This window comes from Rhinolophus sinicus, chromosome 2 (assembly GCF_057876585.1).
Source record: "Rhinolophus sinicus isolate RSI-liver-muscle chromosome 2, RSI-T2T, whole genome shotgun sequence".
Taxonomy (NCBI): Eukaryota; Metazoa; Chordata; class Mammalia; order Chiroptera; family Rhinolophidae; genus Rhinolophus; species Rhinolophus sinicus.
The window spans coordinates 187,060,086-187,203,794 of NC_142502.1; the positions used below are offsets into that span (position 1 = coordinate 187,060,086).

A 143,709-nucleotide genomic window follows, 5' to 3' on the forward strand; every position below is an offset into this window, starting at 1 on the left:
TGTCCTGGTATGCAAGGAAGCTTTGCACTTGTGATGCTTTTCAGCCCAAACATCTCACCCTTAAGACTGATGAGCAAATGTTTCTGACAACATATTCTGAGTAGAAGCTGGCAGATGATAAATGAAAAATATGAGGTCCCTTTGTTAAAATTTAAACTAGGTCTCCTTGCCATCTATGCATGGATTGGTAATCAGGTTGGAGCCCAAGATAACGATACTAATCACTGCAATTACTAAGCCCACCTTTACGCAGGTTTATTTCAATTAATGGAACACTTCGCAGATTCATACTCTTGTCCAGATTTTGTGAATGGAGAGCAGACATGGGACCTGCAGGGCCAAGAGGTGGAGTAACGTGCCTAAGGTCCCACTGGCACGAAGAGGCAGAAAACATGGGAGCGCAGTGCCCAGCTCAAGGAGTCCGTCAAAGGATCAGAAATGACTGAAAACACTTGCCAAAGGGAGATGGCCATACGGATGAGTGACAGAACAGAGCCCAGCTTAGGGGGCAGGGCCTTTGGGAATCCTCTTTCTACTAGGAAGGAAGGAGCCTCTGGGCTGAGTGACCACATCTCTTGTCCTTAAGAACAGACACAGAGCATTACTGAGGACCTGTAAGGTGCAGGTTGGTTTTATGCCATCTCGAACAAGTGGGTCTACCTGGGATGCAGGAGGAAGTGGACCAGGTGCATGGGGAATGGGTACCTGTCCACTTCCAGCTCCCGGAGCCCAGGCTTCCCCGACTCGTGGTCCCTCCTGCTGGCAGCGATGACTCCTAGGCCTCAGAGGTCTGGTCTTGAGCACACATGTGCAAATCAGAGACAGCTTGGCTGCCCCGAATATGACACTGTCCTTTCTGAAACGGAGCACTTGCTTTCTCTTTCCTTGCTGTCCTACCTTATTCTGGTGAATCTCGGGGCTGGGAAAGAAAGTATTCTGGAAAGAAGTTGAAAGCAAGCTGGGTGGGTACAGGGTGGAAGAGCCAGCAGCAGACACGAAAGTCCAACTAATGTGAAAAACACAACAGCAAAATAAATAACAATAACAAAAGGCCGCAAAGCACACTCCCTGCCAGAAACTGGAGCAATGTGGTGCTGGAGTGCCACCTGCTGGTCATCTTTGGGCACTGCATACTGGCCGGCGTCTTCCGCGTCTTGAACCCACAGCCGTGCGTAACTTCAACTCCCCAGCAAACCGAGCACATCTCAGGCGATTCTCCTCTCTAACCCAGTTGCCAGGAAATCTTTCTAAAACATACGACTTAACTGTCACTGCCCGATTTAAAGCTTTCTAGTGGTTCCCATTTCATATAATAATTTCAATTTCAACTTCCTTTGCATGGTACACACAGGAGGACGTTAAAAAGTGGCCCTCAGCTCTGCTCCTCCAGGCTCCTTTCCTGAAACCACGTCTCTCTCTAGGTTCAGTTCAAGGCCTTCTTTCTTCCTTCCCAGGTTTCCCATCCCTGCACCCCTTTCTCCAGGCTTCACACCTGGTACGTGGCCCCTTTCCTGCGTCACTGCCCCTCTAATCTATGAGAGCTCCGTGGGAACTCTGTCTGATGTATCCCTCCAGACAAGAAGCACAGTACCTGAACCGTGAAGACTTCCAATCAACGCTGAGTTATTATTTGTCTACTTGGTATTTGCAAAGTACATGCTGGTCCTTTTACCAGAGTCCAAGTCTATTCACCTTAAGAATCCAAAGGTTTTCCAGCATTGGCTGTCTTTCCCAGTACAGTGAGGACGAAGGTTCTTGTGGTCTGCAGTGGGGACCTAGGAGAATCCCTTCTTCCCGGACCTTGGCGAGCACAGCTGCCCCCGGGGAACCACTGGGGGTGGTTGGCTGAGTGGCACAGGATGAGGTAGCCCACGAGGTAGAGTCCTGTTTGGTAGCCCTGCCACCTGCTCCTGCCCTGAGAGTGCTTGCTGCGCTGTTGCTTCCCTTCTCACTTCCTTTACCTGGAGCAGAGTCCTGCCCTCCCTCCATCCGGGATGTCTCCCAGGATATCTACGCATATCTGACTGCGGATCTCCGGTTACTGGCTCCCAGACACTCGGATCTCTGCTTCCATCTGGTCCCCAGGCCTCTGTCTCCACTTTGTGAGGATTCGATCGCATGTGGAAGCAGCTAGCACATGTTCGAAGCTCAGCACTGGTTGACCTCTGCATGTGTCCTCTGCCATTCACACCCACATGCCCTTCAACACTCAGTCCTAGTTGCTCTTCTTCCAAGAAGCTTCTCAAACTCCTACTGTCCCACTGGGCCCCCTGCTTTCTGAATGTCCACCGACAAATACCTGCTTTACGTTTGATCTTTGGGAAGATTTGTATGAGAAAATGCACCATGATTCTCTCAATTTCTACCTACCCACACCCAGGAATTGTTACAGTGCTAGAAGTGCTGTCTAAAATATATTCAAATTGATGGAGGGCAACTGGAGTTTGAGAATTCCCAGCATTAGGAATTGTCAGGTCTATAATCCCATCTCCACAGAAAGTACGAAACCATTGTAGTGGTTCCAGGTGAAAGACAAATAGTAGTTATTCGACCCACAGAGCTTATCCCGTCCAACAGAACAGTCAGCACGGGGCTTATTTTCACCATTTGGTAAGCAAGAAACATGAGCATCAGGAAAATGCTTGTCCAAGCTCATGCAGCTCGTGCGTGAATGGATCCTCAGGTCTCTTCATCGTCTGACCCCCGGTGCCTCTGTAACACCCTTGCCAAGCGAACACCCGCGTTCTCCTCCTTCAGGTTAGAGAGAAGCAGAAAGCTGTCCCTAAATCCTGCTTCTGGAATGATCCACAGGGTACTCATTCAGGGAACATTACGCCTTGAGCACGCGTTGGGTGCCGTGCCACAACGGGGACTAGACAGAGGAAGAGAAAGCCGACCAGCCGCCAGGTAACTTGGACTACACTGCGAAGAGATACGAGTATAATGTAAGGCACTGCATTAGGCATCTCCATTGAGGGGTACAAAAGACAGCACGAGAGTTTTGCACCTCGACTTTGCCACTCTAAGGTAGAAATCACTTCCGTAGCCTCCCTTGTCACCTCCAGTTGGTGGATGAGCAGCTTCTCTGATAAACACCAGATTGTGTATCGGCTCCCAGGGGTCACATCCCACAGTCCCAGGCAGGAGGTGTCAGGGATCTCGGCAGATGGTGACTCCACAGAACTGAGCTCCAAGGAGAGGCTGCCAAGAGCTGTGCCAGGCCACCAGACTGCGGGGAGCCTGGGGTGCTCAGGTTTGTGGGGGTCCTGAATGCCGTGTGCCCCGACCACTACTGCACGGTGTGGATGCGAGATCTGCAAACAAGCGAGGCACTGACGGAGTCCCCCAAAGTAGGTAGTGAGGGTGAGAGGGGACCACGGCCAGGTGGGAAAACCACGGAACAGGCATGAAGGTTGACCTCAAGGACTGCCAACAAAATATGGGATTGCAATTCCCTACCAGGAGGTAGAGCCGGAAGCGCTGCTGAGAGAATGCTGCACAGTGGAAAGTGGGCTTGGACCAGTGCTGCAGGATTCAGAGCTAGAATGACCAGGAAGAGATGTAAGAGGCAACACACCCTAGATGGACAATGGTGGGGTGAGCTGAGGGGCAGTTGGCATGTGGAGGAGCTGCATGTTGGCAGGTGAATCTGGAACAATACCACTGTGTTTGTGGGCTCGGGCTGCCATAGCCAAAACACCACAGACTGGGGGCCTTACACCACACACGTTTACTGTCTCACAGTCTGGAGGCTGGAAGCCCAAGATCAAGGTGTTGGCAGGTTTGGTTTCTCCTGAGGCCTTTCTCCTCAGCTTGCCAACAGCCACCTTCTTCCTCTGTCCTCACATGGTCTTTCCTCTGTGCTCATAGCCCCTGGGTCTCTCTGTGTGTCCTCATCTCCTCTTATAAGGACACCAGCCAGATTGGATTAGGGCCAACCCAACAGCCTCCTTCTAACTTAGTCACGTATTTAAAGACCCTATGTCCACATACAGTCACATTCTGAGGTATTGAAGGTTAGTGTTTCAACATATGAATTTGGGGGGACACAATTCATGCCCTAGTAGTCATGAGCTGGGGAAGGGAGAGGTTCCCAGAGAAGAGGTCTGGCTGAGGTGGTAGGGGGACATTGTCCAGGAGAGAAAGTTGAGTAGGAAGAGCTATAGGGCTCCTCCTTGAATAACCCCATCATCGGAAAAGCTGGAAAGAAAAAGCAAGAAGAGGAGGCTAAGAAAGTCTCCAGAGAGGTGGAAAGGAAGCTGGGAGATACGAGAAAGCAGAGAAAGAGAGAAGGGGTCAAGGAGGAAACGTCAGCCCCGACGATGCTGATGAGAGGCCAGGGAGGAAGACCAAACAAGCACGTGCGGGTTCGGTGCCCGAGAAGTCACTGGTGACTTTAGCAAGATGTGTTTGGTGGAGCAGTGAGTGCAGAAGCCGGTGCGGGTGGTCTGAAAGAGAGTGAGCATGCGAGGAGATGGATATTCAATTATGTCACTCAGGAAAAATAGTTCAGATGCAAAGCTTTAGGTTCTTACACCTGTGAGGGATGAGGTAACAGATTAGATTTGATCATTGCTTTCAAATTTCTATCTGCATGACAAAAAAAGACTCTAGAGCAGCTCCCAAGTTTGCACCCTATATAATTCCCTCAGCTTGAGTGTGGGCAAGACCTGCATTTGCTTCTAACCAAGGCAAACATGTCACTCCCATGATTAATGTATCTGGACACAGAGACACATATATGTAGTATATGTGCATGTATGTATATGTGTACTTACAAACACAGATGTATATATATCTACGGCTTCATCTGGCTAGCACACACTGGAGAGATCTTCTTAGCAGAGTTGATGAAGGAAGCCGCTATGTGGAGGACACCCAGGTGATGACAAACTGCAGGCAGCCTCTAGGACCGGAGGGGGACCTCCAGCTGACAACGGACATACAGAAGGAAATAAATTCTGCCACAATGTGAATGAAATTAGAAATGGACTCTTGCCTAGTGGTGGCTCCAGCTGAGAACACAGCCCAGCTAGCCTCTGGTAAGACCTGGGATCTTTCTAAAATCCAGCTCCTAACAATAGGTTTGAGGTGGCACCTGAGATTCTGCATTTCTAAGTAGTTACCAGGCAATGCTAACGCTTCTGTCAAAGCCACATTTTCAGTATAAAGGCGGTAGGTGCCTGTTGAGATTCCTTCCAACTCTAAGAACCTACCAGCTGGAAGAGAAAATCCCATGAGGATCAAAGAAAATAAGTTATCACCGTTTGCAAATATCTAAACTGACTTTTGCAATTTCACTAAGAACTGAAAACTTATGTTGAAGGAGTTTAAATGCATATGGAATATTGCACAGAAGTCACTTTCAAGAGATGCTTGGTGTCCCGCAGGAGAAACGGAAGGACTAATGATGAGAGAAATGTTGGAAAGAAAAACATAGCAAACTGCTAGCTTTAGCTCAATATTACACATGCCACGGCGTGTGTGGGCCCCTATGCAGGAGTCCCCCCGTTTCACACACAAGCCGAGCATTACAGGGAACAGGAGGGCCTGCAGTAGACGAGGGGCACCCTCTGCGTCACAACAGAAGCCTCAAACATGCTCTCAGCGTGGGGAGCCTGGCCACGGAGCTTCTGGAATGAAGCACTAGACAGCACTGCACAAGCACTGGGCGGCTGGGCTGAGCTGGCTTTGCTGCTACCAGTTACGCCGCTTACAAGACACCCTCTCTGAACCATCATGTGCTCCTCTCGTGAAATAATGAGCCATTCCCGCCTCCACTGTACCCATTTCGCAAGAGGCACTTGGACAACGAAACACCATGCTTCATACTGACTTCTAGCATTTCTGCGAGGGTTAGGAAATGCTTCCATGCTAGGCGGTAAGCTCCCTTGTGGAATGAAGAATCGTAGAAGGGGAAAAAAAAAAAAATGGTCATCACCTTGACCATTTTCGAAGGTTTCCTTGGCCAAGATAATCAGTGATTTCTTTTTCTTGTTTCAACATCAAGGTGGTGACGCTGAGACAGCACGGCCTGGCAGGGCCTGTCGCTATGGCTATAGCTGCTGAGACAATGGAGCATTTTGGCAGCATTTGTGTGATTTTTAATTAAGCATCATAGATAAGCTGGATTAAAGGAGGGGAAATGTGAGTTAAGAACTGGGCCCCAGGACAGACTGCGGGCCTGACCAAGGCGGAGTGTGAAGGGAGAGTCACTGGCTGCTGACTTCACCCCCAGGACAAACTGCCTTTAGTTCAGTCACATCTGCACTCCAAGGGCAACCAAAATATGTCAACTTTGATGGACTGTATGTTCTCCTGGAAAGCAGGGGTGATGGTACTTTTCCCTGAAAATGGAACCATTGTCATCCCACAACCCCCCCCCCCCCCCCCCAGGCATGTCCAAAACCCCCTACTCTGGAGCGGCTCCCCCTGCTGGCCGACGTCAGCCTCGCCTTCTGGGATTCCCACACTGTATTTGGTGCAGGTGCATTTGCTTGCGTTTTGCAGAAACGGAAGTTTGCTTTGTTGTAACGCTTCCTCCTTTTTGTCCCTCTTCATTGTCTGGTTGTCCTAATTGGTGTTTGTAATAACTCCCAGTCTACTCTCATCTGCAAGTTTCATTAACATGCTGATTGCTCCTTTGTCGTTAATAAAAACATTAAATTATTATTTCACATTCATTGTGCCCAACGATGAATTAGGAGTTGTGCAGAATAGAGAAACAGATTCAGCTCTGAGCGCACCTCGCTCTCTTGTGCCTGAAAACGTCTCACGTAGCTGAGGATGGTGGAGTTTTGTCCTTTCCTTTCGTTTTCAGGATTTGGGTGCCAGATGGAGCCAGCACACAAAATCTCCAGAAGTTCTCTCTCCTGAGATGAAAGTTATGTGATCTAACCGTTACTCTTGTCATTGATTAAGCCTGACTATCCGGCCAATGTCCCCTCTTCTCCTGGCTTACACCATATGAACGACGTACTTATTTGCTCCTTCAAGCAACAAACATGACTTCACATTAACCAGCACCGACTAGGCACAGCCACTATGCAGTTTGCCTGAAAATGCCACGCCTTCCCACCTCTGTGTTTGTTCTCATCTCTGTGTTTGTCATCCCTTTTCCCCTCTGCCTCTGAGCCAGGCCCAGACCCCGCAGCCCACTCCAAGCACCGCTCAGCCTCCCACACTCAGCTTAGATGGCTAAGGTTGCACATGAGGTGTTCCCAGACCCTGCCTCCTGTCCAAGTCCAGTCACTCATTCAGTCTGCTGAGGTGATGCCATAGGGTCTCAAGCATCCTGTCAGGCAGGGCTGCGGTTTGTCCCACTGACAATCCCACTAGGCCTTGAGCCTCATGAGGATGGGGTCTAAGAAATTTTGCCTCTTTTTGTGCCCTTGTCATATGTGTCTGCAGAGCAAGTGTCTGGTGAAGAATCAATGGTGCCCACGTCGCCGGTGACTCAGCCACCGGCTGTGCACTCAGCCTGCCCTCGGTGAGAGAGACTCTCTTCCACAATGGGCTGCGTGGCCCCTGCCAACGCTGACTTCTGTGGATTTCCATGTCATCCTGCCTCTCGTTTTTACTCCACTTCAGATGGTGGGAATGTCACCGACCAAGGTCATCCTTTCCTAGGAAGCATTTTGCTGTCATGGAAGCACAGCAGCTCCAGGCGAGGCTGCCTGGTCCCCACCACTCTGAGCCCTTCCTGAAGGGAAGCTCTTCTGGGCCCCACTGGCCCTTGCCCTGGAGCACCTCTGGACATCTTGCTGAAGTCCTGAGTGGTGTTCCCACAGGCTGTGGGGCGGTCCTTGACTCCAGTCCACTAGTGACTGTTTTTGGGTGAGACTCTTAATACCATCTGAGCTTTAGTTTCCTCACCTATAAAGGGAAGTGTCCACAATAACAATACTTTTTTCCCAGGGCTGTTGTGGGAGTCAGTTTCATCTGAACAGAATGTTGACATGAGAAGGACAGTTTTGTCCTGCAATGGGCACTATTTCCTGCTAGATGCTGATCCAGACACTTCAAAAGGCCACGTGTGATCATTTGGGGGTGGCAGGGAGGCACGTTTGGTCTATGGCACTGACAGCACCCCAGTGGTCTGTGCGCCTTTGAGGAACTGCCTCCCCCTGGGGACCTCCTGGGGCCAGTGCCCTGCTTCATCTGGCTGGTTGGAAAACAGGTGGGACTGAGGTCTTCTGTCTCCACATGGGAGATTCACCTTCAGACACAGTTCAAACGGTCAGGGACAGAAAGCAAGCTGCCGCACATGGCTGAGGGACGGCTCTGTGTGTCGGTGGCGGTGCATCAGGACAGGAAAACAGGAAACCTGTAACAGGAAACACACGGGTCCCCCATTCCAGGCTGCCCCTCACTGTTGGTATGTCTCGTGGCAATGGCTTCTGCCACCCGTTTCCTCGCCATAGTACGGAGGTGATAGTCCTCGCCGGTCTGTGAGCGTTCAAATGCATGGCAGGAGGCAGTGCCTGGCTCATGGCAGGGTCTCGGTTCACAATAGTTATGTTTTTACCCTATATTGAGACTTTTGCTTCTAGGCCATCTACACTTCCCCTGCATTCCGATCTAATTAATTTTTATAAGTAGTTTTGAAAGACACCCTTCCTCTTCCACCTCGTTTCAATTTAATGGTTGTCTTCTAAACCCAATGACTCCAAGCGACTGTCCCTCTCCCAGTCCACATACACACACAGCCTTTATCTGACAAGCACTTAATAAGTCCCTACTATGTGTCAGACAATACGAGTTGCTGATATAAACGTGCATAACTCATATTTATGCTCATTTCCTAACCCCCTGGATAAAACTAACCATCAAGTCCAACTGTTAGAAGTTTTCAAAATACACTCCCTTTTATATGGTGGGCCTTTTATAGACATTGTGATCATTGATTCTGAAGATGGAGAAAAGCCTGTCCCTTTGGATCTGTCCAGTGTGCTGAGGAATGAATGCTCCACTGTGAGCAAATTTTCTGTCAAGGATAAAAAATAAATAGAATAAAATATTGAGAAAAGAGACAGGTAACTATCCAGGGGAACAAGTAAGTGACTTCTGATTTTCCCATATGCAGAATTTGCTCCATTTTTCTGTGTTAACCAGAATCCCCAGGGTCCCTCACTAGTGGCCTAAGCTGTGATGTAGGAAGGCAAAGTGGTCCAAGCCAGACCTTTCAGTGGCCCTGGGATGACACGAGTGGGCCCTTTGGGATCCCGGATTTGCAGGTGGTGGGGGAGCTTTCTCAACAGCACCGTCGTCCCCATCACTGCTGGAGCTCATTAATGACTTCACATATTGCCAAACACTCTCTTGGTTTACTTGCCTTTCCTCATCTGTCCTTAGAAAGATGCTGCAAAGTATTTTTTACCCTCATTTTCAAATGAGGAAACTGGTGCTCCAGACTGTCACATGCCTGAGAAATCACATGCCTCAGAGGGGACCAACTCTGCTGGCACTTGCATCTTGGATGTGTGGCCTCCAGACTCTGAGACAGTAAATCACTGTTGTTTAGGTCCCCGGTTTGTGGTGATGTTACAGCAGCCCTAGTACACTAACCTCCCGCACCCCACAGCTTCAGCGTGAAGGTCCAGGCCAAAGCTTGGCATTCCGCCCTGAGGTCGGACACGACTCTGCATCCCCAGGGCGCTGGCGGCCCACACTCCTCACATGACTTGTGGCGTTGGCCCATGCCCTGAACACTCGTGCACTCATCTTCGCTTGGCTCACGCCTCCTCATCGGCTGAACGTGTTCGCACACAGCACCCCAACAACGTTCCCTACCTGGCCCACCTCAGCACTGCGCCATCTTCTTCTGACAGCGATTGACAGCTCGACCTCCCCTCCAGACCAGGTGCTGCTGGAGTGACAGCAATGAACCCCGTTAACAAAATACAACTCACCTCTAAATTCTGAGGGTTTTTGAACTTTCGCCTTTCCCTAGCCTTTCACTTCACGCTAATGAACGAGGTGCCTATTCTTCCATGAATTTAGAACAGGCAAATGAAAAAGGTCACTTATTCTAATCTTAGAGTTACTTATTTCTCCTATTGAACAAGAAGTAGCCACATCCATTCCACTTTGTTTTCCAAGCAGAAAAAGAATGTCACTGATTTTTATGGGGGGGAAAATCCCCCATGAAGGTGGTAGGTGTTGAAGTGCTTGTCTTCACGGAGGGAGGTGCCGGTTGAGGCGGCATTCCTGGGCTGGCACCACGAGGAGACAGGGAAAGGCAGGAGGGGGGTGCCTTACCAATGAGCCAGGTCCCTTGGTGACACTCAGGAGAGAGAAAACCGGAAGAGAAAGCTGCTTTCCCAGCGGGTAAGCTCCGTACCCCGCCCGCCCCTCTGTCCACCTCCTTCCCTCATCACACTTTCAATCCCCACCAGCAGTCAACTCAGAATGTACAAAAGATGGAGCCAGACAGGATTTAGAAAAGGAACCTGTATTCTAGCCAAAATATCTTTAAAAAGAAATCCCTTCTGAAAGGGGGGAGAGTGGGGACAGACTACATAAGACACAATACATTTAAAATATGTATTGAAATTACAAATCACACTTATCCATACGATTCCAAAGTACAAAACACAACATTAAAAGGCATTCAAAACAGCTCTTCTATACATCACAGTGTTAGTGACATTTCAAAAACACAAATTTGTTTTTGTTTTTACCACCACTTGTCAAATACATCACATATACAAGTGCATGACTCATTCATGCATGCTTTTATGCAAGATTAAAATACACCCGTGGTAAAATGATCAAAGAAGGAAAGAACAGGCAGGCGTGTGGGGCGCACCCAGCCCTACCTGAAGGCTCCTGGATTGTGGAAGACAGATTGCAGAGACCAGAGGCAGGAGGGCGACCGTGGCCTTCTGCACCCAGACAGTATGCTCCCCGAGTTCTGGTGCCCAGCTACTCCCTTCGTCCCATGTGGCATTTCTGGCAACACTAGTCATAATCTCATTTTGTCTCTTTTCATAACGGCTTGGGTTCATTATAAGGGATAAACAAGCTTTGGTATTTTTTAATGAGAACTTCACGAAGCTTTACACATGCAAAATGTTTTCCCTTGATGGTTTCACTATGATTTGTGTATATATACTATATACAGGGGGCATTTATTAATAAAGGAGAATCTGAGAAGTATACAAAAAGCTCACCCTGGTTCTTTGTACTCCCCTCATTTTTTAAAGACTCCCAAGGGAAATGTCTTCTTCTAATTTGTGAACTACCTTTCAACTTTTATGATACAGGTGAAAAAGATAGAGATGTCTTGAAGTATTTCTTGCACATCTGACACTCCCTTCCCCTTGGCATTGAATCCTAGTCAGGAACTGAGCTGCTTCCTACGCTGGTTTTATGGAATAATATGCTGCAAAGAGAACTCGTTCCCATTTTAAAAGATGCCAGAAGTGGCGAGCGCTGCTTCTCGGTCTGCAGCTACTCCAGGGGGTCAAGGAAGAACTGACGTGGACAGGAATTTGTGCCATGGAAGGTTTTGTCTGTGCTCAGTCTCTGCTACGTGACTACCCGCAGGGACTCCTCTGACAGAGGCAAAGCTTGGCCACCTGGCTACAAGGACACACAGCAGAGTCAGCCTGGGTGGTCAGGAGCATCCAGGCAACCGTCAGAACGTGGTCAGTTTCCAAAGGGACACAAATAACTATGGGGAAACCGTGCCCTCCCTCACCACCGCAACCGCTGGCAGTAGCATCAGCTATGGTCCATCTGGAAGGGTTTTCTTCCCTCTTCCGCGGCTTGATACAGAAGCAGGCATGTGCTCCCAAATGGTCTGTATGAAAACCGTCTGTGAAAGTGAATGTCATTTTCAATTAAGACAAACTGTGCTGGATCACAGGAATGAGCCCACCTAATAAGGGCAGAATTCCCCAGGTTTTACCGGGGAGTGACAGGAAGGTTAAAACCTGAAACGTGGGCCACCCTCCCACGTCCTATTTATATTTTACACCAAGCCTAGTTAGCAGTGCGTCCCCGAGGCCCGTGGGTACGGTGCTGCTGAGGGAAACTCCGAGGGCAGGGAAACGCAACGTTATGGAAGGACCCCCGTGCAATCTTGCTGGTATCTTTCCGGGGAAGGGACGTTTTCAGTTCTGTTGTTACTCAAGCCAAATGAGAAAAGTGAGGCTTGCTTGATGCAAAATCTTGGCGTGAGCAGGTACTCCTTTGGCCCCTGAATCTCTGCGGTCCCTCCCTGGTCAAACCTCGTGCTTGTGAAACATGTCAGAGGTGAAGGCACAAGGATGGTTGGGGCTTCAGATGTGCAAGCTGTGCCCACGGACTCCCCCAGGAGAGACGGACGGCCTGACCCGCTAGGAACAAAACGACCTGAGCTCCAGCCCAGGGAATGCAACCTTTCCGAGGCTCTGCTCCCTCCCCCAAAGGTGAGGGGAGCAGTGTATGGAGTCGTGCAGTGTGCAATGGGCAGCAGTTAGTGCAGGCAGGATGGACTGGGTGGGATGAAGACCTGCCCCGTGGACGTCTCCACACGCGGCCACGAGCCTGTTGTGTTCAGTACATTTTCAAGGGCTCTGGCTAGTCAGCTGCATTCTCAAATCCCAGCAGGAGGCCTCAAGCCGTGCCACTGACTTCATCCTCAGGCCTCCCGCGGTTGTCACCCTCTCAGAAAAGCCATTCTACCTCCAGGCCCTATTGCAACACCTCCAGCTACAGACTTTACCCAGGCTTCGTCCCAACACACAGTCCCAGGCATGTTCTTTCAAACTACAAGTAGGAGAAGTTTTCCACATAATTTTGACACAGACTGGTCTCCTAAATGGCTTCTGTTTCATAAAATAAATACTAGAGGTGAAGAGTGAGGTGATCCTATTTCTTCTAACGTACTGAACATTAAGAAATAAGACATTTCTACATGAGAAGGTGAACCAGGACCTGAGATGAACACGCAGGTAGGAAGGGAAAGATTCAAACACCACCCCATTTTCCACACACGCTTGCAACAAGCAAACGGCCGAGACACAAGTCAGGTTTGGTTTTCAATGTGCTCCTCTGTGGAATGCTTAATAAGTTTTAAAAAGTTCCCCTGTGATGAATCCACAACATTTGCCTTTCCACTATTTTTAGAAGCCCCAAGTTCAATGCAATCGATTTGTTCTTTAAAAGCACATGTGGATTTAAGAGCCGTATTAAAGTCAATTCTCTGTGAAGACACATCCCCCACTTTCCAAAGTCAATTGATGGGATGACATGTGTCTTACTGATCTGTGCATTCTGCTGCCATGGTAACGGTCACACACAGCCTGTAAAAGACAGCCTGTAGAATCCCATCAAAATAACGACACGATGTGAAAGGTGTTTCCGCCAGGGCGAAAGGGTCAGCAACAGGACTGGAGTTCTGTGAGATACGTGATTTGTCCAAAATAGCTTAGTTATTTAAAAACTGAAAATCTGAGAAGCTCCTCCCTTGCAAAGCCAGAGGCCCTGCCTCTGAGAAGCGGGGCCCAGTTCTCTTCCTACTTCCTACTTGAGGAGACTGAGGCCGGTGGCCAAACCATAGTGATCCCGAGTAGAACTGTTTCCGAGTAGAACTATTTCGGAGCACAACATTTGGTTTCTGAAGACATTAAAACTCTGATGACACTCGGGTGAGAAGACACAAGCCTGTGAGCTGAACTGAGTCACCAAAGAGAGAAAAAAACAAAAGGCAAATCTATTGGTGGTGACGCTCCTTTAAACACAACAGCATTTTCAAAGAAATGCAGCGGTATAGGAATCACGTTTCCGATGGTGCACAGCGCACAGCATTCGAAAAGTCGTTACAAGTTTCAAGAAGAACACAAAGGGCATATAAGGCTTCCTAAATCTCCTGAAAAGTGGCCGAGCCAGAAAAGTCATTTCACAATAACTGCTTAAAATGCACATTTCAAGAAAGGCATAGGATGGTTTAGATGCACCTTGTTGATTTTTCACTTCTCAGTTGGAAAGAAAGAAAAAAAAGAACGCCTTCTAAAAAGGATTTTACTAAATGCCATTAGTAATAAAAACAGTTGTCATAAACAGAGCGCTTTTCTCAAGTCGGAATAACTGGATTCAGTCTGAAGTGAGCTGCAATCCTCAAAGACTTCTCTCAGCGTCATGGCACCGAGGAGGAGACGGACAACATTTTGCACGAGAAGCTCCTCTGCAACCCCCAGACATTCCTCGTCTACTGCCAGAGGGAGAAAACTGCCCAGTGTGCTTCTTACAGCACCTCCCTTGTCAAGTTTGCAAGGACCGATTGTGTGGAGACGTGCCCTACCCACGCCAGCCCTGCCTGCCCCATGCCTAGGTGACTCCACCTGTTGTCTCGGCAAATGTTCTGACATCGGTCCCTGAAATCACGGCATCCTGCGTGACACTGTGAAGCTCAATGGGGCACATAAGGCAAGAAAGATGTTTAGTGAGAGGGGGACGGCAGGGAGAGAAAGGGGAGAGTCACGCTTCCCGGAGGCAGGGGTCTTGTTCCAGCAGCATGCCTTCCTCTAGGTGGGTAATGGGTCATCGTCACCTTTACTGCATTTGCACTTGCAGCAAAGTACAAATGGAGTGGCCAGGAGCAGGAAAGGTGAGGCCACCAAGAGCAGGAGCCCAAATCCAGCAAAAATGCCCACGACCTACAAGAGGAAACACAGGATCAAAAGGTAAGTGGCTGGTCTGTAGGTGCCATGGCTGAAGTATAAACAACAGTACCACCCATCCATCCATCATCACCCACATCTCATCCATCCATCCATCCATTATCCACGGCACATCTATCCAACCATCCATCTACCCATCTATCCATCCATCCACATATTCATCCACCCACCCATCCATCATCTCTCCATCATCCATCCATCATCCACCCATATTTCCTACCCTTCACTTTCTTCCCTTCACTCTTCCTCCTCTTTCTCCCTTTCTTTTTACTTCTTTTCTCTTCTCTTCCTCTCCTTCTTTTCATCTGAGCACCCAAACATTCATCCATTGATACGTCCAATTAACCAACATACTTCTCCTGAGCCAGACACTGTACTAGTGTCATGCGGGGTATCAGGCAGGGTGTCATGCGGGGTCTCTGCTCCCGCTCCCCGCATAAGAACACAGGACACGGTGAGGCCAAAAAGGAACACCCACGGAGCCACAGATGGGGGAGTCATACCAATATATTCTCGCTGGCGGCTGGGTTGGAGACACAGGAAGCAGGAGCCACAATGTTCGCAACACTCCCTGCACCCCTTGCAGGCTGAGCCACCACCTTCTTGCCAGCCCCCATTTGCTGCTAGCATAGCCACAGCAGTTATATTAGTGGCCAATGGCTCACTGGTTACAGCTGACGGCCAACTAGCCACAGCTGATGGCCATCCAATCACAGTTGATGGCCATTTACTACCTGAGCCAGCACCTTTCTACGTGAGGCTGAGAGCCTGGAAACTGCTTTCTGGGGCTCTGTCCCCACAACTAGGTGCTGCAAATACAGAGGCACAAAGATCTTGGCCTTCAAGGAGCAGCCAGTCTGATGGAAAAAGATCACGATTTAATCAACTGGTAACAATACTATCAACAAAAACTGCTGTCAGGTTCCAGGTGTACAGGGCCCTCGGGGAGCAGACACCTGCATTTGCTGGTGGGGATGAGAGTTTCCAATGGGAGATGGCTATGATTACAAAGGGAAGGCAGTGGTTAGTAAACAAGAAAGACTGGGATGAGGCATTCCGGACAGGAGACCTGGGAAGACACAGGTGTGGTGCGTTAGGGAGTGACCAGACCTGTATTAATCCTGGAGTGTGAAAACGAGCACTTACTTTTACACATTGTGATTTTGTTTTAAAACATATGTTTACCCCCAGGTTTGAGTAACTGCTGAAAAATAAAAAAAGCCTCAAATGTAGACATGCTGTCATCCAATCTGGCAGTGTGACTGGTCAAAGAAGCAGGACATTTACTCTGACTAGTCTCTTCCATCAGGCAGGGAAGAGCCCAGGATAGAAATCCGAAGATGGAGTTACACCGCCACCTGGTGTTCAGAGAGAGAAGTACGTGAACGTGCTGGGGCACATGGTCCTGATTCTGACTCAGTGTGTTTACGTCATCCTGGGCCTCAAATTTCTCGGTTATAAAATAAACAAATGAGGTAAAAGATCTCCAAGGGCTATGATCAGCCCTGAAACATGATACTATGCTCAAGCTTCCCAGGTGTGTGAATGAAAGTTTGCCTTGATTAGAGTTCTGCCTGAAAACGGTCACACACACACACACACACACACACACACCCATTGCATTTATAAAACAGACTGTATTATAAGTGCTAAGGATCCGTGTGTTCTTCCCAGCCGGTAAGTCCGTTGGTCTGAGCGTAACATCGATGAGGGAACTCCAGTTTGAATTCAGACCCTGCTTTGGTAAAAGCCCGTGCACACCGGTATCTCAAGAGCCCATGGACACACCACAAGGTGTGAGCGATCCCCAGGGCACTCGTGAGCAACGTCCGCTTCTGGGAACACCCTGAGCCCCGAAGGGCCATGGACTCAAAAACGTACGAAAACCCTTGACCAAAGGCTCCATTCCGGGTCCATGCGACACCGTCTTAGATGTCACCCCGTCCATCTTGTCTCTCGTTTGCGTGCCATTCAACGAGCCGGGCTACCCATTCCCTTGCTGGCTGCTGATAGGAGGCTGCAGACACCGCCAGAAGGAAAGCAGCCAACGGGAAGGAAAGAGACCGGACGCAAATGTCCCAAAACAAGCCGAATGGCTTAGTGAGCATGTGATAAATACGCAGCGGGCACAGACCAGACCCTGCCTGAGACAAGCAGACCCGCACCCAGGGCCGGGCTGCCGAGGGGAGCACGGTGACCAGCGTCATTCACGCCGGTGAACCCCGATTTAAAGGACCGATTAACCATTCAAACTGAGCTGCTCGTGGGGTTTACTAGTCAGAGCAGAACACCCTCGTGTGGCCACAGCCGAGTGCCTGTCCCACAATAAACGGTCATTTATGGGAGGGACCAGGACGTTCTGAACACATCCCAGCGCGGTGAAACGCTGCACCAGGGGAGTGACACGCCTGTCAGTCACTGCAATTTGGCGTTGAGCACGGCATGGCGAGTGGCCCAGCACACGCTCCAATGCGGCAGAGGCTGGGACGAGGGCTGGGGTCAGGGACCCAGGGCTGCGTCGCATGCGCTGGGGTCGGCTCTCAGGTCTCCTCTCCATTCAGTGACAGCACCTTGGCAGCCAGCAATAGTCAGTTGGAGCGTGAACAGAATGTTAGATTTTCCCACATAGTCTCTTCCTCCTTCAAGTGGCCCTAATTTCATTTCACTTAAACAAAGCCCTGGGCGACCTCCCGGATTCCCCCACGGCCCCTGCATCCCCCTCCCCTGCTCACCACACGCGTAACCCCCGGCTCGCCCTTTCTGCCTGGGTCCCTCTCGGATTTCAGCTCAGCTCCCAGACCTTTGTTTAAGTGAAATGAAATTAGGGCGACTTGAAGGAAGAAGACTGTGTGGGGAAATCTAACATTCTGTTCACATATGTTGACACCCACATGCACACGGGTAGCCATGTAAGCTGGGAATCCAGGGGAGCAGTTAGGGGCACAAACCCAAGTGAAGCGAAATCACTGAGGTCCTGGGAGGGCCGTGGGTGCCAGGAATGCAGGTAGAGGCTAACGGGACACCTCCCTCACTGCCGTGGCCACAGCACTGGTCCCACCTCCCTGGAAACGTAGAGTAGCAAATCCTGTTGGACCCTGAATTATAATGCACCCCAATTTTGTCATTTCACCAATAGAAAACTCTAAGGTCAGAAAGCGATTCCAGAGGACCCAGGATTTGTGTGACACAGAGAGGACTAGGCCTCCTGGTTTCAGTGCAAGACACAACTCATGCGTATTTTACTGAGCTCAGAGAAAAGACCCTTGAACAAACAGGTCACTGCACAGGCTTCCAGGACACCAGCGTTTCTGGAGAAATCAATCACCAGCCAGCAATCTTAAATGCCCCCCTTTGGCTAAAAGTGAGCCCCCCCTTTACCGTGAGCTACAAATGTCTGTTCTCTGCGCAGAAAAAGAAGAACCAGTGTGGGTAACGCTCTCCCACATTGGGAGCTGGTGTCCTGAGGAAGCAGACTGACTCTAGTGAAAGAAACACTCCTTTTAGCTCTTAAGCAGGATGCCCCATTTCTGGAACTGCACTGGAAAAAGGCAGGCGGACACTTCACAGCCACCGTGTATGTTAATGGAGTGTCCGAGGGCAAATGAAAGGGCCAGGCTGGGAGCGTCTGGCGCTCACATCCAGCAACTCCGTGGTGAATAATACAGGTGACATCTGCTCCCACGCCGCCTCAGAGCCCTCACAACCCTCCTTCCCATGCTGATTGGCAAAAGCACTGTGTCAGCAAGAGACGTGCTACACAGAATACAAAATAACATCACTTGGCACAAAATAAAATTCTATAAAACCTTTACTTTACAGAGACATATGAGGTGTGATCCCAAAGTACGTGAATGTTTAAGTTAAAAAACATTTACTACAGTAAAAGACATATTGCCATTAACCCCTCTCAAAATACCCCCCCTTGCTTCCAACACACGTATCCCATCGTTCTTGCCACTTTCTGAAGCAGTTCTGGAAGTCCTCTTTTGTGAGTGTCTTTAGTTGCGCTGTCGTGGCTGCCTCGACGTCCTAAATCATGTGGACTTTGGGGAAGAGCCAGAAGTCGCACGGTGCCAGATCCGGTGAATAAGGTGGGTGAGGACACACCATAATGTTTTTATTTGACAGAAATTGCCGTACCTGAAGCAGTGTGTGACATGGAGCGTTGTCATGATGGAGGATGAAGTCAAGACATGAAAGAGGACATCCAGAACTGCTTCAGAAACTGGCAGAAACAATGGGATAAGCGTGTTCGAAGCGAGGTAGAATGTTTTGAGAGGGATTAATGGCAGTGTGTCTTTTACTGTAATAATTTTTTTTATTTAAACATTCACCGTATTTTGTGATCACTCCTCGTAGAATTCTTCCATTCATGGCCCGATTCCCTTGCTAGAAAAGTCCATTTGAAAGGGTGCTATGTAAAAAGCATTTGGCTGAGAATACTTTTTCTCCCACGAAAACATTGAAGGCGGCCTATGATAATTGCAAAGAGGCACACTAAAATTCTCAACAATCTCTTAAAACAATTCTACCTAAGTTCACATCTAGAGGGTGGGGAGCAGGGACCTTGCAATATCAACAAATTATACTGGGCAACTGATGACAGCCCCTAAAAGCTGGGAGTCACAGGACACTGGATTCAAGGGCATTTCCTGAATACATGGAGGGAGGCCTGAGCTGGGTGAGTGGTAGGCAGAAGGAGACGCATTTCCCCAGGGAGCGCATGACCCACACTGGACAGAAGCTTAAGCGAAGACCCACATGCCAGAGGGCAGCACATGTGATGCGTGTGGGAGACGGTGCAGATGAGAAGGACAAATGTGAAAGTGGCGAAAATGAGCTCTGAGACTGAGGTCCACAACTGACCCTTCAGCCCAATCTGGTCTGCAATCTGTTTTGTTTGTTATTACAGCTTTATTGAGCTGTAATTCCCATACCTTACAACTCCTCCACTTAAAGTGTACCATTCAACGGGTTTTAGTGCATTCAGACTTGGGCAACCATCCCCAGTCAATTCTGCCACCTGTTGTTTAAAGAGCTTGTCTGGAATGCAGCCATGGTTCTCTAGTGACATATTGTCAGCGGCTGTTTTTTCCCACCAGACACAGTTGAAGGTTGCGACAGGGATCTTACAGCCTGCAAAGCCAACATGCCTACCACCGGGCCGTCTGCAGGGAACGCCAGCCGACCCCTGCTGTGCACCCCAGTGGCTTGGCTCCGGGGTCTGCAGTGAGGATTATCCAGGAAGCACAATGATGGGTGGGCACTTCCTATTCTCGTGCACCTGCCCTGGGACCTGCTCCCTTATGTCCCAGATGGGGCTGACAGGCCTGCGACAACGGGCTGACAGCCACCGTGAATGCAATATCAGCTGTGAACCTTCCAAGCCTCTTCTCCAGCCCGGGAGTTCCCACAGACCCGAGTCCCCCCCAACCCACCTCCTGCTCACTTCCCACTTCATGCAGAGTGAGCTCCGGATGTCTTCCTGTGCCAGCAAAGCCCTTGGGGTCTAGCCTCTGAGATCGCCTCTGACTATTTCTGCCTCCATCTCAGTCCTTCTCTGTCCCAGGGATCTTCAGGCCACAGTTCCACCACCAACCCATCCCTGTTCCCTCTGCCTGGACTGTCCCCTTTGCCCTGCCCCTATACCCCAATGGCCAGCCACAGGCGCCACACAATCTAAGAGACCCTCCCCCAACCATCACCCCCATAGCCGAGTATGTGCTGCTTGCTTAGGGTCTCTGTCCCAAAACAGAATGAGGGTCCTTTAAGAGGAGAACGCATCTATCTCACTGGAGTATTTCCAGCGCGTAGACTAGTACCTGGCATACTGCAGGAAATAAAGATGTGCTGAAAGTATGAATAAATATCAGCACACAGGCCCTCTGTCAACTCCACAGGCTGCAGAGACCTTACTGGGCAGGGACTTTTTCTGTTCTCTCCCTGTCACCCTTCCCTGTGACTAACTCACTCTCCTCAGAGCCTCTACAGGAAGCTCTTCCTCCCTTAAGCGAGATACAAGGATTAACTACACACAGTGAACCGTTACCAAGACCATGAGTGAGGAGCAATGGATCCATCACCTGCTGTTAAGATTCACTATGTGCTAAAGGTGATGCGTCTTCACTCCAGCTTTGGGTCCGGGTGACCGTGAACGTCGTCAGCCCAGGACCACATTTCCTAGCTCTGTTTCTCTTCACTGCAGATCTCCAACCAACTAGCAAGTCTTCTAGAAACCACACACACAGGCGTGCGCGCGCGCGCACACACACACACACACACACACACACACACACACACACACATGCACGCACGCTTTCTCTTCCTGACATCAACGTTCCAGGTGAGTGGCCTCCTACCTGGGTCCGGTGCCAGATCACAGAAGCCCTGGAGTGGCCCAGCTTGTTGCGGCAGGGTCCTTTATCGTAATGGATCAGGAGGAAATCATCCTGAGGAGGAAGACAAAGAGCAGGGTCCATGAGCAAGTCAGCTCGGCTCAGTGAATGAGTCCTGCCTGGGCCGAGTTTCCCTTTTTGTACCCAGTGAATGATGATGTGGTTGATGGCAGAAAAAGGGCAGGAATTCCACACACGACCCTGGCAGCTCCAGGCCAGACCCCTCGGACTGGGCACAAGAGGGAGCCCTGACCACGATTTCCACCTCAGCCTGAAGAAGGCGGCCCTGGGCGCAGTGGTCACTCTTGGTTTTGCAGGAAAGAGAGAATCCTGTGATGGAGTCTGATCAAGTAGATCAGAGCCTCTTGCTACTCAAAGGCCACTCCTGGCCCTGGCTGTGGTTTATCCCACTGGAATCCTTCTGCCTTTACGTCTTCCTTTCGTCCTGGCAGGACTATTCCTGGATTTGATGGTTTCCTTTATCTCTGGCCGCCCTCCTCCAGGAGTGCCAGACCTCTCACCTGTAAAGTGCTTCCACTCCGCTCAGACCCTGAAAACGTTCTCCTTGCTTGGGAACCAGCCTTTCCAATTTCTACAACTGTCCAGGAGGGGGCAGTAGCTCCCTTCTGACTCTGGGGAGACAGGCTGTTCTCCAGGTGCTCTGACATTCCACCTCCACCTTCCCTTGAGACCAGGACCGGACTGTCAGGTTCCTCTTACTGATGCCAATCTCTTCAGCTATGTGCCCGGGCCAGTGTTTGGCACCCAAACCTCAACAAGCACCAACTGAGCTTGCAGCAATGGATTTTCTAGACAAAACCCTCTGTCCCTCCACGTACAGGAAGTGCCACTGTCCCCCCTTCCTCCATAAAAAGAAGTAACTCAGTAAGAGCACAAAGGAGGGGCCGATGTCTGTCCATTCATTTAACGGAGGGTGCAAACAGCCTCTTTTTGAGAAGAGTGAATAAGTACAGGGCCCAGTGTGTCTGAGAGGACAGGAAGTCATTCTTCCGAGAACCCAGGAGAGCTGGACACAGTGGCTCTTGTCTGGCCCTTAAAATCAGCTCTGCTCAAACCAGACTGGGTGGCTGCAGCCAGCCCGTGAGCACTCCTCTCGCCCTGAGGACCGTGCAGGCTTTGCTGATTTTAGGGCAGCGCCAGGGGCCTGAATACAGACATGCGGCATGAAACCCTGGCTCTTCTGGGACAGCAGTGAGATGCCTATGGGGGAGGTGGGCAGTCCCAGCCTCCCACTACCTGCCTGCCCCCTTCACCCACACCCCTCACCTACAGGGACGCACAGGTGTAAATGAAGGTAACGTCTCCTCCCGCCGGCGCTCTGTCTTCTCTGCAGCTACTGCTGAAGACGTGGGCCCGCTGTGAACTCTCGCTTCCCGAAACTCTTACAGTACTTCCCTCACCACTCACATTAATTTGCACATACCCCTGACATCAGTTCATTTTTCATTTGTATTGCTCATTTTCTCAGACTGCCTGTCGAAAAGTCTGGCACCATAGGCTCCTGAAAAGTTTCTGAGCTTGTTTTCTGAAACAGGATCAGAATCACGTGGCCCAACCCAGATGACAGGTCTTCTGTGATCTCTCCACTGTCAGACGCGGACAACGCCGGCTGCTACTGTCACCTGCACAGCTTACGGAAAACGCAGGTTCCCAGCTGCACCCCCATGAATCATGGCCCCCAGGTCTCGGGTAGGGCCCAGCTCACAGCCTTCCTGTGGCCCTGGTCTGACCAGTGGCCACCGGTGCTTGGGAAGCAGAGGCCCCATCTAGAGGACACACTCCTCAGCCCGGCACACGGAGTCATGGCCGCGACTTCTCCTTCTGGCCACGTTCAGGCCGCGTGCTATTTATGTCCGCCTGCATCACGTCCAGCTGCCTGGTGAGCTAACTCTCCCTCTACTGTCACCGAGCCCCGACCTGCCCAGACCCAGTGCCTGCTCCTCCCCGGGCTGCTGCCAGCGGCCTTTACACCCTTCATCCTGACGCACTCCACACAAGGCCCCAGTGCCATCAGCCACCAGGAGCCTCTCAACCCAGAGGTCACCAGCTCCCCATGCCCTGGACGGGGCGTGGCCAGCCAGCCACCCCTGGAGTTGAGCTCTGACAGACACTCAGGACCTGCTTCCCGGACAAAGTGAGAGATGGTTTAAACAGTACCTATCTTCTCTCTACAAAAGCACTCTAATCCGCTTTGACAATGTATAAACGATTTCATTGTGAGTTCAGTTTATTGATGAAGCCTGGGGCATACCAGCCCCAGGACCTGGCAGCAACCCCAGTGCATTTTGTGATAGGGACCATTTCCTTAGTATTGTTCAGAGAAGTTTCATTATGCTCCTGGGTGGAAACAGAAACAATGGAGCCGGGATGGAAAGCTGCAAATCGGGGAGATGGTCAGAGATAAAAATAAACTCCTTCCAACAATCCCACCCATTAAGGTTTGAGCCTTTGTCAAAGACTGGCTTGCAGCAGCTTGGTCTGACCCAAAGTTGTTGAGTTTTGGAGTGTGAAGGTCAGAGCAGGGATGCAGGGTCCCTCTCTCGCTCCTTCAGGGCTTTTGGGAAAGACTATCAACCTTCTTGAAAAAAAGGAAATCGATTCCAACTCTCATGGATAGATTGAGTGTATTAAATAAAATAGGTATGAAGAAGAAATTGCACAGTGCTGGCACAGAACAATTACTTCAATAAATAATAACTATTTATCTCCCCCACCAAAAAAAAATATAAAAGAAAGTGTGTGTGGCCCCTTTCGACTGTACTCGTAAGTAACAAATGCTGGTGCAACCAAGGTTCCTTATGACTTTGATTAAATTTAGTTTTAAATCCCAGTTCTAGAAATCATATCCCTCTTTATATATACCCCTCGGAAACCTAGCCTTTCCCCTGAATAACCAGCAACCCCGGAGGCAGCAGAACACAGTAGCCTGGACCTGACTAATGGTCACACAGTGAGACCTCTGGCCGGTAAAGGCAACATCTTACCTAAGTTATGTTTCAGCTCAGAGCCCTAAGGTGGAATGACTCCCTGGCCACTGTCCCAGGAGACCAGACAGAGGGATGCCTGAAAAGACCTCAGAACTGTCCTCAAGACCTGAAGAGACGACTCATTACCTTTACCTCACCTCCGACCAATCAGCTCCCAGCACGACCCTGAACCCTTAACCCATGGTGTCGTGTGACTTTGCCCCATAGAATCTGTAACCCACAGGCCATCGGGGAGCCAGGTCTTTGAGTGCCAGCTCACCTGTGTCTCAGGGCTTGGTGCCGTTTCCTTAAATAAACCTCTACTTTCTTTGCTGCAATCTCCTGTTCACATCTAGTTTGGCTCTGATGAGCGCAGGTTAACGAGCCCCCTGAGTTCGGTCACACTGGGAGGCTGTGTACTCGGCCAAGAGGCAGGAGTCACAGGCCTCACCAGTGAGGGGCCCGGGGGTGGGGCCTGGCCAGGAGCAGAGGAGGGCTAAGGGACAGGATGAGGACAGGAGTCCTTGCTGCATTCCTGTGCAGAGACTGGGTGTGGGGGGTGGGGGTTCCCGAGGAGGAGGGAAGAGTCCGGGAGACGTGGAGCCACGTTCCTGTTTTCGCATGCTGTCTGCTCCCAGCCCTGCCTTTACGCACGGGTCTTAAATCCTTGTTACCGTCCTTGATCAATGGCCCCAATTCCTTCAGAGTCTGCTTTCTGTGGCAACAGGGTCACTTTTCAGCAGCTCTTCATTTCCAAAGAAAAACAGGAAACTCTTGGCCAGGAGAACAATGAGTCTCATGAAGGAAAGTGCAGTGTGGAGCCTCTGTCACCAGTTCAGGCCGAGGCAGAGCGCACTGGGCCTCGGGCACAGGCAGGAACCACGTTAGAACTGAGTCAGAGAGGGCAGTGTGCCAAAGCCCAGGACAGTGGACAGCCCTGGGACCACACGAGGCAGAGGCGGATGCCGGGCTCACCTCCCACGCCGTGTAAGTAGATCGAGGTGGCAGAGGAGGCAGCAGCAGAAACAACAATCACCCCAGGAATCAAACTTGTTGTCAGTCCATTTCCAATACTTCCCCTAAGATATTTTTCAGGATATCCCATAACATAGTAAAACTGGCATTTCACTTCCTTTCCCCTTTAGGAAAAGTTCTAAGGAGCGGCAAATTGCAGGTCAGAAGTTAGATAATACAATTTAATGATCAGTTTTCCGAAAAACATTAGAATATGGTAAAATACAAAATATATATGCATTATATATCCACTATAGAGAGAGAAGATATATATGAATGGACTCTCCACAAAGATGTTAAGGGCCTCGGGAACCTTCTCTAGGCGCTTTAGGTAATGGCCAGTCTATAGCTCCCCCATGCTGAAGGTACCGGCAAGGTCAAGGTCAAGGTCAAGGTCAAGGTCAAGGCCATACTCACGTCTAGAGACTCAAGGCAGTACCAGCAGAACGCATGCTTGCAGTTCTTACACATCATCTGTGCGCACCCTTCGTCTCGCTCTATGTAGACCTTGCACTTGGGGCAGCGTTTGATGGGCGCGTCGTCCACCTCCAGTTTGAAAGCAGAACTGTGGGGAGAGATGCCATCAGGCCCTGCTCACAGGGACCCAGGGAGACTCAGTCACCGTCACTTAGGCCGGGAGCAGAAGCTCAGCTAGAGGAACCACGGTCAGTTGATATGGAAGGAGATAAAACAAAACCAAAGAAACAAAAACTGCAGAAAAAGAAATCACCGAAAACTGTGAATCGCCCAATTTTGATTAAGGGAAAAAATAAATAAATAAAAACACCAAATCAGCACACACCTGAATGTAGGTGTACGTGTGTGTATGGACGAGCCAACGAAAACATGACCTAAGGCTTAGTTTAGATTGGAGGTTCGTGAGTAATGGGATTATGGTTAAATTTTATGTCCTGATTTCCTATATTTGCATACTTTCCAAAGGGTTGATAATAATTTTTAGGCACTTTGCTATTTTCAGGGGGGAAAAAGTATTGCGAACACATAGCAGTTGCTTACTTAGATCTACCTGGTTTGTCTTGAAAGAACTGTCTTCTTGGGTAGTCTGGCTAGGCTGGCGGAAGCATGACAGGCCGTAAGCCTGGGGTGACGTGCCTGCTGTTTTACAAACTGGCTGTGTAACGACCTCTCTGAGCCTCTCCTCGTGTCAGTGTGGGAATGAGGAGAGATTCCCATAGGAAAAGGCACACGGTACAGTATCAAGCATGTGGCAGGTGCTGATAAATGGGACCAGCAGTTCTGTGCTGCTAATGAGAAGGTACATAGGTATTTCAGCATGACTATGGAGAGACACCTGCCCCACGCCGTCAATTTAAAAAACACAGCTACAACGTATGCATGCGGACAGGTGGGCTTGGCACCAGGTTGCAGACACCGGCTGTGGCCGCCCTCTGAAATGACTTTGATTTCTGCAAAGAGCCACACGTCACCAGACACCAGTCCGGTGAGCAAAGCTATCAAGTTAGATAACGTTATTTGGGTTTGAAAGCCAGGCGTGACCAATGGAACCAATTTTCATGTGACGCATAAGCTAATTTTGAAGAAAAGGCCATTGACAGAGGCAATGTTAACAAACAGAGTCTCTCCAGGGGGCTTTTTTAAAAACAGAAACAGTTAAAATATGTAGGTGCCAGTGCCTCGTGCTATGCACAGAAATCTGCATAGTACGGACAACGGTTCTCAAACCTCTTCTGGCACCTGAATGATCCTGCAAATTATTAGTCGTAACAACTCTCACTGTACACTCAGAGTTAGGAGTGCAGACAGGAGTCTGACAGCTTCATGCCTCCTCATGTGTTCTGGTGTCTGTATGCGTCAGACACAGTGACACAAGTCAAGCTGCTCAGGTGCAGGATAGTAACGTGGGTTAAGGGAAGTTTCATTTTCAACAAATAAACTCTGTTATTTGAATACAGTTGAGTGTACTCTTCGTGATGGGAGACAGCTGTCAGTCAGGACCAGGGAGCTGAGAGGGCAGGGTGAGGACTGTGGCACGTAGGATAGCTCACACCTCCTTCTAACGAGGTGGCCACAACTCAGCCCCAGCCGACTGTCAGAGAGAGCGAACAAAGGCTCAGGGCAGCTGGGTATTCAGATTTCCCTGAGAAGCCAGCCTGTCAGATTTTTAGGTCAAACATTTGAATTTTAAGTTTCCACAACTTCAGATTTGTGAGCTTTGATGTAAACTGCCCTTGTGTCACTTCTGAAGGTTGTCCATGTGATTTTTTTTCTATTGGTATTTTTTTGTTTTTGTTCTTTGTGAGATGCATGGCATAATGACTTACACGAATACACTGAGAAACGACTGCCACCTTTGTGTAACGACCTCAGTGAGACCAGGACATCACAGATGAAGAAATACTGTCATCACCCAACACCCACCGTCCTCCATCTTAAGGTTTTCTGCCAAAGAAACACCACTGCCAGGCACCTCCTCCCCCACCAGCAGCGGAGCCGGGCTCTTTCTCACTCCGGGTTTTCCTGCGTAACAGACTGTAGGCGCCCCTCACTCACACATGGGGTGGGGGAGATTCTCTTCGAGACAACTCTACCGCTGCACGAGGGGACACGCCCCAACCAGCCTTCTCCTTTCTTCTTCCCTAACCCAGAAGCTCAGCTCTCCCACGTACGCACAACCTGACCACACAAGAGGTTTCCCTTTGCTGAATTACGGAGACTGAGGCCTAAATTTTAGCTCACACATTCATTCCAGCCTTCGGATGCCAAGTTCTGGGGTGACAAGGTTCAAAGGCATGCGGTGACGTCAGGAAGAAATGGCCACATAAATAGATGAGCTAAAACACAATGTGGCGCGTGTTGTAATCAACACAGACAATCTCCAGTGGGGACAGACACAGAGGGTGGGGCCACCAGCTGGGCCCTGAGAACCGGGAAGCTCACAAAGGAGGAGACGTGAGCCACGGCTCGGAGGGTGACAGGCGCCTCCAGGAAGAGGAGGAGGACAGACAGGGCATTCCAGGCACAAGTATGCAAACGGGAGGGAGAAGGGACGTGCCCCAGGGATGCCAGGGGGTCTCTGTGCAGGGCCAGCTGTGGGGGCTGGGGGAGGGGACAGCAGCAGGGCAGAGAGGAATGGAGGGAGCAGCTGACGACTACACCAGGGGTGGATGGTGACAGTCCATCCATCAGAATCGTGGTCTCAGCAGGCACAGGACCAACTCTATCTGTTTGAACCATTTGCCACTGCAGATTTTACAGGACACAAAAAGCTGAGCATTATCGATTTCTAAATTTCAACGTGTGCAGAACGGTGCCCCTCTGGGCACCAGTCTGAGGGGACAGGAGGGCAGACGCGCAGCTGTGACTGACCACCTCCTCCCAACAGGCTCACCATTCTAGGGTGATGTGGTCACCGGGGCCTCAGGCATCCAGGAACCTGCTGGGTGGCCCTTCCGATATTTATACTCACTGCCACCTACTACAGTCCCCACTCCTGCACCGCTCGGGGTCGGGGTCACCTTCAGCGCAATGTCAGGCAGTGGAGGACTAGCCCCTTCACAGTGACTCACTATCCACATGCTCGTCTTCTGTGCATCTTCTGGTTCCCAGGGCCCTGCACACACTGCCTGGCATGTAACCAGTTCTCAAATATACAGTCAAGAAACAAACCAACCCGGTGTGAACGCGGGTCACAAGAAAGGGGCTGACGTGGCACAGGCATGTACTCCCTGTGGCGCCTCGAGGGAGGAAGCCCCTTCTGTCCCTTCTCCCAGCCCTCGGCCCACACCTGCTGTGCGCAGGGCGTACCTGGTCTCCCCGGGGAGGAAGGTGATCGGCATGGTGTCTGGGCAGCCTTGACCGGGGTGCCAGCTGGCTTTGCAGGCAGAGCAGAACTGGGTGTGGCACGCTTTGCACTGCACCAGCTGAGGGGTCTGCAGCCCCATCTCCTGGAGCTGGCACACAGCCTGGCAGGTGGACGCTGGGCACCAAGTCCGACAGGGGTCCAGGAGCACCTCTAGCACAGGAAGACAAGAGCGGCAGGTCAGACTACAGGTGAGGGCGTCTGGGACCTCGGACCCACGGCTCCCCTCAGTGCTTGCTTTACATTTTTCCTGGCGAATGTCCGGAGCACACATACCGTGGCTGTCTGGCTGTTTCCTCCTCTCCAGGCATGCTCCCCCTCTGACCCCACTCCCAGTGCCCCCCAGTTCTTGGACGCTGCTGCTGCCTGCACCCAGTATGCCTGCAGCCACCAGGATGGCCCTGCTGGCCTTGGATAGCCTGTCCTGGCTTCCTGGGAGCCGACACGCCGTGGCCTGGGCACTGCCCTACTTCCTCGCCTGCCTCCCGGGGACACTTCCTGAACTCAGGCCCATGTCTTCAGGCCCAGTGCCAGGCAGGCAGCAGACCTTCAGAAAATGTTTAAGGATAGAAAGGAGGAGGGATGGAGGATGGCTGGATTCTTACCAAACAGCTCACCCGCCCGAGACTGTCTCCCTCCCAAACCTACGCCGTGAGCTATCTCCCGTGTAGAGCAGCTGGTTTTCCAACCCGACTGGAGCCCAAGTTGCTAAGAGCCATGATTTAACGAAACCAGAAGTTATTTTGAAAACCAGGCTCCCGGACACTCCCAGACACATCCTTCACATCTTTGTTCAACATGCACGTTTCTTTACACCGTGGGTCCTGAGCTGCCCTTCCCTCCTCATGAGGCTGGTTATGCGTTTCATCCCCCCATGCGGTGTGACACTGAACTCTCTGAGGGGCAGTGGGAGGGAGAGCCCGACAGGAAACCACAGGGAATGCGGACACCCTGCCAGGGGGTCACGGGGCCGCTTTCAAAGGCCTGCAAGTAGGCCACGGCTTTCTAAGCTTTCCAGCAGGGCTGCTCTCAGGAAGGAACCCCGGACAACTGAATTTTGCTTGGGAAACTTGGAAGGCAATGAAAAGCACTTGCAAGCTTCTGGGCCGTGTGGCCAGCTGACAGCCAGGGCGGGGGCAGCTCACCCACATCGAAAGCGTGATTTGTACTCACTGGGGACGTACACAGGCTGGGGCTGGGCAGGGCTGGATGTGGGCCCAGGCCGCACCTAAACAAGCTGCACAGGACACACGTGTGTCTGCCATGTTCCCAATTAAACGGGGAAGCCAGAGGCAACGCTCTAGGAACAAGCCTGTGTCAGGTACAACCCTGAAAATGGACTAATCGTCCATTCCAGGAGCTGGCAAACCTTTTCTATAAAGGGGCAGTGAGTATTCCAGCATTTGAGGGCCATGCAGTCTCTGTCCAACTGCCCAGCTCTGCTGTTGTAGCACAAAGGCAGAGATGCTGATCCATAAATGAGTGTTCCAATAAAACTTTATTAACACACCAGGCCAAGGGCCAGGCCAGTTTGGCCCACTGGTCATGGCTGGCTGACTCCTTATCTAATCTAAATTCCCCGTGTCTTTTTTTGTTTTTTAAGGTGAATTAATCAATGACACAAAACTATCAACTTGGTAGGCCTGGCAGAAGACTTAGAAGAACTTGATAACACAAAGGAACTCTGGAATTCAGGAAAACGTGTTCCTCTTTCACGGACTTTCATGATAATAATGTAAAATCATAATGCTTGTAACAGTGAGTGAACTAGTAAAATTAGCTCCTGTCATTAGTTCATGGTTTCAATGTTTGCTTTTCTAAGAATGTCTCTGGCTGTCAGGTCCCAGGAGATGGCTTTTGTGGGAAAATGCAGCCTTTGTCTCCTGGGAAGGGGAGGAGAGAAGGGCGGGAAGAGCTGGTGTTGCTGGCCTGAGGGAGGGGACAGGGGACAGGAGGAGAGAGGGACGCCGGGTGCTCCATGGAGTGCTGGGAAGGCCTGGCTTCAGGGGGAAAACATCAGGGCGTCCTCCTAAAGATGAAAGCCGAGCAGAACACCAGGCAGCCCAGAGTCACCTTGAGACCCTCCCTACCAGGTCTCTGGGTGCTGTGGGGGAGCCCAGCTCTGGGGTCCCCTGAGGAAGGGCGCTGTGGGCACACAGCCTGGTCAGTGACACATGGAAAGGAATCCTCAGCTGTTTGCTTTCCACCGTGACACTGTGGTTGGTGCTGGTCTAATAGCCTAAAGGGACAACCTGCCCAGTGGAGACCCTTCCGGTTCCCACTGAGCAGCCTGTGACATCGGGGAAGGGCCACTCTCCCAAGCTATGCAGAGCATCTTCACACATTCCAGGGCAGTGGGCCATGTCCCCTTCATTTTCCTTGCACACAAAAATGTAGCTGTTAGGCTGCTTATCATGAGAGGCCCAATGATAGTGTGGAGGGCAGGTTTCCCTCCTAGTTAAGGTTTCCATGGTGACAACTTAAATTGTGTGACTTCTGTCCTCCTGGAGCTTTGACATGGCACTGCTTGTCCCATGGGGAGAGGTCCCCTAGCAGAGAAGTGAAGGACAAATACTCTGCCAACTGCAAACACCCTTCCCAGCGTGCCCTGTGCACACGGCCCCGCACTTTTCTCTTAGAATTCCAGCAAAATTCTACATCATCTTCCTCAGTGCGGAGTTCTGCAAGCTGGGGTGCAAGCTCGCTCAGAAGATGCACACTGGACAGCCCCCAGAGCTTGTCATAGGTCTATCTAACTGTCTATCACATGTGTACCTAACAATATGCATAAGATCCATGATACCGCATATGTCATAACAGATCTAACATTTTATATAGACTTACATGTATCTGGGACGTTTTCAAGCAAAGTACGCAGTACATATTCTGGCATGCTAGAAGAAAGTAATCTTAACTCCAATCTCCTAAAGATCTATTCATGACAGATTAATAAAGCAGATCCCTAAAAGCTTTACTTATATAAAAACCCAAGACTTTTTTTTAAAGGTGCTTTTCTTTCTTAAGCATGGTTTTCCTTTGAGAAGTGCACTGTGACAGGCATGCACCCAGCGTCCCGTCACGGACGGGTAGTGGGTCTCACTACAGGGGCAGCCGATATGGTAGCTGAGGTCCCAGCCTGTAGGGAGGCAGCGTGATTGTCAGGGGTCCTTGCCTCTGGTCAGGCCTGAGTACTGATGGATAAGCCTGAACCGGCATTTACCTTCTCCAGGCTTTCCTTTCCTTTGAAAACACAAAACAACACAAGCCCTGACTTCAGCCTGCATTTGCGGTGTTGTGCTGCTGTCAGCGGGATGAAGAACCCAGGAAGCCAGGCCTGTCTCTGGGTACCAGGGGCCTCAGGAGAGACGCACAGGTACCGAAACACCTCCCACACGGCAGGGTCGATGCTCAGGCAGGAGCATGGGTGTAGCTCAGCGGGGCACGCAAGAGAGGGTGATGGGCCTCTCCCTGGAAAGCCTGTCCCCTCCCAGCCTTTGGGGTCTTCAAGCTGGGGGGGGCAGGTACTCAGATAGGGAAAAATCCCGCCATCCTCTTGCTCAGCTTCCTACTGGCCGAAGACCCAGCTGGAGGAGTGGGGAAGTTCCAATTAAAATCAAGGCTCTTCTATCAAACGAGACATCCTAAGACCCAATGGAGATAGTGTTTGCAACTTTAACCACAGGACATCTCGGTAACTGAATGTTTTCAGAAAACCATGGAACGGTCTTTCTTTCAGGGCATCTTGCATTAACTACGCTGCAAAGGGATAGAACAAGTCAAAACTCGCTTTCTGATCACATCTCAAAATTTGCTCGATGACTGGCTACAATCAATAGCTGTATTTTTGTTCTAACATGTTAACATTTCATTCAGACAGGTCTTTAGTCATATTAAGTCTGAGTCCATATTTTTTTTGGCTTTTAATGTAATGCTAGCAAAAAGGTTTAAAGTGACAGCTTTGAGAGATGTATTTTTTTAACCTAAGTCAAGTTGGCTTCATTTTTATGCAAAAGAAAAAAGTTTTCTTTGACGAAGCCAAAGTACTGAAGAAAAATAAGAGTAAAAAATTATTAGGCAGGAACATTTACCCAGCTGCATTTTTAAATAAAATTCAATGTCATACAAAGTTCATTTTCTTGTAACCCAAATAACCACCAGTTTCCATCAAGATTTTCGCTGGAAAATGTTTTCAGAAGAGCCTGAAAGTCTCAGAAAGCCAAATTAATCAATTTTATAGCTCTACACACTGACTGTTGTATCACATGGCATTATATTTAAATTATAAACTGTCCAAATCCAATGATAAATGCCATTTAAATAAACAAGCTTTTGAAATTTCAATGCCACCAAAAATGCTATTTTTTTTTAAGTTGGCCACACTTTTTTTTCCTTTTTTTTTTTTTTGAGAAGCCTCATGAGGAAACACAGCTATCTTTAGTATTTCTTTAAAAACAAACCAGAAAAACGCACATAGAAAAGATTTTCCGCTTTTAGCTAAACTAGGAGTCTTCTGACACTTTCCTCTGGTTTGTTCTGCATTCCATCCCTATCCTGACCGAGGGTTGCCTCGAAGCAGCAAATACAACGACATGAGAACCCATTCAGGAGGAGGGGACAGCAGACATCAGCCATCACAAACTGGGCTGAAAAGTTTAGAATTTGGATGCAGTGTCTTCACCATAAAGCGGTGCATAAGGGGTGTCATTGACACATGTTGGTTATCTGCTCTTTTTCCGATGAGCCCAAGGCCCAGAATATATACAAAAACGAGGCCAAAGGGAATCCATAGTCTCCTTAAAACATCGTATTGCGATTGTGGCATACTTCAGGGAGCAAAGAGATGGATCTGTCCTGATGGATAAACGTCACAGCACCTTGCAATGTCCCCTCAACAACGTTGCCATCAACTGTACAGCTCCACTGTGGACAGGCCACGCCATGCCTCTGGAGAACCCCCGAGTCTGGGCAGGAGGGCTGGGCAGGGCACCCCGGGAGATGGGAATCAGGGTGAGTCAGCCTTTGGGGTGGGAGTTTCATAGATAAGGACACCGTAAGGGCTGTTGTGACGTGACACTTACAGGGACTCAGCACCTACTAGTCTAGGCCCGCACGAGGTGGACAGGGAGTGCCAAGCAAAAGGCTCCACTTTGCTGTCAGGGTGGAGACCGTACACCTGTCCTCTGCTTAGCCACCAGCCTTCTGCCTTTATGTCTCACACTCAGTGCAGGTCTAAGAGTTTCGCCCTCAAACCGTTAGGCCTTAACCTGGCTGAAGAGTAACATCCCAGGAGGGTCACATCTCGTTAAACCTCCCCCATTAGCCCACATTCCTATAAATAAGTTCTGTCTCCTGAATCCTTGTGGCTACCATGTAGACCCCTAACGAAGACCTTCCAACTCTGAACACTTCAGAGAATTCAGAATGGCAGCAGAATTCAGAAGTCTAATGCACAGCGACTTTTTCCCTTCTACGGTAGCCAAATGATGTGTAATCATATCTACTGAGAGTGCCCCCCACCAAGTTATCTGGATTCTCTCACAGGAATCGTAACCACATAATGTACCCACCTCGTTCAAATTGCAGCTTTTTATATCTCTGCATAATTTCAGCCGCAACCATGCACTCAATCTAAGGGGAGAAAAATACAAGTAAGGAGTGTAACACGCTGAGTGAGGGCTAGCGCAAACGCAAGGTCAGCCGAAACCGAAGCCAGAATGCCCTGAGAAGCTCCACAGGACATGCTGTCTGCAGCACAAAGCCCGACTTGTCCTGCATCACGTGCCTCCTTGTCCTGTAGGTGGCCCTGTTTAGGGCAGGTGGCATCCGGACAGCTAATGGCAGTTTCTAATCCTTCTTTGATCAAGAGCTCGACATACTGTTTCAGGCACTGGAAAAAAAAGAGAGAGAGAGAGAGAGAGAGATATTTGTAAACATCCTAACTTTAAGGCCGTGATCCATTAAAAAAAATGACCAATCAAGCACATCGTTCCATTACAGTTTCATATTTCCACTGTGCAGCCTATAGCAACCACTGAATCAGAGGTTTTGCTCACTCAACAAATGCTTATGGGGGGCCCCTCTGTGCCCAGCACTGCACGCTGGTTTACAGAACCAAGACTGCAGGTCGGGTCCCTGCACACACCCCCGGCAAAGACAAGGCCAGTAAGACTGGCAGCCAGGGGAGAAGCGGTGATGGAGGTTGGGGAGTCAGACCAAGTGCACACCGGATGGCAGGCACTGCACTCAATCCTTCACAGTCCTTTGTGTCGCATCTTCCCTGGAACATTCTCACGGGAACCGGATGACTACTCCATCTGTCAGATGTGAAAACTGAGTCACCAGAAAAGGAGCTTGCTGGCTTATCCACAGCAAGGGCACACAGAGCCCGGATGCAAGCCTAGCCGCGCGACTCTGAGATGCCCGCTGTCCTGCTGGGAGCCCAGGTACAGCCGCCAGACCTCCTGCACGGACACCTCACTAGCCGGCAATTACTACAGGCTCACCTACTTGGAGGCTGGCCGAGCGCGTGAACTAAGCCAGAGGTCAAGTGCGAGACACAAAGCAGGTTCCATATCGGAGATGGGGAGGCCGTTCGCAGAAAGAACCAATTCCTCTTGCTTTACAGCCTACTCTTCTTAGAAATCCGGGCTTCCCTGAAGAGCCCAGTAAGAACTGGAAGGAGAGACAGAGCCTTCCCTAGTGAGCTCACTACCAAAAGTGACCAAGGCAGAAGCTCAGAAGAGCTTACAGAAGAACTCAGGGTAGTCGGGAACCTGTCCATGACGTGAGGGGACAACAGTGTCACACGTCTCAACAGCAGCCCCAAGTCGGCTTATAATCACAACCCAAGTCCCATACGTGGGGTTCATGATGCCAACATCACTATAATCACACGACTCAATGTTGTAACAGCGATTCACCGAGAAAAGCCCACAGCTATGTTTCCTAAGTGTACCCCTGAAAACGCGCAAGCTATTTCATTGCGAGGATGCTCGGTCGCTATGAATGGATGGGCCCAGCATGAAGTCCAGATGCACTTCTTCCCAGCACCTGGCCCAGGTGAGTTCCCTCTCAGCCTCATCTCCCCAAGCTGCAAATCGGGATGGTTGCACTGCCTTGGAGGGCAGCTGTCAGAATCGTACACCAGAGAGAGTCTGGAAGACTACGTGGAGGCACTATATGTTCAACGTGTAAATAATAATTGGATCTAAATGGCAATTCTCACCATTCCATCAGACTGGAGTGTCACTCATTAATGACTCCAGATGGCAAATTTCTTTAAAGAATAGAAATCAAGGACATCCTCAATTGAGCCACTTCCCACAGCTTCTCGTAAGAGCACTAACACAGAAAGCTATGACTTCAAGTGTCCGTCGCAATGCTGGTACCCATGAGCCAAGGACCACGTTGCAGCCTGGTCCTTCTGTCTGACCCAGGGCCCTGGACTTAAGACTATTCCACAATCACCTACATTTCACCCACCCAACGACTACAAAGAGAGCTCCCAGGGAACCGAGGAAGGATGAGCCCAGACTTGGAGCCCCACCTGAGGCAGAGGGAGGCAGAGGTTTCAGAGGGGAATTCTTCGAAACCAACACACAGGCCTCCCCAGAGGAGAGAGGGCAGGGGTGGGGGGATGTCACACGGAACCTCCATCAGGCCTGCGCCCGCTGTGCTGGCACCAGGTGGTCTGTCTGGGAGGCAGGGCAGGGGCTGAGTGGCACACTGAGCCCCCGCCGCAGTGGAATGTTTGCAGGTGGGAGGTCACTGGAATGTGCCGTTTATGGCTGGGCCTATGGTGAATCTGAGCACAGAGAGAGACCTCAGGCTTTGGAGCCAGACAGACTCGAGGAATCCCCGTCCTTACAGACAGAGGCTGCAAACGGTTCCTTGAGGAGTTTGGGCCACAGCTCGCTCAACAATAAAATAGGAGGCCTGACCTGCTGGACTTTTGTGATAGTGACAAAGGAAGTATATAAAGGCATCGAGCACAATGTCACTACATGGCAGCAGCTAAGTAAACAGTCACCGATGTTATCTGTGGTCTGTCTATCCACGTGACATGTTTCTTAGTCACAGGCAAATGAAAATCAGAGCCGTAGCGACAAGATCATTATTTTACTTTCTAGAATTAAGTTGGTCTAATTGGGGTCTCTGGAGGACATGGAACGCCATAAACCGATAAAACACAAAGCGTCTCAGGATCTTGTGCAGAGCAGTCCGTCATGAGAGAGCGTGTACTCTCCCTGAGGAGGAAAGCACAACAATCACAGCTAGTGTGAAACGTACACGCAGGGACATCTACGACTCTACACGTCACCGGTCAAGAACTTGCCCACGCCAACAAGGCGTCACATCGCTGAAAGCTGCCCAGAGCAAACATTCCGTGCCACCAGAAAGCACCTGCACAATTTCTGCAAAATGACTGTGTTTGGGTAGAATTGGTTTGTTTACTACAGAAGCTAAGAAGACGACCCAAGTGTCTGGCCACGCTCTGTGCCCAGTCTTCTCCCAGATATAAAGTGCGTCCTGACTCACAAGCTGCATTTTCAAATCCACCAAAACAAATGTCTTGAAATGAGACAAGTAACAAAGGGGCTCACAGAGAAACTTCCGTAAAAATGAATATGCAGTACACAAGCAGAGACTGGCGTGTCTGCCGACTGTCCTATCAATTCTGGCTCTCAGGGGTCAGATGTGAACACACCAGACTCTATGCTAATCGCTTTCCCCATCAGTACACCCAGCAACACGTGCCGACCTTGTGAGGTGTCCTCCCTCCATCAAGTGGAGAAACCAATATTTCTGTTTGTGTGTGTGTGTGTGTGTGTGTGTGTGTGTGTGTGTTTTATCTCAAGAATAAGGAGGGATTGGGGAGACCGATGAGTGTACCCACTTGGGCATCTTGCCAATAGCAGGGCAGGGTTCCAGGACCCTGACTGCTGCAGGACCTCTGGGCGCCTCCTGGGAGACGGGGAGGGGCTTCAGGATGAGAGTCAAGTGCACAGAATACAGAGAGCGGGAAAGCAGGTCCCCAGTGTCCTGCCTCGGTAGGAAGGTGCAGGGACACGGAGGTGTGTGAAGGAAGCCGTCTGCCTTTGACCTAGGGTGTGGCACAGAAATGCCTCCGGACCAGACCTTCGGCCCTGTGCCAAGTTTCTCAGCAAAGCCGATACCAGGAATCAGTTATCTCACAACTTCAACAGATAATTATCCAATTATAATGCCAGGGGCGAGAGCACAGGAGTCACGACACACCCGGCGAGCCGTGGTTCCTTTGTGTTGGGTGGAGAATCCCGCCCATTTCACAGGGTTTTATGAGAATTGAGATAACATAGCAAAGCATTTGGGATTTCACCGGCAATCAACACATGCTATTCCCCACCATCTTTATTTTATCCATAAAGTGACGTTTTACATGGGTTCTAAAAGCCAGAAGTAAAGACGAAAACCACGCTGGTAGTGCCTGTGAGCAACGCTGGCAGAGAACCTGGGGGCTTGGGCGATGCCTGACAACACGGATGGAGAAGCAGTTCCGCCCACGGGGACACAGGAGGGACTTGCAGAGCGAGGTGTCACTGTCATCGTCATCTGGGCCCCTGGACGCCCCACCTCTTGGGTCCACTGTCAGCCCCCGCATGCACCTCATCACCCCACCCTGCCAGTCTGCTTTTCCTGTCTGGACAGCCGAGACCACGACGAGACCTCTACATCCTAACCCTCCCAGCCCACAGAGCAGAGTCCTGGGGTAGACCCAGGGTCCTCCGAAGCCCCCGGAGACAACATGCAGGACAATCAGCTGGGCTGGGGTCGCAAAATCCACACTGACAGAGCAGGGCTGGTTCCAACCGTTGTACACATTTTTAGGCTTTCCTGGAGACTTTCGTTTGAACAAACGGACCCCGAGCTAAAGGAGGCTCTGAAAACTGTTTCCAGCACCCATGCGTCCAGGGCAGGCTGATCCCAGGAATGCCTCGTGGTTGTGCCATTTCGTACCTGGCAGGCAAACATTGCTCCCCTTCAGATAAATTTGGGACACGCAGGTAAAATCTAGTTTGTCCCTAGCTATGGATTGCTCAGGGTTTCCGCCATGCTCTTGGGCACCAGATGGTGTTGGTGGGGGTACACGGAGAGGGACGCAGCATGTGGCTTAGCAAACCCACTGACCCACAACAATCATGCTGAGTACATCTTTTAGGACGAGAGTTCCCCAGGACACACGTTTGGGGACTCTGCCCCAAGCTCTCTTTCACTCCTGCAGTTCTCAGCCCAAACTGAGAGGCAAAAGAGAAGGACCTGGGCCTGCGGGAAGCCCTGCCATCCACAGATACTTTATATATGTTCTCCCACTGGAACCTCGTAAACTGTTTGTAGCCCATTTCACAGGTGAGGTGAACGACGCCTGAAGTCCGAGACAGCCTGAATTTGACCGAATGGATGCCTGACTCCAAACACTGTTCCCCAGGGAGCCCGTTCTTCCTGAGGTCAAGTCACCTGACAACTTAACCTATTTGTCTAGTAATAATTCTGTTAAGTGTCTCCCGCTTTCAGTCTCACACAATTTTCTACCGTCACCCTTTTCTACCTTCCCTGTCTGTCCCCCAGGGAAAGGACAGTTACAAGTCCGCTGGCCACGGGCTCCTCCCCAGTGTGTGTCCCGGGCTGGGGTGACTAGAGGCCCACACAGAGGGGAACACAGTGACTGAAGGAATGAGGCAGGGGCCCCCCACACCCCCCACCTGCCGCACACAGGGGCTTCCTAGCTTCACACTGCGGTGGCTGCACAAACAGTGGAACTGCTCTCAACATTTTAATTTTTCAGCAATGGTTATGAAACAAAATAAAACCATACTGTCACCCTATTTCCTGCTACTCCCTGCAACCCCTCTTTGAGAAAACAGTGCCATTTTCCTCCTTTCATAAGCCCTGCTTTAAATTAAGTGTTTGATCTGGAGTTGCTGATTTATTTTTACTACAATTCTCCAGAAATTAAAAACCAAAACAACAACAAAGGAAAGCCTGGGTTAAAGGGCCAGGCTCAGGGACAACTTCAAGGGGAAGGACGCAAACCCTGGTCACGGAGGTGTCCCCCAGGGTGGCGGGTTACTGAGAGGCAGCAAACTCGCCCAGGGCACCAGGGCAGAGGGGACTCTAGTCCACTGGTGGGCACTGTGGAAGTCCCTGAGGCAAGAAGCTAATTATTCAATCCGCCCAACCTGCTCCACCGTCCTCCCTCACCCTCTAGAAAGGAGGAGCGCCCTCCTGGGTTAATGGAAGGAGGTCTCTGTCCACAGCTCCCATCGGCGCTCTCTCTCTGCTTTCCTTCCCCATCTCAGAAGGCCAAGGCCATGTCCTGTGCTGCAGGCGGAGGTCCCTGCCAGCTTTCATGGGCCCATTCCTTGCCTGTCAACTACAACACTGAAAGAGACTCGCCGCAGTGCGAGCCCGTGAGCCTTCGTCGACCGGCCATCACGAGTCCTGCAGCAAACCAGGGCTTGGAGGCTCAGAATCTGCCCCTCGGGACGCCCGCGTCTGGCAGAGAGAGTCAGGAGAGGAGACTTAAGCGTTTGAAATACGGTCTGTGAAATATGAGTAAGAATGAAGAACACACCTCCTGCAAAAGGTAGGAAAGACTGTCTAGTGACAGATTTTAATCTAGATAAATACCTAGGCAGGCCACCCATGTGGTCCATTTACAACAGTTAAATTCAGAAGTGACTGATTGTGTTTTTTTAATTTGAACAAAATGGTTGTGTTTTGTTTGTTTTTTTTCTCTTCTCTGGACCTTTTTTTTTTTAATTCCTTGAATGTGAAGAAAAATCAAGTAAAATTAAATGAGATGAACTGAAAAATGAACCCAACACTCTCATTTTCCCTTCCTGATGTGAAAATATGGGTCTGAGTTGGGCCTGCTGGAAACAGAGGTCCCTCGAACCACAAAGAGCAGATTGTTTGGCCCCAAACAACGCCGGCTCCGTCTTACGGGAATTTAAACATGACTTCAAGATGTAGGCATGCATTCTGGTTCAGCGCACCCAGGGCAAGCTGACACAGGCTGTGCATGCTCATTAGGTGAGCGCCGTTATGAGGTGAGTACGTGTTATAAACCACGGAACTACCAAATGTAACACAGGGCGTGGTGAAGCTTTTCCTTTCCAGAAAGGAGAACGCATGCCTCTCAGGTTTTCTACGGTGCTTTCCCGGCTTCCAAAGCTCTGTGGAGTGGACTCCTTTTGCACCAGAGGCAACTGTGCTGGAAATCTACCTGGGGCCCTGGCTGACTTCGACACTTCCTCCGATAGCAGGTGAAAGCCTCCCGAGGGGGACTCGGCACTAGCGACTCTGCGGCCAAAGGCCTGTGGGGGGGTGAGGGAGGGGTGTAAAAACACAAGCAAAGGCTCATCCCGCCACCCTGGCAGACACGCTTCCTCTCAGAGACCCACCAAAGTACAGAAGATGCACTGGCACTGGGCCAAGGTCGTCATCTGCTCCAGCGGGTACTCCCCGAGGCACAGCTTGCAGGACACGAGGGGGTCGAGGGCCAGGTCCCACGTGGGCCGGTACCGCGCAGTGGTCATGGCAGAGCAGTCTGAAACGAGAGAAGCACAGGCCATCAGACCCTCACAGCCTTCCCCACAACCGATGCGGGGATCACTGGCCGCAACCAGGGCCCCAGAGGGTGGCAAAGTGACTGTTGATGGGTCCAGGGTCTCAGAGAACTCGCTCCGGTCCTCTGAGAAATTTTAGCCCCTGACTGGAGACCATAGGGGACCTCTTTCCCATATGGATGGTGACATTCATGTCTAACCTCAGAGTCCCCAAAGGCCACCCCATCCCCTTCCTTCCCTCCAGGCCTCCAAAGGGCACCGAGGAAGACACCTCCCACCGGCCCAGCCGCCAGCCCAGGAGCGTAAAACCGTAGCAGCCAAAGAACAGAAGCTTTTGTTAAAAAGGTCATGGACGGGCTCGAACGGGTCTCTAGTTTCTGCTGTGGAATCATCCCAGGGAGCCCGGTCAGTGAAGTCCTTCCCCTTCAGGCCCCATGCTCTCCAAACAGACCACACCTTCCCACGCTGGCCTCCATCACACCACCCAAGTGCCACCGACCCTCCAGACACAGCCCAAGCACCGCTGCCCCAACGCCTGGCAGATTCCTGACATGTAAACATCATAAAGGCCAGGGCCTCTGGCAGACGTGTGCGGCTAACTGCACCCAGCGGTGCCTAGGAAATCAGACACTCGACACACATCAGTGGATGTGACCTCCACTCCCCATCCTCAGGGAGCGATCTCTGGCCACTTCCTCACCCGCCCACAGTCTGTGTTCCCGAGAGCATGCACTTTCCTGTGGCTCCATGTGCCACACCGATGCCCACAGCTTGCTGCCCCGGGAACTCAGGGCACGTGTGGGGCCCCAGCTCCCAGCCAGCATCTGAGCCATGGCAGACTCGCCATGACTGCCGGTTGACTGAAGGGACACATGCCTGCATCTGGAGACACAAACCCTTACCCTGAACCCCCCGGCACTTGGTTTGAGCTTTATGACACTTACCAGGTACCTGAGACAGGTAAGAATGTGCTTTATCACACCAGCACCCCATGCTCCCCACACTCAGCTGCGAAAGACTGTTAGAATTCCAGAGAAAACTCCTGGCCATCTGCACTCTCCCTGCTGGCTAGCCACATCTCAGGGGTGGACGTGATTCAGAAGACGTGGTTTCCGTCCCTCCTAACCTTGCTCTCTGACCTCAGGAAGGAAGCGAGGTGGGTACAGGAGACTCTGCATCCTTGGCTGGTTTGTGAGGCCAGAGACAGAGGACGGTCTTTTCCCGACTCCGCACTCACAGCAGAGCGTTGCATGTGTAACGACAAAGACATAACCCGCAGGAAAAGGGAAAACAAAACAGAGCACCAAGCAGTGACCAGAACGTCCTCGGACGGCTGCAGGATCTCGGGAGGATGCCAAGACGCAGGAGACACAGTTCCGGACCCGGGGTCTTCAGGTTCCACTCACGAACATCCTTTGTCACATAAAAAGCTAACTGGTAACACAGGGCAGTGTGTGATTCTGCCCGGAACTGGTGCCCCCGGCCCCCGGTGAACACGACGACAGGCCTGGGAGGACTGGGCAGCACAGAAGAGCCCGGCGGGGGTGAAGCTTGGGTTACGACTGGACGTTACATTTCACACAGGTGAAAAGGAGTGGACAGCAAAACGGGAGAAAGAAATACCCTCAGACCTTCCACCAGACCACAGAGTGTGCAGGCACCAGGGGAGGTGAGAAGGAAGTCTGCGCTTTGACAGCAGACAGAAGGCCCATAGCTAGTGCGGTGCATGACTCCTGGACCACTGCAGCCTCAGTTTGCTCATCTGTGTGATGGGCTGCTGTGAGGGTAAGGAGAGATGGTGAACGGGCCTGACACATCCAGGAAATGCTCAGCAAAAACCCCGTCTCCTCTTCCCCTGCAATGTCTCCTTCAGCCATAGTTGTATCAACCCGTGACAAACAATGGTGACACCACTATCTCTAAAATTAGGGGCTGCACGTTCCCATCATCTGTGCAAGTTACTCCTCGGACAAGGAACTGTTATGACGAGTTTGTAAAAACTTCTATTCCTTTCTCAAGGTTTGTCAGTCATAGCGCCTTGGGGATGACTAAGCAGCGCCCCTGCGGGTCCTCCCCAGGGCATGGGGTGGGAAGAAGACCCGTGTCACTCAGCACTGCACAACCCTGGCAACACCCGGAGGACATGCGACGTCCCGACACAGGAGAGAGGAACAAGAGTGACATAAATGTAACAGCTAAGCAAGGCGACCTGACCTATAAGCTCCAGAAGACGACGGGACACACACTGGGAGTGAGGCCGGAGCTCAGCATCAGGAGGGAGAGGAAGCGGGGACAAGGGACGCAGTCTCCTCCTCCCAGGACACTTAATAACTGAGAGGCTTAGTCTAAAGCAAATGCATTTTCCGTTGTCAGAGCTCTTTGACACAAATGCAAGTAATTTCTGAGTTGACTGGGGCTTTGCAGATAATTCAAGCAAGCTCTCATCACTTGACCTAAGGCCAAGGGGCCAGAATGCTTCGATGATCTGGGGGTCACTCTGCTACCTGGGGGCGCAGCGGACACCAGAATCAAGCCTTCGCATCTCCCCGAATTCATTCCATTCGGAACACTTCTCCACACCTTGAATCCATGCTCATGACTATTATTATTTTCAATGCCCACCACAGCTTTCTGGACCCTGGGCTCATGGGCCAAGATTGTTTTTCATCTTTTTTTTCTGCATGTTTTTCTGTGTTAACCCTTAAGTAACATCTCTGACGGCTCACTGTACAGAGTGATGAGTAGGTTTTGACTAAGGATGTTAGCTAGTCCTAAGAGGGATTACAAACCTTCACCGGAAGCTATGCAGGCTCGGGGCTCAGGACTGGAAACGTCCCCCAGGGGGCAGCAGCTCCTCAGTGGCTTCTCTGCTGGGCAGCTGGGGGTGGCTGTCGCCTCTGCTGAAAAGGCCTGGGCTCAGATTCTGCAGGGCTGGAGCAGCCTCCTGGAACCTGCAGAGCAGGGTTCAAACTCTTGTCCAGGATACTTGGTCATGTGATTTGGGTGAAATTACGTAACCTCTACAAACTTCAGTTTTTTCCTTCTGCAAAACCTTATACATCGTCACCTCCCATGTACACTTGGTATGAAGAGTGAGTGAGAAGTCATATATTTAAAATCACGGGGACATATTACCTGCTTGGAAAGCAGATGTCACTATTACATGTCGGGTTTAAGAACCAGGCCGTTAACTGGTATGGACTGAAGGGAGGGGACATGTGGCTGAGCAGAGAATGGCTACCACAAGCTCCGCCTTTGAGGAAGTTCAAGCTGATGGCCGTGACCTTTGAAGAAGAAAACATAAAACCTCTGGAAGCCTCTGACGTCGTCATCCGCTGTGCAGTGTGGTCCAAGCCTGGATACCCCCCAAAGTGGGTATCGGAAGGGCCGAAACCGAGGGCTCAACCCTTCAACGTGGAGTCCGTGAAGGCCGCCCCACCGCCAGTCCTGGCAGGCACATCGCGGGTCAACCACTGCCTCTCGCTCTGGACCACGGGTCCTCGCTGGCTTGCGTTCCCAGACAATTCTCACTCTTCCCAGCTTCTGAGCTTGGCTGCTTTTCCTGTTTACAACCTCCCCGAAGACGTGACCCTCAGCACGAATTGCTGGCTTGACCTCTCACTTCCTTTCTTCCCGGACCGTGATTTCCACTTGACCTCGAGACAGTGTGGCTTCCCACTGCTCCCCTTGAGGCAGGTCAGATTCCAGTTTCCTGCCCCACATCAGTATTCTTTCTCCACGAGAGGAGATACTCTCTGAGGTACATTCAAAATCATGACTCAAATGGTGACAACAATAGGATATATTTTACCAAAAAGAAAGTATACATTGTCCAAGGCCACCCTGGTCCTTCCTCACACAGGATGGGCTGAATATGACTTTGCAAACACTGAACAGCTGCAACTCGAAATACGAATGTGCTAAGAGAATCACAATGCACAATAAAAGAAAATAACAGTCTTTGTTTTGCTCATGTGACTGTCAAGTCATGAAACAACAAACGATTTTAAGAACATCTGGTCGATTATAAGTATTATTCAATCTAAGCGATTCACAATGTTTATAAGGCAAGTTACTTACTAAGCTCCTGCCAGGGTTACAAAGCGCTGTGCGTTGTGCTGGGAGAGGTATGGGTGCGAGGATGGGAGAGCGCTGAAAGGGAGGGCAGTCCCCTGAGGTGGACAGTCCACCGATTACTACGAGGCCGGCACCATCCCGCCCCTGGGCTTTGGGGCTGTGGACTTCTACGGGTCCCTCTTCCCCAACCTTCACCCCTTCAAAGGACTTAAAGGAAGGGAAAGCTGTGGTCGACCAACCACTGTCCCCTTTTATGCTCATGACTTCCTCCAACAAATCCCTGGTCCTCAAGGCTGGCAGAGTCTCGCCCATGTTTGTTCCCCAACCCCCCACCCCACCCCCACCATTCCTCCAAATCCTCCATGCCCAGCGTCAGTCCCTGTGCTCTGAGAAGTCTCCTGGGTTCCTCAGAAGTCCTCAGCTGTCCCCGTGTCTGTCTCTGCTGCAGGCAGCCTATCCGTGCTTCCTAGCATAGGCTCCCTGAAACACCAGTGTGGCCCAAGACCTTGCAAGTACACAACCTCTGGGGCCCTAACCCAGCCCTAGTAAGCTAGGCTCTCTAGGTCGGGGAGAGAGAGAGAGAGACGCAGCAACCTGGGTTTCCAGGAGCCTTTCAGGAGATTCTCATCCACAGCGATGTCTGAGAACCACAGCTATCTGTCACTCCTGAGAGCAACTCCCCTACCCCACCCCAGCTCCATCTGCCTCCAAAGCCCTGTAGGCTGAAATCCAACAAAAGCACCGCCCGCCAGAGCACAACTGTGCAGCCTGTCTGCCTGGAACTGGGCTCGCCTCTGCACGTGAACTTGCATCGATTCTGTCTATGACTCTGGGTAAGTGTGGCTTTCCAAGTCTGCCACATGTGTTAGTGTGTCTCCCAACTTGATGATACATTATTCAAGAGTGTCTCTTTTCCATCCTGCTCAGCAGTGCTTGTAACAGGCAGACGCAGACGCACACACACACCCTGACTGTTTAATATGCATATGTTAATACGCATTATTTCATTTATCTGCACAGTGCCTTTGAGACATCAAGAGTTTGCTATTCTTCCAGTTTCACCAATGAGGAAAGCAAGGTGCAGAGAGGATGAGGCAGCCTGCTCCACACACACAGCGCTGGACGGCAGACTGCTGGGCCCTCAGGCTCAGTCACCAACCACTCTGCTGGGCCCCTTCCTATATCCTTACGCCCTGGCTGACAATGGAGCTTGGTGGATGCAAGAGAACGAACTTCAGTCCCGCGTCTCGGCTTCCGGGCCTCAGCCTAGCGCTCCCTTCTGGCAGTGGCTATGGAAACCACCGCTTCGTAATTTGGAGCTGTCAGCAGCCCTAGAAACATGGCAATGGCAGCTGAGTAAAAATTAACTACAGAGACGCTGCCTTGTCCGAGTGTATGGTTTCATAGCCCTTTAGGAAGGTGCTTGGCTGTTACTTCCTGCAAGGGAGACAATGCCTACAACTCAACAGCAGATTTTACTAGTTCCAGCAACTGTGCTGCAGGTAGTTAACCAGCAACTGGAAAACTTACATTCACATGAAACCCTGCATAAGGATGTTTAGAGCAGGTTTACTCATAACGGCCAAAACTGGGAAGCCACCAGGATGTCCTTCAGTCAGTGATGGATACACAAGCTGTGGTCCATCCAGACCACGGAACAGTATTCCATGCTAAAGAAATGAGCTCCAAGCCACGAAAAAACCTGGAGGAAACTTAAACGCACAAGACTACATGAAAGAAGCCAGTCTTGACAGGCTACAGACTGTGTGAGTCACCCATATGACCTTCTGGAAAAGGCAACGCTAGGGAGACAGTACACAGGTAAGCGGTTGACTGCAGGGGAAGAAGCTATGAGCCGGCAGAACACAGCGGATATTTAGGGCAGTGACACTACGCAGTATGGTACTGTCATGGTGGGTGCACGTCATCACACATTTGTCCAAACCCACAGAATGTGCGACACCAAGAGTGAGCCCTGATATAAATGCCATGCACTGAACTGTGGCCCCCCAAAATGCGTATGTTACAGCCCTCAGTCCCCATGTGACTATGTCTTTAGGAGGTAATTAGGATTAAAGGAGGTCATAAGGGTGGGGTTCTAATCCCACAGGACTGTGGCCTTAAGAAAGATCTGTCTCCCTGCCTCCCCGCCACCACCCTCTCTCCCCTCTCCCCACCATGAGGACTTAGCGAGAAGGCAGCCATCTGCAAGCCAGAAAGACAGGTCTCCCCAGAACCTGGGCGGCCCCCTGATCATGAACTTCCAGTGTCTAGAACTGTGAGAAAACGAATGGGTCCCTGTAGCGTAAGCCCCCAGGCTATGGAATTTTGTTATGGTGACCGAGCTAATCCAGTCAACTCGGGACTTTGGGTCACAATGACGCCTCACACTATAGGTTCACTGATGGTAATCAGTGTGCCACTCTGGTGGGTGATGCTGGAGGCTGCGTGTGTGGGGACAGGGAGGATGCAGGAATCTATGCTTTTCCATCCATTCTGCCGTGAAGCTAAACCTCTTCCACATGGGAACTCCCTGTGCTACCAGCATCTCCTTGCTAAACCTAAATCCAAATCCGTTAACCTAAATCTAGAGTGGAAGCTGAATCTGTACAACGAAATCTAAACCGACCTAAAATAAAGTTTTTTAAAAAAGTAGTTTTCATTTAAACCCAGATAAACCTACTGAAACGCAGATTCAACGGGAAGAGTACAGTTTTAAGCCAGTGTTTTCCTCCAAACAGTATTTTTAAGCGTGACCGGAGAAGGCTGAGACATACTGGGTTTAGATACAGTTGAACAGGTTTGTGTGTTATTTTTACCCACAAAACTCCTTAGGGGATTGGGTTTTCATGTGTTAATAAACACAGAGACGCCCCAGGAAGCGTGCCTGGTATGGCTCGACTGGGCCCCAAGAACCTCTCTCCAACACAACCTCACACCATTAAGGTTCATAAGGAAAAAAGAAGGAAGCAGGCTGCTCTCAGTCAGTTCACTGCACCAGGCTCCTGCATTCAGAGCTGGCAGGGCAGCAGGGAGAGCAGACATAGCAAGTGAGGAGGCCCAGAGCAGGGCACCCGGCTGTCCGAGCCGCCCTTCTGCCCAGAACCAGCTCTCAAAGGACTCACTGGAGAAACAGCCACCGACATGTTACGTGGGGGAGGCTGTGCGGCCTTTCCTTAGGCATACACCTGCCCAGGTGAGGGGGAGAGGCGTTCCGTCATAGCATCAGTAAAAGGACATGACCTACCTAGGGAGGGTTGGGGGCATGCTGACTTAGAGGGAGCCTGGCCTTCCACAGAGCAGCCCCACCCCATCAAAGCTCCGAGCCTGCACTTCCCTTGCCAGAAAGAGTCTGGGCTGGGAGAAGAGGTCACCCTGGCAGGATTCCTCCAGCAGGGCCTGGGACTGCATGGGGCCCCCACAAGCACACGACAGAAATCCTGCTGAAAACGGTCTTAAGAGGAATCTCCAGCGTCAGCTATGGCCTCCAGACGCCTCCTTCACCCGCAGCTCGGCACACCTGTGCACTTGCCCTGGGAGCGGCCTCTCCTGCGGCAGGCAGGGCCTGGCCTGGGAAACAAGTGGCGTGCACGGCAGAGCGTTCACCCCTTTGTTTCTGAGACAGAGGCAGTCGGAGCAAGGCTTCCCCAGAGCTCCCAGGAAATATCCCACAGCAAGTTCCAGTGGTCCGGCAGCTTCCATGAGGGTCTCCTCCAGACTGCCAGGCTCGCTGACCTCCGTCAAGGAATGAAATGCAGAGGACGGCACAAAGAGCCTATTGTTTCAGCTCCAATTCACCCACATTACGCTCCGGCAGCCAGAGAGCCTTGCTTTAAAAATCAAACATAAAGTCATTACATCTTAAGGCTAAAGGAGTCTTGGGATCTTTTGTCCTTTCTAACATGACTTCCTTGTTCCCAGCTGTTCAGAGACGTGCTAAGAAGTCACACAGCCAACCCCACCCCCGCACCCCCAACGCCACTTCCTTCTGCCTGACCGTGTGTTGCTGTCAAACCTCGCCAGTGACATAGTCATCATCTCCGTTTTTTTCCAGACAAGGACACAGAGGAATGAGCAGCAGCATATATTACACCTATGATAAAGCGTGGGACCCCGTCCCCAGCTCTGCCAAACAAAGACTACTTTGTGGGGAGCAGAGACTGTCTGATGCTGTCATCCTCAGTTGTCCTGCTCCATTAGTCACTTCTGGTGGATGGCAAGGGTGGTTTGGGGGCACGCCTCTGGCCAGCGGGAGGGGGCAGCTGGGGCAGTGGCTGTTTCCTTCAAGGCGCCAAACAGAAGCCCTGTTGCCAGGACAACAGCCTGGGTTTGGGGTGTGTCCATCCCTTGAGTTACTGGAAGGAGCCGTGATGGAGTAGGGGGCCCGCAGTGGGGTGCAAAGAGGTGTCTGTGAAGATTCCAGAAGCCTGGGTTGTCATCTCAGCACAGCTGCTCAGTGACCATGCGACCCTTTGTGACCTGTCACTGTGCCTGCCTGGACCAGTGGCGTCATCTGCAGCTTTGGTGGGGAGAGCTGGCCTCCACGATTCTTCTGAGCCCGTGAAGGCTTCCCTCCTCCCACCCACCTGGAAAGGTGTAACTGAGCTCCCAGGAAGGCAGCTGGTCCTGGTGGTGCAACAGGAAGGTGGGGAAGGGATCTCTAAGTGAGAGAGCAACAAAGAGAAACCATGCTTTCCGATGATAAAACCCTGTCACTGCACAGCCGTCTCAGGGCACATGACAAGCCGAGTCATGTTCCCTCTATTAAACCATTGCAACATTCAGCGTCCTCCTTTTCTAAGAACTCACCCGCCGTTCCACTGCAAGGAAACCCCCCCTTCCCAGCCCTATGCTCACACCACCCTAGTCTTCCACTAGGCTCGCAATTGGTTAGCCAATGGGCATTAGGTTTCTACAATGTTCTAAACGCTGTTCCCCACGTGGGAATACAGGAGCACACACGGCCAGGTGCCCCCTCGGAGAACCCTCGGATAAGAACCAAAGCCTTCGGTTGAAGCCCCTGCCTTTCACGGTCTCATTGTGAAGGAAAAGGGATCAAATAAATGGTATAAAATGACAAGGAATCTGTTCAAAGGAACTTAAGGGAGTCGAGAGGAATCACCCCTGTATCAACATCAGGCTGCAGTTTTCACTTCTTTGACGTACTTCAGCCAGAAAATGAAGTAAAACATGGGGCTTCCAAACACTCTCAGCCCATCTCTTACTGCACCGGTGTCCCTAGTGCTGGACTTCTTCCATGTTTTCTTGGATTTGCCTTTGCTTTCTAAGAGCTGGACAGGGGATGGATGGGAGGGGCGGAGGGCATGGGAAACACCGGGATGAGTGGATACAACACACTCTGGGCATCAGAAGAGCTGCCTTCTCAGTGTGGGAGGCCAAAGTATCTGGAGAGTCTCCAAAGACCAGCGCGGCAGGCTGACACGTGGGACTCAGGAGGGGGTTGGGATCGGGAGACGCGTACCTGGCACCAGCCTTGGGTTCTGGGGCGCCCTTGCAGACCAGGCCCAGGGGCATCCCAGAGGTCAGGCATGCTCAGCACGGCCGAGAACTGTGCGTGCATCTACACGTACCTATTTTTCCCAGTACACGCGTGTGTTTGGGATGAAGACCACATGTACTAAAAGCATTACTGAGTTCACACACGCGACAACAGAGACCTCCTTTCAATTATCCAATAGCAATCCTGGAGAATCTGACTCTAGTCACCGCACATGTAATAGTGAACAGACTCGGTAAGTGCCCTGCCCTCTGGGAGCTTGCACTCTGGAGGGGGTGGGGGTGTGGAGAAACCAAACGAGCTAAACTGGTGATCTATAGTGTGTTAGTTTGTTGTGCGTGTTCTGAGGGAAATATTAAGCTGGGGGGGGGGGGTGCCTGCAATAAGCCAGGGATTAGGGGGTCTGGCAGGGTACAATGCCAAACAGGGCTGATGACAAGTGCTCACAACCTACATATACTCTGAAAGAAAAGCCGCTGGGATGTGCTGACAGTTTGGGTATTGGTGTGAGAGACAGACAGCAGTCAAGGGTCAGCCCAGGGCCTTGACCTTAGCGAATGGAAGGACGGACAAAGGGCAGAGCTGCCAGTGCTGAAGCCCAGGGAAGGGGCAGCCCCGGCAATGTCCATCTACCACCCGCTGCAGGAAATGCAGTGGAGCCCTGTGGGTGCAGCTCCTCCTTCCGGCGTGTTACAGTGTCAGCAGGCGAGGCCGGCTCTGGGCCAGGCAGACCCCTCAGGGTTTAGACCAGGCTCTGTGACCCACAGGCCAGCCTGTTCTTTGTACAGCTTTCAAGCTAAGAATGTCTTTTTATATTTTTAAAGAGCATAAAACACACAAAAACACAAGCAAACAAAGAAATGTCTGTCGGCCAGCCAAGCCTAAAATACTCACTACGTGGCCCTTTCCAGAAAAGTCTGCTGACACGTTTTATAGGTTGGCATCCTCGACTCCAGGTGTGCGGTTGGCACAGGAGCCCCGGACAAGGCCCAACGAGTCCGAAAGTTCCTCCCAGAAACCCTCCAGGAGAGCAGAATCCGGGTCAGGAGCAAGGCAAGGACCTGGGCACCCGCATCCTGAGAATGTCCCTTAAAACGCACGTAACGCGAGCAGCCCGCTGTAACTTCCAGAGATTAGAATGAAAAGGACCGACTACAGACTCGGGCGTCCACGTGACAGAACATTTCCTTGTGACACAGGAAGCTTGAAACTGACGTCAATGTAATTCTGAGTCTCATCCCTGGCACTCAGTTCCCTGAGACCCGCAGGCTCCTAAGGTTTTGTTCCAGAAAGACAACAGCACAGGCCCGTCTGAGGGCCCAGAGAACACAGCCTTAGTTCTGGAGGCTTCTCGCAGGAAAGCCGACAGGAGCCTTTACACACGTCCCGTGCTGCTCGCAGTGTGCCGAGGGGCTCACACGGGGACGCCCATGGACAGTCCCTCCACCTGGGAGTGGGAGGCATGTCAGTGCCCATGTCCTCCGATATGGAAGCAGTGACATCTGCCAACAGAGGCGTGGGAGAGACAACAGATCCCACTGGAAGAACAGGAGTGTTTGCCCTCACCTGGAGAACTATCTCCAAACTCTCATTTCTCCCTTTGGGGACAATCAGAGTTCACTTTCAATGACTAATAAACTATAACCCGCCGTGCCATGAGCCGGGCAGAAGTGGCAGCATTCCATGAGGCTCAGTTATTCCCTCAATGTAACAATGGCCAAAGGACTATGAACAGACCCCCCTTAGAAAACAAGTGTGACAAGCCCAGAGCACGCCACGGCACTTCAGCAGGATGACAACTGTGGCAATAATACCAGATTTTTATGTTTCCCAACGCACACAGGCCTAGTCCTAATGTCCCCCACTTGCTTCAATCACGTGATCACCTCCATGTAGCCGCCAGCACCCATGCCCCGCCCCTCCGCATGTCACCCCACATACGCCATGTGTCCTTCCTTAGCATTCTTTGTTTTCTCCCCCTCAAGAACATAAGCACCATGAGAGTCAGTATTACCATTCAACGGTTTTCATAAACCTACTCAAATTTTAAAAACGGCTACAATTTGCCCTTTCCTTTAGTGCCCAGTTAACTAGCTGGGAAAGAAATAGTAGCCTCAGTCGGCCATTGCCTGTCCCATTGGGGTGAAGAGGACACTTTCTTCTTCCAACGACGAGGACTGACGCTCCCCCTGCCCCTGACAAACTGCAGGGGTCCCCACATACCTACTTTCTGGTCAAACAAAGCTGAGTAGCACACGTGACAGTCTTACGATCAGCTGCGGAGTTCCTGAAGGTCTTTATCCTACTTTGGATTTTGCAACTCAGCAACCAGCACCAGAGATAGGAAGCCAGCTCACTCTCTTCTTTGGACAGAGTAAGAACTGAGGCTCAAGAGGGATAAAGGATTTGCCCAAAGACCCAAGGTAACGAGTAGCAAATCCAGGGCTCTGACCCCAGGCTCCGGGCTCCTGAAGGCCCTGCCCTCCCCCCGCCCCAGCGCTCCGTCTACACCCCGTCCAGCAGCGCTCACACCTCACCCACTGCTCAGAGTCTGGGAGAGGCTCCTTCCTTCCAGTCTCTCACTGCCGGCCCTCTGACCCGGCCGCTGTCAACAGAAGCACAGTGGCTAATCCGGCCGGTCTACCTTTAGGACACAAGAGGCCCCCTCTCAGAAGCAGCACCACTGATGTTTCTAACCTAAGAATGTTAAAGGCGCAATGTTGTGCTTTTTCATCAGCGTCATCTGGATACCAAATAGGACATGTGGGCTACTGACGACAATGACAGACCACTCAGTTGGTCAGATGCTGAAATCAACCCCGTGCTCGGCTTCCCTGATGAGAAGATGGGTCGTAATCACACGGAAAGCTGCTCTGTTTCCCCACGGTCAGTACCAAAGGCTGTATGTTCCAATAACTGGGAGACAAACCCTGCCCCCGCATTTGGATCTAACTGCACGAGGAGGACAAGTGGGTGGCAGTATGTCCAGGCTGAGGACCACAGGTTAAGGGTGTGACCAACATTAGGAGGTCGGGAAGGCTCCATCCCAGCCAGTCCAGAGACCACGTTCCAGTGTTCCTTAGCCCACATGTCCGAGCCCTTCACCCACTACTCCAGAACTCATATTCCAACAGGGACTCACAGGACACCCAAGACGCCCCAGTCCCTCTTTGCTGGCTCTAGCTGGGGAGACTCAAGTGCACATGAGCTCACGAGACGGAGAGAAAACCAAAGCCATGACAGAGTGGTCACGATCCTGATGCAAACCCCTTCGCGTCCCCCTTTGTCCCAGCAGCTCCCCGTCCCCACTCCATCCTTCAGCTAGATGACAAAGACAAGCCACAGAACTTACTCAAAATGAGTTCCGCCATGACGGCGAGGATCGCCACAGGTGCAGAAACAGAGCTTTCACTTAAAGAATATCCACAAAGACAGAGGAAAGCCCCAGACAGACAGGCAGTGCGCCAACTGCAGACCCGATTCATGTGTGTCCTGAGCAGGAAGCTTTGTTCACAGCGCTCCCCTGAGGGAATTCACTGTCATCAAATAAACTGACGCAACCTTTCCTGAAGGGAGACAGCCATGCGGCCTTAAATTATTCCCAAGAAAACACCACCACCAACCTGTGCACAGCCGTCCACGGCGGGAAGCACTCCTGCTGGGAATACGCATAAAACGCCAGGCTAGAGAGCATATTTATTTCCCGCGCACTGTGACAAGCTGGGTTTTTCCTCTGTGAGGTGTCCCTGCGCGTGCAGCCTTCGGTCACAGAGAGCAGACGTGGAACAGCCTCAGGAGTCTGTTTCAGGAAAGGATGGAGTTGTTGAAATGATAACGAGTCTAATGGGACTATGTTCTCGTAAGGACGCAAAACTCTTAGGTCACTTGAGAATCCTTAGTATAGAATTATGGCACCAAAAATAATACTAACAGAGCCCGCTGTATCCAACCACCATCGTCCTCATTCCCAGGTTATGACAGCCTCTGCCACACGAAGGGGCATTTAGGAACGTTCCAGAGAGGGGCAAGCCCACGCTCTCCAGGGCGGTGTCGGATGATGGGCAGCTCTGCCCTGCTCTGCCCAGGGTCCTCTCTTCTCCCGGTCTGCTCCCCTCCCGCAGATGATGAGGGGTGGGGGCCTGGCGGCTGTGCCTCTGCTTCCCCAGACATCTGCAGGCCAGTCACGACACCATTTCATCATGTCTCCCCAGAGCCAGAGCTCCCAGTGACGGCCTGTGATGCACGTGAAATACGCGCTCCTCAACCGCTCCCACCAACACCTCTTCTTCACTTTACTCCCTTCCATTCCTTCTTTCCTTTTCTCCCCAGCACTTGGCATTGCCCACTGTTTCACTTCCTCATTGTAACATCTGTCCTCTTCTCCCTTTCCAGATGTACATGCCACGAAGGCAGAGGTTTCCATTTGCTTTGCTCCCTCTCGTACCACAGAGGGCATCAGGGCGCCAGCACAGAGAACATGCGCCATGAGACGGGTCAGCACAATTTATCTGACACTCACACTCCCCGCCTGGGAAAAAGCCAGGTGGCAGCGCTCCCGCTCTGTTACTCTAGAAGCTTCACTGGTAATGGGGAATTTCATGCCCATGTAGTATCAACTACGGGGTACCATGCTCTACAGACCTATAACGGGCTACATATGGGAAGCACCTACTGAGCGAATGGCTCAGGATTTACTAGAAATTAGGTGTGATTTTTCTGCACTGAAGTAAAAATGCTCATTTCGGCCCTTTAAATGTATGTGAAAATTGTCCAGTCACCTGTGCTCTGCTGTGAACTCATGTAGAAACGTGCCAGCTTTCCCTTCCTGGGAACCAGGACACTGGCCTGCAGCCAGCCTCCCGATCTTGGCATGTCTCCTAAGCAATCTGCTCCCTGATTTACTCATGTGAAAAGTGACAGGGCTCATTTTCCACCTATAAGATCAACGGAACATTTTCTGAATAATAATTTGGTTCCAGGTATGGAGAAGCTAACAAACAAACATGGCTGGCGATAACATGCAAGGCTAGAACACTTTTGAGAGGCAATAGGCAATATTTTTCCAGAACCTTAAAAATGTTTAAATCCCTTAGTCAAGTAACCCCATTCCTGGGAATTGACCCATAAAATAAAAAACTGGGAGCAAGAACATGTTCATTACATCATTTTCCATAATATTAAAAAGCTCTAAGTGCATAAAAGTCATTTTTGAAAGGTGATACCAAGGAAATAAGAGCAGAAAAATGGAAAAGTGTGGGCCACAGAATGTCATTTTGCAGTAGTAACCAGTGGCTTTAGGATACGATGCTGGTGGGTGGAAAGAGAGCATAAAATGTACATGCTCGGGGCGGCCGGATGGCTCAGGTGGTTAGAGCGCGAGCTCTAAACAACAGGGTTGCTGGTTCAATTCCCACATGGGATGGTGGGCTGCACCCCCTGCAACTAAAGATTGAAAATGGTGACTGGACTTGGAGTTGAGCTGCGCCCTCCACAACTAGACTGAAGGACAACGACTTGGAGCTGATGGGCCTGGAGAAGCACACTGTTCCCAATATTCCCCAATAAAATTGTTTTTTAAAAAGTACATGCTCGTATGTCAAGCACTACAAAGAAAAGATACACACTCGTAAAAATCACTGTTTCATTAGGATGAGGAGAAAGTGTTTTTCTTTCTGCAGTATTCCTGTTCACATCTAAACTTCAAATACTTCTAAGTTTCAAACACTTCTGCAAAGCCAAGGAAAAGCAAAATAAATAACAAAATGAACAAAAATTTGCACAACTTATCCCAAAGAGTTAACCTCCCTAAAACAGTTTTCGAAATTGAGACATAGAAGAGCAACAGCTTAATAGAAAGTGATCAAAGAATAACAGTTCACAGGGAAAGGAACACAAATGGCCCCCAAGTCTACGCATTCATAAGAAGAGAATGCAAATTAACTACACAATAGGCCACTTCTCAACCATCTCACTGGCAAACATTCAAATGTCTGAGCAAACACCTGCAGGTGCAGCTGTGGGTCAACATCCACTCTCCTGCCTCACTGGCTGGAGTTCAACCGGATCCAACACATGGAAAGCGGGGTCTGTCAGCAGCTAACAAAATTTTACCTTCCTTTACCCACTGACCCAGAATTCCATGTGGCCAGAATATGAAGGCAGTCAGTACGGTCTTGTTGGGCACGCCAAAAGATGAAAAGCAACCCAAGTAGGGGGCAGGTTAAATGAGCCACGGGCAGCGCACACAGGGGAAAACTGCAGTAGCAAGGATGACAGGGCCTCATCGGCATTAAAACAAAAAGGTCGACAGAACGTACCAAGAGAAAAGAGCCAAGTGTAGAACAGTATTATATGCTGACTGTTGTGTAAACTTGGTGTGTATCTGTACTTATTTTTACCTGCACAAAGAAACACTGGATGAATACCCCAGATGCTAATTAAAACGGGGACCTCACAGGGAGGGAGGGTCGGGAGGTGGAGAGAACGGCCAGGCAGAGAGGCAGACCAGAGTTCTCCACATTTACCTTAAATATATGTGGCTGTAAACCCTGTGGATATCCCTGTTTGAAAGTTACAAAGATTTTAATAAAATAACCTAATGTCATAATAATAATCATTTGAAATACACAGAGGGTCTTTTGGCCTTAATTCAGTCGAGGGTTAGTGCCCATTCGTTCTACGCATCTATTTACCTACTTAAAGTGAGGAGAAGTATTTCACCATTGTATAAATTAAAAGTTCCAAATGATATTTTAATAGTAATTTTCTTCTCTGAGGTAACTCAGATTTCCAAAAAAAAGTCAGTATGCGTCTGCTCGCCTACATGTGTCTGCCGAATTCAAACTCTGACCTCCATATTATTGTCAAAAGCTTCAACAGCCTCTGATCAGCTGGCTGCCTCTCAGAGCTCAGATTTGAGACAAGGGCCTGAGGCTTTCAGTGTCAGCCTTTTCGGGAGGGTTTGAATTTTCCCACAAGGGATAAACAAGCAGCATTAATTCAAATAAGAATTAAGAGATAATAATCACAGCTGAGGCATAATGAGAACTTGAGAGTTTGGTAAACTCATTAGCCATTTCACGGTACAACAGCTTCATGAGGCGGGGACAATCACCCTCGTTTTGTAGGAGGAAACTGAGGCACAGAGAGGCTAAGTGACAGGGCAGGTTGTGGACCTGCTGGCAGTCCAGACCCGGTCCTTGCCCTGTAAGCACCCACTGTAGGTCCTGATTTCCTGAAGTGAGATGAGGCTGCACGCAGCCATCTCAGGGAAATGCAGAATCATGCTTCAGGCCCTAGCCTCACTTCTTAAGAACCTGCACCGTTCCATCGCTGCACGGCTGGTGACCAGGCCGTCGAGGTGAGCTCCACCATCCCAACCTACAGATTCTGCACTGAGACGGCAGACCTAGTAACAAGCCCCCGCCATGGCCGAAAGCACTCTGCAGTGCAGAATTGTCCCCAATCTTCATTCCCACATCCTTCCTTGCACTGGCGATCACCATGTTATCCTCAAGCCCAGGGAAGGTGCAGAGCAAAGGTTGGCAAGTTTCATCGGCAGAGGCTCAGACAGTAGATCCTTTGAGCGTGAAGGGACACCCAGTCTCAGGTAGCAGCTAATGGACTCTGCTGCTCGCCAGCGAAGCAGCCAAAGGCGATTCCTAAACCAACGGGCATGGAAACCGCAGGCCACACGCTGACCCCACTGTAGGTACCTTGGGTGAAAATCCTGCCCACCATTCTAACCTTCCCCCTTGCTAAACATCATTAAATGTTCTAATAAAGTTTGTTTTTTTCTTCCTTCCCTAAAATTTCATTTCCATTCAAATGCCTGAGCCTGTTGTGAAGACGTTTCACAAGCTGACCCTCGGCCACCTACAGCCTGCACCGCACAGCCTGCCCTACCTCACGAGGGGCTCACGGTCAGTGTCGAGGGAGAACCGGCTGTTTCAGCCACCCGCTCCCCTGCTTATTTCCTGCAGAAGCTCCAGGCCTTCCCATCGCTCGGCCTTTGCTCGTGCTGTTCCAATGGCACAAATGTCCACGCCTCTCCTTCACCACCAAGTGAGTCGTGCCCCTCCACCACCATGCGGCTCAAGGGCACCTTCCAAGACCACCTCAGCACCAGGCATGGCATGACCCTCAGGGGCGCAGTCTGAGGCACCGCGACCACAACTGACATTCAGACATCAAGTCTTTCCTCCACATTAAGTCTGTAAGCTTCTCAGGGTCAAAGCCATGCCACCTTGCCTCATGCTCTTGACTCTTACATGACATTTATTCTGTGGGTTTGATGACAATATGGTGGCCTTCCCAAGCCATGACACATGAGGGAAGCTGAAAAAGTGCAATAAACGAAGCCAGCTAGTCTGTGGTGCCAGCCAATGGTTGTTGGTGCCAATTCAACACCAACAGGCATCCCCAATTTGGGGTGCAGTGAACAAGGAAACCTTATTCAGTGCAAACGCCTCCACTGTGCTACAGCACGGCTGTGGGACAGCGCTTGTCCAGCATTAAATGTCAGGGCCTTAGTTTCAAAGCGAGGTAATCTGGAGCAGCATTACACTCTCCCAACCCTAAGTCCAGCCACCCCCTGGAGAGGACGCCTGCTGTCATCATGACTCACTGATCACTCTGCCCCCACGGGGACAGGATGAGCTACGGTGACTTAGGGAACTGACCTCATGAGTTCTGTCCTGTCCACGCATCTGCTCGGCCAGGCGCGGCATCTATGAGATGTTTTCCTCTGGGAGTTTGGGCCCCGCGGGACACAGCACAGGACTGGGACCCCTGACCTTGGCCTCAGTAGTGTGTATAGGGTCCCACCCAAGGTGGGACCCAGCCAGCTGCCTTTTCAACCACGGTCACAAGCATGCAGCCAATCTCTCAGGTAAAATCGTTCAGAAACTAGAGAGGCCAGGAAAGGAGGGTGGGGGCAGGAAAGGGAAAGGGTTTTCCGAGGGGAACCGAATCCCACATTCCCATTCCAAGAAATAGTGGTTAGCCCACAATGAAACCACCTGGGGCTGTTTCCACTCAGCCCAACCCACTCAAAAAATTCTTCTAAAAGGGAAAAATAAGTTACAGACCTAGAAAAACATGTGCAGTTTAAGAAGGTGAGCGGGGGCGAAATTAGAAGTTATATAATATCCCTTTTGAGGGAAAGTTATCGCCCGAAGTTTGACAGAAGAACAAAGAAGCAGGACAGCATTTCAGCCTGTCACTCACCCTCTCTGTAGAAGTACCATGCAGGTGACGGAGGCTGTGTCCAAAACCCAGATGGCGATGGGGGGCGGGGGGGGGGGGGGAGAGAACAGTGGAAATTAGAATCCACTCAGCTGCCTGCTACTGTCAGGCTCCCAGGAAAGCCGTGGGTTCCGGGGGCTGCAGCCCGACTGCTGGAACCCCTGCCAGCCTGTGGGTCTGGAGGAGGGAACCATCCATTCCGCCCCCAGGGGCCTGAGCAGCGAGAGGCGAGGCTCCTCCTCCAGGGCAGAGGCCTGCAATCTCCCGTTTGCAGACGGTAAGAAGCGCCCAGTAAGAAAACTGCACTGAGTTCAAAAAACCAAGACAGGAATCTAGAAATATACAGTCCCTCGTTTCTTAACCTGAAGTAAGACACAGTCAAGGCTTCGTTCGGAAGTAAGGATGCAGAGTTAGACAACCGGGAGTTTAAGCCACACCAAAACTCCAGTAAATGTCACAGTGAGGGAGAGCCTGGGGACCGCATGGTCCCAGCCGTCTCCCAGACATCACTCAGAGACAAGTGACTCCCATGGCCACAGAGCTGAGTGGCAGAATCAAGTGAGCAGGCAGATGTCCTCATCCTCAGGTCAGTGGAGCTGCCAGGCCACCACACTGACACCCAGGGGCTGTCTGCCCTTAGAAGAACCACGGCCCCGTGTTACAAGCTGAATGATGGGCAGAGGCACGAGGTCTGCAAGAGGGAAGGGTCAAGGAGAACTCGGTAATCCTCAGACCCCCTTGTTCTTGGCCAGACCCCACCTCAGAACTCAATTTGCTTTTCAATCTTAACTATCACATCGCAACATTCATTAACTCTCTGGAACCTATGCCAAACAACATATGAGTATATATACCAGACATGCCCATCGGTGGGACCCCACCCCCCACCCTCCAGGGCTCAGACGGTGCCAAAGAAATCAGGCCGACTCGAGGAACCAGACCACTGAAGGGATTTCCATCAGGCAATAGCTCACAGACCCTTGGAGATCGAGGGAGCTGAAGAGAACACTGCACACGCACAGCCTTCCCCATCGGGCCCCCGTATCGCCTGGGCCAGCTGGGGCTCCTGCAACAAAGACAAGGAAAGAGGGCTGGAAACCCAGGGGACAGCAGCAACGAAGGAAAATGGCCATCAGCCTTTCTATTTTTCTACACTTGCCGAATAGCCCACAAAGTGTATGCCATACTTTGTAACAAGAAAAACGTGACAAAGGAACAAAACAAAGTCTTGGAAAGTAAGGTGGAGCTGAGCGTGACTTCAACACACAAAATTTCATGCCATCGAGTTTTTGGTCTGTTTGTTTAGTGAATGTTTTTTGCACTAGTTTTTATATAGACCATGATTTGGGAGCAATAAATTTAGCCCAGAACTTCAAACAATCAGAGGACGTGGGAGGAAAGTGGGAGCACGAAGCCCCTTGAGGGGTCGCTGAGGAGTGACAAAACCAGGCCCCTGCAGGTGTCCAGAAAGAAGGCTGACATTGTCCACCTCCTGGGCCCGGGGGCTGCACTAGGACCAGACGGCTGGGGTCACCCGCCTGCAGCCCTCTCGCGAGGGGAATGTGGGAAAGTTACCTGACCCATCCGGGCCTCAGTTTTCCCATCTACAAAACGAAGATGATGATACTTGTGTTAGTCACCTAAAGCTGCCACAACAGAGCACCAGGGACGGGGGACTTCAAGGACAGGCATTGACTGTCTCATGTGCTGGAGGCCGAGGTCCAAGGTCAGGGTGTGGGAGGCTGGTTCCCTCTGCGGCCTCTCTGCTTGGTGTGTACACACTGTCTTGTCCGTCTCTTCACACTGCTTCGCTTTTTGCACATCTGTCTCTAAATTTCCCTTTTCTGAGGACAACTGTGATAGTGGGTTACAGCCCACTAAGGACCTCGTTTCTATTTGATCCCCTCTATAAAGACCCTCTCTGCAAGCACACTGTGAGCTACAGGGGTCAGGACTCCAACCTGTGAATTTGGGGGGACACAGTTCAGCCCCCATGGAGCTTATCAGAGAGAGGGTTGCAGTGAGGACTAAATACGGAGGTGACACACAGCTGAGGGGGCCTGGACAGTCAGTGCTCGCCCAGAAATGACCGCCGATGTCCTTGCCATGCCTCGCTGACGGGCTGGCACAGAGACCCTGGTGGCAGCCCCAGACCAGGAGGCCGGAGACCCAAGGCACGACCAACGTCACGGCCACAACGTCCCTGAGCCTGAAACCTCATCTGAGCGACAGGAACCCGCCAAGCTCAGTGTCACTGCAGCAGAATGGGACGGACTGGAAGGCGGCAGAGAGAGGAAACAGCATGGCTGTCACCACCCTGACGCCTGAGGACAATTCGCCCAAGCACTGGCAACAAACCCACCAAGTTCAAAGTGTCTCCTCTGTCTGGAAGAAAAGTTGTTTTTCTAGACATGGCGGCTAAACTGATTTGTAAACAACCAATTTACAGGTAACTCGGAATGCTGTTTTGCACGGCTGGGGAAAATGACCATTTGGTCAAGTGTGTTTGCTCCTGGTGACGAGAACAGGCCGACCCAGAGAAGGGGAGGGGTGCCTTCAACGTGAGGTCCTGCCCATGAGCCCGGGCCCTCATGGCTGCCACTGCCACTGGATGAATTTCAAGGACTGGAGTCGCTTGTGGTGTTCCCAGAATAAAGGCACAACACCGGGTTTGCCCCAGCGAAGGACGTGACGAGCGATTGGCTCAGCTGGGCCTGCCAGCTGGGAGTTTGCTCTGACCCGGCTGGCTTCTGTGCCCTAAATGTTCACTGCCCTCCTGCTGCAGCCAAAAAGGAAAAAAAAGAAGCCAACATATTTTAACGTGTGAGTCATCTTGAAGGAGATTCTCATTTTGCATTTTCTAATGCAAATGAGGAAAGCCAGAAAGTTCTAGAACATATGTACCTCTTCCAGCCTTCTCAAGAGGGGCCCAGAGAGGAGAAGGAACTTGACCAAGGGACACACTCGGGGTTGGCAAGGACAGCCTGGCTCTCGTCTCCGTGAGTCCAGCGCTTTTTGCCCATGGCGTGCCGTCTCTACTGTCTCACCAGTAATACTCCGCCTTCATAGAAAATTTCACGTTGTTCCGTGTCACAGTTGCGATGCCCGGAGAGTAGCCGTGGTAGTGAAGGAGGAACACACAATTTAAAAGCAACTAACAACAGATCTCGCACAATTCAGAATCCTTTCACGAGGGAACAGTTCCTTACTCCACGGATGCCAGCAGCTCATTGCACACGGTGACCCATTTCTGAAAAGACATCAGTGCTCCTTGAAATGCTAATCAGATCCGCCAAAATATGGATTCCAAAACCAAACAGATTAGTGCTTTGAATTTAAAAACACATTCATGTCCTTTGATTCACCTGATTCTCCCAGCAAGCTCTTGGGTTTTCCTGTCGTGCACAAAAAGGAAGAGAGAAGCGCATCTTGACGTGGCTTCCCCCAGAAGCAGGCAGTGGTCCCAGGAGAGATGCGAAGTGAGGCAGGCAAGGAAAGCAGGATTCATCAAGCCACCACCACTGTGGTTAACGGGAACTTCATCTTAACCACTCGGGGAGCTGCGGTCACAGCCTGCTCGTCACCAGCCCGTCCTAGAGGCCAGGCCAAGCCAGTTACCTCCCACCTGCTGGCCCATTGGCTGCGGCTGCTCCATGGCAGGATTCTCGTATCCACACTCGCAGCCCTAGGACGAGGGGCTTCTCAGAGAGAGGCAGGTGCCCACAGCTGGGCCAGTGGGCACTGAAGGGGCAGAGTGGAGGTGGGGTGGGGGTGGGGCGCGAGCCACCACAGACCGTGGCTCTCCGTCCTCCTGCCTGCATGCTGCTGAGTGCCCACGCTCTGTGCTTCCGGGAGGAGGTCCTGTGGACAGTGACAAACGAGCCCTTCCTCCTGTAGATGAGGAATTACGTTTCACATAACACTTTCAAAGCTTGATTTGCGGCAATTTGTCAGACAAATCAGACTCTCACTGGAGGAAACACGATCTAAATGCAGCGAGACGGGTCAGAATTCATTATAACTCATGTATGGAGGGATAAGAACCTCAATTTAGGGGGTGGGGACAGGGAAAAGAAGAAGCAAAAAAGGATGGACAGTCACGCCCAGGGAAGCCGTCTCGGGAGCGGCGGACAAGGGCATGTGGGAGGAAGGACCAGACCAAGACGTCTCCACGACAACTCCCGTGCAGGGCTGTAAAACCTCCTGACACCATTCACAGGAGCCGAGAAAGCAGGGTCAATTTGGGAAGAGAAGTCTGTGCTGGGCAGACGCACAGACGTGCAAAGGACAGAGGCCTCCAGGTGGAAACGCCCAGGAGGGGAGCCCAAGGTCTGGCAGAGGGAACTGGATGATACAACAGCTGAAGGACCCCGTAAATGCAGCAACCCGGGCAGTCGCCCGAACCACCAACTCCATGACTGTCCTGTCCACGGTGAGTCCCCCCAGGTCATTATTTTACTACACAACCTGCTTCAGACCAGCTCAGGACAGGCTCTCTCGCTCACTCATCCTCTCACACCAATATTTATGCACCTCAGAAATGCAAGAGGAAGAGGTTGCCATGGAAAAGGAATGTCGCTGCTATTAACCTCTACTTTAAAACATTGTTTTCAGAATGGGCTGTTTGGGATATTCTGGGTGACTGGGGGTTTCTACAGTGGCAATTTATCCTTCTCCCAAAACAAACCTCACGGCGGAGCCTTTTTGGGTTCTGGGAAGACCAACGCCAGTTATGCCAACTGGCGACCAGTCAGACTTCACGCCACCGCTGCTGTTTTGTTCCAGCTTCCCAGCTCGAGGGGAAGAAAACACCCGGCATGGGGAGAATGACCCCAATCTGAAATAATTCCAGAGCTTCTCTGGCCAGTTTTTCAGGATGAGACGCACACAATTTAAATCGTCTCTATTTCTTCCAAAATATATTTGTAAAGAAACTTGGTGAATTTCACTGCTTCACGAGGCACACCACTGCGGACTGAGTACACAACTTCTCTAAAACTTAAAGTGTGATTTTGGCATTGACGGGGGTCGGGGGGAAGGGGCAGGACATAAGGGGTAGGGGGCTGGGCTCTGGGCAAGGCAGCGCCTGCCACCTGCCTCGGGAAGTTTCCAGTGTGAAGATAAAATAAGACAGGTGCATAAGTAACTGCACAAAATCGAAGGGAAGGGAAGTGATGTTTTACTGGTTGTCCAGTAAGGTAGGGGCTGGACCTACTTATAGTCTGATGGGGTATGTGTTACCTTGACCTCACAGGTGAGGAAACTCAAGAATTCCCATTTCTCAGCGTCATGTGTCTCTTTGAAATAAAATCTGAATGGCGTCCTTGGCACGCATGCCTCCTCTCCAAACACGTTAACACCTGTATGAAGGCTGAATCTGTCACATACCTTTGGAACCCCAAAAGCTCCACTCACGGAGTCTCGCGTGGAGTCGCCGCTCAATGGAAGTCTTAAGTGGACGGTTAGCATTCTAAGACAGAATACGTACTTTTATAGGAATTCGATATCAAAAACCAAATGCCTTTACCCCTCAGAAAATCATTTGCTGTTTTTTTCTTTCCTGTTCAGATCGGTGCTGCATGTTACTATCCTAACATCTGAGTACAACCAAGGAAGGAAAACATAACCTGCATATGAACTGAATGCCTATGAAGCCAGGGTTCCCCTTGTGATGCCCTAACAGGCAGTTAGAAACCTTGGGCCGACAACATCAGACTTAGGAACAGAAGAGCATCTGTTACTACCTTTCCAGTTGCAAAAGTATCACATGATGTGTTAAAGGGAAAATACAAGACAAGGCATAAAGAGGGCAAGTGATAAATCCACAAACCAAGAAAGACATCAAGGGAGCCAGGTTTCTTTCACACATCAGAGCAGGGTTTTTTAAAAGCTTTTTTCAATGCCAAAGACACACACACACACACACACACACACTCCCTTAAATTGGCATTCCACTGGCCAATGACTTCACACAATCCCTTCACTGCCAAGTGCAGAGGGAAATGCAGCCAGTACTCTCCTCCGCGCTTCCTCCATCCTGGAAGAAATAAACAAACCACTTGTAAATGTGAGAGCAGGGCTGAGACCAGGCAAGCAAGGCCTGTTGGGGCCTGGAGAAAGGTCTTCGCAGCCACCTCCAGGGCCGCACGCTGCACGTCACCACATGACCTGTTCCTTTACAGATGAGGAAACAGGGCCAGTGGCACACAGTGCATACCAGGCAGACAGCAGCCCCGGGCTCCCGAGTTCAGCAATCCCGCCCACACTCCACGCCTTCTGAGTCACGAGTGCGCTCTCTTCACACTCCGGACTGCGTTAAGTTTCCTCACTGACAAGTGAGGTCCTCACTTTCCATAGGACACGCTGGCTCTCTCACCGCCCTGATGAAATGCAGACTGTAGGGACCCGGGTGAACTCGCTCCCACTCAACTCCTCTAACAAAACAAAAGTAAAGGCTCCTCCCGGCATGCCCGCCAAGCGTCAGAAACGGCCTTCTGCCAGGCCGCTTTAAAAAAATAAGAAAGCAGGCCAGATTCCGAGTGCAGACCTGGAAACCTCAGAAGGCTGGCTCCGCTATGAAGATACCCTCCCGAGGCACGGCTGTGCGTCTCTACTTCCCTGACCCACCCGGGCGCAGACACGGAAAAAATAAAAGTAAAGGTCTCAATGAGCAAAAACCCAAAACAACACACCGTTCACTTTTCCTTCTCGTATGTACATTTGCATTCCATTTTCCAGAGGCCTCAACTGTCATAACACAACCTCCAAAATATTAGAAGCAATCTGTACATTTCTGAGGCAAAACTGATTTTCCAATCTCATACTGTGAGGGCTGGGAGGTCATAGGACACAAAGGGCTACAGAGAGGAAGTGACCTCGGGGCAAAAATGAGTGATCTGGGCTTGAGGGCAGGTACCTGAGATCAAAGACCTATTTCAGGACTCCAGGGAATGCTCCCACCACCCTGCTGCAAACGGGGCCCAGGATCTGTTTTCTTAATTAACAAACAACTGTGCAAAGGTTCTGTGTTTACCTTCCATTTCCCCATCCCACTGCTCAATTCCTCTACTTCCTTTGCACATTAACTCCAGGCAACCCCCAGACCTCCCATGGGGAGAGCAGGGGGAAGGTGACAGGGCTTCCTAAGACTCCAGACTCGTGAATGCAAGCTCCCTGCAGCTCCAGAACGGCTGGGACACGCCTGATGTGCAAGACGACAGACCTGGCACTTTAACCTGGGATGGAGGCCTGGCTGCTCACGGAGAGAGCTGTGTATTTGGGATAAGCCAGTGGGGTACTTCAGCGGGAGTGCCACATGTCCTCTGCTTTCAGGGGAGGAGAGAGTGGTGAGGAGCAGGCAATACTGCTGAGCAGTGACCTTGAGGCTCACGCAGGCTCATGTACAGTATAACTTAGGGAGACTGGCCATTGCATAAGACTTAACTCTTAGCTTAGCATCCTGCAGACAGGGCCTGCTCTAGGCCTTGATCTTTTCACAACCCCCCCAGCGTCACTCTGCACCCTGACCCCCAACCCAGGTCATGACCCAGATCCATTACCCCACCTCTCCTTCAAGGGTTCTGAGGAAAGTGACAGCTTCTTAATGACATTTTCATCCTTTAGGGCATCTAACGTTTGTTGTTTGCTAAGAAGGAGCTTACGATACATATGCTGAGTTGAGCTGGCCAAGAGCACATGCCCAGCGCACCCGACCGCAGTGGAAGCAGGCCGGAGATGGAGCCCGTCACACCTGGAAGCCCAGGATGGGCCAGTCACGGAAGAAGCCTGCATCGCGAGCTGGTCCTCTCTGCACCTTTTTCCTCATGTGCCAAATGGGTGAAATGCCTCCCTCATAAGGTGCCTGAGGAATAAATCTGGTCAGGGGCACAAAATGCCGCACCTGGACAAGGGACATCCCAACAAATGCCGGCTGTCTCAGTAAATCAGGCAGGTCATTACAGAGGGTCAACACGAACCTGAAGGGGGAAGGAACTTTGAAAATTAAAAGAAAAGAAATAAAACACTAAATCTCCCTAATACTTAATATAAAGTCATCACATCCTAATGCAAGTATTTTTAACAAGCTATCAGTGTGGTGGCCACCCTTCCCTGTCCTGGGTGCTGACAAAACTGCCCTTTTCAGCACATGGGTGACAGCTACAACCCACGGGGGTGCTGCAGGTGAGGCCACAGGTCCATGGGGCTCCAAGGTCGTCCAGGTTAATGTCCATGAAGGTTAAAGGAGCTGGTAAAACACCCACAGTGAGCTCTGGTGTGTGGCCCGAGGGCAGCAGGAGCAGAAAGCCTGGCCCGCCTCCGTCACGGGGCATGTACACGTGTGTCAGGCCCCCAACTCCGCTTCTGTGCCAGCAGGAAGGCTGGCCTAGAACCGGGAAGGGGCCCCAGGAGCTGCACAGAGACTCGGGGTAGAAGGGAAGAGGGTCCTGAGTCCTCTAACCCAGCTCAGATCACACACGATGTCAGATTTGGGGAAAAAAAAGTTCTGCCAAAAAAGTGCCTCCGTTGGTGCTTTGGCCCGTGGTGTCTGGAACAGACTAGAACCCTGCGGCTATAACCACCTGCACCAAGCTGCCCACCAACCCCCTCAGCACGCTCCTGCCGAGGTCCACAGAAACAAGGCCTGACCGGAAGAGCAGCCAGCCCAGCACCCGTGGGAAGCCCATTATGGCCACACGGACATTTCCAGAATAGTGGGCGAGGAGGCTTTGGCGCGGCACAAACGGCCACATCAAAGTCCTAGGAACTTGCCGCCATGAGACAGGAAAGAGGCTGCCACGTAATGGGCTGAGGGCGGGAGTCACAGTCTGACCTTCGCAGTTCCCCAGAGGGACGTGGAGCTCCACCAGCCACTTCCTAAGTGGGTCACACGGGTCATTTTCTCAAGGTACATGCTGAGAAGTCTACGGGTAACTACACCATTGGAACTGGAACTTTCTTTTCACTAGGCTGCTTTACAACTGATTTTTGCTCTCCCAAACTGGGTGACAGTCGAGGGAAAAGCGTTCCTTCCGTGGAAAGAAAGCACGTAAGGTTTGTCCTCTGCTCGTGCGTCTGTCTGCTTGTGCTGTCACTGTCGTGGTCACAGCAATTAGGGAGCTACCTGGGTTTGTCCTTAAGCCCTTCCTTTTCACCTTCTGGACCTTTCCCCAGGGTGCAGCAGTACAGAGCAGTGGACCAGCAAACGGGATTGCCGGGCAAGGTGGTTGGTGACCGAGTTCCAACTTCCTGGGAAGGAGTGTGCCTGGTACCCCATGGTGGCCGTGACAACAGCCGTTCCACAAGACTGCTGCGTGTGTCCATCTGTCACCTTCCAGTGCAACGTGACACATGCCCTCCGGTGCTCCATATGCTTCCTGGAACTTCACCCTGCCTCCCCACCCCAGCCTGGCACTACCTGAGGGGTACAGCCCAGCTCAGGTGGTCTCCGCTGCAGCCTCCAGAAGAAAAGCTGAGAACCCAGTACTGGTTTCTAGAAATAGACAAACTGGGATGAGGTGGTGGGAGCGAGGGGAGAGATGCCCACAGCACCCACAGGCGATACCCAGTTCAATGATTAGCAAAGGGATGGAAGAAATGAGGATGTTTATTTTCCTTAAAATGAAAGCATTTGCAGAGGTGGCGCTCAGCACACACCTTCAGGTGTTCTCTGGGATTGCCAAAGGGGCCCAGAACTAGAAGGCCCAAACCCTACGGGTTTAGAGAAATCACAGTGTCACGCAACCCCATCAGCACTGCCGGGGGCCAGCTCCGTGTGAGAGACTGCAAAGCTGCTTGGGACAATCTGGGACCACACCCCTGAGGCCCCCACAACACTCTCTGCTCATTAAGTCCTTTGGGCCAAGGGCCACCAATGCCACGGTGGACACCGGGTAGACCAGGCTCCCTGAGGAATCAGCGTCAAGCTTCCTCCAATCACAGCCTTCCAAGCAGCCGTCCTGGGCACCACACACAAAGGAACCTGAAAGGAAATTTGCAAAATGCAGGTCTCTCATCCAGCACACAGTTCCTCAGTGCATTTGATCCTGCAGGCGCTCTCTATGCCCCAGTAGATGCAGGGCCTTCCCCGCTGAACTCACAGTCCAGTTGCAGCTGAGTGCATCCGTGATTGCAGGGAGGAGGGAAGAGGCTCCAACAGACACAAGCATCGGGCACAGAGGACCGGCTTCCCACCAGCCTGGCTCTCAGGACAGGCTCCCTGCAGACACTTGACCGAGGGGAGGGAGTGACCCGTGAGCAGTCACACCCTGGCCTCCAGGCAGGTGTATGCTGGGGACCCAGGAGTAGAGGCTGCAGCTCGGTCATAAGCTGCCTCCTGGGTTAGACGGAGTCTGAACTTGGCCCCTGAGGCCCTGGGAGCCAGTGATGGGTTTTGAACACAGAGTATCTTCCCAGGTTTGCCACTGTAGAATGATTGTTCTGCAGCAATAAGGGGTGGACGAACCAGTTAGAGCTTTGTGCAGATGAGTAAGAATTGGAGGCGGCCTCCGCGATTTCCATAGTGTGTGTATGTGGTTGAAGGCTATCAGAGACTGCACGAGGGAGGGGACTATAAACCACAGCGCCTTCCAGAAGGGTGACTCTGAGGTGGAGCAGCGTCCCCAGGTGCCAGGTCATTAAAATACAGCATGTTTAAGGATATACGAGGTGTGGTCAAAAAAAAATACAGTGAATGTTTAAATAAAATAATGTATTACAGTAAAAGACACATTGCCATTAAATCCCCCTCAAAATACTCCCTCTCACTTCGAACACACTTATCCCATCGTTCTTGGCCACTTTCTGAAGCAGTCCTGGAAGTCCTCTTTCCTGAGTGTCTTTAGTTGTGCTGTCATGGCTGCCTCGATGTCCTGAATTGATTCAAAACGTTTACCTTTCATTGTCATTTTGACTTGGGGAAGAGCCAAAAGTTGCATGGTGCCAGATCTGGTGAATAAGGTAGATGAGGGCACACCCTAATGTTTTTATTTGACAGAAATTTCCACATACCAAAAGTGATGTGTGACATGGAGCCTTTCCGTTGTGATCACGAAATACGGTGAATGCTGCTGCCAAGTGCCCACCAACAGAAAAGCAGGGATCTTCAATACGGGAAGTAGCGTGTTGAACCTTAGTAACAGTGTGTGACAAGTTTCAACTTGTTCAGTGCAGTCAGTCGGGTGTGAGCTACGGTTGAGAGAAGATGTGTTTTAAAGTGTGCGGTAAATCATCCTGCATCATGACAATTCTCCGTGTCACATATCGCTTCTGGGACGGCAATTTCTATCAAATAAAAAACATTACAGTGTGTCCTCATCCACCTTATTCACCAGATCTGGCACCATGTGACTTCTGCTCTTCCCCAAAGTCAAAATGATTCAGGACATCGAGGCAGCCATGACAGCTCAACTAAAGATACTCATGAAAGAGGACTTCCAGAACTGCTTCAGAAAGTGGCAAGAACCATGGGATAAGTGTGTTCGAAGCGAGGGGGCCTATTTTGAGGGGGCTTGATGGCAATTTACTATCATACATTATTTTTTTTTTTAATTTAAACACTGACCATATTGTTTAATCACACCTCTACCTGGAGTCAGTAGTGAAATGGAAAGACTTTCTAAGATTCGGGAGACCCAGACGCGAGACCCAGCTGCAAGTTACATTCACAAGCTCTTGAGCGTTTGCACAACCCCTGGCAGCCTCTGTGTCATCACCTGCAAACTGGGGGTCAAGACAACTGCCCTACTTCTCACAGGATGGTCATGGGGATCAAAGAGGTGACCTACACACATGAAACGCCAAAGTAGGGGGCATACAAATGACAGCACGTGGCAGGGACCTGGAGGTTCCTTCCACTCTTAACACCCCTGAATCTCCAGTTCAGTCACTTCACAACTATGCCTGGTACCTACCACATGCCAGACACAGAGGACACCAAAACAGTCAAGGGAGGTGCCATCCTCAGGAGCACACCGGAAAGTAAATGGCTTTTACTGTGTGTCTTATCCCAGGGAAACAGAAACAAGAAAGGAATCTGCTTATTGGCAGCCAAGACTCCTTGGTGTCAGACACAATCCTCCATGAAACAGACCCCCCTGAACATGAAATCTGCGCTATTCTGGCACACCCCATAAGCCTTAAAAAGGTTTGGAGGGGCTGCCTCACTGTCAAAGGCCCCAGATGCCCATGGCCATGTGATATTTTTAGAGCTGCTTTCGGAGCCCAGAGCTGTACGGATTTTGTACTCACTCCGAATTGAACTAGTATTTAGGTGTCTGATTATAGCTGCAAACACACTTCTTATTCCAGCATGTGGTTGGAGCGCGGGACGAGGAAGCAGCTTTGGAAATTTACAGCCCAGAAATAGCATGTGGTCTGTCTGCTTGAATCGATCCCTATGTGACCAACACTGAGGAGACCAGCAAAGGGCCTGAAGCAAACGAAAGACCGAGAATAGAACCAGGCTTTTTGCATTCAAATCCCTGTTACGGGACACTCAACAGGCTTTTCCATGGTCTGGGAGACCTCCAAGGGTTAGCGCAGCAGACCCAGGGCTGGGGCTTCAGAAATCTGTTTAGCACATTGGAGCAACCCAACCAAAACATCTAGACATGATCTGGATTAAAGGGAAATAATTAAAAGTGGAAAAGTGCGAATCACTTCCTAACTAATTCTTCCTATCTGAAGTAACAACTTGACCTGGTGTGGAAATGAGTGATTGGTGGCAGAAGGCCTACAAGGGACAGAGAAGAACTGAACTCTGGTCCAGTCACCAGCCAGCCTGAGACCCCTTGTGGCTTCCAGTTACTCCTTTGATGAAAGGTGGGGTTAAATGCGAAGGACTTTTTGTGGGCTCTGTGGTCCTCTCACTTTACCTGGGGGTCAAGCTTGTATGGGCCCCAGGTTTCCAAAGGTAGTCCCAATCTGAGCCTTGGCTGAATTCTATTTCTATTCATTTTTAAGACATCGGCTTTCATAAGACTTCTTTGAAGAAAGGGTCACTGCACCAATACGTCCCAAAAATAATTTTGGAAACCACTGTACTATGCGAACTCCATGATTTCCCATAAGCCAAATGTCTACAATTCTCTATCAAGACACATCCACGTTGCCCTGCAGTGAAACATTCAGGAGAAAAGGGACTATGGATGTTGCCCTGACAGGGTCTGGTCCAGGGCCACAGACACCTAACACACACATCTGACAACGAAACCCCCTAACACACACATTGATAATGACACCCGCAGCTATCCCAGAATTTTAAGTCACTGAGAAAAACACAGGACGAGGTTTCTTCTTAAAATAAATACACCATTGATCTTTTTTATCGTTTTAGGCGGGAGTAGGGGAGGTTGGTGTCTCATTATAAATTTGACACATTATAGAAAATAAGGGTAAATGAAATTATAGAATAAAAAGTAAACCTAGAATATCATCCTGACAGTTACTACTTTTAACTCTGTTGTACTCTGTTTGTTTGTCTTCATAACATATGAAGGAGTCCCTCGTCGACACACAGGTGAAATCTGGATCATTCATCTAGTCCAAACTGACCAACACATCCTTCTTTACACTCACACTTGCAGCGCGTACTTTGCTAACAGTCTGCACAGCAGTCAGGAATATCTTCCAAGCAGGGAAGGGGCCATCACCCTGTGAGGCCCCGAATACTGAAATGGGCGTAGAACCCAAGAACAGCCGTGGCCTCAGTAACAACAAAGACACATGACTTGAAAACACAAATGGCAGACGCCTGCTTCTCTCAATATGGTGAATTAGATTCTGGAAAGGTCGCTCACCCTGGAAAATAACTAAAGCCCAGTTAAAATATTGAACTTAAAAAAAAAAAAAAAGATCCGCACACCTAGTTTACAAGTCTAAGTCACTGATGGTGTTCTAAGGCTTTAGACTTAATGTATACATTTTTCAGCAGTAAAATTTAGTAGGTAAAATTTTAGCAGTAGCTACTAGGAGAAGAGAAATAGGACATACAGCTGCCAACTGTAAAAGGAGAAAATGGAATAAGAATACAAAGAAACAAAAATGTACTTTAGAAAAAGTTTTTTAAAAAGTTTAAAAATAATTGGGATAAAAAATCCAACTTTATTAAAGATCATGAGATGAGTAAATTTGACTGCCAAAAGAAAGAATGTTAAAACTGAATTTTAAAAAGAGAGACATGTACATAAAACCATACAATACATTGGAAAGATTGTAAGTCAAAGGATAGAGAAAGGTGATCCAACCAAAAGAAAGTTTTTGGGGGCAGACGGATGGGTCAGTTGGTTAGATTGCGAGGTCTTAACAACAAGGTTGCCGGTTCAATTCCCGCATGGGATGGTGGGCTGCACCCCCTGCAACTAACAATTGAAAACGGCGACTGGACTTGGAGCTGAGCTGCACCCTCCACAACTAGATTGAAGGACAACAACTTGGAGCTGATGGGCCCTGAAGAAACACACTGTTCCCCAGTATTCCCCAATGAAAAATCTAAAAAAAAAAAGAAAGAAAAAGAAAGAGGACTTCAAATAATTTTAAAAGCCAATAGAAAACTAGATAGAAATCTCCCAACAAAGAAGTCACTAGGTCTTGTTTTCAGCTGAGTACTATCAAAATTTCAGAAGCAGATAACTCAAATCATATGCAAAATTTTGCAAGGCACAAGGGAAAAAAAAGAAAATAGAAAAAAAAATATTCCCTCTAAATCAAACAAAAGCAGTTAAAAGAAAAAGACAAACCAACCTCACTCATGAGTAAAGAAACAAAAATTTAAAACAAAATACGAGCAAATAGAACCCAGATGTTCATCAGATGTGTATTTAGGAAGAAAAAAACAAAAAACAAAAAAGAAAAGTCGAACAAGCTAAATTTATTCTAGGAGTACAAGGGAATTTACCACTGGGATAATCCATACATTTAACGTAATATAGTAAGAGGGAAATAGTGGAGCCCATATGGGTTATCCTAGTAGATGCAAAACAGCTTTCTATAAAATTCAACATGCGTTTATGATTAAAAACATAACTCTGCCAAACAGATATATAAAGGAACTTACCCTAATGAGGGACATTTGGAAAAAAGTGACAGCAAACATCATTCTTAATCAAATTAGAACATTCCTTATAAAGATCAGGAACGAGAAAACGGTATCTTCCATTGCTCAATTCAACACTGTACTATAGGCCCTAACTCAAACAGGAAAACAAGAAAAAAAAAGAAAATTGAAAAGAAATAAGCAGTACTGTAATTATTCACAAATGGACTTTTTAAATGTAGGAGGAACTATAAACAAAATATTACAAATACTAAAGGTTTAATAAAGTGGCTGGATGTATGATCAATATACAAGTATCAATTACATTTTTATACCCAAGTAAATACGCCTCCTAAGGCACTCCAAAACTAAGGCGCCTAAGAAAAAACAAACATATGCTGCATGTATCTAGGTGCATACAGGAGTTAAGACTTATGGACAGAAAAGTATAAAGCTTTACCAAAAATAATTTGTAAAGGCAAATAGTATGGATAGCAATACAATGTTATAGATAGCAGGACTCAATATCAAAAGTCAGTTCTTTCTAAACTGACCTAGAGATTTAATACCATCTAAGCAAATTCCCAACAGGGTTTGTTGTTTGCATTTTTCTTGTTTGCTGTTGCTGTTTCATAAGCTCTGAAATTTCTATAGAAGGGCAGAAGCCCAAGTACAGCCAAACCTCACAAAGACAGAAAAGGTGAGGGGGCTAGCTAGTAAGACTTAGGAGAGAGCTACAGCAATCAGAGCAGCACTGACTGACCCAGCTCTTAAGACTTACTGATGTCACGACCCTTTCAATAGAGAGGACATCTTTCATGTCTTGTCCTATAAAAGAATAAGAACCTTCCTCACACCATGTGCTTTTGATTTATTCTCTATTCTACTGGACACTTTTTGATGCCAAAAAAAGGGGTGGGGGGGACTGTGAGACGCTTCCCCCAGCGTAGCCCCCTGTTTAAAGATTATGAAAGGTGACTTTTTCCCATTTTGGCACAATTTATATACAAAACTCCCTGTTTCTCGTTAATCCTTACATTCTCCACTTACACAGTGGAGAAGTCACAGTATGGTCTTCATTCTGACTTTTCCAAACCCCAAACTGCAGATTTTCTTTCTGGGGCTACTGGTGAAAAGATTCCACTCTCTGGTGCTCCCTTCAGCTTGCACCAGTACTGAACTCAAATTTGCCCAAGAGGATCCAGAACAAGATGACAAAGTGCTGTGTGGTCACCTGCATGACCTACATGTCCAGGCACAGATGCCCAGAGCCCACGGGCCCTGCTCCTCTCCCCACATCAACCCCATCCATTAATGGACTTCACGGTGATGTTCCTCAACTCTGCAAATAATTCTTCATATATAAATACATATACATGGCCCCTCCCATAGCTGGGCACAGTTACTACTAGGGCTCAAGATATCTTTAGAAACCCATAAAGCACCAGCCAATACCCCTTAAAGGGCTTCTCCCAAAACTCCAACATCCAGAGATGACCCCATCTCACCCCCGCACGCACCTGCCCATCGGGATCCTGTGTGTGTCTTGCAATCCGAAATGACTTCCACTCGAAACCAAGATGTTTTCCAAGATTTCCTAATCCTCCCTGATTTGCTGGTGCTGAGTCCCCCCAAGACCTTCGTTATCAGGCAGAAAGGTCATGAGACCTGGACGGTGGGCATTCTGGGTTTGTTGCAACTCCACCTATTACCTACCAGGTGCATGGTCTTGCCCAAGGCACTTTCAGTCTTAGCTTTCTCACCTGGGTGATGGGAAGAACAACAGCGATCATCAGAGGGGAGCTGTGTAAGCTAATGAGATAGTGGTGCACCTGGAAGTTCATTTATAAACACCAAAGTGATATGCAAGTGACTGCTATCGTAATTAGCAGCTACTTAAATTATTGCATCTCTCTCTGGACATTTAGACAGTGGCTTCAGGAGCCTAAGATTAAAGCCAAACTCCTTTCTCTCTGTGCTGGCATGGAATACATCCCTTAGCCAGATCCTCCAAATTCCTACAGCCCTCCCTTGGAATCGGAATCTCCGTCCTCAGAGGACAAAACATGCATGGCCATGGAACGCCCAGCCCTCCTCACAGCTGTGAGCAAGGGCGCTTCCTGTCATCTTGTTTGTATCTTCTGTGGTTTCATGGTTCAGCGTGGGTGCGACACACGTACACTCACCAGTCTTCTTTCCCCTTTCCTCGGGTCCCAGGAGGCTGCAGCTGATCATTTATATCATTTGCTTTTAGTTCTTAACTAGTAACTGACATTTGAGTAACTAGTATCTGAGAGATATCTGCCCTCCCATGTTTGCAGCACGATTCACAACAGCTAAGGTATGGAGACAATCTAAGTGTCCATCGAGGGAGGATAAAGAAAATGTGAGCTGTCTGTAGCTATATCTATCTATCTACATATATATAATGGATTATTATTAGCCTCTAAAAAGAAGGACGCCCTGCCATTTTCAACAACATGCATGCACCCAGAGGGCATTATGCTCAGTGAAACAAGCCAGACAAAGATAAACACTGCATGGTCTCAGCTGTAGGATCGTTGTACAGTTTAACTGTGTTACAAGCTGATTCATACCTCAAACAAGCTTTAAAAAAAAATAAGTTAATAAAACTAATTAGTATTTCTCAAAGAAAAAAAAGATTTGGATTTTTTTTCTCCTGAAGTTTGGGGATCTATAGATAAAATTCATCTACATGTATAAGGCCCAGTTCAAGATCAATTTTGCTCCAATTTTTCATTTTTATATACATAATAACTTTCTTCATTCGTTCACATAAGCACATAGATGAGACCAGATGGTGTTTTGTAAAAATGAAACAGAATTCTTCACAGTCTTCCACTTATATGCCAAAAACTCACATAGAAATGAAATAAAAACGAGTTTTAGACAATTTCATCAGTGGAACTTTTTACAAAAGAAAACCATTGGAAACTTCTGGACCCTCACAAGAATGAGTTACCAAGATGTCAGTCATCCAAGCCCCAATTTCTGGGTAGTCTATCAAGAGATAGACTGAGACTCTAGAAATAGCTTAATTGTACTTACTACTTTTTCATAGAAGGCACCTTGCTTAAACCAATATACTCAGAGAAAACTTGAAAAAATAGTGATTTAAATGCACCTTCCCATATAAAATATCTTAACGCATGATTTTATTGTAATGCCTCGATTATGTTTGTCCATAATACTTGCATATTTAGCTCAGCCCAATAACTTGAGATAAAGACAGTTTTCACTGTCACTTCAAGCAGCCAATGCGACCTCTTTTCTATCAGAAAAGGTTTCATCTTATTTTTAAATTCAAATAAGTGTGTAGATAGATAGATAGATAGATAGATAGATAGATAGATAGATAGATAGATAGATAGACTTTTTAAAACATTGAGAAATAAATCATGGGACACACAAAAAATAGATTATTAAAATCAGTAAAGTCAGGATTAAAATGAGATTGAGGTAACTGAAGTATGTTATTCACCTTATAACAAGTTACAATGACCAGACACTAATGGTTCCCTCATTGGTATTTAGTCTAGCAATGTTAAGTGTAGCTAAAATCGTAAGTTATTTATGGAAGTATCACAGGAGGCATGAGATTCCGTTGGTAAATGTGTCTATGAAGCTTTGTTGTTAGGCTTTGGGTACAACCAAAACAGCACTGAATTTTTAAAGTCAGAGGGGAAAGTACCTTAATTTTGTTAAGCTGCATGATCAAACTTGGCCTTTTGACTCTTTCCCTGCTTTCCGTCTTCTCTTCCACAAGAAATGGGTCCAAATAAATGGGTCCAAAACACATTTGTTTTGTTTTAATCCTCTCCCTCCCCTTCACTAATGGTCATGGTTCTCCACCAGCCACAAGACAGGTCCTAACTACAAATGCTGATGGTCCCGCACAAGTGGTCCCAGGGCTGCCTTTACGTCTCTTTTCTCTCCACTGCAGCCTCAAAAATGTCTTAGTTGGGAGGGAGCCCCTCATACACAGCACCCATTTCTTAGCCACTCGGTTTTGCTCTGTCCTGTGCCCAAAACCATAAAAGCAGAAACCTGCCTGTTTTCCTCTTCTCCCCCTCACAGTCCTTGCATTATAACAGACGCTCATTAAATTTCTGCTGCTCCACCCCCTGGCGGAATCCACCGTGTCCTAGAGAACAGGCACACTCTTTCCTTTGTAGTTATCAGGCCACTTGAACTTGGCATGTGGAAACACCAAGAAAACTGGCCTGGCAGAAGACTTGACAACAAAGCTTAGAGGAAAGCACATACATGAAAATGACCCGAGGCTCTCAAAACAAACAGAAAAGGAACCCAAAAATGTGAAAACAAAGACACTGCAGCTCTCCTGATATAAATGCGGAAAATGTGGTCGTTCTGAGCTATTTTAACAGAACCCTCAGCCATAGCACCTCAGAACAGCACCTTTATGTGTTTCCATTTCTAAAAATATTGTTTAGCTACCTCAGCGACACTGAAACCACGAGAACGAAAGCAGGGTACTGATATTTTCGATTCTGGTTAGTGTTTTGAACGACCTTTGCCTTAAAGCTTCACTAGCTAGAAGCAGAGTGGCCCTGGGCAGTCTCCACAGCTGCAGCTCGGCAGACGCTGGCCACCCTCAGCGCTCAGTCAAGGCCAAGGCCAAACTAAAGTTTCTCCACCGAAGAGTTTTTTGTGTGTTTTGTTTTGTTTTGTTTTTACTGATGACATTCTCCACTTGAAGAAAAAACACAAAACAAAACCATCTTTCAGATTCAGCTGCTTCAGTCAGTCACAGGAGTATGACTTGGGTGGTTTCTATTCCACGAAGACTGTTTCTCTTTATAACTCCTAAGCATTTAAAAATATCTGCGCTTGTGCTGGAATGTCATTTTCTGGTATTTTGGCTTCTTCCACATGAATCTTTTGTAACTATGAACCATTTCAGTTCTTGGAATTTGCTGGAGAGAGAGTCCCAAAGGGATTGTCCAGGGACGCAGCGTGGGCAGACGCAGCAAAAATGCCCAGCCCCCTGGGCCCGGCGGTACACCGTGCCAGGGTTTACGCCTTCCCTCCTACCTGAGGAGGCCGTGTCTTTCTGGGCCAGTAAGTGCACTGCAAAGAGGCAGTAACCCCAAAACATTCAAGTTAAGGTTTTTTGTTTTTTTAAAAAAAGGTTACAATGCACTTAGTATCCAAGGTATGTGAAAAAGGGAGGAACAGCCTCAAATGTTCAAATACCAACGTTCCATGTCCTCCTCCCCCACCACAGTGATGGCAGGGATGCAGACTGCCATGTGACTCAGCAAAGAGATGTGTCAGTCACATGTTAGCAATATATTCCCAGGATCACCAAAGGGGCGTGCTGGTCCTATGAGTACATGGTCAGGGGTTCAGGAAGATTTCTCAAGCTGCTCCTTTCAAAGTGTAGAGGTGAGAAGTGCGCGGGGTGACGAGGATGTGGGCTACAGGGAGGGCCAGAGTGCCAGGTCCGCACACAGCGTCTGCCAGCACCGCCGTCTCCCCAGCCTCTTCCTGCAGCGTCCCAGACCTCTCCTGCACCTGCAACCCGCCCATCGTCCAGCCCCATCGCCTCCTGCACCTCCAACCTGCCCATCGTCCAGCCCTATCACCTCCTCACTCCTGATGTCCTCTCTCCTCACGCCACTGTCTTAATGTCTGCGTGACCAGTGCCATCTCTGTCCTGCATCCACTGTCATTTAATGCCACCCTTTCATTTTGCCCCTTTCCACTCGGCCCAAGGATAATTCAGTTCTTGGCCTACTATGTCCCTTTAATTCCCCAGCTGAGGTGTCTTGAAAAACACACTCACACTGATCCGGGCCTACAGGCTGTGGCCACTAGCTGCCAGGTGACCACTCTGCAGGTCCCTCTTTCCAGAGGACTTCTCACGCCTTCCCTTGTCCCCCCAAACTTCCAATCCCTCCTCTGCCATAGCATCAGCTGGTGACTCTGTTTCCTATTTCCCAAAGAAAACAGAAGCAATCGGAAGAAAACTGTAGCTCCTCCTCGGAGCGCCCCCTCCCCGGCACCCCCCTGAGGGTCCCGGTCCACCCCCAGCAGGAACTAACTGCCTGTGTGCATCTCCTATCGCAAATGACTCCCCCTGTGCACAAATGCACCCCTCTCCTACCCAAGAAACGACCTCAGCCACCCTCGGTCCTTATTAATTTTTCGTTCCCATCAGCATAAACATACGAATGCTAAACATGAAGTGTCAACACGAATTCTCTTGGCCTAATTGACCTCAGCGGACCCCACCCCATATTCTGCTCCCCTTTGCGGCAAAGCCCTACACAGTTGTCGACAACCTCCGTCTCCGTCTGATTCCTCCCCTCCATCCTTCCCTCCACACCCACTCCACTCGGGCTTTTGCTGCCAGGGCCACCAGTCACATGGCATTGTACTATTTTGACCAAAGCCACCCATGACATGCAGAGCTCCGATCCAAGAGGCAATTCTCAGTCATCGCCTCGCCTGGCCCATCTGCACACCGAACGCAGCTCCTCACTCTGCCCTTTTGAAATGATTTCATGGGGCTTCCAAGACTCCACACTCTTGGTTTTCCCTACATCTCTGGTCATTCCCTCTTGGTCTCCACTGCTGGCTCTTCCTCTGGACCTCATGAAGCTGGAATGTCTCAGGGTCCAATCCTTACAACTTTCCTCTCACGGGGATCTCATCTGGTCTTATTCCTTTAAATACCAACGATCGGCCAAAGACTCCCATGCTGTCTCCAGCTCAGATCACTGCCTGCAGCTCTCAGATCTGGATGTAACTGCCCACTCAGCATCTCCATGTGGGTGTCTCACAATCTCAAACTCAACATGCTCAAGACTGAACTTCTAATCGCTCTTTGCACCAAGCCTTCTCCACCTGCAGCCTTCCCCCTCTCAGCTAGACGAAGTCGTCACCAACACCATCTAGTTATCCAGGCTAAACTCTTTGCCATCAGTGCAGACCCTTCCCTCCCTCTCACACCACAGCCATTCTGCCAGGACAGCACAAGGGCTCAATCTTCAAAATATATCCAGAATGGGACCACTTTTCACTAAATCCACAGCTACCAGTGGGGCAAGCCACCATTATCATCTGAATTACTACAGTGGACTTCTCTAGTGGCCTCTGCGATTTTCTGGTCTACCCTCGTCCTCCACCCCAACTTTCTGCTACCAACACAGAGGCCAGACTGAGCATATTAACACGCAATGCAAAGCCTGTCCCCTTCCACCTAACACCCCGCACTGGCTTCCCATCTTAAAACCCAGAATTCCCCCTGGTGGTCAGTTTCCGCCTACCCCCGACCCCTCCCGAGGACTCACTGCTCTCAGCTGGCCCCCCACCAGCCTCCCTGCCTCTGGGGCCCATCCAACAGGCTAGTGTGCATACGGACTGGACCCAGGGCCTTTGCGCCCGCCTTTGCTTCCATCTACCACACTCTTGCTCCAGACACGAAGTGGCTAGTTCCCACAACTCCTTAACTCCATGTTCAAACGTCACCTTTTTCATGAGACCTCCAAGACCGCTCCGTTTAAAACGACAACCTGCCCCTGCCCCAGTCCTCCTAACTTGATCTACTTTTTCTTTTTTCCACAACATTTATGGTTTAGAACAACACATGTAACTTACTTCTCCGTGCTGTCAACTGTACGTGGTCTGTCTCTCCGTGCCTGTTCCCACCCCTTCCTCCAATCACACCCCACGACCTGGGATCTCTGTGAGAGCGGGGGACAGTGTGGTCCCTATGTGTCCTAAGTTAGAAGAGCACATGGCACGGCCAGGAGCTGAGTCATTTGTTCTCAGTGAATGGTTCAGTGAGGCCCTGGGCACATCCCGTCATCTTATAAATCTGTTCCCTGCTCTACAAAGTGAGACTGACAGCACTGACTGAAAGGTCGTGAAGACCCAGGGAGGAATCCATGAGGACCCGGGGAGGAAACTCTGTGAAGAACTGATCACTGTAACAGTCAACATAACGTATTAAGGAGCAATCTTAAAATTCCTTCAGGGGAAGCACACTGGGCGACTGCTTCCACGGGGCGACTTACTGGTACCGAGACAGCCCCCCAGGCCTGCCGGCAGCCTTTCCCATCAATGGCCTGAGATTCCACTGAAAGACATAAATGAAGGTTTGCAAGCCTTCATTTCCCAAATTCAAAAGTACCTCTGAGAAGTCGTGAGGGGAGGAAAGGAACCGCCTTCTGGCCAAATCCTGGTGAGCTGGTGAGCATTCAGCGGGCTCTTCCCCTCGTACGGAGAACTAGGACGTCTCTGGCCCCAGGGTCCCGCCACACCGAGGGGACTGGAGCGTATCCCACTCAGCACGGCTCCCGGCACCTGGGGAACAGAAGGGCAGGGGAGCTTAGAGAGCAGATTGAAGAGGGAAGCATGGCAAAGTCCGTCATGCTGACTTAGGATCGGCCTCAGCATGGACCGTTCAAATCTCCAAGCCACGAGGGAGGCTACTGGTATCACTACGAGAACCTTATCAGAGCAAACACTGGGAAAGTACCATAGTTCATTGGAGAAGAACTGAAGTTTACCATATAAATAACCAAATTCCACCAAGAACTTAACAGATAAATCCACCAACACAGACAATTCTCAGATAACAAGTTGTCCCTGAGTGTCCCATTTTGTCCCCAGCTTTTTCCATCACAGCCGTGCAGGTTGGCCCCACTGGGACTTCTACAAGGACAGGTTCAGGTTCATAGGGAAGCTTCAAAATAAGACAAGATTATGTTCATTGTAACCCCCAGGGCAACCACTAAGATAACTCAAAAATGTATAATAAAATAAACAACAGACTTAAATTGTAAGTAGTACTAGAAACTACTGACTATAAAAGGCAAATGGAGGAATAAAGGCACACAAAAGCCATACGGCCCACAGGAAACAAACAGCAAAATGGCAGGCAAATTCTACCTTATCAGTAATTACATTAAACGGTCTAAACACTACAGTAAAAAGGCAGAAATTGGTAGAATGGATGAAAAGTGTAGATGCTACCGGAAGACACCCATTTTAGAATAGCGTAAAAAAAAAAATGTATACACTTTTTAAATGATGTGAAAGACTTGTACACTGAAAACTACCAGAACATCATTTCAAGAAACTAAAGACCTAAATAGGGCGGCCGGTGAGCCCAGCTGGTTAGAGCGCATTGCTACTAACACCAAGGTTGCAAGTTCGATCCTCCCATGGGTCACTTTGAGTAGCACCATCCTTAAAAAAAGGAAGAAAGAAAAAAAAGACCTAAATAAATAGAAAGATCCTATGCGCGTGGACAGGCAGACAATATTGTCAAGATCGCAGTGCTCCCCGGACTTGTCTGTAGATTCAATGCAATCTCTAGTAAAATCCCAACATCCTTCTCTTGCAGAAATTGATAAACTGATCCTAACAATGCACATAGAAATCTAAGAGACTTTGAATAGCCAAAGAGCCTTGCAAAAGAACCTTTGAGCAGCCAATAGAACCAAAAGCAAAGTTGGAGGAGTGAAACTTCCTGGTATCAAAAAACCAAACCAAAACAAAACAAAAAACTAGTAATCAAGATAGCGTGGTAGTGGCATACGGACAGACATACAGACCAATGGATTAGAATTAACAGTCCAGAAATAAACTCACACATTGATGGTTAACTAATTTTTGACAACACTGTCATGACAATTCAAAGGGTAAATGATGGATGGTCTTCTCAACAAATGGCGCTGACACTCAAAAAATGAATCTTGACACAGACCATACACGTTTCACAGAAATGAACTCAAAATGGATCATAGACCTAAATGTAAAACTCTTGGGAGAAAACATAGCAGCAAATCTTTGTGACCTTAGATTAGGTACTAGTTTCTCATATAATTCTCCAAAAGCACAAACAACTACAAAACAGTTGTATTGGATAGCCATAAACTACAAATTTTTCGTGTCAAAAACACCATCAATAAAGTAAATGGCAGCCCACAGAATGGGAAAAATATATACTAATCATAAGGACCTTGCATTTGGATTATATAAAGAACACATACAACTCAACAATAAAAAGACAAATAACCCAAATTAAAAATGGGCCAAAGAGCTGACTAGGCATTTCTCCAAAACATATACTCAGTATCCAATAAGCACATAACCAAGTACTCAACATGAATATTCAATTAGGGAAATGCAAATCTAAGCCACAATGACCTACCGCTTCACGGCCATGAGGACGGCCAGAATCGTACCAAGGGGAGGCGACCATGTGGAGAACTCTGCACCCTCAACATGGCCGCTGGGAATGTGGGGGTGTGCAGCTGCTTTGGGAAACAGTCTGGCAGTTCCGCAAAGTGTGAGACATAGAGGTACCACATGACCCAGCAATGCTATATCTAGGCGTGTACCCGAGAGAAATGAAACAAATGTCTACACCAAAACCTGGGCGTGAACACCTGGGCAGCAGCATCATTCGTAACAGCTGAAAAGTGGAAACGACTCAAATGTCCACCGACTGGTGAGTGTGTAAACAAAATATGGCAGTGGAGCTGGCCATAAAAAGGAATGATATGCTTACGCGTGCTACAACACGGATGAACGGTGAGGACATCATGCTACGTGAAAGACGCCAGGCACAAAAGGCCGCCTACGGCAAGAAACCATGTCTATGAAATGTCCGGAACAGGCAAATCCACAGAGAGAAGAAAGCGGACAAGTGCTTTCCGGGGGTTTGGGGTGAGGAGGGTAAGGAGTGACTGCTGTGGACACAGGGTGTTTGGAAGGAAACTGAAATGTTCCGGAATCAGATGTGACGGTGCTCGTACAACTGTGAAAAGACTGAAAACCACTGAACTGTACACCTTAAAGTGGTGACTTTTATACTATGTGGATTATCTCTCAATGAAACTATTTAAAAGGAAACACATCAACTAAAAAAAATTTTTTTAAAAAAAGAGTAAGGCAGGATAACCCCAGAATTTCCAAAACGCTTTCTTTTCTCTGAAACAGCTTCTGCTGCTCAGGAATGCCACCCCAGTGTCTGAACCTCCCTTATTTTTAGGCGTCTCTGGACAGGCAGGAAAGAACAAAATCAATCCTGTCTTTCTAGTCACTTCCAAGCTGAGCATCAGAGAGCAGCAAGTGTTGAGATCTGGGCAGACATGAGATACATCCAGCTGGATAAACCCACTGAGCTCCTCGGTAGCTATTCCTTCCTCACTGCTTTCAGAAGTCTGTCCACCCACACACAGCCTGAGAAAGTGAATTTTCCTGCAATGCTCAGGACAGCCCACTGAAGTCCAGACCCTCAATGTCAAGTCTGAGAGCCCTGGCCTCCCACAATACCACCTGGCACCGGCAGGGAGCGATCCCCTTCATCTGCCAAAAGCTGCCCTCCCCCGCTTGATCCTGGAAAGCCTCAAGATGCCAACTTCAGAAAACGTGGTTCCACTTTTTGCAAGTCTATTTTCTGCCTTTACTTAGAAATAAACGCAGACCCTTCAAACGAAAGGCAATACAATGCAATCTCCTTTACCCTGTGTTCCTGCCATTTTTCCCAGGTAAGAGCCAGTAAATAGAATTATAATCTTCAGCAGGAAAGACAAGCGCTCTGCTCAGCTGGTCCACTGGCGACAGTAGACGTTTTTAGATGCATTATAACAAAATTTATACAGAGGCTGCATGCAGAGGGTGTGTCTTGAGCCTGTGTGGCTTCCAGGCGGTTGGCAGGTTACAACGTCCTGTGTCCCCTACCTTACCGGAGCCCCACTGCCAGAGAGCCTCAGGCGTGAATGAAAATGCTGCAGCATTTCACCAGCTGGTTTTCCCACCCTTATGTTTAATGTGACTTGTGGCCGCCTCAGCAATGGCTCCCTTGTCTACGTAGCAAGCATTGCTCTTAGAAGGGCTCTGCCTAGGAAGCTGGACAGGCTGGGAGTGGTCAGTCATGACCCCACAAACCCTGCTATTCTTAGGGTGAGGTTCCGTGGAGCACCAGGCATGCAAGGATTGGGTTTCAGCAGGAACACCTAGTAAATACTCATCCATGTGTCAACCTTCTCTTGCCCTCCTCCCACCTGCTGAGAGACTGGGTAGAGAGATGCAAAGATGGAGAAGACGTGGTCCTGCTTTCAAGTTCAGACTGTGTAGGAATCTGTAAGCCCACACACTATCCGCTGATAATATTAAAAAAAAAAAAAAAAAAGAAAAAAAAAAAAGGACTACTATTTGTCACTTGAAACGAAAGTATAAGGTAAGACTTCTAGTTTCCTAAGAGTGTGCTCCTCTGGTAATTTCAATTTCACTTGCATATAATTTAATTAACCCACTCCTGTATACAAACAAGGATGTTACATCAAAGCATGAACAAAACTCAATTGCCTGGAATCACCTGAGAGAGCAAACCTGGTGCAAAATATGCAGCAATTTTTCTACTCACTTATTTCTTTCACTGATTGCATGTACATCTGTATATAAGTGAGTCCTGTTAGCGCGTTGTAGGTAAAATTATTCCTTGTTAAATTAGTTTACCAAACTAAGAACAGCTGGAATCACTAAAATAACAAGATTTAAGAAAAAAATAGGGTTAGGGACAACCACTCAAAACTTTAAGAACTTTGTAATCTGCATGCATGTGTAATATACATATATATACACACACTGAGATACATATATATGTGTACATACTGTGTTTCCCCGGAAATAAGACCTAGCCGGATAATCAGCTCTAACGCATTTTTTGAAGCAAAAATTAATATAAGACCCAGTCTTATTTAACTATAATATAAGACTGGGTCTTATATTAATTTTTGCTCCAAAAGATGTATTAGAGCTGATTGTCCAGCTAGGTCTTATTTTGGGGGAAACACGATATATAGTATATACACATATATATATATATATATGGTGTGATCAAAGAATATGGTGAATGTTTAAATTAAAAAAAAAAATTTATTACACTACAAGACACATTGCCATTAATCCCCCTCAAAATTCTCCCCCTTGCTTTGAACACACATATCCCATCGTTCTTGCCGCTTCCTGAAGCAGTTCTGGAAGTCCTCTTTCATGAGTGTCTTTAGTTGTGCTGTCGTGGCTGCCTCGATGCCCTGAATCATTTTGACTTTGGGGAAGAGCAGAAGTCACATGGTGCCAGGTCCAGTGAATAAGGTGGATGAGGACACACTGTAATGCTTTTATTTTATAGAAACTGCTGTACCAGAAGCAATGTGTGACATGGAGCATTGTCATGATGGAGGATGATTTATGGCACACTTTAAAACACATCTTCTCTTGGGGCGGCCGAATCGCTCAGTTGGTTAGAGTGCGAGCTCTGAACAACAGGGTTGCCGGTTCGATTCCCACATGGGATGGTGGGCTGTGCCCCCTGCAACTAAAGACTGAAAACGGAGACTGGACTTAGAGCTGAGCTGCGCCCTCCAGAACTAGATTGAAGGACAATGACTTGGAGCTGATGGGCCCTGGAGAAACATTGTTATCCAATATTCCCCAATTAAAAAAAAAAACACAAAAAAACTACATACACCTTCTCTCAACCGTAGCTCACACCCGACTGACTACACCAAACAAGTTGAAACTTGTCACACTCTGTTACTAAGGTTCCACACACTGCTTCCCATATTGAAGATCCCTGCCTTTCCATTGGATGGCACTCGGCAGCAGCTTTCACCATATTTTGTGATCACAACAGAAAGGCTCCATGGCACACTTTGCTTCTGGTACAACAATTTCTGTCAAATAAAAACATTATGATGTGTCCTCATTCATCTTACTTACCGGATCTGGCACCAAAGGACTTCTGTTCTGGCTCTTCCCCAAAGTCAAAATGATTCAGGACATCAAGGTAGTCATGACAACACCACCGAAGACACTCCCGACAGAGGACTTCCAGAACTGCTTCAGAAAATGGCAAAAACGATGGGATAAGTGTGATCAAAGCGAGGGGGAGTATTTTGAGGGTGATTAATGGCAATGTGTCTTTCACTGTATTAACTTTTTTATTTAAACATTCACCATATTTTGTGATCACACCTTGTGTGTGTGTATACACACACAGACACACATACACATACATATATACACATATATATATTTCTTTACCTTGTTTAATTTTATTATAGCTCTTTTCACTAACTGATGGCAGTATGTGTGCGTATATAGCATCAGTTATGTGGTGTGTGTGTGTGTGTGTGTGTGTGTGTGTGTGTGTGTGTGCGCCATCAGTTAATGAGAAGAGCTATAATACAATAAAACAAAGTCAAGAGAAGGGAGCTGAGTGTGGTCGGTAAGGCCTTCCTGATAAGCTGATGTTTTAGGTGAGACCTGAGTGAAGCGAGGAGCAGGAAACGGCAACGATGTGGAGACAGAGTGTGCCCCACAAAGAGTGACAGTGACCTAGCTGGGGAAAAGTGATGACAGCAGTAAAAGGTTAGAACCCAGATGGATTCTGAAGACAGACCTCTAAGCATTGGATGGATGGATAGAAGGAAGAAAGGAAGGAAGAAAAGAAGGGGAGGGTGGCAGAGAGGGAGGGAAAGAATTCAAGATGTGTGCAGGTTTTTGTCTTGAGCAATTGTGTGAGTGGGGCCCCAGGGCCTGTGACACCTCTCTGACACCCACGAGTCAATGTACACAGAGCTACCGCTCCTGGGGGCGATCTAGTGACACAAGTTGAGGGCCATCGGTGTCTGCATGCTTCACCAGGCAGGGGACTGAATGAGCTCACCTGGGCACGGATATCAAAGGGATGAAGAACAAGAGGGCAGAGGATCAGCGTGCGGCCGTCCAGCGTGTAGCCACAGAGAAGGAAGGCGCTGCCAGTGCATAGGAATAAACCTGGAGAGTGTGGTTTCTGGAAGCCAGGGGGACATGGCAGGACGGCTGGGCCCTGCTGAGCCAGCACTGTGGTCAGACACACGGCAGGAGGGGACTGGGCCCCGCATTCCCGCCAGCCCACCAGCAGCTCAGGGGCAGGCGCGCAAGAGCAAAAACTGGACTCAGCCAAAGCTGGGTTTTGCTGGGTGATTATGAAGGGAGGAGAACAGACCACATTCCAGAAGGAAGGAGAGGGAGCCCATAGGGTGGCAGTGAACACTAACACGGAAGCAGGGCTGAGGTGCCAGTGGAAATGGCTTATTTCTAAAGACCAGGTGCAAAAGGATGAGACGCACTGAGGGAGGGTGGTGACCAGAGCGGGTGCTGGACGCCTGGGTGTCAGGATAATCGGGGTCATCCCGGGGATGGGCAGCTGAAGGAAGAGAGAAGGCAAGATCACTGGAGAGGAGGTGACGGAAGAAGCTGCAGGGTCCTAGTTGTGGACTGACCTACACAGATGTAGAAATGGTGAACTCGGAACAGGGAGGACAGCAGCGTACTGGCTGGTCCAACCTCCAGTGACGCTGGAGGAGGGGGCCTGCAGAAGACCCAAAGAAGGAGTAGGGACAGGAACGTCTGACGGCTCGTTCCAAGGGGCAGGGCATGTTTGGCGAGGAAGAAGGAGCAACGGTCTGGAAGTAACAACGAGAAGCGAAGTGAGTACCAACCCCACACTGATAAAACGTTTTCTAAAGGTGGCAGTCACTGACCTCAGCCCGGTGGCAAGTGTGGTATTAGACAAAGCACAGGCACCGCACGAGAGCTGCCTCACAGAGGAGGACACGGGTTAAACCCTTGTCCACGGTCAGGGTGCTAGTCAGGCAGCTCTCGTAAGCCCAAGCAAAGCTCTTGCACAAACCCTCTACCCCACGGTGTCTTCCATGTAGAAATCTCAAAATACTTCTAATGAGTGTCTGCAAACAACTGGAGAAAGCCGAGACCTTCAGTAAGTTGGGTTGGGACAAAAGTTGCACGGTGGGGGGGCTCAGGCTTGTTTCCAAATAATGCCTAACGGTAAAACTACAACTTTACTAGAAAAAACATGACAAAATTATTTATAACTCAGGAGGAAGGCCTCTCAAAACAGGTCTCGAAAATAAAGAAGTCATGAAGATTTAACTACACAACAATTGGATTTCTATATGGAAAAAAACCCATAAGCCAAGTAAAAAGTGACTAAATCGGGAACAACTATCCTCATTATATGTAATAAAGAATCAATGTTCCTAATTGACAATTGAAAAACCAATAGAAACAGCGCAATAGAAAACAAAGAGTTCACAAAAAGAGAATTATCAATAGTTTAAAAAGACGCTGGATCTCACTTCTAATGAAAGAAATGGAGTAAAAAGGTACCATATTTCACCAATCCGATCAGCATAATAATGGAAACCAGTTAGAAAATTACTTGGAAATAGAGAAAAGTATAATATACATACCTTTGACCCACATATGCCACCCTGAGTATTTATTCTATGGCTAGACTGGCAACAATGTGCAATAGGTATGTAAAAACATATTCTTGGTAGCCTTTTTTGCAAGAGCAAATACTGGAAAGCTACTTAAACGCCATTAAGAGGGACAAGTTGAATAAATACTATGGTGTCGTCCACGTAGGTGAAGAGCTCGACCTGCAGGTGTGGGTATAGAGAGGTGTCCAGGACACAACTGCAAATAAGGCAGCGTGCAAAGCAATTCACATAATCCAATCTGTGAGCACAAATTTACGTACATCACTCACACACCTAATTTTTCTAGCATGTAAGTAAAAAAAGAAGAAAACCCTGTTGCTAATCACTTTAGGCGGAAGGGAATTTTACTCCTCATTTGATTCTTTATTGAACCTGTTTTCTCTACCTTCTGTATTTATAACTCTAAATGTTCAGAGCTAAAGATTTTTTTTTTCTTTTTAAGGAGGGTGCAGCTCACAGTGGCCCATGTGGAGACCAAACCAGCCACCTTGGTGTTCTTAGCACCACGCTCTAACCAACTGAGCTGACCGGGCACCAAAGATGTTTGATGTAGTATATGACCCACAATAATATAGAGAAAGAATTATTATTCGAGAGAAAGAATTATTTTTCGTTGGCCTCACAAAATATCACATAAGCGCCACACATTGCAAACTCTGAATTAAAATCCCACTAAAAGACCCATTACTCCGCACCCTCGGTTTCCTGACGCAAATCCTTACAGCAGGTCCCGCTGCGACGCGGACCCAGAGATTAGTAGTGGAAGCGCTTTCTTCTGCTGCTTGTCCCTCTCTCTCCTTCCCGTAATGAATGGACGTTTAGACTTGGTGCCAAGCAGTCGCCAGCAGACTCCTGCTCCCAAAGAGAAAGCCTCCCACTTACCCACAATTCCTTACACACACACACACAAAAGGGGTCCAAAGGCAATCTCTCTGCTTCTCCCCAGTCTTTCAACTTCTAGGTCAAGAACTGTCACTCAGCTATAGCTGAACTTGTAAGTTACTATTTCAAAACTCTATGCATATCATAGCTCTCTGCATGTCTCCCTATGCGACTATGATACGGGGCGGTTTCCGCATGTTGATTCGTTTGCTTTAACATGAATAGAGATCTTGTCTGGCTGCAATAAAGCCATCTCTGTTTACAGACATTGTATACTAATGGTTTGCACTCTGGGAGACAGAGGGCTCCACAGGCATCCCTTCAGAGTTGTCCTGCAGTTAGTTATTTCACATTTGCCTTCTCTGGGGGAAAATAAAACACATTCTTCAGTAATGGAGTTATTGGTCAAATTGTAGCTAAGGAACAAATTCATTGGCTTATTGACTATCAATTAATTAAATGAGTTTTTCATTCTCTTGCGATAAAAGGCATTTGGCTAATTCCACCATCATTCCTGAATCTAAGAAATGACTCACCAAAAGGAAGCTCTTAGTCTTAAACCTGCTCGCAAAGAACCAACTGATTTACCCAACGATACCAAATCAGGCACAGAATAAGCAGCTTGTTACAGGAGAGGCATTACCCCAGGAAAAAAGTAGTTTATTTAGAATGGCGAGATAAAACACACCCCACTTTAAAGAACTTAGAAAACAATTCCTTTAACTATTTTTTGAGTAGGTAGTTTTGAAAAGGAATAATGTAGATTTGTATGTGCTAATAGGAAGAAGCTCCAGTCTAAGTAGAAAAAGGCAATATGCAGTGGTTTCCAATAAAAGAGGGAGGTGATGGGGTGGCATGTGTCAGTAAGAAGCCAGTAGTAGATGCCTCCTGATTGCAAGACTAAAGGCCTATGCAAGAGGGAGAACTGCTTTGCATTATAACAGTTTGTACTCTTAAATGGTTGAATTTTCAATATGCTATTTTTTATTGAGATGAAATTCCCACTACACAAAATTAACCATTTTAAAGTTACCAATTCCGTGGCACCCAGTATATTCACCATGTTGTGCAAGCACCACCTCTAACTCCCAAACATTTCCATCACCCCAAAATAAAGCTCATTAGCCAATAAGCAGTTATTCTCCACTCCCCTCTGCCCAGTTCCTGGGAACCAACAATCTGCTTTCAATCTGTACGGTTTTAACTATTCTGGATATTTCATATAAATGACATAATACAGTAAGTGACCTTTTGTGTCTGGCTTCTTCTGTACTTGATTTTTTTACAACTAAAACATAAATAGAATATTTCCAGGAAAAATTCCATCCAAGTCACGCATTAAATTTTTTTTCAAAAATATGTGAATGCCCAATATCTATAAATCTATTACGAGGTTGGACAATTAAGTTCATGAACTCATCCTAGAGAAAGTGCTACATAGCTCATTGCTGAATATCACTACAGTCACGTTCAAAGTACTCCCCTTGGGAAGCCACGCACCAATGCCAGCGCCTAGTCCACCCCTCAAAGCAATTTTGGAACTCTTTTTCTGGAATGGCCATCAGAGCCGTCGTCATATTACCCTTGATGTCCTGAATGTCATCAAAATGTCCCTTTATATATTTTCTTTATCTTTGGGTGAAAACAGAAGTCATTGGGGGCCAGACCAGGTGAGTAGGGAGGGTGTTCCAATACAGTTATTTGTTGACTGGCTAAAAACTCCCTCACAGACAGTGCCGTGTGAGCTGGTGCATTGTCATGATGCAAGAGCCATGAATCGCTGACAAAAAGTTCAGGTCGTCTTTTTCACGCAGCCTTTTCAGCATTTCCAAATAGTAAATTTGGTTAACTGTTTGTTCAATTGGCACAAATTCATAATGAATAATCCCTTTGATATCAAGAAAAGGTTAGCAACATCATTGCAACAAGTCCGCAAACTTAATTGTCAGACCTTGTAAAACATCCGGGGTGTGAGGCTTCAATAAAAGAATGTACTGCTAACTTCAGCCCACAGCCCACATCTGCTCTATCTACCAGAAATGCTCTGGGGTCTGCTGGCATTTTCACTGAAAATTTAAAGCAAAACCACAGTCAAACGAGAAAAATGGGGAAAGGAGGAAATATGGCATTATTTCAGTTCAGCTGTCCTATCTTTAGCTGAAAAGCTAGAGAAAGTAGTACCAGCCTTGATAAGCCCAATACTTCCCATCCTTATGGCCAGAAAGTGTTTTCGAGGCAGAGTTTGAGAGCGTTAGGCAGTGTCTGCCCGGATTCCCAGAGCCCTCACCATTCCTCACATGTCACATGTCACACCTGGCTACCTCCGCCCTCCGGAACTGCAGCAGGGTATTTGTGACTCTGCCTTTGGGATAGGATTAAATGTTTTTCTTTAAACTGTCTCATTCACGACTGACTTAATCCTCAGAGGAGACCAGAAAAAGAAGTAACCCTACTACTCTACTCACTGTTTCCACCAAGAAAATGGGAAGGTTTGCAGAGAGGTAAAGGTCTTTGCAGAAGACCTTTAAATGGCACCTGACGTCCAGAGCAGGACTGTAATCCCCTGTCCCTGTGGTTTCCAGGCACTCCGCTCAAGTTGTGACCACAACCACTAGGCTATGGATGAGGTGACCTGGACGCCGCGGAGCCACGTCACAGTTCTGACACGGACTGTCATTGCTCAGATTGGCGGGGGTAGGATAGAAAAGCAAGCATGAATGAGCACCCCTTCAGGAAAAACGCTGGTGTTTGCATTGCATTGTTCCATTTATCATTAACAGGAGGGCTTTCTCTGTGTGTCACTCATTTCTCTCTAACCCCATGCTGCAAAATGCCCACTTGAGATACAGGGTTAATTTATGTATGTGTTGTGTGTGAAATAATAAAATTTGTGTGTGTCGGTCGTCAGAATTTACGATTAAAATGTTTTAATTGAAATCATTTATTTCACAAAATGAAATATAACCACAATTTAAAAAATCAAACAGAAAAAGTCACAATCCTTATGAGTTATGATTCCTTTCCTCAGCACATTTTCCATGTTTGTACACAAACTGCACACACATTTTGGTCTCATACCTGTTTTCACTTAATGATATACTGTAAACATGTCCCCATGTCCACAATCTCCAAAAATTGTACCTAACTACAGCATACTATTAACTTAACCATATTTAGATGTTTTCCATTTGCGGGTATGATTGTTCTAAAAAAACAATGAAGAGGAGCATTTATGCATAGAGCATTTTTTTCTCTACATTTAGCATCTTTTCCTTGAGCTCGATTCCCCAAGCACAACTGTCCGAAATAATCACACAGTTGCAAATAAAAATCATGCATTTATCCTGAAGCCACCCCTTCCCCCAGTCTAGGCCTAGAAAGTCATCCCTCCTGCTGAAGCCGCCTAATTTATACATAAACGCCTCCTGCTCTGAAGCAGAGCCCACTTCATCGTATTAGTGTGTGTGCCTTGTAGCTAATTTCACTTAGAAAGAAATTTTGAAATAATAACAATTTCACGTTTCCCAAGAAAACGTTTATGTGATGACCAGCGTATTTATTTTCCCATGATGGTACACAGTGTAAACTAGACTGATTTCTGGATCAACAGTATGGGGCAGCTAGCATAGAGTCCATACAACGGAAGTTCCAAATAGTATCTAAACTAAAATCATACAAACTACGCTTGCACCTTCCAGGTGACTATTTTTATTAACAGCTCAGCTAAGAGTTTTTGTCATTTGGGGTCAGTTTATGGACGCCAGTGGTTTTAAAAACAATCCATATGGTGGTATTCCAGGCAAAATCCTTTTTTGTTGTTGTTTTTCTTCTTTTTAGAAGACAGTCTTCTCTTTTCTTAATTGTTTTTTTCAATTACAGGTGACATCCAATATTATATCAGTCTCAGGTGTACAGAATAGTGGTTAGACATTTTATTATTTACAAAGTGATCCCCCCCGATCTTAATGTCCTTTCTATTTTTCAAATTAAGTTCAGTTCACAGTTTGGCATCCTGAAGCTGAATGCACCAGGTCCTGTGCTGGGAATTCAAACATGAGCAAGACGTCCCTTTCCTCCAGAAGCCCTGCCTGCCACAGACACATTCACCCCAAAGAAATGCGACAACTAAATGTCGACGTCCGCGTGTCATCTCTACTGTCAGGGAAAGTTGGAAAGAAGACAGAAGCATGGAGGGCAGTGCAGAATTCGGGGAGGTTTTACTGCCAGAGGCCTCACAGGCATCAGGCCAAATACTAAAAAGCACACTCATTCCAGGTTACATATAATGTCCATACAGCTGTGCCTTGAGTCCCAGGTGACTAAATGACACTTCTATTTTGTTGACATTAAATGACACGTATTAACGTCAATTCTGGTGTTACTGTTTTTTAATACATTGGCATTTATGCTTGTTTCTAGGATTTTAAAACATTCAACTTTGCAAAGTTGGTAGGTGCTAGGTGCCATGCGTGCCTGCTGGGTCCTGGGAGCAAAAGAACGCGGCTCAATCAGTGTCACCCACAAAGTGGCAGGTCAGGGACAGGGTGAGGCCTGAAGGGAACACTGTGCAGCTAGGAAAGCAAACGAGGAACACACCGCTGCCAGAAACGTGGGTGCCACCGAGGGGTCAGCTAGAGAAGGACACGTGCGTGAAGGGCTGACCAGCTGGCGGACAGCACGTGCCAGCACTCTCAGACATACACCAGGCGCAGTGCTCAGAATTCACAGAATCAGGGGCGCACAGGAGCTCCTAATCCCCGCCAGCCTCCTTCAGGCATCTGCAACGTGCAAGGGTTAGTGGGTGCACTTGACTCAGGCCCCCGAGGCAGGTAGGGAGAATGCCAACATTCAGGGGAGAACACAGTGGAAGCTGCATGAGAGACGGGGGGACTCGGGCAAATTAGGAGGTCCTGGGACAACTAGCCTGACGTGGAGGTGAAAGGCAAAGTCAATGTCAACAGTCAAGGCGTTTTGGAAGGAAAAATGTTAAGTTCATCAAACCCAAGCCCCGCATTTTACACAAAAACCAACAATAACCAGTCCAAGGACTTTTGCATCTGAGTTGATACTGAATCGAGCTGAGTCACTTCATCGTTGAGGCCAAACCATTCAGGCTGCAGAGAAGAGTGTGCCCAAGTCAGAGGGGACGTCAACCATCCACACCTGAACTCAAGGCATGAAATGCGAACGGTCAAGTGACAGTGAGAACACAGCACGACTCAGGAAGAGACACGCTGCTGTGTAGGCCACCACGGCCTCTAGTCCCGAGTCCCAGGCCCGGGGACTCCCTAGAAGGGGACAGAGCCGGTCAAAAGCCTATTAACCACGAAAGAAACATACTTCTCCAGGTCCCTCCAGATCATCAGGCCAAAGAAATACGCGAGGCACCTATGTAATTTTAAATTTTCTGCTGTCCACATTAAAAAACTAAAAAGTAAAAAATACGAAAGGGAAATTAATGTTAGCGACGCATTTTATTGAACCCAATATAGCCAAACTAAAATCGTGAACACGTTATCTATAGAAAAGTTCTGAGACATTCTACACTGTTTTTCTCTCGATTTTGGGTACTGGATGCTTTCTACACTCACAGCCCAGCTCACTTGGGACTGGCCACAGTTCAAGGGCAGTAGCTACCACTGGGACAGTACCCCTCTCGATGACAGCCCCCCCACCCCCGCCTGTCTGCCTGTGGTTTGTCCCTCCTGTACCAGAGAGAAGTCCTGCCCTCCTCAGATAAACGCGGTCCTTGAGAGAATAGTCTTATCTGCCATGCCAGCAGGGCACAGCCAAGGGCTCGGAGGAGTGGCCTCCACAGAGCTGCTCCTTTTGGAAAAAGGTGGGTCCTGCTGCAAGTGGCCAGGGACTGAGAGAAAACAAGGCCACTGCCAAGGAAGCAGGGCTTCAGGCCAAAGGAGCAAGAGTGCTGGGAGCGATTAAAGCATTCACAGATAAGACTGCTGCCCTGGGCCGTCTGCGGCAGGAAGAGCACACTCCTTCAAGACCAACTGAAAACATTTCCTTCTGAGATGCACTCACGCGAGCACCTTCCTCAGCTCCGTGCCTGGCTTTGGGTGGAGCCTCACAAGTACTTAGCAGCACATTAAGAAGCACATATAGTTACAAGAAGTGGAGGACAGCATTAGGCATGGAAGCAGTGGAAATAGCGGCTGTGTGTGCTGTCAGAGGGGTAGTGGATGGGGGGAGGGGGTTATCACTGTGTGAGGGATAGAAATGATAAATGTTTATTACATTGTTTTGTACACCTGAAACTAATTTTTAAAAAAAGAAGAAGCAGCAGCACGCACCTTAGATTTTGAGCTATTTCAGAAACAGGATAAACGGAGAGTAAGCGACACTGCTAGATGAGAAGGGATTCCTGTGTCCCAACCGGTTGCTCTCACTAGAGTAAAACTAGAATTCATACAATTCCAAACGTTTAGGAGAGAACACCTGTCCTGTTGCTTACAGAGCACCACACCCTGTCTTGTTCTAGAAAGACCTCGCCAGCCCCCTCGCCTCGCTCTTTCCACGCCCTCACCCTCACTATATATTCCTTAATTTGCCTTTGAACCCTCAGCACCAAACAGGTTTCGCCAAATGGATGGATAAATGAATAAAAGAAAGAATGAATGCCTGAGATTGTTTCCTGCCTTGAATGACACTGAAGGGAAAAACACGCCTATGAAGCTCAACAAATATACGTCGCGCACCTACTATGTGCCAGGCACTGTGCCAGCTGCGAAGGGAAGCAGAAATGAACAAGACAGGACAGTGATTTCCCAGCCCTCACTGAACTGGAAGCTCCAAACGTTCACGTAAGACCAAGGTGTGTGCGCCACCCCACACAACACTAAGGACATCTCAGTCAGGTGCAGAGCGGTCTGCACCTCATCCCGTAAGGATTCTGGCCTTTCAAAGGGCAGCTGCAAGAAGCAAAGACCGTTTCTGAAAGTGTGTCTGGCCAGGAACCACACTGGGCTTTGCCCCAGTGCACTCAAGGCCAGTCTCCCCAACCCCTGTAGCCTTACTTCCCAACTTCTCACTCCTGGGAGCTGCCATGGAGCCCAGAACAATGAGAAGGGGAAGAGGTAACTGCAGTGCTTTTGGAAAAGCCTGTTATTTCCTGATAGAAAGGGACAGACAGTGCCGACATCAACTTCCCCCACCTCTCCTGCCACCCTAAACATGGGCGTGACCCGGAGCCCAGGCGGGCCTGCCGGACCCTGCAGTGCCCACATGGGAAGGACGGTGGAACAGCACAGGGGAACCTGGGTTCTGCGTGACAGCACCGGGCAGCTGCACCAACGCTGGAACCACACCCTTAATCACCTCGTCACTGAGGAAACAAACCTGTGTGTTTAGGTCCGTGTTAGTAAGTGTTCCAGAGCTGGCCAAACACACAGTAACATACATGCAAACATGTACTAGCTGACACTGGCAGGTGTATGCTATGGGCTGAACTGTGTCCCCCAAAAGACACGAACCCCTAACACCCTGTATCTGTGAATGTGACCTTACCAGGGTTTGTGCATGGGATCGATAGAGGGGGCCCAACTCCAATGTGACAGGTGACTAACCATTTTTGCCGTCGGACTATCACAAGAAAAACCCACAGACCAGGTGGCTTATAAACAACAGACATTACTCTGTTTTGGAAGCTGGGACGTCCAAGATCCAGACACTGCCAGATTCAGCGACTGGTGAGAACCCGCTTCCTGGGTCACACACAGCCCTCTTTTCACTGTGGCCCCACATGGCAGGGGGTGAGGGAGCTCTGGGGGCCTCTTTTATGAAGGCACTGATCCCATGCATGACAGCCCCGCCCTCAGGCGCCTCCCAAAGACCCCACTTCCTCGTGTCATCACATTGGGGGTTAGTGCCAACACATGACCTTGGGGGTCTGCAGCATAGCCCTGCAGCATTGCCCTGGGCCTCAGGTCAAGAGGGTCCGTGGAAGCCGCACTGAGCAGCTGGGGAGGGGACAACAGACACTGAGGCAGAGGCAGTTCCCCAGGGCCCATGAGCTCACGGCATAAAGAGGACTTTCTGCTTCCTTCTCTACCATATCCGGCCCCCGCCAACCAGCAGACTGGTTCAGCTCTCGAGGCTTGTGGTTAGTGCTTCATTGAGACCCAGCGAAGAAAGAAGGTACTATGATCTCAGCCGAAGGCCAGCTCTGTGTCATCCCCACCAGGGACCAGGGCTGCCTCGGCCCTGCCGAGTGATTAGGAAGAAACATACAAAGTTTTAGCCAACAAATTCAGAGCCTCAGACGCCAGCTCTAAAAGTCTTCTGGAAGCTCCTTTTATTCCATTGTCCCAGACTATGACACACCAGTGCCCCCACCACCACAAAGTGCTGGCACTCGGGGGCGTCAGGAAAATTAACTTCTGGGACTTCCGTTTCCCTCCTATTCCCTCCTATTCTCAGTCATGTAACAATTGGCCCCAGGGTCTGCAAGCCTTCCCAGTTCCCAGACAAGGGTTCTCCTGGAACCATTCACTCCCTACGTGATGCTTTTGGCACCAGAGACCACAGGAGAGTGCAAGGCACTGAGAAACGGGTTCCAGAGACCAGACCCCGCAGAATATACGATTGCTCTGTGGGTCCTAGAGTGTCTCCGGCGCTGCTGTTCTTCAATCGCTACAGTGAGAACCACAAGCTCGATGGCCCGCACTGCGTTTCCCTGGCAAATATTCTTCCCAGGAACTCTGGCAGCCCTTTGCCCACAGCACCCAGCATCCTAAGGCTGATGGTACCCCGCCCCCTCCTGCCGTGGGGCCGGTCACCAGCCCTGACACCAGCCCTGACTCCACAACACCCTCAGGAGCAAACCCTCAGGAGCAAACCCTCTGCGCCCGAATATCTGACCCCGGTGCCCCAGCAGGAGTGCCCTCCTCCCTGCTGTCCTGTCTTCAAAGTCGGCCCGCTCGCACTCCAGTTTCCACCAGTCACTTCCTCCCCAGAGCTCCGCCAACACACAGATGGGCACGTGCTGGCCCTTGTGTGTCACTGTCCCTCAATACGTGTGCCCTGCTGGACAGTGAGCACCCCAGGGCGAGGTCCACACGCCCTGCCTCCTCCTCCCCTCATCACAGTGGGCCCCACGCTGCAGGACGACCTCCAGCCAGCTCACGCAGACCCACCGTCTGTGACAGTGCAATGGGCATCGTCTGCTATCTACACAACCTCGGGACCTGGGACGTCGGGGCCTCCCTCCCTGCACCCCAGGCCAGGGCCGCACGCTGCACGCTCCACGCTCCACACCGGTCGCCTTCAGCCTCCAGCCCCAAGCTGACAGTTCCACCCACCATGCGGTCAGCATCTCACAGTCCTGTGGCCTGACCTCCCAGCCCGAAGACAGAATGTAAACTAATCCCACTTCCTCACTGAAAGTCTGTCTGAGCTCTCCCTCTTGAACCAGCTTCTTTTCCCTTGCGTTCAATCACTGAACAAAAGCACCTTTAGAAAGAAACAGCATGACAGGCACGGAGGGAATGCGGAAGTACACAATTCCAGGGCTTATCATGTAGTAGAGGAAATCAGACAGTTACATAAATCACTAAAATTAGAGTTTTAAGTGCAGGGTTTGAAAAAAGAGTTGCCATGGAAGCACCTGGTAGGGAGAACGTTTCCACCAGCAGATGGAGAAAGACAAGTCCCGGACCTGGAAGGGCAGGGGCCCAGCCTGAGCCTCGGTCTGCCTTTTCTCATCTGCAAGACGCCAGTACTGGATGACGCAGCCTCCACGGCTCCCACACTGATGTATCCACAGCGCTAAGAAAAAGGTCACACGTGTGCTGAATGAGCCCTTAGGGTCATCAGTGGACATGGTGGGACAGCGTCCTGGGGCATGAGCGTGGAGGCTGTTGAGAGATGAGTGCTAGAAAGACAAGCTGGAACCAAGTGGTGACAAATCTCCAAATCTCAATCAAGGGGCACACTGGTGACTTCACAAGCAACGGGAGCTACTAAAGGTGTCCCAGCAGGAAAGTGACAAGGGGTCAGTGCAGAGAATAATGAGGGGTACCAGTGGGATCAACACAAAGCATCCCAAAAAGTCAAACATTCTCTGCACTGCTTCTGCTTCAGGACACCAGCGGAAGACAATGTTCTACCTTGAGAGGGAAGAGGTCGCCTGACACAGCGGTCACTTCCCATCCCCCAGCTGGCGGAGGGTGACAGCCTCTCTGACCAGCAGGCAGGCTGCCCTGTCTTCCAGGGACAGCACTGGGGACGGGGTGGCAGGGGCTGGCATGTGGTGCCACCATGGAATGCCGGAGACCAGGCAGACAAGCGAGCAACAGAGGACAGGTGGGGAGGACCATGCACCACCCCGTGACTGGCCAGGTACCACGTGCGCTGGCTGCGGGAGACCATAAAGGGGCAGCTCCATCGCTGTCTGCATGGCTAACAGGAGGTCAGTGGCCGTGGCAGAAGCACTCTCCTGTTGTCTGATGAGGCCTGCAAAGCCCACCTCCCGCCAGATAACCTTAAAACGCAGCCACCCCCAACGCTGAACTTGCCATGTTCCGAAGGACTCGAAAACCAGCCCACTGGAAGCCAAAGAAACATCCCAGGAAAACCCTGTTGTAAGAGGCGTTCCGAGGGCAGAGACAAACCCTGTTTAACCAACATCCCGACAGAAACACTCAATATCCACTGTCCAGACCTGGAACCCTCCCCTCCGTTCCCAGCCTGCGCTCCGTCCTGGCCCCCGAGCCAGCCTGCCCTGCCACAGCCTGAGCGTGGGTGCACGTCCAGCTCGGAGGTTCTCGGCCGCAGCCACAGGCAGCTGTCAGCCTGGGGAACTGTGCCAGCCTCGCTCAGGTGACTCTGGAGACAGAAGACACACACAGTCCTGGGTTGTAAACACGATGGTTGCTGCCTGTGGTTCCTCTCATCTGCCCAGACCTCTCTCTACCAAGCAGAATTTGGGGGTGAAACGGGAAGTGGAGGGACCGAGGCTCCAAAGCTAATCCAAACCCCACACTGGGGAGACCCTTCCAGAAGACCAGAAAGGAAAGCAACTGTGTTATACCCAGGAGTCTTGATGGGAACAGCGTTAGAGACAGTAGCCCACCTGCGAATAAGACACTGGCCAAGAGGGTGCCCCGCTAGCTCAGGGCTTAGCCCCGTTATGCTGGCTGTAAGTTTCCTGCCTGCCCTGGGCTGTTTCTCGCTGCTCCCAGGTCCAGAATCTGACCCTGACCCTCCAGTTAGTCCAGCAAACTGGTACTCATCCTCCAAGTCCCGGCCAGAGTCCCTGCTGCCACTGCTGCAGCGGGCGGGCCCACTGCCCCCCACATGGGCTGGAGGAGCGGCCCTCCCACACCCCACTGCACTCTGCTCACCGACCCCACGGCTAGAACATTCTGTGAATGAGCTGGCTCCCACCCCCCGCAGACTGTAGCCTCCTCAAGGTCACGGAATAGCATCTTTTCTGCAAGACTCTAAGTCCCACATTTACCACGTGTGTAGCCTTGGATGACCAGCCAAGCTGCGCTTCACCTCCCCTCTGCAGGCTGGGGACGGTAGCAGTGCCTGTCCCACGGGGCTGTGTGACAGTCGGACCCACAGCCTTGCACTTCCTACCAGCACCTGGAGATGGGAAACGCCACATGCATATTGACTGCCGTTTCCTCTCTCCAGTGCCAAACACGAGGGGACTGTGGGTCGGGGCTGACACGTTTCTCCAGGCTTTCTTTTCTCCAATGCACCCAGCTCGCCATCTTGCTCTTGAGAGTAGGCGTCTATAAGGTCATTCCAGAAACACATCCCAATTCAGGTTTTAGATTCTAGGAACCAAGGATGATGGTGACTGATGGCCAACGAAGCACCCTCGTCAAAGCCCCCGCTCAACATAGCATCCTTGACAAGAGGCGTTCTTGCAAACATCCTTACCTGGGACGCAGTTGTGAGCCGTCCTGCACTACTGACTCTCCTCCTGAACCTCTAACATGACACATTTTTATTTCTGGATCTTGGAAGTCATTTAGGCCGACACCTTAGTTTTATAGTTGAAGGAACTGGGGCTGTGCAGGGAGGTTACGACACTTGGCCCATGGTCACATAGCTGGGTCACAGTTGTCCACGCTCTGTCCTTCAGCCCTGATCCCAGCAGGTATGTGAACAGTTGCTTCAATTTAATTTCTTCATCTAATTAAGAAAAGGTATTCATGTGTGTCAGTAATGCAGACACAGAGAATGGCGGGGACTGGTTCCAGAAATGACCACCTCAAATGACTTTTTGAGTCTTAAAGAAAGGCATCTTCAGTGTCCTTGGACAGCCAAGGTAGGAAGTCACCCAGAGTGAATATGGAGGCTCACCTCCTTAGAAGCACCCCACTCTGTTCGTGGCCTCTGGGGGGTCCTCTGCTGTCCCACACCCCAGGAATCCAGGGGAGTCCTCCTTGGCCAGATGCCCTGGAAGAGTCTGAGGGCTCGCCGGCCTCCTGAGTGGCCCCAGAGCCCCAGGCAGCTGCCACATCTCCACCCTCTGTAGCTCAAGTGCAGGGCAGCAGGGCTGGTGCCGGGCCAGACCAGCCACAGTTGTGTGTGTGGCTGGAGTCCCTGACCTCTCCTGAGTCCACAGTGTCCTCACGGTCTGTGGGGGACTGACTTAGGAAGCTGCGATGACCATCTTGCTCTGATTTCCAGGCTAGGAGGGCAGGCCTCCTCCTGAGTCTACCACAAAGAGAAAGGCTCCCAAGAGGAGGAAAATTGGAACAAAAGAAGGCAGCAGGGCCAAATTATGAACCACAGTGGAAAAAACAGGCAACGTGGCTCCCAGTGTCTGGCCCTGCCGAGTGGCACGTTCCCCGCTGGACGCCAGCAGCATCACCTAAACAGTATGCGAGGTCCCGTCCAAGTCTCAAACCACAAGAGAAGGCTTGGATGCAGGGATCACACACGTCCAGCCCAGACGCTCAGCACATTTTATAAAGCGCATGACTCTGAACGTGGCCTGTTTTCAGTCCCCCACCCAGGCCGCCTCATTAATTTGCTGGCTGCAGTTCTGCCCCAGCATTTGGGTTCACCCTTCACTGGCTCTCTTTCCAAGACTAGGCTGACATTAGATTCAGGCCCTTTAAACACCTAAACTTCCACACACCAATTGTGCTGAATCTGGGTCTTTTCCACGCCATTAAAGTTGGGTTATTTGCATCCAATTTTCTCATGAGGACTTCAATCTATGCCTAACCCACTGATGAGCATTACAGGTGTAGGGGTCTGAGTATAAAGCTCACACAGGTGTAGGGGGCTGATCCTGAAGCTCACACTACAAGTTTGTGTGGGGGGGTCTAATTCTAAAGCTCACATAGGTGTGGGGGTCTGATCCTAAAGCTCACACTACAAGTTTGTGTGGGGGGGTCTGATCCTAAAGCTCACACTACAGGTGTGGGGGGTCTGATCCTAAAGCTCACTCCGCACACTCCCCCGTCCCTCAGTGCCGCCTCAGTCACTCTAAAGCAAGGCTCAGTTCACTCACTCTCCTCCAAGCATCAGTGGCCCCCCACTGCTTCAGGATCAAGACCAAAGTTAGCCTGGGACACAAAGATTTCACGATTTGTCCCCGTCTGACCTCCCTACTCAATCCCTTTTGCACTCTTTAACAAATAACAAAAACAAAAATTAAAAATGCAGTGCACAACTGCAGCAGACCAGGTCCCCATCATCAGTACTGGGGAAGGAAATGCAATGCAGAGCACCTGGGCAGGGCCCCCTGGGAAAGCTCCCCAGCAGGCCCCTTTGTGTTCCCTGCCCCGTCCTCGTCCTCGGCTGGGCAGTTCCCTCCGCCAGAGGCCCTTCCTACCACCTAGCACCTACCCCACCTTCAAGCTTTCTCTCCCTCACAAAGCAACACCGACCTTCCTTTCTCCCCTGGGAACTCCCACAGCTCCACAGGCGTGGGCACCACCTCACTTTCTGCTTTGCACTTACAAACACGTCACCTGCTGGTGAACCTCTCCCCAGAAGGCAGCCCCTGGCCAGTCACTGGACATGTCCTTACTAGACCCCCAGGCCCCTCTCCCAGGAAAGGGCTTCCTTCCCAGAACTGTTAGAAGCAAGATATGGGGTCTCTTTCTAGTGCAGGGACCCAAACCCTCCTCCCAGGCCAGCAGCACCCACTCAGGACAGTACCCTGGGGCTAACTTCCCCCCTCATCTGCCTTCCACCTGGCACAAGGAGAGCGCGGGGATATTTTTTAGTTTCTTTTCTTTTTTTTTTTCAATTCACTGGGGGGGGGGTCAGACAGAGCGAGAACACACACTTTGGGAATGACCATCTGAGACCTCTCCATGTTAATCGTTAGGGTACAAGAAGTAACCTCTTCCTCCCTATGACCCAGAGCCACCGACTTGCACAAGTGACCGGAGCTGGACGCCCAGGACGGTGCAGGGCGGCTGGGCGGCCACTGTTGCGGGATACGGTGGGGAGATCCCAGGGAGCACCACACGCGCCCCTCGGCTGCGGAAGGCATGGCGAGAGGCACGCAGGGGCCACGGTCACCTGGGCGCTGGGAGGTGCAAAGCGGAGGACACCTGGGACCCGCCGCTCCCTCCAGGCTGACCTTCCCGCCGCCTCCCGGTGCCCCGACTTCGGGGTCCGCGGCCTGCTAGGAATTGACCCGCCGGAGCACCAGGGACGCAGCGCTGCACACCCGCGCCCCGGCCACGGAGGTGAGACCCGAGGTCCCCACCTGAGGCCACCGAGGAGCAGGCCAGGGCCAGGGTGGCGCCTTCAGCATGGACTCCGCGGGTCCCTACAGCAGACCCCGATCCGCGCGCCCGGGACCCGGGCTGGGCCGGCGCGGGGCGAACCCGAGGCTGGCTCCCCATGGCCACGTCCCTCCGTCCCCCTCGACTGCGTCCCGCTCCCGAGATGCGGACACAAAGGGGACGCGTCACCCACCTGGTCCCGCGCGATCAGGGCTCCGGGGGCCGCCGCTCCTGCTCGGCTGCGGGCCGAGCTCCGAGCGCTCCGCCCGACGTCCGGGATCCGGGCCCGGTCTCGGCGCCGGGTGTCCGCCGCCCCGCACCCCGCTAGGAGCCGCCCTTTATTCCACGCCCGCCCTCCAGCCGGGGCGCGCAGCCGGCGGGGGAAAGAGGGCGGCGGCGCCGAGCGGCACAAAGACGAGGGGCGCGGAGCTCGGCCCGGCTCCCGCCGGCGCGCAGCGCCCCCTGCTGCCCGCCCGCGCCGCGCCGCCCCCGCGCTGGCCGCGCAGGCGGGGCGGGTCCCCCGGAGCCCCAGGAGATGCCCCGCAGCCGCCGAGATGCAAACGAGCTTCCTTGCCTGGTGGCCGCCAGAAAACGGTACCCCTGTGCCAGCGGTCTGGGGGACAATATCAGCAAGCTAGGAAACAAATGGGTGACCCACTCAAAGCTCGTAGCCACGTGATAGAAACAGCATTGTGCTGGGCGGCCGGGGCCAGGGTTCAAGTCCTGCTGTGTTACAGACTAGACAGACAGCTCTCCACCGGGCTCCTCTGAACGTCAGCTTGATGCCTTGTCATACGAGGACGTCGCCATGAAGGCTGAGGCCCTTTCTATGCCAGCGTCACATGAATTGTCTTTCCATCCCTCTGCCTGCTTGTTCTGAGCCATAGAGAAGAGGGGCAACATGATTGGTCCCTCAGTTTTGTGGGTACCAGACATCCAGGTATAGCAAGTCACTTCCTGTTCTTAGGGTTCTGGTTTGTTAGAGTGGAAGGTCTTTGAAGGTAGAATTCCTGTGAGATGTATTTTGCCATTCCCTTTAGTAGATAGATACAAGTTACTTGTGTAACACAGGCGCTTATGTTGTGGACAGTTCACGAACTTCATTGTCTGGCGGCCCCGTATGTCTGTCAGGCACTCACAGCAACAAAATTTGCTGGTGTGTATGAAAGGGTGCCTCCTTCAGTGCATGGCTTTTTGCTCCAGAATTCCGGGAAAACACAGCCTACCATCCTCTTTCCTTTACACCATAGCCCGCCCCCACCCTTTACCCCTTCACTCCCCAGTTTCTGCCCTGAATTCTAATGCCATCACCCATCAGCCTGTGACATTAAGCAGGTTACTTAACTTCATGCTTCAATTGTTTTTTACCTGGAAGATGCAGGTAGTAATAGTGTGTGTGTCACAGAGATCTTGGAAGGGATTAAGTAAGTCAAATATGCATAAAGCATCGTCAACATAACTGGCAAATTATAAGGACTCTGTGGTCTTTAACTACCATTTGTGTCATTTCCCCCAAAACAATTAAGCTACAAGATTCTTCACTATCGTGACACTGCATAATTTGTCTTCCTCTGCTTGATATATACACATCTTAAAAAAACAAACAAAAAAACGGTCTCATCTGCTTTAAGAAGTCATTCTAGTGAATATTGCCCGCCCTCCAAGATACGAAGGAGCATTTGCTTTCTGATGCCTCTGTCGAATTCTTTGTAGAAATGGCATTCAAGAAAAAGGGACCATGAGAAGAATCCTAACAACATTTGGGTTCTCCAGCCTCTCACTAGAAGCTGATAACGGATCTGCATGAGGTCTGAGCTTCGCAGAAAATCTCTCCTTCCTTGCTCTAGCTGTGGGACCAGGAAGGACTGCCATGATACAACTTGTAAACAGGTGATCAAACAAATGAGGAAATGGATAGCTATAGTCTGTGACTAGCAGGTCCACACTGAGAGGCAGACATTTCTGTAGGAAAGGGGCAGAGAAATCAAGTGGTAGAAACAGCTGGGGCTGGCACGGGGAGGGCCGAGGTACAAACCAACCTCCTCCCCAGCAGAGTAATAGAGGCTTGTAAGTCCTTATGTGTGTGATGTGTGACTTGATCCCCATGTTTGTTTGTTTGTCTTTGTTATTGTGACTGTTGGGGAGCTGGAGAAAGAGGGCATCACCATGGATAATACAATTTGGAAGGAGCCTTAAAATGCATCTCAAGTGCATGTTTTGTCTATGAAGTCTTCCCAGTCTATCACTACTCTCTCCATCCCCAGCTCTCTGGACTTGTATAATATTTAGTTGGTTTCTATATTGATCATTGATCGCATCTGTCACACTTCATGTTTTGGGTATTTACTCTCTGATTCTTAGATCTCAAGATTCAGTAGAATAGTGAAGTCACTTTTCTGTGTAGTTCCCCACAGGGCCTTGAGCATACTAAGGGCTCCATAAATAAACAGTGAAATCATCTGCTCTGTCTCTGAGCAACTGACTCGGTCTCTCTAACAAGGAGACGCCTATGTCTCTCAAGGTCATTGCACTCATCACTTCCTGGTTTTCAGTCCAACTCCCTGCACAGGTCATGACTTTGAACCATCTCACCCAGAGGTTGCTCATGTCAAGCCCGTTTGAAAAAATACCCATAGTTCCTGAGTGCTTGTGAGTCATCATCCACTCATGGGGTGAGTGTCTTTTTGATGACTTACTACTTGCAAGAGTGCTAGGTGGTCAACAGGCCAGAGAATCACTGCTGCCTTAGACGGTCCAGAGGATGGAGAACGGGAAATCCATGCTGAAATTTCTCCTCTAGATACAAGAGTAAGAGAGGCTCAAGAGTCACACTCACTGCTTTAAAAAGACTTTCAGACAGTGGAGTTTGTAGTCACATATTCTGTAAGTATGAAAAATTCACGTTTAATTTTTTAAATTAACAAATTCAATTATTTCTAGAGAGCAACAATTAGGTATCGGTTGTTTGTTCTGACTCTCCCTTGGGACACACGGGAATCTGGGGGATTTTATGGTCCTAGGATGGAGGGTGTAATTAGTCATCCTCAGCCCATCGCCAGGGAGTCCACTGACAGTGTCCTTCCCCATGCCCTGGGGTCCCTTTCCAAGCATGCCATGCACAGCTTCTCTTCCAGGGGGCCCGGAGGCCTGATAGGTCCCCAAGTCTCAAGAAAATGCCAAGTCCCTACCGTTCTCAGGGATTCTTGGGACGGCTTCCCTGGTCCACACTCTGCTTCCGTCCCCTCAGAGGCCACTTCTCCACTTTCCCCAGCCCAGATGACCCAAGTAACCCCTTCCTTGGGTGGAGCGCCCACAGAAGGCACAGTGCGGAGAGGTTGTCTTCAGGCAGCCCTGCCTTCAGTTCTGCAAACATCCCCAGAGCTAGGGAAAAATGCAAGGTTGGAGCTGTTTTCCTAGAACACCTGGAGAGAAGATGCAAAACACCAAACCTGCGTAACAATCACAAGAAAATGTGTGGTCAAAACAACAGAGTAATAGCTTAAGGAAGAAAAACAAAACTTCAAGAAAGAAAGTACAAGGAAGAAATTTCCCCTTGCATATGGTCAGCAACAGCACTGCTAGGCATTGATTTGTATCCCCCAATTCACTGTTGCCCCCCTAAGCCCCAGTATCTCATGATGTGACCTTATATGGAAATAGGGTCTTTGCAGAGGTAATTCGTTTACATGACATCATCCTGGAGAAGAGGAGGATGGCCCCTCATCCAATAGCACTGATGTCCTTAGAAAAAGGGTAAATTTGAAGACAGACACACACAGAGGACACCATATAAACATGAAGGCAGAGATCGGGTGATGTTTCCACAAACTGAGGATTGCCAAAGCCTGCCAACAAAGTAGCGGAAGCTAAGAGAAGGCCTGAACAGATTCTCCCTCAGGGCCTCAGAAGGAGCCAACCCTGCCGACACCCCGATCTCAGGTTTCTGGCCTCCGGAACTGGGAGGGAATACATTTCTGTTGTTTCAGCAGCTCATTCTTTCAGCAGCCTCGGCCAACTAATACACGCCCCTAGACAGTGCCCATGTATGACTCCAATCTGAAAAGTACGGATCATAATAAAAATAAAATGGCAGACAATTGGTGGTAAAATTAATGATAATAAACAGGAAGTTTCCTGTGTTAACGATAAAGTAAATGTATTCTTCCTGCCATCCTCCCATGCCACGTCTGTCCCGTCCCCCGCCATACCCAGCACAGGAAGGTCACGTTCCAGGCACTTAATATTCATCAAATGAAACAAATGAGTCGTGTTTTCTACAATGCAGCCAGCTAGTACCTCCTTGTGGCTCGGACACAAATGCCATAGATTCTAAGGAGACATTTAGACTGGAAAGAAAGTTTAGTCTAATCTTTCCATTTTGCACATGGAAACACTGAGATTTAACATGACCCTTGATGGTTTCAAGGTCACTGCTAGCAGGTGCTCTAAATGGTGCTCTTACTCAAGGTTCTTGGCTGATTCGGTTCTTTTCATGTTTTATTGCACTGCTTTCCTATAGTCTCAATAGAATATAGGCCTTGTGTCTCAATAGAATTTTAAAACGCGTTTTGAGTTCTGAAGGAATTATTAAATTACATTCAGCACTGGGTGAACTTAATTGTGGGCAGACATTCAGTGCTCAGTAAATATCCATGCATTTCTGCCCGTTTCCCAGCCCCTTACAGTTAGGCAGGAATGTGTGACTCATTTTTTTCAATAGACCACGGCAGGAGTGTCACCAGTGGGTTGACAAGGGCGGTGTCCCCATCACAGTGACCATAGAGCAACCCACTGAGTCGGCAGGGCCACAAAATGAAATCCACCTGTGGTCCCTCTTGGTGGGACAATTCCCAGGACCGCATAGAGTCATACGTGTTAAGCTATTGAAATGTTAGGGGGTGCTTTGTTACTGCCGCTTAGTCTAGTCTAAGACAACTTATGATGCCTTCATGAGAGGCTGCTTTTGATCAGCAGTAACTTGCTGATCTATGCTGGAAGAGAGCCAAAGTGCAATACCAGGTGGTCAGGCCTTACGCATTTGTCATGGGCAGCCAAGTGCCAGGGAAATACAGAAACCTGGAAGGAATTGACGTAGCAGGCCGGCAGGAAGGAAGCACAGTAAGGAAATCAGGCCTATGTCAGGATAAGACAAGTTGTGGTGCACCTGGAGCTCCTTCCTAATGGATGTGGTCATGAGGTATAGGGTCTTAGAAGTTTATGGTAAGAAATTGTGCGTGGGCAGGACACGGGCTTCATCCACTGAGCAGGGTTTGGGTGAGACGTGATGGGTGTAATGGATGCTGCAGTGCCTTATACAAACCCACCCACAGACCAGGGCACTCTCTCCCGTGGCTGCCAGGAGTGATAAGTTGACGGCTCACCTCCTGGGGATTATCCTCCACCAGAGGAAGCTGCCACGCCCAAATTTACACCCCCTTTCTGGAGGCAGCTGCTTCCAGTAATTGGCTCCAGTGCCTTAAATAATTTGGTCCAACCCTGAAGGCTCCCAGCCCCAGTGTCCTCATACCTGAGGGTCGGCTGCAAACATGTGCCAGGTCCACTGCCCTCCCCACCCCCCTCCCCGCACTCCCTGCCCCTCAGCCCATGCTCCACAGGCGTCATCCATTGACTGAGTGCAACATTAGAATGAAGAATACAGCTTCCTCCTCCCCAGGCTGCATTCTCTGTGTGTGAAGAACTATGTCAGCCCCTCTCCCCTTTCTCTTCCTCTGCCATTTCATGTCTTTATATCAGGGGTGTCCCAACGGCGGCCCGCGGGCCAACTGCGGCCATGATCCATTGTTAATTGGCCCGCAGCAAATTCCAAAAGTATATTTAGTTTACTTAAATAAACCAGGTGAGGCAATACGTACTTCACCTCGAGTGAGTGGCCCGGCTGTTTGTGTATTTTACCGCATATGGCCCTTGGTGAAAAACGTTGAAAAAGGTTTGGACACCCCTGCTTTATATGAAGCCGGACCTGGTGGGATGTATTTCTGAAAACAATCATCAAGAGCAGGCACCACAGATGAAAAGGAACAAACAGATACAGCTAAACAAAACCTGGAGACATGGAGTCTGGTCACGGGCTGTTGGGAGGGAGGAGGGAACGGCTGTGTGCCCAGCGTGGCTCTGATGTTGTTTTTCTTTTTGAGGAGCCCAGGTGAGACCCCCCCCCCAGGTGTTATCGAGTGGCGGTCTTGTTACCGAACCCAAGTTGAAGTGCCCAGTGCTTCAAAAGACCGAAAACTCAAAGCGTCAGTGTGGAGCAAGGAGAAATTTATTGACTAAGAAGCCACCAAGCCAGAGATGGGAGACCTAATGGAGTCTTACATCCACCTGGCTTGCTGGAGGCTGTTAAGAGTTTTTAAGGGGTCAGGGAAACACGTGTGTGGAAGCGCTGGCGGGACCCGTTTTAATGGGAGGACCTCGGAACTTGGCCGGTTATGATGAGGGCGTCAGCACCAGATCTTCCTGGCCAACGATCCTTCATTTCTGAAAGGGTTCCCGTGTTCAGGTATTCACGTTTCAGTCATACCTTGGTCCTTCGGTTCCATGGGGGACAGGGGGGCAGGGGGAGGGGATTCTAGACTTCGATTCCGGGTGCCACTGGAGGTCAAAGTTCTCATCTGTACGTGCATGACAGGTGGTTTTGGCCCGCTCTCCCTGAAACGCAACTCACCATCTTGTTCAACAGGATAAAACCATTTCCACATGGTTCTGCGGTTACAGTCTCTGCCCCCTGGAGGCCGACCGGCAGGAACTGCCTGCCTGCACCCAACTGGCCAGCACCTTGGTCTTGGACTCCCAACCCCTAGACCAGTGAGTGAAAAATGTCAGGCTTTTAGGAGCCCCCAGTCTGTGGTATTTTGTTGGCACAGCCAGAGCTAACTGAGGTCAGTTCAATTCAAACAACACTTGAATGCCTGATATCTGTTAGGCTCCCTGAGAAAGTGACGTCTGAGTTATGACCTAAGGAGCAAGGAGGAATTCCTCATGAAAATACACAGCTCCAGCTTTATGTACACATGGGTTTTCTGACGCCTCAGTAACAACTGACCTGTGGGAAGGAATTCTCAGAAAGGTGGTTACAACCCAAACCCTAAGAAAGAACTGAGAGAGGTCAGTCTATTCAGACATGGAGCTAAGGGGAGTTCAGGGGAGATACTGTGATTTATAATGAGAAATGTATCTTTGATCTTCTTTCTGTCCTGCTTCCTGGCCCAGAGCTCCTAAAACCCTTAGAATTTCCTGACTCTGGAGCCCAATAAATGTGTCTTGTGTTACGTTAATGAAAAGACTTTGGAAAGTAGCTAAGGGTGAGGGCTGGTTGCCAGTAAACTCAAAGAGGTGATTAGAGGGTTAGAACTTTCAGTGTTCCCCCTCCCCTGCCCACACCTTCATGGAGGGGAGAGAGGCTGGAAGTTGAATCAATAGCCAATGATTTAATCATGCTCAACAATGTAATTAAGCTTCCATAAAAAACCCAAAAGGATGGGTTCAGAGAGCTTCCAGTTGGTGGACACATGGAGATTTGTGGAGAGCCGTGTGTTTGGAGAGGAAGCGTCACCCACCTGCCCCAGACCTCGCCCGGTGCATCTCTTCCATCTAGCTGTTCCTGAGTTATGTTATTTTATACTAAATTGTTAATCTAGCAAATAAACTGTTTCTCTGAGTTCTGTGAGCTGCTCTAGCAAATGAATCAAACCCAAGGAGGGGGTCGTGGGAACCTCCCAATCTATAGCAGGTAGGTCAGAAGTTCAGGTGACGACCCGCTTGCTACTGGGGTCTGAAGGGGGTGGGGGGCCGCAGTAGCAAGGTGTCTGAAGGGGGTGAGACTGAGCCTTTAGTCTGTGGCATCAGATGCTATGTCCAGGTCAATAGTGTCAGAATAATGGAGGTGAACTGTAGGGCATCCAGGTGGTGAAGCGTGGCTTGCTTTGGAGAAAAAACACACATAAGAATTGGGAGCAGGATGGGACAGGCCCAAGTCAAGATGGACCTGGATGAAAAAATAAATTGCTTGGAGGCAGTTTCCCAGATCCTCCAGGAATGAGCTTGCACAGAGAAGCTTTGTTTTCAGGATTGTATTTTTTCTAGCTAAAGTGAATTCCCAGAACATAATATACACTCACTTTCATAATCAAATACATAAACAACCCAAAAACCAAATCCACTGAATTTTTTTAATTAACTGATTTTTAAGTGCCATTGACTCGCTTCTCATCTACCGTGTTTCCCCGAAAATAAGACCTAACCGGAAAATAAGCCCTAGCATGATTTTTCAGGATGACATCCCCTGAACATAAGCCCCAATGTGTCTTTTGGAGCAAAAATTAATACAAGACCCGGTCTTATTTTTGGGGAAACATGGTTTTAGTGTGAATTGTTAAAAACTAGCTGTTCTTATTAAAGTATAAGGATACTAATTGTCTTTAAAAACCTTCAGAAGGTGTGTGGAAAATAAAAGTGCGTATGAACTGAATTCTATTAAAACGTGCATGACTGGAAAGACAGGAAGTAAATTGGCAGTTACCTCTGGGTGATGCAATTATGGGTAATTTTTATTTTCTTCATTTTGCTGTACTGTTTTTCAATTACACTCCAAATGTGTATTATTTTCAGAATCATGAACAAACTGTTGAAATCTTTGTGATCTTTCCAGATGTTAATGTCCTTTGAGTAGGATTTGTCATGTGGGTTTTCGGTGTAATTTTCCCCCTTTGTCCCTGGCTGGGCTGGACATACATCCCCAGGGGCACAGCATTGAGTTGAACCCCCCAAATGTGGCTGTCAGGGTTCCAGCCACAATGATGGAGAATTCTGATGCCCCTGGAGTCTCTCATTGTCTTTAAGCCGCTGGATCTGACCCCTGCCCTGGGGGCTGGAGCCCAGAGTTGGCACATATTGGATGGGGAAAATAGTGAGGCCACATCCTTCCTGAAAAAGTGAGTGCTTGTAACCAGAAGTCAAGTGCGGGGGCGTGTCAGAGAGCCCTGCATGTCTAAGGAAGACCATGGTGTCTGGAGGCCATGAAGTGAACATTGGAGCCAGGAGTTGGATCCCTAGGCTCAGATTGCTGGGGAAAGGGACAGGAAGGCCAGTAGGTGACAGGGGACATGTAGGCTGTTCATATACTAGTTGAACAGATGCAGGCCCCCACACCGGTTGTCCCTGAGGGGTTAGGGCTGAAAGGAGAGCTAGGAAACAGGGTACTGGGGCGAGATCAGCTTCTCCTCGGGACTCTGATGCCTGATGCTGGCTCCTTGGACAGCTGACCAGGTCACACTCGGAAGAGTGGCGCTATGACCACTCACGTCGAAGGCTTTTGCTACGCCTGCTATCTGTCTGTCTGTAGGAATTCACTCCTTCTGGCGTGACCAGGTCTTGGATGCTGGGTCCCCAAGATGCTGGCTTTCATTTTAGAAAACAAGACTATGTTCCCAGTGGTTCGCCTTTACTCCACCTCGTAGCCAAGTGGGTTGTCTGAAATGTGCTTCTTAATTACGGATAACCATGTTGATTGTGAAATTGTACTTGCCTTTAGCAATGGCCATTTGTAAAGCACGTAGTTACTTTAAACATTCACATTGACCCACACAGAGAGAAGGCAGTGTGCAAAACATACTTTAATATATTATAATGTCTGACAACCCATCAAACCAATACTTAAGAGCATCACATATACAGAAAAATATATATACAGATTTTCCCCCCAAAATTCAGACCTCCTATATACACTCAAGACAAAGCCTTAAAATCTTACAGCTTCATTTGTCTTGCTCGAATCATAGTTGATTGAACAGTCCTTTCAACAAGGGGGTAGCCCACACAATGGGTTATTGCCTGATAGAGGCCTATTACGACTTTGTTAGGGTCATGATTCTCTCTAGGGACCCAACGACTTGATTCCAAACTCCAGACAGGAATAGACAGGAGCCTACATTTCCGATGGTTCAGTCAAATGATCTCACTCATCTTTATGCTTAAAAGAAAACAGGTAACTTTCATATCATTTATCACTAAATAACGGAGATGATTCATACTTTTAAACCCAATATGCTGTTACTCATATCTGATGCATCTATGTTTCTTCAGACAAAATTCCAATGACGTTGTTACAGTGTAGACTTAAGCAATAATTAAAGGTGCCACAAAATATTCGCCCTTCACACTGAAATTGAGCTACCTCTATGAAATTATCCTTCGTTTTCCCTAAAAAAAGGAACATATTTCATAAAACTGAGGACTCACATTTAAAACTGAAAAAAATAAAGCAAAATGTTATAGAATCCAAATTTGAATTTTATGGCAATGCTAGAAGTCTTTGTTTCTCCCCTTGAAGAAAAATTAACATTTGAATATTTTAAACATTAAGGCTTTGCAAATCTTGACAGTGCACAAGGAAGGGAGATGATAGTATGAAAGGAACTGGATAATATATAAAGGAAATAGATAACGTATTTTAAATACTGTAGCTTATTTCTTAAGTGCAGCTTTTTTTTGTTTGTTTGTTTTGTTCTGTTTTATACTTCTCTTTGGGGAAAGAGAAATATAGTTTCCCTCAGCTTGAGAAAAATTCACTCTGACTCAGAGGACCTGGGCTTCTGATTTGGATTTCGTTTCAAATACTATTGACTGAGTACCTGCTGTATACTAGGCAATATCTTTGGTGATTTCACATTATGTGATCTTTCTTTTTGAACTTACTATTATTGAATAATATGAAAATCAGCAAAATACACTCGTGTTAAGTAAAAAACCTGTTTTGTGTTTATCCTGATTATGTTAGCATCATCATAGATTAGACACTATCAAAATCCATAGGGGAAATAAAAACTTTCTAGTTCATTTCTCTCTTAAAAAGTAAAACTATAAATTTGAAAATTCATGACAACTCAATGGGACAAAAACACATTTTAGTTGATTTATAGTGACCTAAAATTTGAAGTAGGACTAGCTCTTCTGAGGAAAATAATCACAAAGAACAAACCTTTCACAACTATCGAGTCTTGAACACAGATTATGGAGTTTCTGCCTGGTGGTGTAATGCAATCAGGCAACCCTTAAACGCCTCCTAGTGACGCACAGTGGAATGGCACCTGGATAAAAGTTTTCTTGCTTGGGCAAAAAATTTTCCATGATTTTGCTTTTTTGAAACAATGACAGGAAATTATTATTTTGGAGGCAATGAGATACTATCTAGGTTACATAAACAAACTGCATGTGATTATTTCCAGAAGGAGAGGACTCTGTTCCCTGACCCAATCTAAGTGACAATTTTCCTCCAGCACTTTCTTAGAGCTAGAAAAGAAAGGCACTGGATCTTGTCTTTCTGACCTAATCGGAAATAAGGTTATACCTTATTTCAAGTGAGTAAGAGTTAATTGAGAAAAGTTATATTGTGCCACGGCTTTATGTACATAAAATCCCAGTGCATTCTACACTCGTTAACACAGTTTTTCCTACAGGCTGCGTCCAGTGCTTTTTCAGGAGCAGCTCACGGTAGTCCAGAGATATGGGGACAGCCATCCACTTAAATCAACTCGCATCTTTCTGCTTCACGGACTCATGTGGCTTGACTATAGAGGTTCACACAGCTGCCCAAGCACTGACCCACTTGTGGACTTCACCATGAAATGAAAAGTGTATCTTCGTTTTGCTAAGAATCTTGGAAGAGAAAAGAGAGGGAGAGAGATAGCTAACATTCTCGGAATAGTCAGCGTGGGCCAGGGGCCACTCCTGAGCATCCATGCCTGGATTGTCCTCCTGGGTACTGACTGAAGACTGATAAGATTATCGTTTCTTATCCTTTGAAATACCTGTTGACTATTTCTGAGCTTCTGGGGAGAAAGTCAAGGATTGCAATCGTACAAGGGCAGAAAAGGAAAGCATTACAAGTAGAAATGTTCAGGACAGATATTTTGCAATTTTTCCAGATGTGAAAATTGGCGTTTCGGTATTTAGCAGAAAAGATTTGAGTATCATATGAACAAACTGGAAAAAATTACTTCAAAGCGGAAATACAGGGGTCATACTAAACAAGGCTCAAAAGACCAGCACCAAAATAAACTGATTAACTAAAGTTAATGGATTTTGCATCATCTATGGAATTCGATTATCCAAGTTATGAGTTCGGTTACCGCAGAGAATCAAGATGTGAAGTGCAACAGAAAATTAGCTTTAGGGCCCCTGAGAAGTGCCACGAAGAAGCCTGGTGGACGGTGGAGGCGGTACGCTGAGTCTGAGTGAAAGTTCCACATGGGCCGCAGGCCGGGCCGCTGTCAGCCTTACCAGTCCAGCCTGAGGTCTGCCTTGCTCCACACATACTTTCCTCCTCGCTTCAGAAACATCTTTTCATCAAAGCCACTGAATTTTATAGCTGCTTCTACTCCAACATCCAGGATGGACTTGGAAGGTTCCTTCCGCCCATTTGTACAGTTCAGGAAGCGCATCTAGATAGAAATTCATGACAGAAATTAGGGCATTTCCATACACTTTACCCTGTACAACTCAATTATGAGGGTTCACCCAAAATGATGGCTGAGATTGCAATCATCTCAGCACATGTGTACTGAAAATTGTGGGCCAGGTTCTCGACAGAGGATGCTGCCCTCCTTGGACCCCACCTCTACTCAGCCAGCTCACGTTAAGCTCCATAAACTCGTTACATCAATTAATTGCATACGTGCTCCGTGTCCCTCCATTGTGTGTGTGTGTGGGGGAGTCATCAGGAAAGACTTTGAAAAAATGTTGACATCTAAATGATGCTTTGGAATGGTAAGCTGCAGGGAACAGCATGGTGTGTTTAGGGAACTGCAGGTCGCTGGTGTTGCTGGAGGGAAAACTGTGTAGGCATGAATATATAAGCGTAAATAGTAATAAAAAGTTTCTTTAGAGGAAGGGAGAGAGAAGGATAAGAATGGAGATGCAGAGGCTGAGGCACCAGATCGGGAAGAGTTCTGTAAGCCCAGCGAAGGCTGTTGGTCTATATCCTTAAGCATCCACCGTATAGGCAGGAGCGAGGTCTTCACATGTCTATGACCTACCATCGACCCTGAGCATTTTGCAGGAGCGCCAGTAGTATTTGTGGAATCAACATGTTCTTAAATTGCCAAAAGCAAATTGTGGGACCTCTGTGTTTGTTCCAACTGTGTGAAAGAAGACAGTTGGTGGAGAAAGGTTTGTCAAAACCTCCAGCCAATCATGATAATTTGGCTTCCCAAAATGGATTCTGTTTGAATTCACCTCTCTACCTTGAACCCACCGACTGAACATTTGCATTGTCACCTTTCTCCTGATGCCCCAGAAGAAAGCTCATAGTGACAAAACCGAAATGGCTGTGAAGTGTCTTGAACTAACTTAAAATTATGAAATACCAAAAGTCACAATAAGCATTTCTCAAAACACCACATTCAATTTAAATACTGAAGCCATGGTTCTTGTTGGAGCTCATTTCTTAAAAACAGCTCTTTGAATGGAATTATTTGCTAGAGGTTTATGAATCTAGACAAAAACAAGCAAACAAAAGAGAGAAAGGAAAGGAAGAAGTGATGTATTTTTCAGTGTTGAGAAGGGGAGCTTTTCCTTTTCCTCTGGAGGGCAGTGGGGTTAAGGGTAACGTACGCAGCTTTTGAGGAGGAACCTCGTCTCACCAAAGTCAAGATTATCCGAGCGTTAGTTGACAGAATCTGAGGTATTAAAGGTATGTAAAGTGTAACATGACTTCCCTTTAAAGTGCCCTGGGTGCCCTGTCGCCAGAGAACCCCTAGCCCAAGATGGCCCCGCTTTGTGTCATGTCAGCTTTGATGTGACATCCATGGATCCCAGCCACGTAGGAGAAACCATCATCTGGCGTTTAGTGCAAACACAGGGACCAGGTCAGGCTAGGACCCGCCTAAGTGCCAAGGTCAGAACTTGACACAGTGAAGTCAGGGCTCCACCATATTCAGGCCAATGAGTGACAATCAACATATGAAATGCTGGCTGAGAAGAACAAGTGTGGACTAAATGATTGCACTCATTATAACTTGGGCTGAATTAATTTTAAGTGATAATTTTATAATTCATTAGAAACACTCACGTATTCATCCAGGATGAGGTAGGAGTCTTTCATCTGCAAAGGAGAGATTAAATACACATTGAGTTTTAAGTGTATTTTTTAATATGCACGCTCAGCTCTGTCCTACAAAGTGTGTGTGTGTGTGTGTGTGTGTGTGTGTGTGTGTGTGTGTATTCTGGCTTCAGTGCTTCTTAAATTGCTTGAGCATCTGTGGGCATGGCCCTCACGAGGTGAGCCATCCGTACCTAACACGTCTCCAGGGGCATGTTTGTGTCCATTCAGATTGCAACAGATTCACGCAGGCCCAGGCCGCCAGGGACAGGGTCCAATGTGGCTCTGAAAGCTCCTCTGACAGCGGAATCTCCAGGGCATTGTCCCCATTTCCTTGAGCTGTGGGGGAGCCTTGTTCTTTACTATTCAATATCCCCAGTGGCTGTGTCCACCAGGCACCTAATTTCCCCTTTGTCCATGTATGTATTACATGAAGAGAGAGCACCACAAGCCTCACACCGGCTCTCCTCGGTACCACTTTACCCACCGGTGGGTAGGGCACTGCCTTGGGCTCCTGCAAAGCCCCAGCTGGGAGGTGCAGGGCGGACACTGAACCTCTGCCCTGAGGTCCCGTCCTCCACCATGCACCCTCCGACTGGCACTGTGGAGCCCTTGGCAGGAGATTGTGCTCTTTGGGATCAATCTAATGGTGTGTGAAGAAAACAGCGTTTGCTGTATACAACCTTCTGGTTCGACTCTGGCACCAAACAGGAAACCTCTTTGTGGCGCTCTAAGAAGCCTTCAAATTCTTCATCACTAATGATGAATCGTTCTGCTTCTCTCAGGGCATCTTCTCCAGAATTCTCGCCCTCAATTAGGAGACACTGGAAGACCTGAAAAACAAGCGTAATATTTGCTTTGCAAGGTGCTTTCTATCATTTTTTACCCCAAACCTCATTTTCTCCAGACCCGAGCTTCATCTCTTAAGAACCGAGACTCCTTGAACTAAGGAACATTCTAGAAAGGCAGTGCTCTCTGAAGAAATGAGACCTCTCCCTGGAATGTAGGGAGTACAAACATTCATAAAATACAAAGTTTAAAAAACTGGTCTAGATTATATTTGATCTAGCCTTACAATCTATGTTTTTCAGATTACGAAATAACAGATGTGTCATGAAGGAATGATGGACCATACAAAAGCGTCCATAAAATAAATAAATCATTTCAAATCCCAAACCAAAAAATAAATATTTCACAATGTCATTTCCTCTGCTTTTTAATATATTCTTATTAAGGCCTCGAGAATATATTGGTTTTTCAGTTAATATATATAAGGACAGTCTTCCAAAGCCATTAATAGTCTTTTTCAACATTCTTTTAAGTAAATCAATGTGTGTGTGTGTGTGTGTGTGTGTGTGTGATGTGTTATCCCATCATAAGAAATACATTGTCTGGCAAGGAAGACTTGGTCCCAGGGGCTTGTTCAAAGTAACAGTAGGTGGCAGCTGATCAATGACAGAGCTGGTGCCGGACCAGGTATGTAGGGTTTTCACGTAAGGGGGGGATTCTACGTAGCATTTGATTACATTCTAGCCAGCACAGAAGTGACTTTTAATGCCCTCAATTTAGCCTTCTTTGCTTACTCTGTTCCCTGTGCAGTCACCCCTCCTTCTGCGCTCCCCAATCCTGTGACATCTGCCTGCACTGCCCCTGGTCACAGGGTGACTTTCCTATTTGCTTTCAAGGCTGTCTCTGTCGGTAGGCTGCGAGCATCTTGGGAGGGAACCCACTGACCTTTGCACCCACAGCACCCACCCCTGTCCAGGCGCAGGACGAGGAGCGAACCCTGGCAGGGAGGGGAGCTCTCCACACAGACTGGCATCCCAAGCTGACTTGAGTGTCAGATAGGTGATGACACAGGTGGGCGGTTTCCCTGCTGACCTTGGCTTCAGAATCCACCAGTGAGAATGCGGGGGCCCCTCGGGAAAAAGCCAAGTGTATGCTGTTGAAGGAGAGCAGGGTGTTTGTGTGTGTGAGGGGGGGTTGGGGGGGATCAGATGAGGGGGGCCAGGTACAGCCCAATCTGCTGCTGCTTGAGCAAGCCAGCAGGTGACAGCAAATCCTCTGGCTGACGAACACCACAGGGCCTTTACCTCCCAGTACGGCTGATGGAGGCTGCAAGCCCAGGGCCTCCCTGGAGGAGGCAGATGGGAAAACCAGCTCCTGAACCACATGAGTGATTACACAAGAACAGGCACCTGATCCAGGGGCATCAAGTTACATCTGCATCGATTTGCAGCCTGCGGACACTAACGATCTGATGAGGAAACTGCATTCCGAACAGGTTGCAACTAACCCTCTCCCTCTAAAAACGTCAGGATTTTGAAAAGGCAATTTCAGAGCGAATGGGGCAATGCTCACTAGATTAAATTCTACGTCTTATCCTTAGTTGCATCTACTCTTTGTCCAGGCACAGACTTTGGGTAGCTATAGAAACAATCATTAGGGCAGCATGTCAAGGATATATATTCATGCAAACCCCCCGCTAATGTCTGCCCCACTCTCAACCCCCACCAGGGTGGGTATGGAGTAAGGTCCAAGAAGCTGTTTTTCAAACAGTTCCCAGAGTTGAATCTGAAAAGTAGCCAGGGGTAGGAAACTTTAATTTATAATTATGTGCAAGTATTGGGGCTTTGTGGGTGCTATATAGGGCACTGGCTTGCATGTCTTTGAACTTCAGACATTTTAGTAGCTGACAGTGGGGCCAGTCCTGAAGCACGAATCTTGGTGAATGAATTTTGCTACAGTTGGAGGATGGCCTTGTCCTCAATATCTTTTAATAATTCCATGAAAAATGTATTCACAGAATTTATGAAAAACAAATAGCCATTTATAAATAATCCAAGAGTTTTTAGAAAGAAATCCAGCCTTATTCTAGTTCACAAATAAATATGGTTTCGGCTTTCTGTGGGCATGGTCTTCAGAACACCCCCAAGCACTTAATGTATCTTCTGGCCTTTGTCCTCACAATATTCCAGAAGGGAATCAGTTCCCGTTTTCAGGAGAGGAAACTGAGGCCAAGAGAATGTGAGTAATTTGAAGCTCAACAGAAGAAAGAAGGAGCCAGAGCTCGGCTTGCTGGCTGGAGCCACAGCCTCGGAGTTCTCCGGACACTTATCATTTTCCACTTCACGGAAGCGGTTCTCTCCTGAATGTTTTTGGTTGTTGTTTGTTTTTTCTAATTACAAGAAGAGCAACACTGTGTACTTACCTTCCAGCGGACGGGGTTCAGTGCTTTAATGTGGTCCTTCATGTCCTCTTCCACGTTGAATCGATTGATGACAGAATTTATCTTGAAGGCTACTTTATAATCTCGACACCACTTCCTCAGTTTTTGGAGATTTTCCACGTGGTTTATCTTTCCTTGACCACGGCCGATAAGAACATTGACCTGCTCATCAAAGCTGTCGCAGGAGATGGCAAGAATGTCCAAATATTCACCTGAGGGAAAACGACCATCTTCAATCATTTCCACCAAAGGACCAAGCCCTCTTGGCTATTTATATCTCCTTATGATAAAACATAATTTGCTTGTACCTACACTTTATTTTTTTTTAAAAATGAATGTTTTCCTTCCTACTCACAAACCTCACTGAAATGTGCATTGGTTCTTGTGTAAAATAATCTTGAAAAAATACGTATAATAAGATGATGGAGACAGTTACACTAGATCGTTCTAAAACTCTGTACGTGTATATGTGTGAGCATTTATCAATATCTTTAAATGAGGTTTCTCATGAATGGTGCATCACATCAGGTAATTTCTGAGACAGGTGGCTACTTTGGATCTGTGAGCATTTACTGATTTACTTCTTCTCTCATCATGTAAGTAAAATCGCTCTGTAGGAGAGCCGTGATATTTTTGCCACACTCTTTGGCTTCTGCTTGACATCTTTTATGTATTTGATTCATCATCTAAATATTTATAGAGATCTGACCATATGGCAAGCACAACTGGGTAGATGCATAGGAAGCCAAGATCATGGGCCTTTGATGGAGGACCCAGGAAATGCACGGCCCCTCCCGGTAACACAGCATATTAAGAGCTGTGATAGTGGGTTGTTGAGCCCAGAAAATGCTGGTGAGAGTTATCTTTGTTGTGGTCTCTTCCCCATCACTTTCTGTAACATTGCCGTCTCCTCTACATTTCTTGTTACTCCTATAATTCCCTCCTAAGAGTCACTAAGAGTGACTCTTAGCACAGGTGTTCTTTACAACCCAGTTATTTATTGCCAGGTTCTTGCAGCTGACCAGGTTTGAGTTTTCCTAGGTTTCTTGGCTATGCAGAATTGACTACAAAGTCAATTCTTAAACCTGCTCTCAAATTACAGAAACCAGAGTTTCCAAAAACAGTGAGAAGAACCGTTGTCCAATCGCTTACTTCCTATCAAACCAACAAAAAATGGTTATTTCTGTATGTACTTAAAAAAATTACATGATAGCAAATGAACAATAAGGTCAAGGCTTACACAGCTGTAAGCTGTGCTCTTGTTCCCCCCAGGTGACTAAGCCTCAGCCCTTACTTCTCACCCCACCGAAACATGCAGAGGAGTAACGCTTATTCATGTTTTCTGTTATCTGTCTGGCCTTGCTTGTTTACCGAGAGCCCTACACAGCTGAAATGTCGTTAACTCCAAGCACAGCTTGAAAAGAGATTAGAATAAGCGCGTTTGGTTTTCCTCCCTCCCGGTGCCCCGCATGCCTGGTCCAAGTCCAGGATGGAAGGAAATACCGCAACAAGGAGCTTAGCAGGACAAGCGCAGTGTCACGGCGACGCAGTGCAGCGTACCGTAACTCTTGAACCACTGCTCCCGGATCAGGCTGCCGTTGCTGACAATGCTCACGCTGGGCAGAGCCAGGTCCTCTTTGCAGAACTTCACCAGCTTTCCCAGGTAGTCGCCCCGCTGGTGGATGAAAGGCTCTCCGCCCGAAAAGTTTATCTTCTCCATACCTGGGAGAAGGGACACAGACATGTTTCCTGCTAGTTTTCCACTGCACAGACATCCATTATTATTTTAATGGCCAGAGTCCTATTTTCTCTATGTAACAGATATGAAATAACACTTCTCAGTATCCTTGCCTTCTCTAACCCCAGTTCCCTGTCAACCCCTGTTAACTTTATGGGAATACCGTGTATGTCATCCAGGGTCCCCCAGGATAAAAACATCACCTGAAGTTGTTTTTTCCCCCTATTTTAAAATACATGCACTGTAACATAGAGAATTAGTTTCACAGATGACAGATTTGCTTAGAAACCCAAGGGTGCAAAGAGGCAACCCTGAGACTTATGAAGAAAAAATGAAAGCCCTTCTATCCAGAACAATTCAAAATGGTTATTCTTGGGCCACTCAGCCCTGGGACATCATTCTGCATGGATTTGGGACTTTTCTTTCCCCTTTGCGTGCCCTGGATGCCTCTTGTCCTGGAATACTGGACCTCCTTTCTGTTGGTTTACTCCCTTATTTTGGAAAATTCTTTTTGGCGTTTGTTGAAAAAATGTAAACTGTGAATTAAAGTGAGGGATTGTATGTTTTCAAATAGATTTGTAATCAGTTGTTTGGCCACATACAATGTTCTGGGTGAAATCACTTTGCACTCTCATTTTTAGGGGCTTGCCTATTGTCTCCTAGGTTTTAATATTCTTGTTGGGAAGTCTGATAACACTCTCATAAATAATCCTTTTTAAGTGTATGGCTTTTTCGCTTCCAGAAGCTTTCTTTCTAGTATTCTGAAATGTCAGATGATGTGCCTTAGTGGAATCTGTCCCTATCCACTGTTGGGAGCAATCTGAAGACCCCAATCTAAAAACACAGCCCTTTTTGTTTTGGGGATTTCTCTGATGCAGTTCCCACCTCTTCTCAAATTTAATGTTTTTCTCTTTCTGGAAATTCTATCACAGGCCTCGCCTGACCAAGGTGGGGAGATCAGTGGATCTGCCTTCTCCGGCCTCACACCTTACTTCTCACTCACGGCCTGGCTCCCATTGCTGAAACTTCCTGCGTTCCACAGGGCAGGCTGGAGAGCCTCTAGCAGCCATTCCCCCAGCAGACATGTGCTGAAGCCACCCAGGTGCCCCTGGTCAGTTACAGAAACGATGGTCATTTCTTACAGGTTGATTTCCCTTCTTTCCATGATTTTCCTGTAATTTTGGTGGAGTGGAGGAAAGAGTAGAGGGAATGGAGATACACGTACCATTATTAACTAGAAGACCTGGAATATTTTGAAATTCAGATTTTTATACAGTGATAGTGTCACATGGGAGTTCGTTTTGAATTTGATTCAGTTCCACTCAGTTCACTGAGTCTTATTAGATGCTCTCTGCACTAGTGGCCACATCATTATCAGAGATTGGGGGGACCGCATTCCAGGAAGAGAGAACAGATGATTCCAAGCTTGATGATGCAGGTGTTGGGGTGAGTGGGTGTAATGCGATGTGGCCACCACACAGGGGGCAGAAGGCCTTGGGGTGGGGGGCGCTGGTGGTAATGCTGAGCTTGCCAAGTCAGTGCTCGTAAGTGTGGGGTGTGAAGCCACGCAAGAGAGTTAAGTGGGGCAGTTAAAGCATCAAAACATATTTTAGCAGAGACGAGGACATGAAATGCAGCAGTCCTGGTGAGAAGTGGGAGGCCCTCAGAGAGACCCCCCTGGGAACTTGGAATGGCGAGGCGCGTCTGCACCTGGATCAGCTGTGGAGGACTGAGCAAGCATAACAGGGAGAAAATAAGTCAGAGCCAATCACACGCAAACTGTGTGATTTTAGGACATAAAGTACAAAATCGGGCAAAACCCGTCTGTGTGTTACAAGCTAGTGGTAACTCTTGGGGGGCGGGGAAGGGCGTAGCTGGAAGGAAGCACGCTCTTTGGGCACTGTGATATCTTCTTCCTGGAACTGCGGCTATGTATTAGGATGTGGTCACTTTGTGAAATTCACCCAAACGTGACCTCAAGATGTGGGTAGCTTTGTGCATGCATGTTATACTTCTGTAAAATGTTAAGCCAGTTGTGGAGGGGAGAATGGGTGATATTGCTGAGATTGCTAGCTGAGGAGGTTCTCTGGCAAAGAAAGACAGGAGGAAGGGCAGAGTTGGAGTGTGAGATACTGCCTTTGAGTTGGACATAATGCGTTATGTCTGAGGTGCCTCCGTGTTACTAGTGGTAAGTTCAGTGAACAACTCCTAAGAGCAATGTCACTGCATCGTCTGAGTTATACAGAGTTTCTTTAACATTCCATATTAAGAGCCCATACACATTCCAAAATGCAAGACTCAAGGACTGCATGTCTTAAGTCCAAGTGTTTTTCAACTTTCCTCGTTAACCATTCCTCGAAAACTCTGGTCCATCAGAACTTTGGACAGACTCCTGCCCACCTGCCTCGTCAGAATTCTGGGCAGACTGGGAGCCAGGCAGAAGGGGCAGGTGTGGGTTTGCTCCACTCACCCACCCACAGCCAGCTCTGGGGTTTGGGGAGTCGTAGGTACCCGTCCCCAAACTCACCTAACCTTCTCTTCCCAGAGGGCACCCTCACCTGGTGATGGGAAATGCCTCAAGTTCTGGAGAAACTCTCCCGCCTGCACGTGCCCCCAAAGCCCTGTCCCCTCAGCCTGCGGCTGATCAGCTGGTCTCTTATAGGACTGGGGACTCACCGGCATCCTTGAGCATCAGCAGTCCCTTTTTGGCCTCCTCGAGGGGCAGCACGAAGGACGTCTTGGCCGTGTGGAAGCAGAAGCCACACTTGTAGTTGCACTGGCGGGTGAAGTGGTAGTTGACGCTGGTGGGGATGGGGGGCTGATCCTCGCTGCCCTCCTCTTCGTTTCTGGTCCTCTCGGGCTCTTCCCTTTCCTTCAGCGTCTGTGCCCCATCAGGCCCTGCCAGCCAGAGTGTTGCCCTGAGCCAGAGGAGCAGGGGGACCAGGCTGCCCCACAGAGAGCTCAGCTGCTTCCTGCAGGTGCTCAGCACCTTTCCAGCGAAAGCCAGGGGCACGAGGAGCCACATGGTGCCAGGTGCCTATGACTGCCCCTCAGCTCGGGGACTCGCTTTATATGTGCCTGAGCAATCTGTCACACAGGGCAACAGACACACCTCCTTTGACTAAGCCTCAGCTGAGTTTAAGTTTCAGTTATTCTCTTCATGAAAATGAAAGTTGGAGCCGGGCCAAGACCGAGGGCTCAGCTACAAGGCAGCCGCTGCGTTTCTCTGCCTCGCTGCTCGCCTGTTTATTGGCTTTCTAACCGGGCGTACACCAAGATACGGGTTTCTGTTTGTATCTCTGTCTAGCACACAGTGATAGAACTAGATGGAGAACTACCTCTTTAATGGTCATATTACTCATGCATGACATAATACCTAGCAGCTTCTACCTGTCACCTTTCACACAGTGGTCCTTTGGGGCAAGATTGCTGTGAAAGCCAATATTGAAAAGCATGACCTACCAGTAGAGAATGACAGCAGAATCCCATAGCCTCAGGTCCTCTTCAGATCACAGTCACAATGCAGAGGTACTAAAGACATGTGTGCCCTATTCCTTCCTGAGTTGTTCATCTCAACTCAGCCATTTTCGCAGTGTTAAGATTTAGACATTTATATCTGCCTGCATTTCTATATACTTTGCAACCGACACTAGGAAAACCAGATGCTTTGCTAAGATGCTTCTTAACTGGCTAGAATTACTGTGGCTTGCTATTTGTTTATTTTTACAGTTTTCTTAGAAAGCATCACTGAATCTTGTACTGAAATTTTCTTTCCTGTCGTCTTCTTTAATCAGATTTGTGTTTCAGCATGTGGTCTTACGTTTTCATGAGACTTGGAGAAATTTGGGATAGTGTGAGTGGTTCAACTTCTGGAGTCCCAAACTGAGTTCATCACTTACTAGTTGCAGGAGTTTGGGAAGTTTTTATTTCCTGGGATCTGCATTTCCTCATCTATAAGACCAGATATCACCTGGGATTTTCTAATTGATGTGAATCACTGAGAACAGTTCCTGGAAACCTGTAAGCATTCAGTTAGGGTTCATCATTGCTGTGCTAGTAGGATTCTGCTCTGAATAGAAACACAGATGACTTCTGTTTTTTTCACTCAGATGGGAAACCGAAAGCAAGATCAGCAAAACAGGAAATCTATGCTTAATGATTTCTATTACACTGCAATGGATATGATCCAAGGAGCTGAAATCTTCTCAGCCAAAAGTATTCAGAACTCTCAGCATGGTCTGGTTGAAAGAACAAATACCGTTTTGCTAGATCACATGTGTATAAAGAAATGAAACCCGAATCAGTTGGCATTTCCAATCAAATACCAGGTGACCATGCAGGCTTTTTTTTTTTTTTTTTTCTTTTTTAAATTTTATTTTATTAAATTTATTGGGGTGACAATTGTTAGTAAAATTACATAGATTTCAGGTGTACAATTCTGTATTACATCATCTATAAATCCCATTGTGTGTTCATCACCCAGAGTCAGTTCTCCTTCCATCACCATATATTCGGTCCCCCTTACCATCATCTCCCACCCCCCACCCCCCACCCCCCTTACTCTCTGGTAACCACTAAACTATTGCAGGCTTTTGAAGCTAAACTTTTTAAAGTTTGAATTCTAGTTCAGCCAATACTATTTAATTTGGGGTAAATTTCTTTACCTGCCTGATCTTGTTAACATGTCTGGGAAGTGTGGTTATCAGTGTCTAACTTAGGCGGGACATTTTAAGGATTACATAACATGATGTATTTTAAGAACTGAGAGTACTGCTGGGCGTGAAAAATCAGAAAATCTACATAAAGGTAGCCTGTGTGCCAGGTACGCACTGCCCTTTACACCTGGAGGGACTTACGTCACACACGGAGTAAGAATTTGAACTGAGATCTCAGCACTTGCAATAGTGCTCAATCATTGATCACTGTTTTATGATACTTCCTAAGTCAGTTCTATTCAGACTAGTTTCTTTTATTCACTCATTCATTTATTCATTCATTCATTCTCTTATTCATTTATTCGGGCATTCTGTCCTTCTTTCCTTCAACAAGTGTTCATTGGGAGCTTCATATGTATCAGATAAAATATTAATACATGTGAAAAAATGTAAATAAAATCAGTAGGTCAAGTCCTTTCTGGCAAAGAGCTCACAGGAGTCTGCAGTTATCACGGCTTCTTTAAAAGTGGGCTTATTTCTTCCTGTCTTCCTCCCCCATCTAAGAATGAGGCTCAGGAGCGGGAGACTTTCTTCTTCAAAGTCATGGCTTTGAAGTAAGGCCACGGAGGGATTGCTTCTTCCAACTGCTCAAGATGGGGGTCTGGAGGAAGGTCGAGGCAGCCCCCTCTTTGCTCTCCACTCCTCCGAGCTGGCCGTCACGAAAGGCATCCAAACACAACTGAGTAACAGTGAAAGGTCACCATCCTTTTGCTTTAGCCCAGGGGCTTTTTATTTTTTTTCTGTCTAAACACGTGCACATTCCTAGTGTCCTCCACGGTCCCTGATGTGGGTCATCCCCTGCAGTGACATCAAAGTGGCTGCAATGCATTAGTGGACTGTGGAATCCATTTAGTTACTTGGCAACCGATGTATTATCTCTTCGGTAAATGTTTTATTGACTCATACTGTGCATAAAGAAATGTACATTAATTCATACATGCACATTAATTCATGAATATACAGCACAAATTTGTCATTCTGACAAATTTTTGACAGAATGAATGCATGTTTGTAACAACCATCTTGATAAAAAAAAAAAGAAAAAATTGAACTTTACCAAGACCTTGAAGTCTCACATACCTTCCTACCTTCCCCCAGGCCTGAAATACTACCTCTGCCCCAAAGATAAGCCTCTACTGTTTTCTACAACCATACTCTAGGTTTGCCTGCTTTTGAAGTTGACACAGATGCAATCGCACAGCATGTGCTCTGTGTCCCTTTGCTTTTTTCACTCCATATTTGTAGTTTTCTCCATTTTGTTGCTTGTTCATCATCACAGTTACCTAGGATTCCACAGTTTGAACACACCACAACTCGCTTACTGTTCCCATGATGGCGAGCATGGGGAAGGTTTTCCTGTTATGCTATGGAATTCCTTGTACATGTCTTTTGGTCAACATATGTACCCACTTATGCTGGCTATGTAGCCAGGAGTGGGATCACTGGTTCACAAGGTACACATACTTCCACCCTTAGTGCGTACTTCCAAAACGCTTTCCAGAGTGCTCGGAGCAATTTACACCCCTCCCCAAATAATAAGCGTCCTGGTTGCCCCACGTTTTCCTTCCTTCTTGCTGTTGTCACTGTACAATTTTTAAAAATCTTTTATTTAAGTGTGTTTTTCCAGGACCCATCAGTTCCAAGTCAAGTAGTTGTTTCAATCTAGTTGTGGAGGGCGCAGCTCACAGTGGACCATGTGGGGATCGAACCGGCAACCTTGTTGTTAAGAACACCACGCTCTAACCAACTGAGATAACCGGCCGCCCATGATTTTGTTTTGTCTTGTTTAATTTTTGCCGTCCCAGTGGGTGTGTAGTGGTGTCTCCTTGGGATTTTCCAGTTCTCTGATGACTAATGATGTCAAACATCTTTTCGTCTGTTTATTAGCACTTTGGATAGTCCCTATTTTGAAGCACCTGTTCAAATCTCTTGTCCACTTTTGTATTGGTTTTTCTTCATTTTTATGATTGATTTGTAGGAATTCCTTGTATATTATACACTTTCTTGGTCATATGTGTGGCAAACATCTTTAACTCTTTGGCTCTCCTGTTTGCTGCCTATAATTTACTTAATGAGTGTAATTTCACAAATGTACAGAGGGGTGTGTGTGTGTATTGGGTTGTGCTTCAGTCGTCTCTAGACAACCCTCACGTTGGCTGCTTGGCTGAAAGGACTCATAGGACTCAGGAGCAGCTTACACTCCCAGGCAGGGCTTGTTCTAGGGAAGGTGTGCAGAGTGCGAACAACAGCCAAGGGTGCACATCACACAGTCTGGAGAGGCCCCGAAGTTCGTCACAGATTTGGTGACATTCAGATTTATTGATGTCAATTGTGTGTAATCGTCTTTCTTTTTGACGTCCTTTTAAATATGTCATTCCTTCCTATTATGTTGATTTCATTTCCTTTCTTTTTATCCACATGAATAGTTCACTTAGAAACATAATTTATTTAAACAAGTGTTCAAAAACCAACCTCTTTTTTCAAAATAAAAGTTATGTTTTCATTTTATTATTTCTTAATTATTATATTTATATTTGTGAATTCTGCCTGTCTGCTTTCTTTACCCCTAGGAGCAGAATGGCTAGAATAGTTTCATTTTTTCCTATTTGAAAGTATAAGTGCTGAAGACTATGGCCTTTTAGATGGATAAAGCTGTGTTCATTCATTCATTTATTCATTCAAATACCTCTTTGAAGTGTTTTTCCAGCTCCCAGCTTCTCCTTCTCTTGAAACCATGGGCAAGTTTATTTAATCTAAACATCCACCCAAGTTGAGACCATCTGATTCCCTGTCCAGGTAATTTGAAAATGGAGCTCGAAAATCTGACAGAGAGTTTTTCCTTTCTGAATCAAGATACTGTCTCTTCAGTTTTCAACACCTACTTAACATTGACTGAGCTCAGATACTGCAGTGTCATCGCTTTTGTGGTCTCCTTGTAGGGAGAAGTTTAGTGAAAGTGGAGAGGAAAGCTTAAGAACAGATGTGATGGGGCCGAGGAAAAAGCATCAAGAAAGGTTCACGTGGGGATGCAAGACTGTCCCAAAGAACAAAAAGGACTTCATGTCCTTTTTTTTTTCGTATGTACCCTACTTGTGAAAACATCTCCTGTGCACATTAAATGCCCAAAAGTCAAATTTGTCATAGAGAATAGCAATGATCCTGTTCTGGAAGGGCGGAAACCTCTTAACCTCTGAATTATTCCTTGTCTGTTAACCGATACTTTAACCACGTATCTATAATACTTCATGTTGGTCAAAAAGTATAAAAATGTCCAAGAGTCTATCTACAGAGTCACGATGTATTTTCATTTGTAATTTTAATTGTTACCTGAAAATGTTATATGTTACAGAAAAGCAAAGTGTTTTGTCAATTGCATTATAATCAGATCTGTGACCATGTCATTTTAAGTCTTGTCATTGACAGGTGATCATTTACTCTGATGCTTTTGCAAGTATGCTTCATCTCTGGGAAGATCCATGGCGTAAACTCTGGCTTATTTTAGGATACAGGTTTCAAAGAGGGAATTTTTGAATCATGCCTTTAAACTGGGTGAAGGTTTGTAGAAACCTAAGAAATAAGTGGATTGAACTTGTTTTTCCTCTTAGAGCAGTTTGGTAAATTATACCTTAGTAAGAGGTATTGAAACATTTATATTTTTCTCCCTACCTGATGCCTCCAGAAATTTGGAGACTCTGAATGAGTAAGTATTGTTATTTTTATGGCAACATGGTTGTTTGCATAAATTTGAGAGGAATCTGTTGTCTTTATAATAGGACAAAATTGGAAACTCTTCACAAGGCTTTGATTGGAATGTCACGTTTGGGAGACATGCACAGACTCTGGCTATCATCTGAAAGCTTTAGGAATTAAGATGGACTTTGGAAGCCAATAAAAGAGCCTTGGAAAAACAGCCTGGTACCTTACTTACATGGTTCATAGCAGTCTTTCCAGGTAAGGAATGAAGGTTGCTTTCCTGGGAGATGGCAAAGGAAGACCCTCAAGATATTTTGGGGGACTGGACAACCTGAGCTGTTCACTTAAATCTATAGGTTCTGTAGGCCAGGACTGATGGCAAGGATGTAGCTTGGCTTCTTAGCCCCAAGAAGCTAATTGAAGTTCCATCTGGAGAGTCCTTATGAAATTCCAGCAAAGCAGATGTAAAGAAACCTACCTGTATGATCAATTGCTATTCTTGCTGTACTTACGCAAAAACAGGTCAAATTTATTGAAACTAGACTTAGTTTCAATGCAATGAATTAGTCTTAATTTGGCTATCTGTGATAAAAATGAGGGTGATTGTAGAGAGAAAAATTGTTTCAAAGAAACCATAATGTGCAATTGTGGATATTAGATCCATTCGGTTAATTGTGTTTAAAGTTTTATTTTTCTTGTGGACTGAACTGGATCCTGGTTTTTTTCTAGTGAAAGTGTTTGGCTGCAACCCTCTGAACTAGTGTTTCATTTTTCTTCCATCCTTTGCCTTGGAATTCTTAAGAACCCTAGTTGCTTTTTACCCCTGAGCCTTGCAATTGCAGATGGCAGCTGGGGACATAATGTAAACTTCAGAGAAATCATCACAACAGCTCTTGCTCAGATGACCTCCGTGACTGATGCTGTGTGAACCACATACAGGGTTTGCCTGAGCACCTGATGACATCATCAGAGATGCTGGACTGCAATGCAGACCGGGAGAATCTGTGGGATTGTCACTGCCTGCCTTCATTACCTTTTATTCTTTGTCTCATATTAGGGACAGGTATCCTGACCTACTGCTTCTTCTGAAGACACTCTGGGACCTTGTTCCTATGGCCTCTGCTTATAAATTGAACACCCAGAAAGTCCCCTCTAAGGCTAAGGCACGATCAAGAAAGAGGTGGGCATGAGAGATTGTAAGGATAAGAGGGGCAGACAAATATCTCCTTCTTACAAGTTAATCCTCCCTCTTGATTGAACCTGGACCCTATTTCCCTCAAGATTGGAGGATGAACCAAAAAGTGGGGAATTGTGACAAAGTGAAATTCTCCCCCCCCCCCCCCCCCCATACTATCAAAGATTCTAGCCTGCATTTCTCCAATGGCCTTCAGGCTAATAACTCCTGCTATAGATATTCTGATTGGCTGGAATAATTCTGCTTGAGGCTGGAGTATTTTGCAAAAACAGATCCTGTGGGAGGGTGCCTCTCCAGAAGTGGGGAAATATGTACAAAAAAGGACTGTCAAAGAATTTCCCGTCCCTCAGGACCTGGCTCACGCCAGCTGGAGTCAGTGGACCAACAGACCTGGAACGAAGAGATCCGGAGATTTCCTGCTCTTCCTTCCATCCCAGATGGTTGGGGTATCTGGCTCCCTACATCCTCACCACCTCTGCCTCACCCCTTCTCCCTTCCCTTGACATAAAAGACACTTGAATTTGAGGCACTTTTTAAAAAGTGATTTTTTTATAAAAAATATAGATAACATATGATATATTAGTTTCAGGGGTATAGCATAGTTAGTCAACGTTTATATTCCTAGAGAAGAGATCACCATGATAAGTCCAGCAACCATCTAACACCGTATCATGCTATCACAGTACTGTTTGTTTTATACCTGGATATTTGGACCTCTTATTCCCCTTCACATTCCTCCCCCCATTTTTTATTTTTTCAATTACAGTTGACATTCGCCATTATTTTATATTAATTTCAGGTGTACAGCACAGTGGTTAGACATTTATATGATTTAGGAAGTGATCCCCCTAACTAGTCTAGTACCCACCTGGCACTATGCATAGTTATTACCATATCGTTGACTATATTCCCTGTGCTTTACTTTACATCCCCATGACTATTTTGTAACTACCAATTTCTACTTCTTAATCCCTTCCTCTTTTTCACCCACCCCGTCAACACCCCTTGCATCTGGCAGTCATCAAAATGTTCTCTGTATCTATGAGTTTGTTTCTGTTTTGTTTGTTTTGTTCTTTAGATTCCACATATAAGTACAATCACATTGCATCTGTCCTTCTCTGTCTTACACCCCACTCAGCACAATACCCTCCAGGTCCATCCATGCTGCAGCAGATGGCAAGAACCCATTCCTTTCCCTGGCTGAGCAATGCTATTGTATACTATGGTATTGTATAATGTACCACCTACTTTTTATCCATTCATTCATCGATGGACACCCAGGCTGCCTCCACATCTTGGCCGTTGTAAAATATGCTGCAATGAACATATGGATGCACAGGTCCCCTCAAAGTAGCGTTTGGGTTTCTTTGGATAAATATCCAGAAGTGGGATGACTGGGTCCTTGTTTGTCTCTTGTTATAGGCTTTGTTTTAAAAGTCTACTTTGTCTAGTATAAGTACTCTACTCCAGCTTTTGTTTTTTCTTTTCCATTTTCATGAAATATCTTTTTCCATCCTTCACTTCCAGTCTGTGTGTCTTTCAATTTGAAGTGAGAATATGTAAGCATTTTGTTTTCTTATCCATTCAACCACTGTATGTTCTTGATTGGAGCATTAAATCCATTTACATTGAAGGTAATTATTGATAGATATGTAGCTATTGCCATTTTATTATTCATAATTTTGATTGTTTTTCAGTCTTAAAGAAGTCTCTCTAAGATTCCTTGTAATACTGGTTTGGTGGTGATGAACTCCTTTAGCTTTTTCTTGTCTGGAAACCTCTGTCTGTCCTTCGATTTTAAATGATAGCCTTGCTGGGTAGAGCACTGTTGGTTGTAGGTCCTTGCTTTTCATCACATTGAATATTTCATGCCAATACCTTCTGGTCTGCAAACTTTCTATAGAGAAATCAGCTGACGTTCTAATGGGATCTCCCTTATAAGTTACTAGTTGTCTTTCTCGTGCTGCTTTTAGGATTCTCTCTTTGTCTTTAACCTTTGCTATTTTAATTATAATGTGTCTTGCTGTTGCCCTGATAGGTTCATCTTGTTTGGAACTCTCTGTGCTTCCTGGGCTTGCCAGGTTAGGAAAGTTTTCAGTTACTATTTCTTCAAATAGGGTGTCAATCCCTTGCTTTCTCTCTTCTCTTTCTGGTACCCCTATGATGTGAACGCTATTACACTTCATGTTGTCCCAGAGGTCTCTTAAACTATCCTCACTTTTTTGGATTCTTTTTTCTTTTTGCTGTTCCAATTGGGTGTTTTCTGCTAACTTGCCTTACAAATTGCTGATTCAGTCCTCTGCTTCATGTAGTCTGCAGGTAATTCCTTCTAGTGCATTATTCATTTCAGTTATTGTATTCTTTACTTCTAAATTGTTCTTTTTCTATGGTTTATATGTCCTTTTTTATGCTTGCTAACATGTTTCCCTGAAAATAAGACAAAACCGGAAAATAAGCCCTAGCAGATTTTTCAGAATGACATCCCCTGAACATAAGCCGTAATGTGTCTTTTGCAGCACAACTTAATATAAGACCCGGGCTTATTTTCAGGGAAATACAGTATCTCTTCATTGAAGTTCTCACTAGGTTCCTTGAGTGTCCTAATAACCATTGTTTTGAACTCTGTCTCTTGTAAGTTGCTTGACTCCATTTCATTTAGTTGTTTTCCTGGAGTTTTCTCCTGTTCTTTTATTTGAGAAGTATTTCTTTGTTTCCTCATTTTGGCTGCTTCTCTGAATTTGTTTTTATGTATTAGGTAGATCTGCTATGTCTCCCCATCTTGGCCAAGTGGCTTTAGGCAGTAGGTGTCCTGTGGGCCCGGGGCATAATCTTCCTGGTCACCTGAGCCGGGTGTTCTAGGAGTGTCCCTTGTGTAGGTTGTGAGTGTCCTCCTGTTGTAGTTGAGCCTTGATTACTGTTGGCATGTCAGTGGGTGGGATTGACCCTCAAACTGACTGGATGTGGCATTTGGCCACATCCACAGCTTATGGGCTGCTGCTGCTGCTGCTGTGTGTGTGTGTGTGTGTGTGTGTGTGTGTGTGTGTGTGTGTGGCTTACCCCACAGACCAGAATTTGCTTCCGTGGGCTCTGGTGTCTGTTGACACTACCCTTTGGGTGTGCCCCTTGTGGGGACAATTGCATGGTACTTTGCTGTGATTTGAAGCCAACCTCCAACTATGTTGGTTCTGGAGCTACTTGGGAGGCGCTCTGGTGCAGGCCAATGTCACCCACTGTCTGTGACTGGCCATGGACCACCTGGTAGGACCTACAAAGTGATCCACGGTTGGTCACTGCCAGTGCTAAACCTAGATGTACATGGGAGAAGCCACTCTGTGAACTGAGGATGCCTGCTACCAGTATGGGGGCTGGGGTAGCTCTGGAAAAACCTAGGACATTGTGAGGCCTGCTGCCACCTGCCAGCTCCTGTAAAGTTCAGCTGCTGATAAAGCCTCGTGCGTTGTATGCGAGTCGGGTGAAATGGGGTCTCAGGGAATCACCAGAATGGAGTGGGCAGAGCTTACTTACCAGGCCAGTCAGATTTAGATTTGGCTGTGAGGGGGTGGGTTCATAGGAAAGATGGCATCAGCCTGCTTGCTGTTCTGAAGATGACACCCTCATGGGGCAAATGGTGACTGTCCTCTAGACCTCACCTGGAAGCCACATTCCTTAGCCTCCCATATGCCTCTGATGCCCCAAGTCACCATCCCTCCGCTGGGGCCCACGATGAGTGCCTGCGAGTGGGTATGTGCGAGGGCCATTTAAGAAGATATCTGGGTTTCTCACAGCCTCTGACCTACCCAGACAGTCGGAATCCCCACTGTTTTTCACAACCAGATCTTGTGGGGGGCTCCTCTTCCCAGCACCTGTATTCCAGGATGTGGAGCTCCGCGTGACGCTAGAGTCACTCGCTCCTGGGAGGGGTGGGGGGGGGAACCTGCATGGCTGAGATATCTCTCCTGCCACAATATGCAGGTGTGGAACCCCTTTCCTATCTCTGCCCCTTCTACCTGTCTCAATATCGACTCTTTACATCCTTACTTATAAACCTTCTGTTCAGCCAGACTTCAGATGGTTCTCCAGGTTGATTGTTCTATAATTTAGTTGTAATTTTATTATGTTCACAGGAGCAAATAGGCACAGGGTTTACTCCACCACCTTGGCTACCTCCCCACCTCTGTCTCTTTCTCCACCCTTAAAATGGGTCTGTGGAAGCGTTAAACCCCTCACCTCAAACTAGTGCCCTCTCCTTATTCCAAAAAACAAATTCTTTTCTTTCAAAACTAATCATAACCCCACAATAAATCCAAATTGATGAAATCATGGTTTATTTGCCTTCAGTTAATCTAACATCTTCTGCCTTTCTCGCAATTCTAAATTTTTGACATTTTTTTCCTCATGGAATTTCATTCTTGGTCTGCTTGACAATCATGTTTAAAGCTATCAGTGAATGAGTCAAACCAAAATAAAATACCGAAATAACTGCGTAAATGCTGCTATAAAGGCAGCAGCACTGCTGACGCGGGACTTCCTGCTCATAAAGCACTCTGCCATGCCAACAGCCCCCGACTCACCCGACCTTGACGCAGAACTTTGATTTACCTTATGCAAGTATTGCAGGTGTAAACCTGGCGATACTCCCCAGTTGCAGTCAGCAAAGGAGGGTGTAATTCCAAGAAGAGGGAAAAACACGTGCTAAGGACAATGAAAAGCAGGGAAAGCAGCGAGTGGTAGGACTCGGCTCTCAGCGAGGCAGGATGGGTGGTCAGAGTGGGGGCACGAGGTCAGCAAGGAACGAGGGCAGCTGCCGGCCTCGCAAGGCAACTCCTGGTTGGGAGTCTGCAGCGCAGCCAAGGATGGATTCACACCAGGGCCTGGGGCCACCACCCCTCCCGGAACGCAGCGCCGCCGCAGTCGCCGTTTGGAGCCGGCAGCCAGGCTCGGCCCGGGAGGGGGCCCTAGAGGGTGGCGCCCGGGGACGGCGCGGACAGGCGGCGACGAGCACCTGAGGGCGTTTTCTCCCCGCCGCTTGTTTACAGCCCGGACCTCGCAGGGGGGGAGGAGGCGGCCTGGCCGGGGAGGGCGCCCCACCCCGCCCCCACCCGCCCCCGCCCGCGCTTCGCTTTCGTTTCCCGGCGGCGCTCGCTGACCGCGCCCTAGTTTCGTTGGCAAGCGCCGCGGGGCGGGACCCTGGGGCGCCCATGGCCTTTGCCCTCTCGCCCCGCGCCCCACTGCTGCTCATACGCCTCTCGGGACAGCGGCGCGTGGCTCGCGCCGGGACCATGGCGTCGCCGCGCTGCTTCGCGCTCGAGCTACCGGGCTGCACCCTGGCGCACTTCGCCGTCGGCACGGACGCCCCGGGCGCGCTCCCGGACCCCCGAGCGGCCGCGCTCCTGGGCCCCCCCGGCCGCAGCTACTCGCTGTGCGTGCCTGTGGCGCCGGGCGGGGATTGCGCGGCCCGGGTGCGTGCGGCGCGGCTGCACCAGCGCCTGCTGCACCAGCTGCGCGGCGGGCCCCTCCAGCAGTGTCAGCTGCGTCGGATGCTGTGCTACCATCCCGGCGGCGGGGCGGACGGCGTGCAGCACGGCGTCCTGCTCCACGACCCAGGCGACAGCCCCGAAACCCGGAGCGCGCTGCTCGCGCTGCTGGAGTCGTACCGGGAGGCTCCGCGCCCGTGCCTGGGCGAGTTCGTGGGCGATCCGCGCCACCAGCTGTGGCAGTGCCTGTGGGAGCTACGGGACGGCCAAGGGTGGCAGCAGGGGGGCCCCGAGCCCGTTGTGCCCAGCCCGGAGCCCGCGCTGCACCCGGTGGTGCCCGACCTGCCCAGCTCCGGGGTCTTCCCCCACCGGGCAGCCGCCCGCGCTGTTTTGGAGGCGGTAAGAGTTCCGTCCTCTCCCAGCACTCAGGGTGGATACCCCCCAACCCCTCCCCAGACTCGAGAAATAGAGAGTGCTCTCGGGTGGGGCGGCGGGGGGTGGGGGCTGCTTATCAAGGCCTCTCTTGCCCGCGTGGTTGATATACTCCAGTCCGCACATCAGGGAGGCACGGCGGCCAGGCTCTGTCCAGGCGCAGTGGCCCTTTCGTGATTCCTGCCCGCCAGACCTTCCATTCTGATGTGGCAAACTGATACCTTAGCGCAGAGCCCTGCGATGTCTGCTGTAAATGCATGCTGGAGGTGCCACAGGAGGAAGGGACCGCTGTACCGGAGAGATGTGGTCAGCCTGGAAGTAATCTTTCCATTCCCGGAGGTGGTGGAGAAAGGGCATGAGTTTGGGGGTTTAGTGGTTTAGACTTCGACAGTGCCTGCCTACTTTGGGCTGCCACCTGGGTCACTCAGCTAGCCTAAGTTTGTTTTCCCTCTTTCATATGTAAAATACCTAATTTTGTGATGGTTAAGGGAACATGTGATACACCTCAGATGCTTGTGAAGGCGGGGCTAGGATTCTCTCTGACCACAGCCCAGGCGGGGGGGATGTCCAGACTCCGCCTCCTGGAGCTGCACTGTGGACCTTAGACACCTTTTACAAGTTGAGGGGAGAGCATTGAGGACTGGTTAGAGTGCAGGACCAGCTGCTGGGGTTGAAATCCAAACTCTGGCGTTTATTACCCGTGTCACTATCAGTAAGTTTCCTAAACACTCTGAGTCAGTTTCCTTTATCCACAGACGGGAATCACCAAAGGACCCCACTCACAGAGTTATGAAATCTGGCCATGTGAACACTGAAAGCACTAGAATATCGCCTTGCTCAGCGTAAAGCATGTAGATTAATGCCTGGGCCTCAGGGTACAGATGCTGTGGGTGTGCAGTGAGTGGATGCAGAGTGAGGGCTGAGTCCTGGGAACACCTGGGTCTTCTCCCTCGGTGCCTGCAGTGCTCTGTGCTCTTCTCCACCCCCGAGCAATGAGGAAAAGACAGGGTGCCCACTTCTCTCTTTGGAGCTGCAGTGCAGCTGATATCCCACATTTGACATGGTTTCAGGCGGGCCTGTCGTTCCCATGTTGCTGTGTGACACTGCTCTGCAATCGTGTGTCAGTCATGGTCCTTCCTCCTTTGGGGGAAGCAGGTCAGCAGGGTTACCATGTCTTTGGGCTGCAGCCACGTGGTATAAATAAAGCTACCCAGCCCTTCTCAGGTTCAAAATACTATAAATTGTGGCATGGTGCCAAACATAACTTAAGCCTCGTTAGCGTTAGGCAAGGTTGCTCTCAGCAGTGAGATACGCCTTCTGCAAAAGCCACGTTACCTCCCTGCTGATGTGTGGATGTTGTTTTACAGTGTACACCCTTCATTCCCGAAGCCCGAGCTGTGCTTGAACTGGTCGACCAGTGCCCAGAAGAGGTCCAGAAAGGCAAGTTCCCGGTCATTGTCATTGAAGGGCTGGATGCCACAGGTAAGAGGATAGTACCGTTTAGTTATAGCAGTGAGATTAGTGGATCAGGTGCAGGCATAGACAAAACTTTATACAGAGGTCAAAGCCTAAGCAGCAGGTGAGCCTCTGTGTGTGCTGGCACGGAGCTGGGCAGGCCTGGGTCACAGGGACACAGGAGCCCTTCGTGTGAGGTCTCGGGAGAGGTGGGGGCACTGAGCCTCAGCTGACACCAGAGGCACTGAGTGCAGCCTCGGTGTGGGAGATAAGGGCACCGGAGTCATGGTCAGGGACAGCTTGGAAGGGTTGA

General features: G+C 48.8%; 3 protein-coding genes across 6 annotated transcripts in view; 1 reads left to right on the top strand and 2 right to left on the bottom strand.

Moving 5' to 3' along the window:
- Positions 1 to 10,531: 10,531 nt before the first annotated feature.
- RNF144A (ring finger protein 144A) lies at positions 10,532 to 107,803 on the bottom strand. 4 transcript variants are annotated; one of them, XM_019757622.3, is made up of 9 exons: positions 107,546 to 107,800; positions 83,569 to 83,741; positions 41,350 to 41,495; positions 34,689 to 34,793; positions 34,474 to 34,534; positions 28,852 to 29,059; positions 25,483 to 25,630; positions 21,029 to 21,118; positions 10,532 to 14,645 (listed from the first exon to the last, which is right to left on the bottom strand). In XM_019757622.3, exons 2-9 carry the CDS (start codon positions 83,633 to 83,635, stop codon positions 14,514 to 14,516), a joined length of 957 nt encoding a protein of 318 aa, XP_019613181.2. In that variant the 5' UTR covers positions 83,636 to 83,741; positions 107,546 to 107,800; the 3' UTR covers positions 10,532 to 14,513. The 4 variants fall into 4 exon arrangements, with proteins under 4 accessions (XP_019613181.2, XP_074187754.1, XP_074187756.1 ...); XM_074331653.2 differs by lacking the exon at positions 107,546 to 107,800 and adding an exon at positions 54,733 to 54,908 and having other exon boundaries at positions 83,569 to 83,715; XM_074331655.2 differs by lacking the exon at positions 83,569 to 83,741 and having other exon boundaries at positions 107,546 to 107,803.
- A 9,160-nt stretch (positions 107,804 to 116,963) lies between these two features.
- RSAD2 (radical S-adenosyl methionine domain containing 2) lies at positions 116,964 to 129,573 on the bottom strand. Its single transcript, XM_019757619.3, has 6 exons — positions 129,109 to 129,573; positions 126,255 to 126,416; positions 124,677 to 124,906; positions 122,149 to 122,298; positions 121,436 to 121,468; positions 116,964 to 119,807 (listed from the first exon to the last, which is right to left on the bottom strand). The coding sequence occupies exons 1-6, from the start codon at positions 129,455 to 129,457 to the stop codon at positions 119,643 to 119,645; spliced, it is 1,089 nt and encodes a 362-aa protein (XP_019613178.1). The 5' UTR covers positions 129,458 to 129,573; the 3' UTR covers positions 116,964 to 119,642.
- Positions 129,574 to 140,970: 11,397 nt separating this feature from the next.
- CMPK2 (cytidine/uridine monophosphate kinase 2) overlaps positions 140,971 to 143,709 on the top strand; it is a 12,839-nt gene continuing 10,100 nt past the window's right edge. Inside the window, exons 1-2 of the mRNA XM_019757628.3 lie at positions 140,971 to 141,908; positions 143,309 to 143,423. Coding sequence (XP_019613187.3) covers positions 141,234 to 141,908; positions 143,309 to 143,423 — 790 coding nt within the window. The 5' untranslated portion in view covers positions 140,971 to 141,233. The remainder of the gene's footprint in view (positions 141,909 to 143,308; positions 143,424 to 143,709) is intronic.

Coding starts and splice junctions, on each gene's coding strand:
- RSAD2 (XM_019757619.3), bottom strand. CDS start 129,457: ATGTGGCTCCTCGTGCCCCTGGCTTTCGCTGGAAAGGTGCTGAGCACC. Junction 124,907..126,254: donor GCAGTGGTTCAAGAGTTACG/GTACGCTGCACT, acceptor GTTTTCCCTCAG/GTGAATATTTGGACATTCTT. Junction 121,469..122,148: donor TGCCAGAGTCGAACCAGAAG/GTTGTATACAGC, acceptor TCTCCTTTGCAG/ATGAAAGACTCCTACCTCAT.
- RNF144A (XM_019757622.3), bottom strand. CDS start 83,635: ATGCTCACCAGCTCACCAGGATTTGGCCAGAAGGCGGTTCCTTTCCTC. Junction 29,060..34,473: donor AAAGCTGCAATTTGAACGAG/GTGGGTACATTA, acceptor TTCCTGTGCTAG/AGGTGCTCCTGGACCCCTGT. Junction 21,119..25,482: donor ACTGCCTTGAGTCTCTAGAC/GTGAGTATGGCC, acceptor CTTCCTCCTCAG/GATGATTTCCTCCTGATCCA.